This window comes from Alligator mississippiensis, chromosome 4 (assembly GCF_030867095.1).
Source record: "Alligator mississippiensis isolate rAllMis1 chromosome 4, rAllMis1, whole genome shotgun sequence".
Lineage (NCBI taxonomy): Eukaryota > Metazoa > Chordata > Crocodylia > Alligatoridae > Alligator > Alligator mississippiensis.
In genome coordinates this window covers 66,290,131-66,434,309 of record NC_081827.1, presented here as the reverse complement: position 1 = coordinate 66,434,309, position 144,179 = coordinate 66,290,131, and the positions used below count along the sequence as shown (strand labels likewise).

General features: G+C 42.1%; 2 protein-coding genes across 4 annotated transcripts; one reads left to right on the top strand and one right to left on the bottom strand.

Moving 5' to 3' along the window:
* The first annotated feature begins 2,632 nt into the window (after positions 1 to 2,632).
* Positions 2,633 to 30,412, top strand: GNS (glucosamine (N-acetyl)-6-sulfatase). Its single transcript, XM_006276398.4, has 14 exons — positions 2,633 to 2,865; positions 3,107 to 3,166; positions 3,809 to 4,015; positions 5,998 to 6,063; positions 6,767 to 6,865; positions 10,417 to 10,584; positions 14,801 to 14,883; positions 17,238 to 17,356; positions 17,961 to 18,064; positions 18,493 to 18,594; positions 20,974 to 21,081; positions 22,622 to 22,732; positions 24,444 to 24,604; positions 26,470 to 30,412. Exons 1-14 carry the CDS (start codon positions 2,734 to 2,736, stop codon positions 26,543 to 26,545), a joined length of 1,596 nt encoding a protein of 531 aa, XP_006276460.1. The 5' UTR covers positions 2,633 to 2,733; the 3' UTR covers positions 26,546 to 30,412.
* Positions 30,413 to 55,239: 24,827 nt separating this feature from the next.
* RASSF3 (Ras association domain family member 3) lies at positions 55,240 to 133,039 on the bottom strand. Of its 3 annotated transcripts, none has more exons than XM_019493121.2 (6): positions 132,828 to 132,914; positions 92,156 to 92,261; positions 68,022 to 68,129; positions 63,728 to 63,995; positions 59,827 to 59,942; positions 55,240 to 58,060 (listed from the first exon to the last, which is right to left on the bottom strand). In XM_019493121.2, exons 2-6 carry the CDS (start codon positions 92,162 to 92,164, stop codon positions 57,911 to 57,913), a joined length of 651 nt encoding a protein of 216 aa, XP_019348666.1. In that variant the 5' UTR covers positions 92,165 to 92,261; positions 132,828 to 132,914; the 3' UTR covers positions 55,240 to 57,910. The 3 variants fall into 3 exon arrangements, with proteins under 3 accessions (XP_019348666.1, XP_019348669.1, XP_014451398.1); XM_019493124.2 differs by having other exon boundaries at positions 92,189 to 92,261; XM_014595912.3 differs by lacking the exon at positions 92,156 to 92,261 and having other exon boundaries at positions 132,828 to 133,039.
* Between the last annotated feature and the right edge of the window lie 11,140 nt (positions 133,040 to 144,179).

Genomic DNA, 144,179 nt, shown 5'->3' with positions numbered 1-144,179 from the left:
CCTTGTCATACCAACCCCTACCCCATGCCTGACCCCCATGGATGCAGCATAGCATTTGATGTCAGGCTGAGAAAGCACCAGAAGCACAGCTATCTCCCTCGTCCCAGTGGCACCCACTACACAGAGAACATATTTTCCAATATCTGTTTATTACACATATACAATACAAGCATTATATAAACAAATTATTATAAAGGTGATATGTTCATGGCTGAATATAAGGTTTTGAAAAGGGGAGGTGGGTGCAGATGGTGAGTGCAACTGGAGGCACTGTTCCGATGCTTGAGAAGGCTTGATTATGTTTTATGAACTGAAAAAGAGACATACATTCAATTGCCATGACTCCAGAACTCATGACATAACATCTTTGGCTTACATTTGCCTAGCTTGTCTTGTGTGTGCGTGTGCGATACACACACACACACACACACACACACACGGCAAATATAAGCCAAAGGGTTGTGTGTGTATGTATGTGTATATATATGATGTAGCAAATATATATATGACATAGCAAATTAATGCACATTCTAATAAAGGTTTTTTCCCCCTTCAATCTTAAATTGAATAATATTGCTCTAGGGCCCCACTTGTTAGTGAAGCTTCTAGTTTATTTTTAACTGGAGAAAGATGTGCTATGCACTACTTCATTGAAAGTGATTTCCTCACCTGAGTTAATGTTGTTAACTAGAGACAAAAATGATCTCCAGGGCTGTGAAATGGGAGCAGCTAACAGACAGCATCATTGCAGAAGTAAGGAGAGCTGGAGTAGTGGAACCATTAACTGCCATTTAAAAAGAAAAAGGTGGCTAACACCTGTGGAAGGAAGGGTTTAGAAGAAAGCAAGCCAATTATAATGAGCCATTAAGAATCAATTGACTTTCTCACTGCTGCCTGAATAAAGTACTGCTGCCACTACCTGGCAGTTGGTTTTAAATCTTGGATGGACCAGGAATCAAAGAGAGGTACCAGCACACCCACTTCCCCATCTACCCCTGTATATACTTATTAACACCCTGATTACATAGATCAGGTACTAATCCAAGAAGTCCTAAGAGTTGCAGACATCACCCACAAGTTCTACCTGCATTCATATCCACAGCGTATGTAAGTGTATTTAGTTATAGGATCCTCCTCCCTTTGGTATGCAGTGCAAGGGCAGAGCAATGAAAGTACATGGCTGCAGCTTTAGAGCCACAAGTTTGAGCCTTGCTCTGGATTTGCCCCTCTTTCATATGGCATAAGATATCAACTTCCAAATGTATAAGCCATGGTCTGGTATTATTGCTCAAACGGGGCATTTGTAAAGATTGCAGCTTTCCATTAAGTACTGTGCCGTTTGTTGGATGTCACATTCACTTTACAAAATATTCATCTTGTGCAGTGTTGTTTTGAAGCATCTGTACCCAGACCTCAATCGGTTCAGTTTGGCCCACGCTTCTCTGCCAAGGCTGTGCCCAACGGGGCCTCGTCTAGTGTTGGTATAAAATGTTATAGGGATAGGTCTCACTTTTCCAAGCAGTCGGCCCACCCTGTTGCTGCCCAGTGGTAGGGACCACTGAAATCTGTGCCAGAAGTGTGCTGTGCCGTGGCTCCTTTCATCTTGGTTTCCCCCTGCATGCCCCCACCCCACCGCTGATTGGTAGAGGAGCCCTGTTGGCCCCACTGCTCACCACTCGCTCCTGATGGCCAGGAGGCAAAAACTTCAGTTTTCAATATTCAGAGATTGTAAGGGACCTCAGAAGATCATCAGGTCCAGCCCCCTGCACCAAGCAGGAAAGATAACTGGGGGTAAGGTGACTCCAGCAAGGTGACCATCCGGTCTCCTCTTGAAGATGTATATTGTGGTTTTTGCTGTCCATCCAGTCAGCTGCAAGCAACTCACAGAAAAGTCCTGGCATTGGGGACAGTGGAGGCTCACCAGTCAACGGGGGTCATGGGAACTGCACGAGCTCATGACACAGGAACAGGAAGGTGACACACAACCAGGCACCTTGTGTGGTGCAAGGGGAAGAGGCCAAAGCCCAGTACGTGCACACAGGCTTTCTGGGGCTTGTGACTGCCTGGCGGGTCACTGCAACACCCACCCTCCCGGTGCGCTGTGACCGGGTGACCATCGCTCAGCCTCCTGCGGGCTGAAAGCAGCCAGCCTGCTGCATACGAGGCATAATTTTTCACCACATGACATTGCTGAGATTTTAGGTGCATAAATGCCGGGGACGGACGTATCCCCTAGCAAACATAACTTGCTAGACCTCCCACCCCGACTCCGGGCTAAATCGGCGGCCGGCACTAGGCTGCACACCAGGCTTCCGTAGCAACCAACTCGAATTGGCCTGATGGCCCCAGTGTTAACCCGGGGCATTTGCAGGCGCTTCATGCGGCACAAGGAGCTCGTGGGGCTGCCAGGGGACTCAACTGCGAGACAAGCGGCCGCTCCTCGCGCTGGGACGTCCGTGGGCGTCGGCGTGTGTCCCCGGTTTGACCCCAGCCGCACTGACCCGCACCAGTCACTCGCGGGGCGAAGAGCACAGGCGCGGAGGGCGGGGCTTCCGCGAGGGGCGGGGCGGGGCGAGCCGAGCCGTCGCGGTCACGTGAGCGGCGCGCGGGCCCGGTCAGCTGCTGCTGCTGCTGCCGCCGGGGGCGGGGCTGCTTCCTCCTGCGCTGCGGCGGCTGCTGGTGCTAGTGCTGGTGGTCGCGGGGTCGGAGTCGGCCGCTGTTGCGCCCATCGCCATGTCTCCCGCCGCTCTGGCTCTGGTGCTGCTGGTGCTGGGCTGCGCGGAGGCGACCAGCTCCCGCGGCGCGCGGAGGCCCAACGTGGTGCTCATCCTCACCGACGACCAGGATGTCAGCCTGGGCGGCATGGTACGGCCGCCCGCGCTCCGGGCCCAGCGCCTGCCCGCAAAGCGCAACCCTGCCCGGCGGCAGCTTGGCCCTCAAGCTGAGACGCGGGCTGGGCACCTGCGGGACCAACCCTTCCCCTCCCCCCATGCCCGGGCGCTTCGCCCCCTGGCACAGGTCCCTCGGGCAGGGTTGCGTGTGACGGGACTGGACGTGGCATGCGGGTGACTGTAGTTCCTTGTCCTAATGGCTGCCTTCGTTGCAGACGCCTCTGAAGAAAACCAAAGCCCTCATCGGAGACATGGGCATGGCCTTCTCCAACGCGGTAGGTACTGCAGCACAGCTTGGAGCCTCCCCTCAGGTGTCACCTGAAAGTGTGGCGAGCTGGAGCAGCGTCGCAGTGCGTGCCGTCCTGCCCCTGAGATGGTTTCATTTCTGAGTCTGCTTCTCTCTGCCCAGACGTGCAGGGAGGAGGGCAGAAAATGAATTTGGCTCCCAGTCATCAGAGAGAGGCGGTTTAGGCTCCTGACAATGTTCATGGCAGCAAAACAGAAATAAAGCTTTTTCTTTGCGGAGGCTAGTAAGTTGCCCAGTAGCCTGTCCCTGTTCTTGTTTACCCGAATGCGCTAAGCGAGCATAGGTAGCACTGAGCTGATAGCTACTGCTGTGTGTGTAGTGTAACTACAATGACCTTTCTAAATTGCAAATGCTATAGCACAAATGAACCCAATCCAACAGGCAGTCTCAGAGTGGAGGTAAAGACGTGGATCTTTATGTAAATAATGATATAGATTGCACCTGTGTGCGCCCAGGTCTGGCCTGCGTGAATCTCAGCTGTAATTCTGTTAAGTTATCTTTTCACATACTGCTTGCTGCCATTTGAGACCCAAAATTTTCAGGTAAAAGCTCCATTTTCGGCTTGTACCTTGTAACTTTTAAAAAAAATTATTCTTATTCTATTTTCTAGTATGTGCCGAGCGCCCTGTGCTGTCCCAGCAGAGCCAGCATCTTAACAGGGAAGTACCCGCACAATCACCATGTTGTCAATAACACCCTGGAGGGAAACTGTAGCAGCAAATCATGGCAAAAGATACAGGAACCCTATACCTTCCCAGCCCTCCTCCAGTCCTCCTGTGGTTATCAAACATTCTTTGCTGGGAAGTATTTGAATGAGGTTTGTTTTACCAACTTTTCCATATTATGGTAGTGTTAGAGTGATGTCATAGCTGTGATAGTCCTTGGATTATACGAGGCAAGGATTTCTCGGGGTGTTATCTTTTATTGGGCCAGCTACATAGTTGGGATAGAGTTAGATAAGCTTTCAAATACACGGCTATTCTTGTGGTCAAACTATGCAGCTGGTCCAAGGTATCACCTTAAGAAATCCATGCTTTTTATATGGTTTGCCCATACTGTGCTGTGTCATAACTGAATTGTCCTTTCTTACAGTGGACCTTAAAATAAAGCCTGAGTACTGATTTTTGTAGTTTTAAAGTAGTACCCTGAATATTTATAACCTGATCAAAGATTCCAGATTAAAACTGCTATAAGAATGGGGAAGAAAAGGAATACAATCTAAATTTAGATGTTGATTCTTTAAATCAAATCTAAATTTGATCAAAAACTCAGCATTTGTTTGAGAAGTAGCCCTCTGAGAAATTCAGCAGTTCTGAGAGGTGCTAGATACTGAAGGAATTGTAGAATACAGTGATTTACTTCTAATAAAATCAATATGGCTTTATTTCTAGAGATGATGCTTTAAGAATTATAAATAGGGGGTATGGAATACCAAACCATAGAAGAATTACTCAGCTGTTCATCTTTCATACTTAAATAAATGGGTATGAAGCCACTTACTGCTTGCAACTTGCTTATGTAGTACTTCTTTCTAAAGCCTTTCTGCTTTTAGTTGAGGCTGACTTGATGGTGGTCTTTATAAAAAATAAATAAAATAAATAACTTCGGATTTTCCCTGCTGGTATTGATTGAAATGTCTCCTTATAGGCAAGTGTATGCATTAGTGATTTTAATTTCAGAAATGCATGATGATGAAAGATGCTATACAAAATATGTATTAAGGAAATCTAGAAGATAGGGAGCTGGTATTGGACCTCTCTAGTTAAGCTGCTTTGCAATTTTCCTCTCAAAATGTTAGCAACGCCTTGGAGGAAGCTGTGGCACTCTGCAGTTTGTTTGCAGCAGGCCTTTAAAATCCAGTAGGGATAACTGTGTAGGACTAGAGATGTGCTCCCAGCTCATCTATTACATTCAGTTTTGGTCTGGCTGGGTGTTGCACCCTTTAAAATTTATCATTTTCCTTGCATTCCATAGTCACATTCCTTAGTCAAACTCTAGTGGTATGGGAGAATAACTGAATATTAACATTGGAAAAAACTAGATCCATGCCTCTGCTGCAGTAACACCATATCAGGAATAACTGGGAACTACCTGAGCAGTCATAGTACAGTAATATCTTAAGTAGGCTCCTCTGATTACCCCTGTCCCAACCTAGATTATATCCTGTCACCTCACCTAGATTATGTGAAGCAGGAGCTTTCCAAAACCCTTAGTGGGAGAGAAGTGAGTGAGGTTGGGCTGGATCCACCCCCATTCTGAGTCCAGCACATGGGTACAGCAGCAAGTTTCCTTTCCTTTGCTTTTGCTGACCACTCTAGATAAAGTGGTAGAAGTTTGCATTGCAATAGTGAAAGTTCAGGATTCAAGCCCTCTACTGAATGCATGGGGATGGGAGTTGTTATTTGCAGATGACTCTGTTGTCCCTTCTAGATTTAACAGCCAAGAATTTGAAAATTTTAGAAATGCCAGATTCAAGACTACCCCAGTATGCATAGTCTTTAGGATAGCCTGTATGTAATGATCACATTCTCTACAGGACTCCATCTTCCAGTGCACGGGATAGATGCATAAGGAGACTGCATGAGTAACTATAAATTGAGCATTAACCTTGACGTATTATAGGTGGATATTATAAACTGACTTGATTTGTGTGTGTATGTATACATATTTGGGTAGATTTTGGCCTCTGGGACTTTTTGGCTGGTGTTAGAGAGTAATATACAACTGAAACAGCTTTTATCTGAGTTGCACGTGAGCTAGTGCTGGGTCACTAATTAAGTCTCTTTTTTTTTTTTCTAGTATGGAGCAGAAGGTGCTGGGGGAGTAGGCCATGTTCCTCCAGGATGGAGTTTTTGGTATGCATTGGTATGTGTCAGTTGTTCTTGAATACCTAGCAGCAGATATTTTGCAGTATAAATTTTAATTTAAATGCACTGAATAAGAACTGGTCTCTCTTGCTTGCTTCTGATAACTAAATGTGACTGTCCCTTCCCTCATATTGCAGTTATAAAAAAAAAACAAACAAACAAAAACAACCTTTCTGTGGAGGTTTCTAACATTACTAAGGAGTCTGTCTAAATTACTGAAAATCTAATTAGCTCTATTATAATGCTAAGTCCTTTTGTTATTGTGTCTCATCACTGGTCTTACCAAAAGCAAAGCTTGTAGAATGTTTGCCCTGCTTGGTACTGCAAATACTTAGAGCAAACTCATGCAAATGTAAGATTGACACACACTTGCTTAACTTTGATTTAGATGCATCAATCACACCATATTGGCTTATATTGATATTCTTTGATATTGATACAAGTATTACCTCTTCGTGATTTTAGCAACACAGATATGGCAAAACTGCTCCAAGCTTAAACTAAACTACCTTCAAAGATGGGGCAGTTTAGCTTACCTGTGTCACTGCAGACTTGCTGCTGTGTGTTCCTAAAGAGTGGCTTCCCCCCACTTTGAAGCTGTTAAACTATATATATTTGTACATACCCTGAAGTATTTGAAGTAGTTAATGGACCTTCTATTTTGCATAAATACACACCGATTTCTTTTTGCTTTCTTACAGGAGAAAAACTCAAAGTACTACAATTACACTCTTTCAATAAATGGAAAGGCACGAAAGCATGGGGAGAACTACAGTGTAGATTACCTGACAGATGTACTGGTAAGAAACTGTGTGACAACTCCCTTAAAGTAGTATTTGGTCACCTGGGGTTGAATTAATTAATTATGTTCAATGTTGCTGTCATTACCCTATGGCATAACTAGTGAAACAAGATTCCATCCATGTTTAAAGATGGCAATCTCCTGTATGCAAATTACAGGAAAAGAAAACTGGTTCCAGATACCTTTCTGCCAGCCAAAGGTGTGATCTGGAAGTGACCGCTGATTTTGGTCATGGGCTTAACACCTGTTGGGTGACATAGTTACTTCATTGTTAGATATCTGGCAATCCAATTAGAACAAGTATTTGTTCAGATCACAGAGCTATAAAATGGTTGTTTTACATAAGAACCATTAGTGTGTGTTTCATGTAAACAGAGCTACTCTGGCAACTGAGTTAATTTACCTCCTCTTCATGCTGGGATGTTACAGAATATCTAGAAATGTGCTTTCAAGGGATTCTCCAAAGAGATAAGTAACTTAGAAATGTTAGAGAACTAGACATAGCTTGTTCAAAGTATGGTCTCTGTCTCTCTGTCTTTTAAAATATACTTTAAAATCCCAGCTAAATTTCTAAATGTTATCAGGGTATTTTTTTCAAGCTGTCACAAATAGCAAGAGATTTCAACCTTAAGAGAAGAAAAAAGACTGCACTGCAGAAGCAACAAGCCACCTGGTTGGGTACATGGCTGTTTGGCATTTGACTAGGTCATTAGTGGCCTGTCCTAAAGTATATAAAAAGATACTATTAGTCCTCTAAAAGTTAATAAGGCATAGAAAAATATAGACTGTCACAAGTGTTAAGGGAAAGCTACATTGATTTTATAAAAAATATATATTAAAAAAAAATATATAAAAAATCAAACAGGAACAGCACAGGAAACAGAAACAATGAAAAAATGAATGTCAGGGTGGCTAGGGTAATCAAATATATAATATATATAAAATGAGTATTTCAGTCCCCAGGACAGGAAAGCCAGTACCACTCACAAAATTCAAACTCCCCAAACACCTACAACCAATGTGCCTTGATAACAAACAGGAAGATTCCTATCTGGTGGTGAGAGTCCAGTCAGTTTTAGACCTGCTGCCCGTTGGGCAAAAAGTTGCCCATTGCTATGGTATGTTTTGTAAAGTGTGTGACTAGTGTTTCGGTCATTGAATGGCTCTCTGATTTAGATTCCAAAATTGGAATTGGAAAAAAACAAATGTCAGGCCCTGTCCTGTCCCATTCCCCCCCCCCCCCCCAAGCTGAAAAGTCACTATCTTCTTGACTTAGAGTATTATTTCAACAATGATCTCTCAACTGTTTTTCAAAATGGGGTGCACTTATCCTTGTGCATATGTGGTGGGCATCTAAAGAGTATGTGAAAGAAGGAAAGGAAAAGGGGAAATATAAAAGGAAGGAAAAAGTGGTGGGAGGATGATTGTCTGTATAGTATTTTAGCTTGTTGGAGAGATTACAGAGGGGTTGTAGTGATGTTACTTTATTGTACATAATGAAGAATCTTACATTTAAGTGTGGTATGCAACCCAGAATGTTTGAGAACTACTGATTTATCCCAATAACTATCTGTCAGGTAATCTCTGTTCAGGAGATGAGTAGGGTTGGGATGGGTTAATCCTGTTTTTTGATGAAACAGACTGTAGCTATACATGGGTGGAATTTTTCCTTGAACTAGTTGCCAAAGTTTGTTGGGTTTTTTTTAGTATTTAATTCTTCAAAGCTTGAGCTTTAATCTACTTAGTGTGCAGTGCTGGTTTAGGCAGTGCTGCCAAATCTGCAGCTACACAGGACCACTCAGGAAAGGCTGGAGCGCTGATCTGATGTTTCCTGTGTTGCATGGTATGAAATATAAGCTGCTTTTGCCGGCTAATGACCTGTTGGTGATTAACTTTAGGCATCGGAGTCGGCATCTTTTGTTGCAGTCCTTCCTGGGTTTTGTTATAGGTTAGGCCACTGTTTAACAAAAATGTATGTGTCTCAGTACCTCTGATCCTTTGACAGCTACAGCACTTTTCCTGTTCTCTGCTGAGGCTCTTGCTGCAAAACTCGCATCACTATAGCTGCGAAGGCATAGATGTTTGGAGTACATAGGAGAAAGTTGACCCTGAATCTTCTGTTACAGAAAGTTCTTCAGAGAGAAGAATAGCAAGAGAGACTAAGTATATTGATCAGGAAGAAAAGAAAAGGTGCATGAGATCAGAATAGCAAAGAACTGACTAGCTCAGGGGCAGGCAAAGTCCAGCCTGCAGGCTGGATCAGACCTGCAGCGAACTCCATTTCCCAGTAGCCCCTGCCCTTCTTGCTGCAGCTGGTTTCCACGGAGACCCCAGCAGTGATGCACCATGACGTTGTGGAGCCGGGGTTTCCATGGAGACCAGCCCCAGCAGCGCTGGCAGGGCACGCAGCTCGGTGGGGAGCTGCCCCAGGGCTCGAATCTTAAAGCAGTGACAGTGGTCTGGAGCCAGGGCAAAGCTGCAATCCGTGCACCTGGGCAGGAGCATGCAGGCAGTGGATTGCAGCTCTGCCCCCACTCCAGACCATGCTGTCACCACTGCAGGATCCCAGCCCCAGCTGCAGAATAGCTCCCTGCCCAGCCATGTGCTCTGCCAGTGCTGCTGGGGCTGGTCTCTATGGAAACCCTGGCTCTAGACTGTCATGGTGCCACTGCTGCTGGGGTCTCCATGGAAACCAGCTGCAGCGACATGAGCTGGGGCTTCTGGGAAATGGAGTCTGGCTGTTGATCAGGTCCACCATTTTGCCCACCCCTGGACCAGTTCCAAAGACTGGCCAAGAAAAGGCTATTGACAATGAGCTGGCAGATGTAGCAAGTTAAACTTGGTATCACATGGAGAGTAAGACTAACAGGAAGGTCTTCAAGGTAAGACTTGCAAATGAGGAGTTGGGAAAAGATCAGATGAAGCAGCTGAAATTAGTGGAGCTTGAATCTGTGCCCAGTTGATAACCTCTCCATCCTCTTAAAAATGCAAGGAGTCATCAGGATGTTGTAGGATAGATGTAATGAAGGCAGAGCAGGGAATAGAGTCTTAGCCAGATGATCAGAGATCAGTTAAAATTGCCAATTCATATCTTTCAGGCAGAATACTACATTTTATATCCTCCAATATTAGGAAGACTTAGGAAAGCTATGAAGAGATAGCAAATGACTATAAAATATAAGTAAAAAATAAGTGTCAGTACAGGCAGGGGTTAGAATTCTGATAACATAAGTATAGTCAGAATGAGGTGAGATCTGAGTCTTTTGAGCTTCGCAGGTCTGAGATACAGAGTAGTATTTGGAGATGTGGAATAAAAGAGGTGTTTATGTAGAAATAGTGTTTATAGTTAATATGACACTTGAGATTAATGTAATACAAGTTGCTAATTCAGACAGTTAAAGATACGCAAGCAAGGAGACTCCTAAATAGTTGAAGTGCTTCTTTGGGTTCATATGTGAACTTTTTAGTTCTGATCTTTGGGGTTCCCTTAAATTTTTGTATTGGGGGTTGTTATGACTAGTGGTAAACCAATAATTTGTATGTTTACAGGCTAACATGTCTTTGGACTTCTTGGAATATAAATCTAACTTTGAACCCTTCTTCATGATGATCTCCACTCCAGCACCACACTCTCCTTGGATAGCTGCCCCTCAGTATACAAAGAGCTTCCAGAATGTCAGTGCACCAAGAAACAGCAATTTTAACATTCATGGAAAGGTAAAATAATTTTCAAAAATCTGTACAGCTTACCCTGCTGACTAGTGAAAATTAGTACACTGTGAACCTGATTTGGATATAAAATACCATGTTGAAGTTCCGAGAAGATGGGACTGATACTGTCCTGTTGTATATTTAACTATCCAAGATCTTTCAGATACAGTTGTAAGATAATGACCTTTCAAAAATGTTTCTAGCACTGCTGGTGGTAACAGAGTGACTAACCTGACCTTCAGGAACAAAATAAAAGTAGGTAGCAATGGATGCTGGAGACATAAAAACTTATTTTTTTGCTCCAAAACTGGTAGAACTAGTAATAACAAATGTATCAAAGTTCCATATTCATCTTCCAGACTTAAGATTATGCTGCCAGAGTGGCTCATAGTTGCATGCATATAGGGTATTGCCAAACATGACAACTTTGTTCAGCAGACTGTGTTCTAATCAATAGCTTTTGTGCAGAGAATGACATTTCCTAATTTCCATGTGAACAATCACTGTTGTCTTTCTCAACTCTTAAATTGCTCCTTTTTTACCTTTTTCCCCATTTAAAAAAAAAAAGTCTCCAACAGAAAAACTTATTGGGCTAACCAAAAAAAAGTCTCAGTATGAATCACAGGGCTGGGGCCACCAGGGGATTTTTATGAACTGGGGTGTCTTTGTCAGACACAGTGGTACCAGGAGGATGTCTCACTGAGATTAGTACAAAAACCCCTATTTATCTTGGTTGGCTTAAAGTTAAGTAGGAGGTGATATGAGTAAGAAGAAAGCACTTGGAGCCTGTTGGGCAATGACAGAACCTTGAACATTTGTCCTTCAGCTGTTAAGGCAGGCTGCAGTCTTGGCCAGACTTGTTGAATTGGTGTTGTTACATACACAACCAGCAACTGGGACAAACACCTTCCACAGTCATCTGGGAGATGTACCTATTATCTCAAAGCCTGACTACAGTAATTCATGTGGTCAGCCCCAGACTAAACTTCTGCAACTTTTTCGGCTTGTGGCTGAAAGTGAAGGCCACAAGTTTCAGCTAGTAAGACATGCAGCTGCCTCTCATAGGCTCATAAAACCTCAAGAATACATCACATCACTATTCAGCCTTCAGTTCCAATGTAGTTCAGGACCCTGTTCTTAATCTTAAAGGCCCTTAATTGGCTCTAAAACTGCTTCCTGTTTCCATCCTCATGATGCCAGTGTGCATAAAGTTTGCTCTGAGTGAATATCAGGAAGAAACTTTGAAAGCTCTTGCTAGAGAGCTCTTGGAAATAACTTCTTGCTGGAAGAGCTCAGAATGATTCTAACCTAACTGTTCAGAGTATGATGTGAAACCAGTCTTATTTCAGTTATGGGATACCTCCTATGAATAGAGCAGGGATGTGAAGAGAGAGGTGGCTTAGGCTAAATTAGAAGTACATAAAGGAGGTAGCAGGGAGCAGAAGTTGTATAGGTTTTGTTTTATTCCAGAAAAGGAACCTTACTTTAATCTGAGGCTCAGTTACTCCATTCAGCACTTCCGAAATAGCAGGATAGAAGAGGATCTATGGCCAGCTAAGTCAGCAAGCAGCTAAAACACAATCATTGGCTAATAGTGTAGGAACTGCTGTTTTATGTGGAGCAAAGGCAAAAAAAATTCTGCATTTGCAAAAACAGTGCAAGGCACAAGCAAACCACAAAAAATCACTTTAATACCTGATACTTACAGTAGTTACTCTATCCTTAGATACCAATGATACAGAACAGGGGAAGAGGGAAATACTAGTTTGTTAATTTGATATAACTGATGCTGCTGTGTAGTCCTCAACAGTAAGAATATTTATTGTTAGACCCTAGTGTTCAGCTCATTCTTTTAATTGATAGATGAGTGTTGTAGTCTTAGAACTCATCTCTTTCAGCATGGCTAATACAAACTCCATTCATTCAGTACAAGCTCAGGTAATTCAGTAGTAAGTGTGGACTGAGGCCCAAGCTGTTAAAGTTTTCTAGGTATTGCAGCACCTTGCCACCTACTTCTCAGCATTGGATATGTAGGATTATCATGTCAATTTATAGGGAGGATTAAGACACTGAAGAATGTGACAGTCGCAAGCAAGCTGAGCAGGGAGTGAGTCAGAAGTGAAGTTCAGATAAACAAGTAGGACTTTGGGCTTTCAGCCACTTAGACACATGAGACAGGAACCAGTCTTACTGGCCAGATGATTGTCGCCCTCTGCTCAAGTGTTATCATCTTTAAATCTCTCTTGGAGTTAGTTGCTTAGAGCTATCCATGTTAAAAAGAGAGCTACCCAAGAGTAGAGTGGTGTTTAGAGAGCTTGCCTGGGAAATGCACTAAGCACATTTACGTCCCTACTCCAAAGCCGAGTATTTCCAGCAGAAGAGATGGAGAATCCCACCCCCAGAATAGTCAATAGCCAGTAGGCCAGAGCATTGCTTGGTGTGGTAGGCTAAGGCTGAAGCTTTTCCTCTCGGACAAGGATTTGAACCTCAGACTTGAATATCTGAAGTGAGTCTTCTAACCACTTGGATTTCTTGGGGGTAAAGAACAGATATACACAAGCATGTGTTGACTGGTTGTTTTGTTTGGATTGGTACCTGGCTTAATCATGTCCTGAATATGCGTGCTAGCCCAAAGTGTGAGAAAGTGCTTACTTTAAGAAATCCAGCTTCAGGGCCTTTCGGGTTAAGAGATTTCAACAGATCATTGGGTGAAGCAGAGGTGGCAGTAGGAGTTATGTTTCTACAATGCAAGGGGTAGCTGAAGAGGAAGTGAATTTGATGGTGGTAGCACCTAGATAGTAGATTTGGGTATGCCTAGTCTTTTTTTTAGTGGACCTAACCTGAAAGGAAGGTAAGGTTAGGAAGATAAGAGTAGAGTAAGACGAAAGGAACCCTTTTAGCTCCCCCACAGCACTTTAGTTCTCTTGATCAAGCCAAGTCTATAAATGTAGGCTGAATACCTGGTCTTGGTTACACAGTCGTTTTATTTTGCATAGGGAAATCTTAAGCATTTAACAAAAGAAACAGAACAATAGGAAAGAGTGAGATTGTTGAATTCATTTGAACATAAATTGATTCAAATTGTTCTTCCCCATACTCAGTGAAGTCCTACAGTCTGCAAAAATAGAGAATGGGAAAGTGAAATGGTCATAACTAAATGACTCATAGGAAGAACTTACAAGATCCATAGTGTTTGTGTTGGGGGATGGGAAGAACTGCAAAAAGAGAAGTTCTGTCACAAAAGATCCTGACCCCACCAAATTCATGATGAAATATAGGATGATGAAAGGTCAGGTGATCTGTGTTGCCTTGGGTCTTAAAACTGAAAAGCACAAGCTCTTTTATATAAGAGCTTTGGCTAGTAAGTTTTACAGAGCTTCTCCTGTTTTTGTACATGAAATAGCACAATTAACATGCCCCAGACTGTGGCTTCTTTCTTGTCAGGCCTATGACTACTCCCTCAGTTTCTCTGGTCAAAAGGTGGTCTGATCTGGGTAATGGAAGGTAACCTAACCCTTGAACCAAAGCAAAAGGCCGTGCTGTTCTAGGGTAAAAGATCCAAATGGAAAAGCTTTACAAATGCTTTTCACCCTCTTGTTAAGCCCTCAAGTCTTCTGCCATAAATTCGTGTTAAACGAGGGTCTGAGCAAGGTTCAGTAGTCCTCAGCCCTCCCTGCAAGGTTCAGTAGTCCTCAGCCCTTCCCAGGCTAAGCAGTTATTCCCTTTTGGTGCACCTCTCCTCTAGATGTTGTCCAGAGAGCATGGCAACAAAAGTACTCTGCTCCGGCCTTTCCTACAATGCTAGTAACTTTGTAGGATTTTTCCAGTATTTTTCTCTACTGCCACCAGTCTCTGTCTAAAAGAGCCTGTCCCAAAAAGCAAGTGAAGCTTCTGCACAAATCTCTTCCCTGGGCTACTGTGCAGTGATCTCTAGACACTTTCAGCTGTGTTCCAAACTGAACAGAAGGGAGCCAAATCTCTTCTACAGTTGCATGATTTGAGAGGAAGATTAGAGCTTGGTTGCTTTGTGACCAGGCTACTCTTTAATTTTAATATTTAATAGTGATAATGTACAGATTTAACCCTAAAGTGTTACTGTTGCAATCAAACAAAGATTAGGAATAAAAACATGTATAAAATTAAGAATTAATATAAAGTTGACTCCTACATTGCTACTCTGCAAATCTCTTAACAATTTTTTTTTCTTTTTTTTTTTTTTAAGAACAAGCACTGGTTAATCAGGCAAGCAAAGACTCCAATGACTAATTCTTCGATACAATTTCTAGATAATGCATTTCGGAAAAGGTAGGAACCTGTGGTTGAAAATGTTGAGTAGAATCCCTAGCAGATGAGGCCACATTTGTAAAAATACAGTATTTAAAATGCCTGTAAAGTCTGCTCTTATCAGTTAAATTACCTGCAGTAGTTCTTTGGATGTGGGTCACTGAAGCTCCTGCTTTCCATTCTTTTTTTTTTGAGAGAGAGACTTATAAGTAGTCTACAAGGCTTTGGATAGTACTTTGTATAACCATGTTAACACAGCATATGAAGGAACAAAGTGTTGCCTAATCTCGTAACTGCTTCTCTTATCTTTAGTGCATGAAAGGTTGATGTATGGGAATTCCATTTTGTCTCAATGACTTCCATATTGAATGGACTTGAGAGACGTTTAACTTTTTATCTCCTCCAGTCTGCTAGCCTTGGATCTGATAATTGATCTGCATTTTTCTCCTTGTGTAGTACTGTCAATAGTAAAGGCTCTACTTTGCACTCAGGTAGTCCCATTAAGTTTGGTACACTTCTTTATGTTACAATCTGGTAAACAAAGGAGGAATAGAATCACGTTCCTTTTAGTTGTACAGGTTCTGTAGTAAATTTACCATCACAGATTGACAGGGGGAAGGTCCACCTACCTTTCAACAGAGTTCAGTTGTGGCTACAACCCAGGCTAGCTAGCATGGCTGTGGGTATGAATTAGATCCCAGTCTGTAGATCTAGTAACCTGACGGTGTATTCTACAGGGATACAGGCTGAATCACTTCAGTACTGATAACCTTCCGTTTGCCTCTTCATAATTCAACGAGAGACTTGATGGCTGTGCCTACTGCAGCACAGAGGTATAGGATGTGTCCTCTGAAGGCCAAGTGACGTATACTAGGGAATGAGGCACTTGTTAGGAATGTAACTGCCATATACTTGCAATGCCACCATGCCTAAGTTAGCTTTTAACTAGTTAGTTTGGGCACCAGTAACAGTCTACTTGCAGCAGCTTGGAACTCAGTACAAGTTAACCACCTGAGTATTTACTTTGCTTGTTGGTAGGGTGTTGCAGCCCACTTTCTGCTCTGCTGCCACAGCAAGATAGTTAGCAGTGCCTGAGAGAGCTTCAGCATGTCTATGCTATACAGTTAGATGGAGTTATAGCATAGATAGATCCTTATGTATGGTTTTTTGTAGTGTGGCTGGTCACTTAGGAGAGAGGCTATCTTGGATTCTAATTTTTACAGTGATGACATCCCATCAGCTTCTTTTTGGAACATAACATAATATTTTTAATTTGCTGGGAATTAGGCTAGCACCTCATCTGTTTTCAGATCCATTCCAATATATCCATTAACATTATAGAATTCGTAGGCAGCCAGGAACTCTGTCTCCAGAGAAAGATGCAGTTACGTTTTTCAGATATTCCTTACCCATGCATTACAAGTAGCAATAATAGCCAAGAAATTCATAATGTTAAGTAGAGTATATTTAAGAGTTCTTAGCTGCTTTGTCTCTCATTTTTCTGTCAGGCTCCTAAAAAAGAAGAAAAAAAACAAAAACAAAAAAAAAACAGCCCAAAAATCAGGATCTGAAAAAGTGCACTGAACTTCATATGGTAGAACTCTGTTCTGGACATGTGCTATGTGCTATTTTGGGAAAGGAAGATGGGGTTGGTTTTTAGGTTTCTGCTTCCTGAAGCATGTAAAAAAGATCATGCAACCAAATCATAAGAACTGAGCAAGAACTGAGATGAGTGCATGCTTGAGGTACCAGAACCCAAGAATGAAAAAGAACTGGGTGGTTTAGTATAATGTTCCTAAACCAGAGGAAGTTCTCTGCACTCAACCACAGCTATCATTCTTTCACTTGCTGTGGAGATTGCTAATGATTTAAATAGGAATACACAGTTTTTATACATAAATTGATCCTTGCATTAAGAAATAGTTGGTAGATTCACTACTTTTTCATGCAGAAAAGAATATAGAAACTGTTTAAAAATACTTTCTAGGAGTTCTAGTTCTTCTGTCTCCTAAAAGAAGTACTCATAGGTGGCCTTGCAAGAGATTACTCTGAGAGTAGCATGCTGCTTTGGTTACTTCAGAAATGGTCTCTGCCTGCTTCTAGGTAAGATTGAAAGCAATCAGCATATTGACTTTCTGGACACTACAGAGTAAAAACCAAAGCCAGATGAGATAGATGAAGTCTGCTTCTCTCTTAGAAAGGCTGTTGTTAAAGTGGTATAAGAGAATTCTCAATTTTTTTTCAGAGTGATAAAATAGACATCTCTGTATTTATTTATATCATAATTCAAATGACCTACCTGCTATTACTACTTACCACATACAGTTAATTCTGAACTTTGAACACTGATTTGCATTACTTTTTCTCCCATACAGATGGCAAACCCTCTTGTCAGTAGATGACCTAGTAGAGAAACTGGTAAAGAAATTGGAATTCCATGGTGAATTAGATAATACTTATATATTTTTTACCTCGGATAATGGTTATCATACAGGCAAGTAGACTTGTCCTTTCCCAAATCTGCTACAAACTTCTAGTGAGGTTTTATAGTCATTAAACTGCATGCTCTGCTATAAAGCAGAGATGATTTGTCTCTGGTTCTGAGGTTCACTTGTGTAGAGGGTTGTGGGAGTTTTCCCTTTTGTTTTTGGATTCCTTGTTAAGTATCATTCTGAGCTAATTTCTGTACTTATGCATACTGTCTTAAAATACATAGGCCATTCTTCCATTTCTATTCTGAAATGCCAAGAGATTTTTATTGGTAAAATTCTATTATACCAACTCTTACTGAAAGGAAAGAGTTCTCTTCAGGTGTCTCTTTTATATGTAGTTGAACTTCAACAAATTAAACTGTAAAGTAATATACTATTTTGGAATAGTATATTTCCAACTTCTTAAGGTTGGAATCTGACTTCAATAGACTTGAAAAGAAAATCTGTAGGTAAATATAGACTCTGGGCCTGGCTATATTAGATCAAGATAAAAGACTCATTTAAACAAATAAACCTTGGTTCTTGGAGGCAGCTGGTGATGAGAGATTTTTCTATCATAAAATGAACAAAACACAAATACATGCTTCTCTCCAATATGTTTTCCAGGACAATTTTCTTTGCCAATAGACAAACGGCAGCTGTATGAGTTTGACATTAAAGTTCCCCTGCTTGTTCGAGGACCAGGGATCAAACCAAATCAGACAAACAAGGTAGGATTAGAAACAAGGTTACAATAATGTGAGGTCTTTGCATTCTTTCAAAGTAATCCATTTATGAAAGTGGCTGAGCTGGCTAGGAACCTTATTGCTGAGGTCTCTTTTACAAAAAAAAAAAAAAAGACAATATTTAACACTGAGTATGCACCTTGTTTGATGCATAGGTGGTCATGCCTTCTACTTAAATCTATTGAGGTGCAGGGGTTGGACATTTCCAAAACTCTACCAACATTTCAGAACACTGAAAACTCAGTTCAGCATATTCACATAAAGGGCATGTTTTATAAAGGGGTTGAGCCACCCAAATGTTCATAACGTAAAAGAATCTTACTGTCTTGTTCTTAAATCACTATCTAGTTTTAGTCTTTCTGAACCCTGATCTTTATGAAAGTCAATAATGCTTTGTTTCCCTTGCCACTCAGATGCTTGTTGCAAACATTGACTTGGGTCCCACTATATTGGATATCGCCGGGTATAACATAAACAAGACCCAGATGGATGGGATGTCATTATTGCCATTGTTGGTAAGTGGACAGATGGGAGTAACTAAGCAATCTAGTCAATATTCTTTGAAGAAAATACAGTTTCCTGTAATGATATGGAAGGATGCACATTCCAAATATTCTGTCCCTGATGGCATTTTTGGAGCCGCTTTAGCTGGATGGAAACAGTAATAAAATACAAGTGTGATATTTGAATGCAGATAAATTAGGGTGCTTTCTGTTATAAGCAGGTGAATTTTTAATGGAAAATTACTTTTATCCTTTGATTACTTATACTGCTGGTAACAAATGGCTCCTGTTTTAAAAGGGCCTACTATTTGTCTGCTTAACCAAGACACCTAAGTTTTGGATATAGTATGGGGGCAAATTGTGACAACTTCATATTTCATTCAACATAATTTTAATAGGTGGTACTGGAGAAGAAATCTAAGCCTTCCTATAGGTGAACAGAAGTCTTTTCAAATAAAGCTGCTTGTAGCTGATCCTTTACTTGACCTACAAATTGAAAGCAGCCCTTGTGGAGATACAGGGAGTCATCAGGATTTAAAAGAGGGCTGTCTAGAATCATAGAAAATTAGGGCTGGAAGGAACCTCATGATGTCATCTAGTCCAACCTCCTGCTTAAAGCAGGACCATCCTCAACTAGATCATCCCAGCCAAAGCTTTGTCTTAACCTCCAAGGATGGTTATTCTATAACCTCTCTGGGTAACCTATTCCAGTGTTTTACTATCCTCCTAGTGAGAAAATTCTTTCTAATATCAAACCTAAATTTCCCATGCTGCAACTTGAGATCATTGCTCTTTGTTCTGTCATCAGCCACCACTAAGAACAGTATAGCTCCATCCTCTGTTGAACCACCCAGCAGGTGGTTGAAGGCTGCTATTAAATCCTCTGTTTTCTCTTCTCTAAACTAAATAAGCCCAGTTCCCTCAGCCACTCCTCAGAAGTTATGTGCCTCAGCCCCCTCACCGTTTTCATTGCCCCTCTGCTGGACTCTCCAACTGGTCCACATCCTTTTTGTAGTTGGGGGCCCAAAACTGAACACAGTACTCCAGATGTGGTCTCACCAGTGCTGAATAGAGGGGAATAATCACTTCCCTTGACCTGCTGCCAACACTCATACCAATGCAGTCCAGTATGCTGTTAGCCTTCTTGGCAATAAGGGCACTCTGCTGGCTTATTTTAAGCTTATTGTCCACTGTAACCCCCAAGTCCTCTTCTGCAGAGCTGCTGCCCAGTCAGTCAGCCCCCAGGCTGTAGCAGTGCACAGGGTTCTTCTATCCTTGTCCTTGTTGAATCTCGAGTTTTCTTTTGCGCCAATCCTCCAGTTTGTCTAGGTCACTCTGAATCCTAGCCCTACTCTCCAGTGTATCTACTACTCCCTCCAGCTTGGTGCTGTGGGTATACTCTATGCCATCATCCAGGTTGTTGACAAAGATATTGAACAAAACTCTTATTGTATGAGTAATGATAAGAGGGTATCCAGTTTAAACTCACTTTAGTTTAAAAATCTTATCTGTTACAGATTAAGCCTTTGGGTTTCTATATTGTTTGTATGGGTTCTCAAGTATATACAACAAAAAAGAAACGAGCCTTTTTATCTGTAAAAAGGTGATTTATAAAACTGCAAGTGGGGCAATTTTAAACTTTCAGTCCTTAAAGTTGATTGGATTTTTATTTGATTACGTCTTCATAAGGCAATTTTGAAATGCTGCCTCATTTTGTAGCCTGATTTTCTTTTTACATTTGTTAGAGGTCCATTGATACATTGGTCATATATCGGATTGGCACCGATAAAAAGGAAAATTAATGTTACCAACAATCAGCTTTTTTTGGCCAGTATAACTGGTAATATCACTGATAAATGCCACGTGTATGGGCGCAACTGCAGCATGCACACGGCCAGGAATGCAGCCCGGCAGCATGGAGACCTGTATCCAGCCAGTAAGTCTGGGGGAGGGAAGGGACATAGTGGCAGCAGATCGAGGCCTTCAAGAAAGTCTTTATCAATGCACTCCTAATGTTCGTGTGTGTGTTCATGTTTAAAAAAACAAGCCAAACTGCATACCCTCTTTTTAACGACTATAACTCAGTGGTATTTGGCAATATGGCTTTTGTTTCTTCTTGTTTATGTTGTTACTTGGCTATAGTCTGTATGAACTACAGTTTATACCCTTTTGAAACAAGGTACTTCTAGTTTCTGTTATTTGGAGAAGTATATATCTTCCATTTGGCTGTAAAGTGCATTCATCCAAGTTTGCTTATGCTTTATATGTGAAGGTCATTGGGTTTGCATCAGGTTAATTTTGTAAACAGCAAGCAGTAATCCAGAACACTGAAGATCTTTACTTACTGCATTGTCAAACAGTAAAATAACAATAATTCTTATTTTCTTTTAGAGAGCAGACAAAAATGTGACCTGGAGATCGGATATGTTGGTTGAGTATCAGGGAGAAGGGCTTAACAGCAGTGATCCTACCTGCCCTGGCTTGGGACCTGGTGTCTCTGTAAGCAGAGCTAAAGTTGTTCAGTGTAAATGTATTTGTATGTTTCCTGATACCATTTTAAAATAGAACCTCTATTTAGAGATTTAGGGTAGTCAGTGACCCGACATGCATTCCTGTGATGTGGGAGATTTTAAGATTTCTTTGTGGTTTTTTGATCTGTAAGTCAGGCTAGCTTCATTGTGAAAACATGTCCAGACTTAACATTGAAAGTGGGGGGGGAGGGGTGTTGTTCGTTTTGATTGTTTAACATCAGCTTTTTATCCTGGAAACTTTAATTAGTGCTTCAATGTCATACAGATCCCCTTTGCAATACTTGAGGAGTTGGAGAATGCTGAAGAAAACAATATCATATGTGTGAATCTGTAATAGTCTCTTGACACAGCCAGTTAAAGACATTCTGTAGGTGGAGGTATTCACTACTTAGTAGGGCTGTTGTTATCAGGGTAACAGTTTTTTATATTGGTATTAGATGATACTAATGCATAAGCTGTTTTGATGCAATTGTTATGCCTTCATGCTTCTGTAGTGATAAGTCTAGCAAAATTTATGGCAACTTTAATCCTGTTTCATTCAGGATTAAAGTTGTAGTAATTGAGCTCATTTTTATGTCACTATAGGATCAGGTGGCTATAAGCTTTATAATGTAACAACCAATGTGCACTCCTGAGCAGCAGCAGTTCCCCCTCCCTAAAAGTGTTAAAGTATGCTTGTCCACAGCCTGTAATACTGTGAAACTAATGCAGACTTGTCAATAGAATGAAAAGGAGGCTATCTTATGGTATTAGTTCTACAAATATTTTGCTGAGATAAAAACATTTATGCTGGTGTTTAAAAAGGACAAATTATTCAAATTTGTACCCTGAGGTAATTTCACTCAGTCTGGACATTACCCTGGAAGGAATCGAAAGTAAAACTCCAGCAGTGTAAGTTATTCTGGTTTAGGTTTCATGTGTATGTCCATCCTTGGAAAGCTTTCTGGTAAAGGTAAATATGCTATTTCCTGCTGCCTAGCTGTGAGGTTCAGGATTAGATCACCTACTGTGAGAGCTTCCTCAGGATAGCTACATGGCATACCTGTCTGTTCCTGATAACAAGTATGCTGTTCAAAATAGTTTTCAACTCTTGGACTACTATATTAATAATTCCTTAGAAAAAAATAATTCAAACATAGAGACAATACCAGCAGACTCTCTCTATGCCTGAAGAAGGGTGTCTGTGCCTAAAAGCTTGCAAAGAACAATTTTTCCATCTATTGAGTTAGTTTAATAAAAGATATCACATTTGCCAAATAAGTTAATACAATATATTTTCTAAGGCAGACAAGGTTATCTGTATTAGAACATTCAGCTAATGTAGAGAAGATGCATTGGTTTGACTATCAGGGGAAGGCTGTTGCAATTTAACCTTCAGTATTTTTTCTGACTGCCGTGTGTTTAAGCTGCTTTATTTTGTCTAGACTCTGGCTAGAAGATTAAACCAGGTCAGCATGAAGAGATGTTTTAACTTTTTTTTTTTTTTTCTCAAATAATTTCTTTTGCAGAACTGTTTTCCAGACTGTGTTTGTGAAGATTCCTACAACAACACGTATGCTTGTGTGAGGACACTGTCTGCTTCATGGGATCTCCAGTACTGTGAATTTGATGACCTGGAGGTAATTTTTTTTTTTTTTTTTTTTTTAAATCTCACTTTAACAACTCTGTGTTTAAATGTTTGGCTCCCCATCTGAAGTTATCTTGCTGCAACAGATGTTAATTATCATTTAGTGCCTGCCTGAACATTTTATCTGACTTCAAGGTTTGCATAAAGTACTTGAGGGAAGGAGACTAGCTCCACTTGTAGGCTAAATATTAGATTTAATAGCTGATAGAAATATTTAACCAAAACATCTTTTAGGATCAAGAGAAAAGGAGATAGATAGGCGGCAACAACATTCAGCCCTGGAACAATTCCTACTAGCACCAAAGGTGACTTTGACCCTAAATGTTTTAACTTTTAAGTGGCAGAGAACTCTGCTGTAGACTAAACTAATGGCTCTCCGCAGTCTTGTGCGCGCAATGTGTGTTTTGTTGTGCTCAGTAAAATATTGCAGCACAAGAGAACTTGCTAATAATATTTTGACTACAAAATATAAGCTTACCTTTTTCCACCAGTATATTTAACTGACATTCCATTACCACTTAAACATGTGGTCTTCTGACGTGTCAAATTTTTCTCTCCAGACTTCAGCCTGCTTGTAGGTAAGGCAAGCAGAATGATTCACATGTTAATATGTGGAGCAGTGTCTCCAAAATTATATTTTGGAGCAGACAGCAATGACAATGTTTGTTCCAAGGCAGATTTTTGCACTTCTACAAAAGGGGAGACCCTGGGAACACTGCAATACCTTGCCACTACCTAACAAAATGCCATCTACTCTCTGTTCATCACAATTTCACATCAGACCTCCTCCCTATACACTTCAGGGATTTTTAGAGAGCTTGTCTGGAATGATTTGTTGTTGAGTGGCAGAGAACATGCTATGTAAAAGCTAGCATATTAAGGGTCATAGTTAAAGCATCACCTTTAGCTCTTTCCTGGTTTTCTGGAGTTTGGCAGTGTTTAATTAGCAAACCTGGAGGAAAACCGAGCATTAAGCTTTTGTGCAACTGTGACTCCAGGTCAGTGTTATCTGCACTGTGGTGTTCACATGGAAAAGTAAATTACTATCATCCTATCTTATTAAAATAAAGCAACTGCTTTAGCCTTTGAGTTCAGTTTCAGCAATTATTCCACTGACAGATTCTGCAAAGATCTGGGGTAGATGAAAAAGTGTTTTGCCAAGGGTAGAGCTAATTAGCCATGTTTTAACCAGTTGGAAATGGTGAAGATCAAATGTATACAGTTAATTCAAACATGACCATTGAGAAAAGACAAAGTAAGCTGATCTTTAACGGCCTGATCTGTTTTACACTAAAGAATGCTAGGGCCAGCTCTACAGAAAGACTTAAGAAAATTGGCTTAAGAGGATCTGAGTAGATCAGACTTTACTCTCTTTAGAAACTAATTAATCTATTAATTACATTACTAGAAAGTTAACTTCATGGCCAAAACCTCCTTCCTACATATATAAAACTTATTTAGCACTGCCCCCGAAGTGTTTTTGCCTTCAAATAAAAGTTAGGGCAGGGATCATTTCTTAATGGTCTATAAAGCACCTAATTTGTAGTGAATGGTACAAACTAACTGACAATATATACAATAAAGCTAATACGTAATACTAGAAAATAAATTGTCACTGTTTTCTCACAAGTAGCATGCAGACTATATGTTAAATAGATGACATTTAATATAATAATACAGGAATTGTTTCTCTACTTACACAGGTGTTTGTAGAAGTCTATAACTTGACTGCAGACCCATTTCAGATTAATAATATTGCTAAAACAATAGATCAAGAAATTTTAGAGAAGATGAACTATCGACTTATGATGTTACAGTCATGCTCTGGAGCAACCTGTCGTACGCCAGGAGTCTTTGACCCAGGGTAAAAACATTTTTTTTAACCTTTAATTTTATGTCTAGTTATATGTACATATAGCATCTCAGGAATGCCTAAAAATTAGTTCCTTTGACATGTAGCTCTGCCTATGAGATTAATTCTATTTTTCCCTTTCATTAAGGAAAAAAGAAACCTTTACCTTGGAGAGCTAGTTGATGCTGCCATAAATACTTAAATTCGTAGAGATGATCTAGCAATGTGGGTACTTGGTCTGAAAAATTTGCCTAAATGAAAACTCCAGTGCATACCTTCCAACCAAAATTATGAAAATGGCCTCTCTTGTCTTTGTCTTGGACAATCCACCTACATTTTTAGTCTATCAATTTAAGTTTAAAATGTAACCTTAAAATTGTTAAGGCTGAAGATAGATAAATAAACAGTATGTGGTGTCTGTTAAATATAAAAACCTATCAAATACAAGCTCAGTAAAAATGCTAATAATACTTCAATGTAATTCAGTCAGCCATTGTCAGCATTAAGCGGCGTGTCAAACATATGACCTGTAGAGCCCCCACCTGGATCCTGGTGCTGTCCCTCAATCTGGTCAAAGCCACATGAGGCGCAGCATGCGCCTGTGGCATAGGGCTGGTCTGTATCTGGTCCATTGAAAACATACCAGATTCAGCAGCTGTTCCAGCTGGTCTGGGACCTGTGCTGTGTGCAGCATGGATCCTAGAGTGGCCAGAATGGGCACGATCTGTGGCACTGTCTGGCCAGAGTGGCAGCTGCGCTGCATGTGGTGTCTGCCCTGGCCACACAGTGCCCACTTTGGGACATGTGCTGCACACAGTGCCCACTACAGCCAGTCTGAGATCCATGCCACTTGCAGCAAGGTTGCTGTATTCAACACAGTCCTGGAGCTGCCACAGGGTAGCCACTGCATGCAGCACAGTGCAGCTACAGCTACTCCAGCTGGACTGTTTCACACACTGCACCTGTTCCAGACAATCCAGGATCTGCACTGCATGTGGTGCAAGTCCTAGACTGGCTGAACAGCCACCAGATCAGGTATGCTGGGGGAGGAAGAGATGGAATGGGTTTCTGGGCCCAATCTACTCTGTGGACAGTCTGCCACACTGCTCTCTGGCCTGCAGGGCCAGATGAAGTTAACACCCCTGGCTTAAAGATTTCTGGCTATTCACTACTGTATGCAGGGATTTTTCTAATTGAATAGCTATTAAAACATATCTCTGTACTTTATATCTAAGCCTTAACTAATCAAGACAAGTAATAATGATAAACTATAGTTTGAGCTTAATCATGCAGCAAACCCTCTTGTAAACAAATCGTTTGTCTACTCTAGTTAACTGTTGCTTTGCTTTTGAGCTGAAGAAATCCACTTTTTTTCTTGAACTTTCACAGGACTTAAAGGTGAAAGCATAGTTTCAGTATAACTTGAGGCTGACCCCCTGTGTGATCTCTTGCTTTAACTACAGCAAAACCATTGAAAATGTAGCTCCTGGACCCTTCTGACACACTTGATGCTACTGCAGAGGTTCTAAAATCATTAGTGTTAGCTAGAAGTGCCACTACGTTATTTCTCTAAAGTGGTTTGTCTATTTCTATAGTTCTAGATTACTGTAGTGATTAACTAAAGTATTATCTGTGTGGAATGCAATTTTTTTATTTATTTATTTACTAATTTATATCCTCCTAGCCAAAAGGCTCAGAGCAGCTTCTGCAAGTAATGTTGTTGTACAGTAACATTTGTTCTTAGTTTGTTATCATAAGTACATTTTAAATATTTGGGCTCTGTTCTGTATTGCATGCCCATGTTGAGTGCTGCATTGTTAACTTTTGCAGTGTTTATGTGGATTAACGGTAGCTCGCTTTGCCTTTCTCCATCTTAGGTATAGGTTTGACCCACGTCTGATGTTCAACAACCATGCTGTTCGGGCTCGCAGATTTTCCATGCTGTCTTCCTAACAGCATTTAATCATTTTATACAGCTGGCTACCAGTGGCCATGTCCTCAGTGATTGCAGCAGGTCTGTCTCTAACCTTCACTGATTTGCATCTGGAAGACTTGATCAACTGGCTGTTCAGACCTTGTTTTTGGAGGGAAAGGGAAACCCTTATCTCTAGCTGGTTGCCTTGTGCAATATGTGTGTTTGATAACCAAACTGTAATTCCAAACTCAGACATGGCTAATCTCTTTTGCTCAGACGTGATTATCACCTTGTCTTTCAAGTATCTTTTAATATTGCAGGGATAGGATTTGACCTGTGACCTGTAAATCTGAACTTCATATTTTGTTTCAATATGAATAAAGATGGATGACATGTTGAATTAGGTTAACCTGGACAGACTGTATTGCACAGAGAACTCTACCTATATTCACTCTGTTAGACAGACTTTCCTAAAATCTAAGTGTGTACTTACAGGTTTCCAATGTTCATTTCCATTGCTAACCTGGAGCAAACTTCCATAATATGTAAAGCATTAGTCAGAACTACAGGATCTGACTAGGATCAGCAAAATATTAACCTTTATCACCGAGACCATTTCACACTAGGCTAGTCAGTCTCACTGGGCTGCTTTAGTAACTTTCAAACAAGAATATAATTTTATAATAGTTCCCATTCAGAACATAAAATCAGTTGAGAGAGATCACTGGAACAGCTTTTACAAGTTTCTAACATAGGCTTTTTGGCATGCTATTTCAAAACAAAATAGTGTTGAGACTAACCTGAAGTGTTGGGTTGAAACAGTGCCTGTATGTTGATCACAATAAGCCAGCTGAGCTTCAGAACTGGAACAGGAATAAATGTTAGAAAACAAAGATAAATTGGGCACCACAATAGTCTGTCATATGTGTCTCCAGCCTCCAAGTGTCTTGCAAATGATTAAAGATCTGATCAACATAAACGTGGTTTTAAATTGATTCTCTCTTGAGAGCCAAATAGCTAAAAACGTTACTCATCAGAAATCATAGTAAGATGACCACTTTAGGTAGTTTTAGTGCTTCCCTACAGAGAGCTCCTTTTATGTTGAGAGCTGTTATCTATCTATTAAACTGCATTAAGTGCCCCTTACACCAAAGAACTGCAAGCCAGATTTCTGACCATGGTAGGTTGTCCAGCTTTCTGCTTTTATGAGGTTCAGTTGTTTCTTCAGCCTACTGATATTTTCAGCTTTTTAAAGACTGCTCATACGAAACTCACAGATGATGGCTCTATCTTATGTTGAATATTGAATTCTTTTCTAAAGTCTAAAAAAACACCAACATTCAGCACACTTTTTAAAGAGTTCATCTGCATAGAAAAGGAAGTTATTCAGAGTAGCTGCTGGCAACTGACTGCATTGTTTTGATATTGCAGGATCCAAGATTATTCTGCTCTAGGCTGTAAACTGTAGTTTAGTGTGAAAAAGAATAATTGTCAAATTGAGCTGTTGCAAATTTCTCCTTTCTTTAAGTCATTGGTTTTGATATAGTTACCAAGATATCTTTAACTCGGGCTCCATTTGTGGGGGAACATTGCCAGTTAAAACCTTTTGCCAAGAAAGTATTTCAAACAGTCCCAAACATTCTATGATTTTTTTTTTTTATAAGTTTAATTGCATTAACTTTTTTGTTTTCATTTCAGTGTTGACATATCTGAGCCACTGTCTTTGCAGCCTCTACTATTCATCCTTCTTCTTTTTGTAGAGGGTAGCATACAAATAAGGGTGGGAGGTAAACTTTACCCTTTCCAGTAGGAGTAAACTTTCATGATGCCATGCTGGTCAGGTTTGAAGAGATTTAAATTCTGATTTGGAAGGAGAATTTTAACTTTAGAGATTGCTAATCTGAAGATATGCAATGCATTGAACATTTATTTCTACTGCAAAATCTTAAAGTTGTAGGATCAGTATTTTAAGGGTGTGTTCCCATCTGTATAATCTTCAAATCCTTTTCCATTAAATTAATTGAATACTTCTGTGTTCCATTCATCAACTAAAACAATGGCTTTCAACCTGTTGTTTCCTTCTTCATTTGCTACCCTATCTATCCTGTGTAAATGTCCTTCAGTCTCTGGCCTCTTCTGCAAATAGATCTCCTTGCTTATCACTTTTGTCCCTGATACCTTGTCTCACCTTACTAATATGGTAGGTCCTGAGACATGTTCCTAATCATAAACTAAAGGCTCACTTTAAAAACAGTTTTGTTCTGCCACTTAGACTTGTGTTTTACTTTTCAGTTGAGCTCACTATATACTCTGGTTGGTAGCTGTAAGGTGTGAAAGGACTCAGGGGATGGAGGCAAGTCCTTAAATCAGGGTGACTGAAAGCTAATGGACACATTGCTAAAGTGTGTCTGCAGGTTGTGCAGCAGGAGTTGTAGCTTGTTAAGTTGAACTGTGTAGTAGTAATCAAGGCCTAATTTTGGGTTGGTTGGTTTAAGTAGCTCTTCTCTGTAGAAAAAGCTATTGTAATTATGACTAAAGGGTGACTCAATATAATTGCTCCTAAATGTTAAGTTTTCTTACTATAGAATGCTTGTTTGGAAGGGAAAACTTAACTGGTTAATGATATGTGTTTGCATGTTCTACCCATATTGACTTGAAAACTGATTGCATAGAACACGCACTGAGTCAAATGAGGAAGAGTTTCACCCTTATCTAACATGTCCAACATGCCCCCCTCCCTTCTTTGCCTAACCCTTTTCTTTGCTTACCTTGAGTCTGCCATATACCAATTTGAATTCTGCTATAAAGCAAGTATGATTTGTCATAGAAAAATTCTACACATCATCATATTCCACTAATGAATTATTTTCCGAGTTGCCAAAAAGGGTATACATTTTGGGGGAAAATACTTCTGAACAAACCTTTACTTCAAATAGCTTAAGCCAAGTAACTGTCAAAGACAGGCAGCAATAATTAGATGCCCTTTCATTATAGCTTTAAGGTGTCTGCTCTAATTTAATATAGCGGGCTCTTTTCCAAGAAGCATTTATTCTTACTAGTATTTTTCACCCTTCTGAAATGGTCAGTGTTCACTTCTGTTTTTTTGTGTGACATCAGTTGAAATAACCGTTGTGAAGGAACTTTAACGTACAGCTGGGTCAGATTCTAAAACACAGCAGGCTTCAGTTGTGATGGCCTTTCTAGATGTAACATTTGATTAAAATGTTTGAACACAACTGTGTTTTACTTGCACCTTATTATTCAAGAGCCATCTAACAGTTGAGTGAAGAGGCCTTACCGAATTGTAGTCTCATTTCAGTAAAATGTGACTTGACTTTATTTTAAACTACCCAATTGTTTCCCAGGCTCTAGCCTGATTAAAACAGAGGTACTATGTAGTATAAAACCTTGCAAGACGCATTCCTTTATTATGGTAGGAGCAAAACAAATCTCTTACCTAACACAGTATTGCCACTTTTGCATGAGTGAACACACCTAACAAGTGCTTGCAGGGCTGATGAACTGATTTCTCACAGCTCAGGGAGCAAATGTTTTAGTGCTGTCCCCTATAGTGTGTATCTTGAATCATCTACAAAAAAGGCAAAATAAATTGTTTAAATTAAAATAATTTGATAAACTGCTGTTTGGAGTGATTACACTATACAAAGTAGATACACAAATGTGATTGTTACACTGCTGAAGATAATTCTTAAATCATTAAAATGCAATTTTATTTGTATTCCTCTCCATGTGGCATGTGATTGTACCACCCTCTGATTTAGTTCCTGTTTTTATTCTACTGTACTATAATTGTACTTTGATTAGAAAGTGCCCTTTTAAAGAACCCTGTTCACTGCTGCACTTTAAAAAAAAAAAAAAATAAACTATCTCCTATGAACATCTCATCCTTTCATTAGTGACTGAAGTTAAATATCTTTGAAGCACCAGATATTTTTTAGAGGTCTGACAGTTCATGTCCACCAAATAAAACATGTTGCACTGGTATCATTTATAAAGCCTAATGAAGTCTTTCTTTAAGACCAAAACAAATCCTCTCTCTTGTCCTGTATCTTAGGTAGACAGCTCAGAAAGCTGTAGCTATCATTTAAGAACTAAGCAGGCGAGGTATCTTGCAGCTGTTTCTGGCTGGGTTTGAACATAATTTTTCAACAAGGGTTAACTGGAGGCCTGTTTTAAAATGGGGTGTAGCTTAAGAGTGCCTTTCCAAAGGGATTTCACTGGCTGTTTATACAGAAAACTAACTGTGCTCTAGGGGTGCCTGTAAATGTACAGGAAGGCTGCTTCGATGCACTGTAATTAATTGAGTCTGCTGGAACATGCTAATTGGCATGCCTCCACCACCATTTTAAAGTGTGGGGATGCTGATACACAAGATGCTGCAGGCACTTTAATTAGAGTGGCTCTGGGAGCTGTTCTAATTAAAGCCCCCATGTAAAAACTTAGGAGGCTGGTTCTTAAACTGGAAGCAGTGTAGCCACCATTGTAGGGCTTGAGCGATTCATAGATGTTAGGGTCGGAAAGGACCTCAATAGATCATTGAGTCTGACCCCCTCACCCTGCTCAAAGTAGAACCATCCCCAACTAGATCATCCCAGCCAAGGCTTTGCCTAGCTGGGTCTTAAAAGCCTCCAAGGATGGAGAGTCCACAACTACTCTGGGTAATCTGTTCCAGTGCTTCACCACCTTCCTAGTGAGAGAGGTTTTTTCTAATATCTAGCCTAAACTTCCCTTGCTGCAACTTGAGATCATTGCTCCTTGTTCTGTTATCTGCCATCACTGAGAACAGTCTAGCTCCATCTTCTTTGGATCCACCCTTCAGGCAGTTGAAGGCTGCTGTTAACCCCCCCCCCCCTTGCTGTCTTCTCTTTTCTAGACTAAATAAGCCCAGCAATTGCAGCAAAGCTTAAATTTCTCCCTCAGCCTCTCTTCATAAACCATATGCCCCAGCCCCCTCACTATTTTCATTGCCACTCCACTGTACTCTCCAATTTGTCCTCATCCTTTCTGTTCTCTGGACAGTTCTGGAACCCACAACTGAACACAGTACACCAGAAGTGGCCTCACCAGTGCTTGATAGAAGGGAATAATCACTTCCTTTGACCTGTTGGCAACACTCCTACCAATTCAGCCCAGCATGTCATTAACCTTCTTGGCAACACAGCCACACTGTTGGCTCATATTCAGCTTATTTTCCACTGTAGCCCTCAGGCCACATTCTGCAGAGCTGCTGCCCATCCATTCAGCCCCAGCCTGTACCAGTGCATGGGGTAATCTGTTGAAGCCTGATAGTTTCACATAGGTGACCTAACTAAATACAGTGCAGAATGCCTCCTGTAGTTGAATCCACAGCGTTGAGCCAGCCCAATCTAGCCATGCAGTGCTTGGAAATTTGGTGGCAGGAGAATGGTAGCAGTATTTGTAACCAGTTCCCCCACTGCCACATTTCTGGACCCACGGGAAACCCCACTGGCCAGATGACATGATTCAGTGGTCTGTATCTAATGCTGATAGAGTATCATTTTTTAATCCACATTTCCATTTGGGAATCACTGACTTAATGCTGCTGGGATGCATCTCCCTTCAGCTGGGACTCTCAGCATCTGAAATCATCTCTTGAAGGTAGGCTCGTAAACCCTGTACTTTAAAGCACTCCCACAAATTGTGAGAGGGTTTTAGTCTTACAGGTCAGCCATAATCAGGTTACAGGCTATTTCTGGTAAAGTTATTCCTCAGTTGAAACTTTTACTTCATGCAGAATACTTCATACTTGCTCTTCCATGATGAATTTGGCTTTTTAGTCAACTGCATGCATTAGATAGAAGGGGAAAGACTGGCCTATAGTCCTTGGAGCAGGGACTTGGCCCACCTCTGTCTCTGGGGCCTAATGAGTCTGCTCCATGCAAAATACACTAGTTTCAACAAGGTGGTTGAGTGCCCTTCCATTCTAAATTGTGTATATATTACTGTGCTTTGACACTCACTTTCCTCTTAAGAGGATTCAGATCCAAAGCTTGCCCCCATCATTCTTTACCTAGCTAAAATGGGTGGAGCAGAGGCATCCCTTATCCCCTACTGCTGCCCTCCAAAGTGGCTGCACAGCTGTATTTAGTACAGAGCCAGTCTGCTAAATGTGATATGAATGTGCACTCTATCAAGTCTCTGAGCATAAATGGGTATATGGATATGTAGTTATGGCTCTGGAGAGGGCTAAGACTCAGTTTCCTGGGTCTGTCAAAACTATAGTGCTTTTGGGCATACACAGAAGCAGTACTTCAGGGATTAGGTAGCAGACAGGGAGCTTAAAAGATCTACATTTTGGTTTTAGGGCCCACACTCTTTGCAGCTTTAGCTCCTAGTTTTGTTTAGTACCATATAAAATCTAAACTCTTGTCATTTAGCCTGTACCTGTAAGAAACAGAATTCTGTTACACAGATGCTGTAAAACACCCTACAGAGTCCTAAAGCAGCTCCTTAAATGTATAATAATTATATGCATATTCAACACTAACTTAAATGACTGAGTATTGGTCCTACATAGAGCAGATGAACTGCAGCACAGCTTAAATTTCTACCTCTAGCCCTATTTTCCCTATAGTGATGTTTTTTCTACTCAACTTCAAATTAGAGATAAGCAGCTTTCCACTTGTAAATTAAGGGTGAAGCTGACTCTGTATGTAAATTTAAGACTGGATTATCAATTCAGCTATAAGAGTCACTTCCATATAATGTGCAAAAAGGAACATTTTGAAAAATGCTTTTGCTTTTTTTACAATATGCCCAAGCAAAGGACAGACCCATGCTTAAGTTTTGTATCATTCTGTAGCACCACAAAAAATGGCAGTTCTGTATTACCCAAATATACTTCTTTCCCATTGTGCTCAAGAATACAACTAATGGTTCATGTTACACTACCATCAGGGTCATGGAACATCTCCATAAATTTTCCTTTGTTGTTATTTCTAAGAAGAAGCTATGTTTATAAAGAAATATAGAGTGATAAGGGAGTATTTGTTTAAAAACAAACCAGGCAGCTGTTATTAAGAACATGCTCTGTTCAAGGAGGAGCTATTGAATACAAAGGAAGGTACTCTATAAAGTAGTAAGCTTGCTCTGTTACAAGATTCTGTTTACCCTTTTGGTGAATTCAACTAGAGCTAATGATTATCACTGACCTGTGTAACACTGGCTCTCTGGTAAGGCCAAATACACTCTCAAGAAAGTGTAGGCTTTGCTGGGAAAGTCATGGGTTAAGGCTTTCAAATAGATGGTTTTAAAATATGTTATTAAAATACAGAAGGGTGAGTACTTGGGGTATAAGCTTTTTTTGATTCGAGGATTGTGGGGTGGGGCAAGTCTTGTCTTTGTATAGTACCTAGCACAGTAGTGTTTTGGTCCACAGTGAGCCCCTTTTGGGCAACCACAATCAGATTTGGTCAGGACATTTTTCCAGTTCCATGAAAATTTGAGATTTTAAAAATGTGTTGTTTCATCCCAAAGCAAATGTGTCAAATTTTCAAGATGAAAACCAGGGGCAAATACTCATGCACCAAGACACTGGCCTGGAATCTGGGAGAAAAAGGTCTGCTCTGCGCTTTCATAGATTCTAGGGTCGGAAGGGACCATAGTGGGTCATCTAGTCCGACCCCCTGCCCCTGGCAGGCAAGATAAAGGGTCACCAAACCTGGGTTCATTGAAAGATTTGCCGATGCAGCTGTATCAGCTAGGGCTGTGAAAAGTTGCCACACCCCAGGTTCCACAGCCATGTCCTCAAAAACCACTTTATCAAGATGCTGCATGGCCAACAGCTTCTGCTGGTTTTGCTAATGCATGCAGAAAAACACCTGGTATATACTGGATTTCCACTAACCAAAGGGGCTGTATCTAAGGGGCTCTATCTATCAACACAGCTGTAACATGGGCAAGCCTGAATGGTTTGTTGGAACACTTCCAACCAATTTAGACAGAGCAGTAATGCTACACAGGATCTCATTTACTTTACCTGTACAATACAGGTCTTCAGGATAGAGCTAAGGACCTACAGCATCCAGAGAAGGAGGAAAGAAACCAGGAAAGTAAACAGTAGATATTCCAACTCTATGCCACTGTTTGATAGTCTGATGTTATCTCAGTAGCAAGGTAGGGTATCCACAAATCCTTCTTTCACACCTGCACTAGATCCACTCATCCAATAGCTGCCAAAAAAAAAGGAAATTCATATTTTTATGCTCAGTGGCCACTGAGAAAGGCAGCAAGTTGAAACAGTACAGAAGATTCCTTAAAATGGAAAACAGAGCTGGGCAACTTCAGTGGCCAGGGACCACATGCCACATAGTGCACGGGCATCCTTCTACACAGGCTCCCTGGGACCTCTGCCCTGTGCAGTTCACCCCTCCTACCTTCTGCCACCCCCCCCCACACACACACACTCTGTTGCCGCTGTCATACCCAGCAGCATGAGCAGCACCAGCCCCCACCTTAGGGCCTGAGCCCCCTAGCTGGCACCCCTGCCATGACAACAGTCAGCTCACCGGGCCAGACCCATAATATTAAGTTAAAGCAAACAGTCACAAGGCTTCATCCCACCATGTTTTTTTGTCCCCAAGACCCTAAGCATGGCAGTAGCTGGGCAGGAGCCTGCAGGCCATACGTTAACACCTTGCAGGTCAGGTGTGCCCTGCAGGTCACCAGTTAGGCAGTCTTGATGTAGATGAACGGGCTTCACCAGAATCAGCACCTTTATATAGACCTGTTTCAACTAAAGCATTTCCACCAGCTGAACACCCATCAGCACCCTAAGTATCATTTATGTAATTTAAATCTGCTTCTCAAAAGTGCTGCAAAATGAAGATGCCAATATTACATCATGTAATACATAATGAAACATTAATAAAACGTTAATACTAAAATTAGCTCCAATTGTGTAGGTCATCAATATTCAAGAGAAGGAACATATGTGCTGAATTCTTTAAAGCCACCACACAGTGTAATACACTTTGGAGAACTAGGAAAAAGTGATTCCATTTAAAATAAGGAAGCCACTTATGTCAATCTAAAGAAAATGGCTCCTGCCTAATAATATAATTATACAGCAATGTGTACCCCCTTCCGGAGGCCAGCTTTAAGAATTCAACAGTTGCACATTAGGAGGCGGTGAACAGAATAATCAAGATGGTTTGATGGAACTAAGAATGGGGGTAATACTCCTACATTGGCAATTATGTATAATAATTATTTGAAAATGGATGGAATTAATTTTCCACCTATACTTATGGGATACCTTCATTCAAAGTCAACTAAAATCTCAAGTACTTCCCTTAGAAGGTAATGAAAACAGAACAGCTTCTACAAAATTTACTAGTAAATCAGGAGAAATATGATAATTCTACATGTGCTGGTTTCTGCTATTAATATGTTGTCTTCCTAGGGAGAGAAAGCACAATCCTATTTCAGAAATAAAAAGCTTCTGCAGATGCTCGCCAGCTCCAGCCCCACCGCTGACACTGCCAATGCCATCTGCGGATGCTCGCCAGCTCCAGCCCTGCTGCTGCTGGCATCTACAGGAGCTCGCCAGCTCCACCCTTGCCACAGACTTCTGCGGGTGACCCCCCAGACTCAGGAAGCGCCAGTCGCCCATGCTATTTCTCTTGTACAGGTCACTGAGCACAGTCCTGGATGTTCTTGTAATAGGGTCACACAGGCCAACAGGCATCCAAAGTGGTTAGTTTCTGTGACCTTAATGAATGCAAATTACTAAAAAATAGGCTGCAAAAAAGCTTGGCTGAAGTTAGTAGTGCAAAATATGTTATGCCAATAACATCATTTTGTTAAAGCCAACTTTATATATAGAGCCCTGTTGTCTTAATCAAAAAAGATAAGGTTGCTGTGAGTGAGTTGCCATACTCAAGGCGTAGTCATCAACAGCTCAATGTCTAGCTGGGAGGAGGTTTCAAGAGAGGTTCCCCAGGATCTGTCTTGGGTCCAGTATTATTCCACATCTTCATTAATGATTTGGACAATGGGATTGAGTGCACACTTAACAAATTTGTGGATGACATCAAGTTGGGTGAAGTCACAGACACTGGAGGTCAGGGCTATGATCCAGAATGAGCTGGCTAGACTAGAGAACTGGTCTGAACCACATACTGTCTGGGTGAACCATGAGAGACAGGGTCAGCACAGGCTGAATAAGGGGGCTTTGCAGGCTGAATTCAGCCTGCAGGCCACATTTTTGACACCCAGAGTAGATCATAAGCTGAATATGAGCCAACAGTGTGCTCTTGCTTCCAAAAAAAGTCCAGCAGTATATAGGGTTCCTATTCAGAAAGAACTAAGGTTATTTAGTCTGGAGAAAGAAGACTGAGGGTGGAGGATTTGATCGCAGTCTTTGAATACCTGAAGGGCATTGATAGAGACAGACTATTCTCTGTGGTCACAGGAGACAAGATTAGGAGCAATGGACTCAAGTTACAGCAGAGGAAGTTTAGGTTGGAGATTAGGAGGAAATTTCTGACTATTTCTGATTCATGCATTAGAACAGGCTACTTAGAGAAGTTGTGAACTCTCCATTCCTGGAAATTTTCAACAGCAGGTTAGACTGACATTTAGCTGGGATGACTTAGTCAGAGATGATCCTGCCCTGAGCAGGGGGGCTGGACTAGATAACCTTGTGAAGTCCCTTCCAACCCTACTTTTCTATGATTCTATGAACACCAAAGGAATAAAGTGCTCTGCTTTCACTGAACTCCCAGGTTGCATACTAGGCTTCTGACAGTCCTCAGCAAACAGGAAAGAAACCTCTCTGCTGCCTTTAAAAGTCAAATTATGGCTTGGCTTTGAATCCCATAATCTAAAACTTGTTTTTCTGCATTTCTTGCTTTGCCAAGCTCCTTGAGGCCTTGCCCGCTGTATTGAGCCAGTCAAATCAAGAAGGGTCATAATGGCATGCTAAGACAAGTAAAAATTTGATGTTTTGCTTCAGAACATCAAAGATCATTTAAGCAAATTTCTTTGCTGAATTTATAGACCTCCGTAGGTCATTGAGTCCGAACCTCTGCCCTGGGCAGAAAAGAGAGCTGGGGTCAAATGACCCCATCTAGGTGCTTGTCTTGTCTCCTCTTGAAGACCCCTAAGGTAGGGGAGAGTACCACCTCCCTTGGAAACCTGTTCCAGATTCTGGCAACCCTTACTGCGAAGAAGTGCTTTCTAATGTCCAACCTAAATCTGCTCTCTGTCAATTTGTGGCCATTGTTCCTAGTTATTCCAGGGGGTGCCCTAGTAAATAGAGCATTTCCTGTTCCCTGCTTTCCTCCCCCGATTAATTTATAGGCAGCCACAAGATCACCTCTCAGCCTTTCCTTGTGAAGGCTGAAGAGATCTGGGTCCCTCAGTCTCTCCTCATAGGGCCTTCCCTGTAGGCCTCTGACCATACGAGTGGCCTTCCTCTTGACCCTCTCAAGATCTTCTGCATCCCTCTTGAAGTGTGACACCCAAAACTGGACACAGTACTCCAACTGCAGCCTGACCTGTGCAGGTTAAGAACCTAAGTGAGTGGTTAGACTTGGCTGACTGCTCCTCCCAGCAGATGTCAGGGTAGTTTAGGTCACCCATGACATCCATCTCACTCGACCGCACGGCCTCTGAGAGCTGTCTGGAGAATTCCAGGTCTAGCTCATCCTCCTGGTGTAGCAGTCTATAGTAGACCTCCACTACCAAGTCCCTTTCCCTGCAACCCTCTTGTATCCTCACCCACAGTACTTCAGTTTGGCCCTCCTCTGATCCCATCTTGATTATAGAGGATGTATATTGTTCCTTAACATAGAGAGCAACACCCCCCCTTTTTTCCCCACTCTAGCCCATCTGTACAACCTGTAACCCTCAATGCCTACTGCCCAATTGTGAGTAGGGTCCCACCAGGTTTCAGTTAGCCCAACCAGGTCGAAGTTGTTGCTTGCGAGCAGGAATGCTAGTTCCTCTTGCTTGTTCCCCATGCTCCTAGCATTAGTGTAGAGACATTTAAGCCCACCGATGCATGCCCTTGGTATCCCCCGTCCTGATGTCTATTGGGCCCCTTAGTGCTTACTTTAGTGCTTACCTGGGCTGATCCAGTGCATTGCTCATGGCTTGCTGATCCTAGGTTCTCCTTATCCTCTGCTTCCCCGTCCCCCCAATGAACCTAGCTTAAAGCCCTTCATAGGAGATCAGCCAACCTGTAAGAGAACAGACTCTTGCCTTTAGAAGACAGATGAAGACCATCTCATTCCAGGATGCCTCTCTCATGGAAGTGCGGATCGTGGTTGTAGAAGCCAAAACCCGCATGATGGCACCAACTCCAGAGCCATAGGTTGACTTCCCTGATGCAGGCATCCTGATGCTGACGGCGACCACTGACCAGAAGGATGGATGAGAAGACCACTTCTGCCCCCAACTTCCTAAGCCTGGCCCCCACAGCCCTGTAGTCACTCACGATGCAGTCCAGACTACTCGTGGCCGCATCATTCGTGCCCACATGGATAAAGACCATGGGATAGTAATCAGAGAGCTGGATGAGGTTGGGAATCCTCGCAGTGATGTCCCTGGCTCCAGGTAGGCAGTAAACCTCCTGTGCCGTGGGATCCAGTCAACAGATAGGCCTCTCCATGCCTCTCAGGAGAGAGTCGCGCACCATGATGACCCAGTGTCTCTTCCTCCGGCTGCTCGGTTGTTGCTCAGCCTGCCTGGTGTTTGTTGAAGATGTGTCTTCCCCTGCAGCTTCCTCTGCTGCACCATCCTCCAGTGCTGTCAAGGCTTCGTATCTGTTCCCCAGTTGCATTGGGGAAGCAGTCATAGCTGCACGCTGTCTAGCTGTGGAGGTGACAGTTCTCCATTCAGCTGTCCTGGGACTCTCCCATGATGTCTCTGCGCCAGGTGTCTGGTCCTGCAGAGAATGAATGTATCTATCAATCTCATCCTCTGCAGCCCTGATCCCCCGCAGCCTGCTCACCTCTGCCTGGAGTTTCCTCCCCTGCCCCTCCAGGGCCTCAATCCAGGGCACATGCGGAACAGGCAAGGGAACCCCCGGCCTCCATGCTACTCCTACACGGTGTATACTACTACCCATGAACTGGCCTGCCAACTGCTTCCCTGTTGGCAGTCCCTGTTCACTGGCTCCCTGGTTGCCTGGGGAGTCTCCTTTTATACCCTTCTGGGCCTGGGCTGACTCAGCAGCAATCCCACAGCAATCAACAATCAACACTCATTCAGCAGTCAGCACTCACTCACAAACAAACAGTCAGCCAAACCAAAGGTACAGGCAGCTGGATCACTTACTTTTCCTGGACAGGATCTGGTGCCTGACCTGGCTTCTCTCCTCCTTCTTCCTCCTTCCTCTCGCCTCCAGCAACTGCCTGCTGGATGATCCACAGGACACACTTTCATTGTTTAAGCAATTTTTTCCAGGAGGCAGAAATTGCCTTTATGTTAATTTAATGATTGCAGCACATTGCCAACTTTTAATAGTAAATGAGGAGAATGAAATAGATGATACACTGTTGCATTGTAGACCTCTCTCCTGTCCTGGGACTGACTCTAAACCAACCAAAATAAGTAGCACAATCAAGTAACCATCCATTAAGTAACTAATCCATTTGAGCTCTGCGCGGTTGGCCACGCAGGGGGTCACTATCTGGAATCCCTGAGACACAAAAAGAAGTTACAAGACTAGTAAGTTCAAAAATGAACTGCAGCATAGAAACTGAAAAGTGCCAACATAAAAATACCCTCCTGCAATAATTAAGACCCTTTAGGTTCTTTATGACAGCCTGACAGAGCTCACTCTCTTTTTTTTTTTTAGAAAATCAAAACAAAAGTTCCATTTTGCTTCCCTAGACCTTTCATATACCTTCAAACAAAATGAAAGGTATCATCATATATTCGTGCTACCTGTAGGATGATCAACCCCTCTCTCCCTCCGTCATACCAACTAACTGCAACATGCACACTTTATTTGTGGAGGGCTGGCTGAGGGAAACAATATTAAGTCAGTCTGTATGAATTTTGTACAGTTGCCTTCTTCAATCCCTTCTCTGAACCCTGAGAAGTGTAGATTAATTCTCTGGCTCCTATTTTCCATATCTTCAACCTTATCAGAGAGCCATTCAACTTTCTTTTTCATCAGGGAGAGTTCCCTCTCTTCTTCATGGTGATGAGCTTGAGTCAGAAATTCTGGCTCCTGCATTTTGTATTCTAGACTGCAGAGCATCAGTTTTCCCGTTGATTTTATTAGCAGATGCTTTAACTTCAGAGACTTATTCATAGATCGTAAGGCTTGAAAGGACCTTGTAGATCATTAAGTCCAGCCCCCTGCACCAAGCCGGAAGGACAACTGGGGTTAGGTGACCCCAGCAAGGTGACCATCCAGTCTCCTCTTGAAGATTTCCAGGGTAGGCGATTGCACCACTTCTGGAGGGAGCTCATTCCACAAGCACCCTGACTGTGAAGAAGTTTTTCCTAATGTTGAGTCTGAAATGGTCTTCCCAGCCCTCTGGCCCAGCATCAGACCTCCAGACAGGAGCAGCCCAGTGGGGGGAAGAGCCCAAACTGGGGGATTTACTTTGCCCACCCAGAGCTGGGAGTGGGGCTGGAGTCCCCCAACCACACCCCCTCCTCACACTCTGGGCTGGCTGAGGGGGAAGGGGGCATGGCTGAGAGACTCCAGCCCTGCATCTGGCTATGGTGGGCTTCCCTCTAACCCCCCTCAGCCAGTCCAGAGGCTAAGGAGGGGGTACGGCTGAGGGAATCATTCCGGGCTCCTGGCTCCCAGGTCAGGGGGGGCAAAGCCAAGCCCCATTGTTAGACCATAACAATGCTGAATGAGAGGGGGAAACACTAAGAGGTCAGTCTGAATTATTTAATTGCATACAACATTACTTCCAACACCACTCACTGCATTCAGACACATTTTGCGCCATCTGAGCTGTGAAATGCAACTGCTCATCCATAGCTTCTCATCCACAGTGCTAGTGTAAAGATTTATTTTTAAAAAATGGTTCTAGATGCAAATCCTTAAGACAGATAAAACTCTCTACAAAAGAAGAATCCCTGTTTTTCAAGCTCCCTTCCTTCCCCCTCACAAAAAAGCATGTGATGAAGTAGGTTGTTGCCTAGGAAAGCTTATGCCTTTCTGAATGAGTTAGTCTTTATGGTGCCACTTTGACCTGTCTGCTGCCAAAAAAAATTCTCCAATGTATAATCAGCTGAATAAAGGAGGAAGAGCGCCAATAGCTTATTTGTATGCAGTCCTGTATTGAAATCCAGATTTGACAAAACTGGTTAAGACATTTAAGAGTCATCAAAGGCTCTTTGCTTGGTCAGTGGAGGACAACAATGTCATGGAGCTAGACTATTTAGATTCACAGATGTAATGCGATTCTGTGAATCAACGTTGCTGAAAGCATCAGCAATATCTATTCTCTCTGCCCTCTCTCTTAAGACTCCTGCACTAGTAATCAGTTAGTAGCAGAATGTGTGAGGTGGAAAGAAAGCAAAGGAGAGCATAATGACATCTGAATTCCCAGGCAGATGTAATGACTAGCCCAGCCAGTACCAGAAAGGTAATCAATCAGCTCACTCCAAAAAAATGTTGAAGTGCTAAGCATGACTCCAAATTCAAGGGTTTATTTTAAGTTTAATTTATCATTAAAATAAAGCCAACACAGAATAAATTCTGTAACAAAGGAAAGAGTTCTTGTTATCTCTATGGGATTATTTGTTTTATAGTTTTTTCTCCATTCTTAAAAAAAAAAAAAATGAACAAGGAAAATGTTTCATAAAGAATTCCTTAAATCCCATGACAATTACTTTAATTCTGAAAATGGAATATGGTGTGTGGAATATACAATGTAATTGTTTATTTGAATCACAATGCTGGAAGAGCTTTCTAAGGGGAAAAATACCTAGTAGGAATTTACCTGAGTTTACTCTAGAACTACTACTATGTTGGGGGCCCATGATAGTTTGAGGGACATGACTGAATTCCTACCTATATTGTAAAACAGAATGTACTTCATACAATGAGTCAACTATGATAGAAATGCTCTTCTGATATGACTGTATTTGTATGTATTTAGGATAATGCTGAAATAATGACTTGATTTAGAAACTCAATGCATTGCCATCTTGACCTGGTTTACACCTAAACAAATTGTACCTGTTATCCAGCAAGAGCAGAGGCATGGTGGTAGCATGCTTAAGGTTTCTCCCTACAGATCCAGAGGTGAGTTTGAGCCTTACCTTAAATTCATCCTAAAGACCACACCAGACATCCCAGATCATTTCATATGAGAAATCAGGAGATAGATGTGCTGCTGACCATATTATACTTGTGTGCCACTGGCTCTCAAAACTGGAGTGTTTCATGCTAGCTGAGGAGGCTATCTAGGCTAAGGTGGACCTTTGAACTGTATGTATATAGCACTACTATATATAGTGTAGAAGCATTTTTACCAGCACATCACAAAATTGCTTTCCAACACTGTGGATATGATCCTGGTAAAAATGCTGAGCACTTCTTTCATATGACAAAAATGGTGTCTGTATTTTTATCTTATGCACTTTAGCGTTTGTGTTGATTCGGGAGCTCTTAGCCATCAGAAACATTACCAGGGATCGCTACACGGAAGTGGCTCTCATCGATCCCCTGCTGAGCACTAAATGACACTCACACTGGTGCTGAAAAACAGATGGAAAAATGTCTAGCATCCACATCCATGGAAAATATTATCAGCTGATGGAACAAATTCTCAAGACATCAGCTGTCAGATCTTGATTTAAACTCTTGAAAGAATGATCTCAGATTACTGGCAAATTTGTGACACCTGTTTGTCCAAATTTACTGCTTCAGAGCTGCTGTACACTCATTTTGTCTGGGAAAAGCAAAGGCTGAACTTTGTTACTCTTAAATATACAGGCATTCTACTTCTTCCCAGGCATGCTGGAAGCAGCTGAAATTCCCAGTGTTTCACATACCAAAGATCATGCTTGAAAGACAGGAAGAAAGGTCAGACTTGTTATGAGATTTACTATCATCCTGTGCATTATCTTGCTGCATGAAAATTAATGCAAAAAGTTAACAGGTGTGTATTAGATTCGTCTTCCAAGATAGATTTTATTTCACTACAAATAAATATTCATAATATTCACCACCATGTTACATCATACTCATATGTAAAAACTTTTTTTTTTTTTTAAACAAGTAAATCTTATTCCATACTTCATCATCTTGCATAGACTGTACACCAGTGGTTCTCAACCTTTTTATACTGAAGGCACCCCTTGGAAAATGCCAGCTTAGTTTTCACTTGGTTTTTTTTTTTTTGACTACAGAAAGATCACAGAGCAGTTCTTCTGTTGCAGAGAACTCAGAAAGACCACAACAGGTCAGAATGTTTTTGACAGTATGGATTCCTCTTTGAAATCTCTGGTTTATCTTGTGAAGCATGTTTGTACTCAGCACCCTGGTTTAGAACCTCTTCCCTACACAGTCTCTCTCTTCCCTGCAGAAAAATAAACCAGCATAGGAGATTATCAATCAAAAAAGATTCTTAATAAGGTAAAAGAAGCAACTTCAATTAGGAAAAGCTTGTCCAAAGAGACCCTTTATACAGCATTGCAGGAGACAAGGGAGAATACTAAAGGGAGTTAATTCCAAAGATGCAGTTGTCTTATCAAGCACAGCACTTTAAGGACAAAGACACCAACAGGTTGCTAATAATAGGCATTGGAAGATGTAGATCAGGGGTTGGCAACCAATGGCCCATGGGCTGGATCTGGCCTTTGGAGGCATCTGATCCAACTCAGGGACATGGGGCTTCAGCTGCTGGTTTGACTTAGTTTAGGTGAGAGGCACATGGAGAGCAGGCACTAGGAACTAGCTGCTGCTACTGATTTTCCCTGCAGTGCCACAGGGACAGTGTCCACAGTCAGTGCTTTTCCCCGCAGCAGCAGGTGGGCTTCCTCTTCTGTCCACATGAGGAAGAGCGCTGACTGCATACATTCCCCCCCATGTTCCTGTGGGTAAAAGCAACACCAGCAGGCGTTTTCCCTGTGCAGCTGTTGGGTAAAGTGTTACCAGCAGCTGGGTCCTAGCACTCACCCTCTACCTGCACCCACCTGCATCTCACCCAAGTGGGGTCAATCTGGCCCTTTCTGTACTTTCTGGCAAAAGTGTCCAGCTGAGGAAGCTTTACCAGAGCTATAACATTTACAAACTGCATTACGGTGATTTATCAGAACATATAAGAAGTAAGGTGCTATCAGAAAATGATCAGGTTACAAGTTTCTCATTCCAGTGCAGTACTTACTTATCTCTTCATTCAGTGCTAAAATGGGAGCAGTGAGGAGTGAATCACAAATGTACAAGGGAAACTGAGCGCAGTTTTCATTCTGATTTTTGTGGAATGAAAGACAGTAAAAACATGCCATACAACAGCTTTGTAAGTTAAGGCCACATTAGAAACAAGCAAGCAGCATATTCCAAACCAAAGGATGCCTCTGCAAAAGAACAGAAACTTAGTTTGCAAGTCTTCCTCAGGTGAGGCATATATACTCCCCACCTCCCTACTCTATCCCCCCCCACAATACTCCCTTAGGAGCCTCTGCAAATATCTTTCCAGATGACTAGCATACCAACTGGTACATCTTCCCTTCAGCAAGTTTCAGGCTCTAGGGCTTTGGCATTTTGTCACGAACAGGGAACATTTGTCAACTGACCTCCATATGCTTGAGCTATATTTTTAGTGTGAGGAATGTCCATAACATTTATAAAACCATAGAAAATGTCCTGATGGAAGACAACCTCAAGAGATATAGGCCTTCCCACCACATAGGGCAAGCTAAGTATATATAGAACACCCCTGACAGATGTTTATCTAACTTGCTTTTAAAAACCTGTAGGGATTGAGATTCCATAGCATCCCTCGGGAGCCGGTCCCGGTGCTTGTCTTTATAATTAGAATGTTTTTCCCAATATCTAACCCAAACCCTTCTTGCTGCAAATGAAGCTGATTTTGGGGGTATTGTTCAGGGACTCATGTGTGGGTTGTTTCTCTGTTTACTGAAAGCCAATCAGAGCCTTTTGGATAGGGCAAGACATAAATCTAATAAATAAATAGCCCGGTTTTCTTTAATCTGCTTTTATGTACCTCTGATTCTATATCTCTTCAGGTAGATCTCTATGCTGAATCAAAGAAATAATCACAATCTATTGCCTTATTCAATCCTAACAAAAATTTAGGATTGCTATTACACCAAGCAAAAATACCTGGGTTGTGAGAGTGAAACAAGTTCTCTTCAAAAGAGCACCCTTCAGATATTAATTATACTGTAGCAAAATGCTATTTAAATATTCAAGGATTTTTTTTTCCCCAATGTGAAATTCCCTTGTTAATTGAATGCCTTATCTAAAAAAATAGAAAGGGCAGCTCTCATCATTGCTTGTACTCTTTCAACATAAGCAACGCTCTGGACAAAGCTCTGCTATTTCCTTGCATATGTGAGGGTGGAAGATTTTTTAAGAGTATAACATACTGTGTGGACATTACAAGAGAAGAACTGCCCAGGAAGTGCAGGAAAGCCTATTTGCAAAAATGATAATTTTTGAGAACGAAGCCTCTCTCATATGAGTCCAGACTGAATTAATGCTCCTGTGAGAGCTGGAGGTTCTTGCCATGGAATACCAAGGGCCCTGTTAAATAGGATCAAAAGCAGCTATTTGGACCTCTTCCTCAAGTCAGTGCCTTGGACAAGATTTCCATTGCCTTGACTCTTACATGAATAAAAAATTCAAGGTCAAATCCTCAAGCATTTTTAGCTTTGTTGTTGCCAGATCTCAATCTACCAACATATTAATGCTGTATTGGTCAATACTGTATTGCTTTAAACAAACTTTCTAACATTTCTACCTTAAGCAGAGGGACACATTTTCTCATCTATGAACCCAAGAATGAAGAACACAGAAAAACATATTGAAAGTATAATTACTTCCCAACAAACATTCATGTACTACTGAATCAAAGAATTAAAAAAACCCAAAAAACAAATGGGGACCTACTTCAGGCCTGTCCAACTTCATAGTGGCCAGGGGCCACATGCTGCCAGGGCTGCACTAATGTGGACCACAGGCCCACCCAGTTGCTGCCTACTTCCCTCTGCACTGGGCACAGCAACAATCTCCTACTGCACTGGGGATGTGGGCAGTCCCTCCCTGCCACCCTACTGGGCACACATGTGCTCATGCCTCCCCACTGCATTGAGCACACAGGTACTCCCCCCTTCCACTACACTGGACATGTGGGTGCTTTCCCTCCACCCCTGCTCCACTGGGCACATATGTCTCAGCCACACATTCAGCTCCCTGGGCATGGGCTCCTCCGTTGCACTGTGCTGTGCTGGTGCACCATGTCATAGATTTTCCTAACCTTGTGGCCTGTGCCATAGTGCCCATGGGGCAGGATAGGGAGTAGGAGCCTAGAGGCCACAAACCAACCGCTGCAGGCGTTATGGAGCCAAAGGGCTGCCAGTTGGACAGCACTAATCTACACGAATGGTTCTGGATCAATAGGAAGTGGTAAAAGGTTAATGCAAACAATGGTAATAATGGCAGCAAATGACAATTCACACTTTGGGAAATGTGGGGAAAGGAAAATATATTGCAGAGTCACGTTCACGTGGGTGAGTGGAAGGCAGACTCATTTTCTAGTAGTAAGAGTGAGATTTCAAGTGAAATCTAACAGGTTTCTCGGTGCTCTGATGAGTGTTGAGTCCATGAAGATACCAAATTTTCTAGATAAATGCTTTTAACACATACTTTTGTTTACCACTTCTTAAACAGCAACACAAATGTGCGTGATGGCTCTTTGTGGTCTTTGAAGGCAGATTCCTTTCCAAAGATTTCAGTCTAAATTAAGATAATAGGAAAACACAATAGACAGAGCAAGGACAAAGAAGAGTATGTCGTCCTTTGATGAGCTAATTAGGACTATTTTTTTTTCAGTTAGTTTATTATGAAGGTCACAGAATCATAGATATGCAAGCTCTTTGAATTTTGGTACTTACTGTTTTTGTCACAGAATAAACCACAAGCTTCTGAGCTACCTTGTCTGTCAACACATTGGAGATAAAAGTACAAAATATGCTTATTAAATATTGAGCTTAGAGGCTCTATGGAATAGAGAATCCAACTTTTTCTATTTTAATGAGATTTTAAAGTAACTCTCAAATTGCACATTCTAATTCTGTAACAGAAAGCTTGTGTTATATTATTCAGTTTGTCAACTTTAACAAATATTAAGTTTGTATGAATGGAGTTGAAGGCAGTCATGAGAAAATCCATTACCATTAATTAAGTTGTGTCATTTCCAGTGTGCCATAGAAAGTCTCTTTTGAAGTCCAAAGTATGTATAATATTTTGATGTACTAGGAGTTGGTAAAATATTAATGATGAAAATTGAGAAACCTAATGATAATGTAAAGCAAAGGTGCATCATTAAAGGAATTTGTTACAGTTATCACAGCACTACATTTCCTTTAAAATTCTGAAATATAATTTAAAGAGCAATTAGTATCACAGGTATTCCCCCTAAACATGTGTTTCCCATTGTGTATTCATTATTCACATTATAATAGCACCCAGAGAATGGAAGCACCTTAATAACAGGGCCCCGCTGTGCAGAAAAAAGCCAAGATCTACAAAAGATTATTTTTAAAATCATGGTAAATTTAATTATCTTCACAGAAGAGAACCCCAGATTTTCAAGCTTTCCCAAGGTCTTCTATCTATTGTTTGCTCCATGAATGCATGCAACTCAGTTTTTGCACATGCACGTATTTTAATGTATACATCAAATACTTGAAGCTCTACCTCGACAACTGCACGGAATGGAAACACTGATAATCATATTCCTTTCTGTGAAGGAATAAGCTAAGGCACAGTTAGGCCAAACCTGTCTTTACTAGGGGAGTTATACCAATATAGGTAATTGTTGCATGCATTGTGGTAAATAATGCTAGACATTTACTCTCAGCAGGTGCATCTACACATGCATTAATGAGCTTTTCCTAATGCACATTAAATTTAGTACCTCCAATGTGAGGTACTAAATAAATGCACATTAGGCTGCCCTAATGTGCAGTACCAAAAGTGCATGTTTTAAGTTACGCTTAATGCACAGTAGTCTATTTTACTGCACATTACCATAATTGCACATTTTTTACATGATGCTTTAAAGAGAAGTAAAATAGGCTATTGCAGATTAAAGCGTACTTGTAGACACAGCCAGTGACTAGCTTATGTTACTAAAGCCACTTTTATTTAAGTTAAGTTTTCTGGTTTAACATTAGCATAGGCTCAATAAGCCTCTAAACTCAACATATTGACAGTAAATTGCATACACTTTACTGTTTTGTATTGATTTAAAAATATGTTTTGCAATAATCCAAGTTACTGTTCATTTGGCAAAACACAGGCCTTGCTGCATATAAGAAATAGAAATAAAAGGGGCAAAAACTGAAACTGAATCATCAGGATAATATCAAACCAGTCCACTTCAAAAGAAGTGATCAGAAACATAACTAATCAAGGAGGTCTGGTTTCCACAAACATGAGAGAAATCATAAGCAGCTGTTAGTCTGAAAGGACTGGAGAATCATTTTCAAGGAAAACACAAAGAAAACAAGGACAAAAGTATCAGGTAGTCAAAGACCAAAGGACATCAACAGCAACATTATTAAGGCTCCGATTTATATCATTTGAGTTAGAAATGACCATATTCTTTTTGTTAATTCAAAACAGATTATTTTTTTCTTGGATCACAAATGTTTTACTTAAAACAAAAGTAAGGTGGGGGTTAGGAAGGCGGCAGAGAAAAAAAAGTGTACCAGGGACAAGATGAAGGAAACGAGAAGTCTTTCACAGAAGAGGATGAAACTAGCAGCCCTTATTTCCACCTTTGATTTTCTGTAGGTTCCTCCACCTATTCTTATCATTTGCAAGTACAAAAATTAAAGACTCCATTTTACTCTGGTTTAAATCCCACTTTTTTTTTTTATACAAGACATTTATGAAGATAACTACACACCTATTACAGTTTGCTACAGTGTTCATGAGCATAGGAGTAACTAGATCCACAGAGTGCACATAAGACAGCATTTCATTTGAAACACTACATGGAAAAACTCTCTGAATTTAGAACAAAGTTACAGCTGTGCAATTATAGGAAGGAGTTGAGTGTGTGCGAGTGTGAGTGTGCGTGCACATATAGGCGCGTAATATAAGCAAGGCTACAAACTAAAGGGTCTCTATATTCCAGCCGTCCACAAAACTGGTTGAAGCATATTTCTACAAAACAGATTTTATTTGATTTTTAGATTGCAGAGAGGAAGATAATGTTGCAAGGATGGATACAAAGATGACTTCAGAACCATCTAAAGGAACTCCAACAGATTCATTAAGTTAGATAAGAATTTCCTTAAAAGTTTTTCTTTTTAAAATAAACCTGTCAGAATGTTTGAGGTCATGACAATTAACATCAATTTGATAAATTAACAGTAAGTAAAATCACTGCACTGCATCAATAAACCACGCTCACAGTGTGCAAGGCACCACTGCTAAGGCACCTATGAGCCTGGAAAACTTGTCACAATATGGCCGGGATCAACCTGTGCAGCCATGACCTACAGACAAGGGCTGCTCACATACAAGCAATGGTAGTGTGGACCTTGAACATCACTTTCATGATCTTTCAGCGTGCCCTTCTCCACCCCTCGCAAGGTTTGCTTCCCCACCTACCCCAATCCAGGCTCTCCCTGGCTCACGCTGGGCCTGGCATGTTCACACCCACATGGCATCGTTCCCCTCACCCCTACCCGCACTGAGCTGCTGACAGCGAGACAGTGACCTTTCCTCCGCAGGGCCCCCCTTCACTTAGGTCCAAGGACTCCATGCTCCCGCCCCTCCATGCATGCACACAACTGCCTTGGGCACCAGATGGCCACGAAGGCTTCTCGTGGGTTGCCATGGAGACAGACTGGGCAGTCCCTGGGCACTGACATCTCAGGGCAGCAGATGCCATCTTTCGGGGTTCGCTTGGGAGTGGCACTCAAAAGACAGCGGCAAAAGCCCCGCCTGGACTTGGCAGCTTTGTCTGGTCCAAGCAGGAACATGCCCCGGCAACATGCTGGCAAGCTGAGGCAAACCAACCACTTGCTTGAGATGAGTGCAGCTTCTCCCAAGATGTGCAAGTCCCTCCTGGGCCAAAAGCAGGGAAGAGACCGACTGCATCAGAGCGGCTGCATCAGTTTCCATGAGCCACAGCTCACTAACAGGTGGTGATTCAGGCAGTCAGGTGCATCTCTTCCCCGCCTTCTGCCTGACTAGACTAACACTGCTTTACCTGCCCCTTTCCAGGTTGCCCTGAGCTACCCTGAAAAGCATTGTCCTATTCCAAGGGAACATGGGGTATGTGGGTATTGGGTTACATATTTCTGCCTAACCAAAATATTTCCCCAACTAGACAAGGTGCCATGGCCCAGACGTCTGGTTTACTGCCTCTTTCATAATTTCTGTAGATGTCCAATCTCCTTTGCCATCCCTGCCACTCCCTTCCTTGCCTTTTATTTCCGTCATCCAGCTGCTCCCCATGTCCCCCCACACCAACATCCTTGGTCTGAATATTCACTGCCTATGAGTTTCAGACTATTTTTAATGAATGCACTTTGAATTACTCAGCCTCTACAGTAAACAAAACCACCAATCTTAGAACAGTGAACAGTGGTTCCCAACCTTTTTTGTACCAGGACCCATTTGTAAACGTTAATGGCCAGTCCTGACCCAGTGTCCCTTGCTCCCAACCCAGTGCAGGCTGGAGCTCTGCCAGCCCACAAGGGGAAAACCAGAGTTTCCATGTTTTTCTCCTTTAAAGGAGAATCTATTTTTAAAGTTTGTCGATCCATTTTGAAAGTTTGTTCACGACCCTTTCATATATTCTTGTGGCCCACTTTTGGGCCATGACCCACAGGTTGAGGAACACCAGCCTAGAAGACTAAGTCTTGTATTGCAAAAACCGGTTAGTTTAAATTGTGGGGACTGTCTCTCTCTCTCAAGAAAACCTTCAAATCTTATTTCTTCTTGAGCATGGCATTATGCACTGTTTTACATGGAAAAAAGTACTAAATGAAACAAGAGGCACTAGAGTAAACCAGAACACAGTGGGCACATATACACGTAATATTACTACACCTGAATAAGCTCCAGGGATTGTTGCTTCAGTTCACTCCTCCCAGACATGCCGTTTCAACATGAGCCCAGGAGCAATCAACTCCAGAGCAATTATTTCTGCAGTTTATTCATGCAAGCACATGGAGCTGGGTTGAACAGCCCCAGTAGGGGGCCTAAGGGTCAGCTTGCCAGCCCAGGGCTGCTCAACATGCTGCAGCGGGGCTAATTGGGGCATGAGCTTCAGTGTGGGGCTAGCCAGCAGGCAGCTCCTGCACTAAAGTATCCTAATGCCCCAGCCAGTCCCTCCACTGTCTACATGTGCATTGCTGTAGTTTTTTACTCCGCAGCAGGATATTTACAGTATTTACAGTACTATCCTGCTGCAGAGTAGATTAATTTACTCCAGCCTAATGGGAGTGCATGTACCAAGACATTTACTGCACAGCTAAATTAGTCAACTATGCATTAAATGTCTCATGTAGACCCACCCTGTGCGAGTGCATCAGAGGATACTAGTATAAAAGCATATTTAAGTTAAAAATAGGTATTTAAATTGTAATTGACTGCCTGTGTTCAAGCCTATAGTTTACTGACACAATTTAAATAGTATGCCGCCTTAGTCACTCTAAAATTTTAGAGAATTAAAATTATAATTATCCATAGAATGGAGGTAGGAGGAAGACAGCTTTAATTTTAGGGATCAAATTAAGCATTATATTTGTCACAACAGTACATGTTGTGTTAACTTTAGTCTTTACAATGTAGTGAATGCATTTTTGCAAGTGTCAGTACTTTAGTTTGTTGTATAAGAAACTTCTTACCATAACTAAATTTGAGTTTCATTTTGTCTGGCTTGTGCAGAAAGAAAAAAAAATTAAACTAGTCCAAATGAAAGACACGAGGTTCAAAAAATTCAATTGGTAGTTGAAAAAGAAAAAAAGAAAACTTGTTTTTTCCTTTTAATCTCTAGTTTTGAGAGCAGGGAAACAAGTGGAAGACAATGCTTTAAACTGCAACACCTTGAAGGACCCGATGCCAGATTTTCAAAAGGTATCTGGACAAATAAAGATACAGATAGATGTTTTTGAAAATTCTACTAGGCATCTGAACTAAAAACCAAAATAAAATTTTCCATTGTTTATATATTAATGCTAATGGACTAATAAGCATGAGGAACTTAAAGTTTTAATTGACCAGATTAAAAAAAAGAAAAATATATATACAATTGCTGATACTGAAGCTTTACAATTTAAATGTCAAAAAATTCTGGTTAGAAGGCAGAGAGAGAGAGAAATGCATTAGTCACATTAGCTTGAAGTCAAGTAGAAGAAATGGTAGCGCATCTGTATGGGAAGAAGCATGCTCTATATTAAAAACAACACTATGGCTCTGAGTTTCAGAGCAGTCAAAGAAAGAACCACAGGATTTTAAAGGCATGTACAGCAGTGCCCAACCTAAAAAGGCTCAGTTTTGAATTATCAATTACTCTAACCACCTCTACCGGTGCACAAGAAAAATGGTGTTATAGAGGACTTTAGTTGGAACATATGCTGGAAGTCCTATCACCATGTGGTAAATTAGAGTTTCTTTTTGTGACACAAAAAATATTGCAACCCAATATAAAAAGGCTGGGTTATGACAGATAGGGATTAATTATTCCTTGACTTGGAAGTTGGTAGTTGCCTAGGCACCAGTGACCATGATTTTATTACATTCAGCATGGAATATTAAAACTTTTGAAGCATTGTCCAAAGACAAGAAAGATAAATAAATTTATGTAGAACATTCTGGTTGACAATTAAGGAGTTCTTTAGACTGTGGAAAAATGTATTTTGGCAATCAAAATATAACTTTGGCCATCAGAGAAAGGATAGTAAAATCAATATAGATTTAATGAAACAGAAGATTAAGAAGGGTGAATCCAGAGAGGGTACAGTGGTGTGGAATCAGAAAAAATATATGCCTTAAACTTTTATTATTTTAGTTATAAGATGACATAACCACTTTGTAGAGAATTGCTGGCTCTGTATAGTAGAACAGATAAGAGAAAGTGTTTGTTCTTTGTAACTCCTCTGCAACTGCTTCGCTCACCGTGGCCTTGAAGATAGCAAAAAAGTATGTACAAATCTGATTTCCAGGTGCAAGAAGGTTTGTGAACTAACCTCGCCTCCCCCATTAGTTCCCATCCTGATTACAGCAAAGAAATAATGAAGTAATATTATAGCCGCTTTCCATGCTAATTTCACTATATGATCACGTAAGTTGTAAGCAACTGTTAAAAAGTATATAAGCCCTCCTGATTTTGCTCTTGGGGGGGGGGACCCCTTCCAAGTGCTTGGGAAATCCATGTCACTTTGGAATCCCCCCTACAGCTGTAGTTTCTTTTAAATAAAAGCTTCTGCTGACCTGACCCAAAAGTATGCTGCGTGTGTTTCCACGACAGTGGCAGGGTTGTACCTGCTTTTTGGACCATGTGGCAGAAGCAGCAGTGGGGACTTAATATCCCCTGCCCCCTGCTATCGTCTTCCCTTGACAACTGTTACTGCTGTTCCCTCCCCACTATCTTCTTCCCTTGACCACTACTATTGCAGTCCTCAGCTGACTTGGGGAGCAGGGCAAGCTCCAAAGCTGCTCCTGCCCCACTCCAGCCAGGCTGCAAGGAGCTAGGCTGAACCAGGTATAGCTGCAGCAAGCAGGTTTATCCTCCCTGCCTTATCTCCTATGAAGCAGGCTCAGGGAGGAGAAACCCACCCCCTGCTGCTATATCCAAGTGAGCTCAGCCTCTGTGCAGGCTTACTTAATTAGGGTGGGAGCAGCTCTGGAGCTCCCCCCACCCCAGGTTAGCTGGGAACAGCAGCAATGGTGGGTAGGGTAGGGGATGTGCTGCTCAGTATGAAGAGGAAAGGAGGGCATGCAAGGGGGCAGAATTCTTATCTGCTTCCAGGACTTAATAGTCCCCAGCTGCTGTTCCAGTGGCAGTGTGGTCTGCCCAACGGGGTGGCGGGGAGGGGAGGGGAGGGATAAAGATGCTGCGTGTGCAGCCACTCCTGCAGCACTGATTACTACTCCCGAACCACCTTTACAAATCCTGGATCTGCCCATGGAGACTGAAAAAGGAAACAAAAAGACATCAGGGAAAAATCTAGGGCTGCCAGGGCTAACAACAAGAAGGAAAGAGTGCTTTAAGTATAAGAGGAACAAAAAGAATCCTAGCAATGGTGTAGGTCCATTATTAGGCAGAGATGGCAAAATGTGAAATGATACAGAAGACAGTTTGATAACTGTTTCTGTTCAGTATCTGGAAGGAGGCAGGATAATGTACTTCTATCATATGAAAACAGTGAAATATTTTGTAGGCATTGGTCTCCAACAGTGATATGTCACACTTACTGAGATAAACACTTAAGTCACCTGGTCTGGAGGGATTTATTACCAAGGGAAATAAAAGTACTACACACAGCAAAGTACTCCAACTTCAACTTTAATAATGGAAACATCACTTGCTATTTTGGTAACAACTTTAAAGGGAATAAAAATCTTCCCTATAAAAATAAAGCTAAACTTATCAAAATTATAAATAGTATTAATTTTTTAAAGACATTTTTAAACATTTCCCGGCTTTGCACACATGTCATTTAATCATCATTCTGGTACCATCACATAATGAATAGAAGACAATTCTGCAACAAAGCTTTAACATTAATTTGATACTAACATTATAAAGAATAAAGTTTGAGCCAGATTTGACCATTTATTTTAAATTAAAGCTGCTGTAATCACCAGTGTGTTAAAAAAAGGCAAAAAAACAAACAAACAGTCTTGCAACAATTAACTGTGGACTAAGACAAAATTAAAATACATTAAGATTTTCTTTTTCCAAATCAAAACTTGTAGTGCATAAAAATACCAATTGAGGTTTTTGGCTAAAGTAAGATTCACACTTTAAAGAATGATAATTTAGTTCAAGTAAAAATAAAATTCACATATCTATAAACTTTTTCCACTCAGTGTTTAAATCTGAGCAACAAATGGTTCAGTGTTAACAGCTATTATGTAAAGATTACATTGTTATGGGTTACACTACATAAATATAGTAGATGTTAACTAAATACCCATCAAATCGCTTTAGTATTCATTAAAAAATATTTCTAGGAAAAATGTAAAATCACTTCACTCCCTGAACCATTATAATAAAGTGTCTCACTTTAATGATAATGTTATCAAATTCACACATGCACTACAACGTTACATGTGAAATTAAAAAGCCCCACAAAATATGTCATATATATTTTTATAGTTAAGTCCTACTTTTAATTTCTCATAACACATTAAAACAACTGTTATCTTGGTAAGTTTGCAAATACTCAAAATAGTTCTTAAGATTTGTCAAAAAAAGATGCCCACTACTAAACGAAGAAAAAGGCACAAATGTGTCAAATTAAGGTACAGAACAGAAGCATCTTGGAGTTTTACCAAGCATCCATTAGGTGTCACTGAAGTGTTAAATATTCCTTGGGAATTCACAAACTCTTTAGAATAAAGAGAGATGCTAATGATGTTCTTGAATCTTTGCACTATTTTCCATCTCTTACCTCTTTAACTCATTAGTTTTCCCCACCACATGGTTATAACTAAATCCTATCAGTTATTCAACTCTGCTTCATGCTTTTATTGCACACCTATTTCTTTGGGTTTTTTTAATGTGCTTTAGATAAATATTTCTGAAAGTATAACAATTACATTTACAGTAAAGTACAAAATTTTCTTGCTACATTTTTCTTACTTTAAAAATCAAGTAAATCAGCAGTGTACAGAATTTGGTAATTAACTGTTGGATCATTTAATAACTTGAAAAATTAAAACTGTCAAATTACCAAGCCAGAATGACTAACATAACCGATATACTGATATATAATTCTCTGACATCTTGAAAATACAAATTAGAAATTCCATTTTTGTCTGACAGTTTAATTAACAGATAAGCAGAGGCTGTGCTTGACTTTCAGATACAATAATTTGAAACTGTCCTGAAAGTGGATCTGTCCTCAGCTGAAAAATCCAATTTACAGTTTAACCAATGCACATGCAGCTGTATTTCTAACCCTAAAACATTCCGTGACCAGCTTGCTGGATATGCAACTTCCATAAAAACTAAGATATCCTCACTACCCGCCATTCCAAAATCCAAAAAATAGGTCTTACTACATTTGCTGCATGTATTAAACCACACATACCTTCACACATTTAGTTTCTCTAATAACTGTACTTATATATACAGCTCAATTTCCACTAATATTTGGCTTCCTTCCTTCTGGGTGTTAATTATACTTATTTCTTTTCCAGTGTGAATGTACTCAATTCTAAAAACTTATTTACAATAGCACAACATCCTAAAACCCTCTTCTTGTACAACTATACACTACCAAAAGCATTTCCATCTTCTTTTCAATAATATTTGTATTTCACTTTATATTAATTCTTCCTTACCAGCTGTTACAACCTCTCAACTCTTACCTGTTTTTCAACTTGCTCTTTACGTTCTTCAGAAAAAGGACTTTAAGATCTGCAAATGCCGCAAAACCTCAAGGTTTTGTGTCCATTCCATCTATCACTGTTTTCTCACAAATTATAGTAAAAATAGTTGAAAACAGAAAAGGTAGTGCAAATCAATTTTAAAATCTCAAACAGTGCCCCAGTCTAATTCTTGTTCAGACAGCTAAGCTGCTTCATAACTTTTAGTGATCAACTTGCACACCCTTACTTTTAAAGCTTTCACTAGCATTAAAGCAAAGAATTAAAAAAATGTTTAAAAAAATCTTATTTCATAGACTCCTAGAAAACTGACTTGTCTTACAGATTCACAGCTTGCACCAAAGAAACCTGGAAAGCCCTCTAGGTGCAGCAGAGGGCTGCAAATTGATGTACAAACATGCAGCATCCCTAACTTGTGGGTGCAAGATGCTAAGTGACCTGACCTATGGGACAAAGTCTATAGTAAAGTTCAGGTACCCTGGCATCACAGAACAGTCTTCTGAATAAAGAAAACTATTCTTTTCTGCAGTTTTGTACATTTGGTTTGGCATGCTACATAACATCAGGTAGCGTGCATTTTTCCTGAGTGTCCTGTGGCCCCACTTTAACCTGGTTTCCACACACCACCAAGGGCTGCTTCAAGTTTGTCTCTGTAAGCTGCGTAACGCCTCTTTAAGATTTGTAGTTGTTCATCTTCCTCTTTGTCCAGTATACGTAAAAAGTTCTGCAGTTCAGGAAGGCTAAAGGCTTCCCACTATGGGGGAGATGGAAAAAAAGAGAGTGAGACTAATGTAGAAACAGGAAACAAGCACATTATTTATTCACACAATATTTTAAAATGGACACCAACTCGAAATCCAGTTAGTTTCAAGAAGGAAAAGGAAAACAACGTCACATACTAAACTAAGGACTTTTTAATCAAATCTCATGGTTTGTTTCATTTTTTTAAAGATTCTCTTCTCTGTTCTGTGAGGGCCAAAGGTGAATCTAGCTACACAAACTTGCAAAACCACAGCTTAAAGCAGAATACGAGGAAAACACTTCTGTTGGTGCTGTTTTACAAAACAGTCAGGCGTTACCTGTAAAAATTGCAAGTTAAAAAAAACTTCCTGAATTTTAAATGGATGGTGACCCCCTGCTTCTAACAAAGATGGAATGAAAGATGGTACTAAGTAATTTTGCCTGCATACATTTTGTTATACTATCCTCCAACGTTTTAATATAATTAGCACTTGATGAATCCATAGGATGGTTTACTTTCTAAGCTGGCCACATGCAGATATATCAGTTTCTACTGGTGTTTATCAGAATGTATGCTATGAACTATGTGATACAAGGTGACAGTTAATGTTGTCTGTACATTAAGTTTTTAAAACTTTAAATGCTGAATTGACAGTTCTTCCAAAGAATTTTCCCTTTTAAAACCAGCTATGACTTAATAATATTACTCTTAATATGGGCCACCTAATTAGACTTTGGACTTCTCTCCAAGTCCTTTTACCACACTGAGGCATGAAAGATTCCACACTGGTTGGTGCTGAAGTAGCCTGAAGAACTGGATTAATAAGAATACTGTCAAGCTGTAGTCATCAAGTTGTAGTGAGGTGGTACTCTCTCCTACCTTGGGGATCTTCAAGAGAAGGCTGGACAGATATTTGGCTGGGGTGATATGACCCCGGCACCCATTCCTGCCTGAGGCAGGGGGCTGGACCTGATGATCTGTTTAGGTCTCTTCCAACCCTAAGCACTATGATACTACGATACAATGCAAACCAACAGCAACAAGAAATGCAGAGCCTCCAACCACATGCAACTTTTCCTAATTTAAGCAATGGCCCAGGATGCAGAAGGATAGTTCATGTGACTGCAGTTTCATTGTGTTTAAGTTAAACACTATTAATGTATTTAACTTTAAACATTCAGGGCATGTCTACACAAGACATTTACTGTGGAGTTCTCACAAGTTGGCAGGGGCAGGGCTGCGTACCAGGCAGGCAGTGGCGCCTGTCTGCCTGCCTGCAAGGTGCTCTATGCCACTTTGACTCCAGACCAGACTATGCCCCATACCCCTGTGTTTCTGGGACACCCATTACAATTCCCAACACCCAGCTTGGACCAGCCTCTGAAATCTGGGACTGTCCTGGCTAAACCGGGACATAAGGTCACCCTAAGAATATTCACTATTAGGGACACAGTTATGTAAATACTGGGCACGTCTACATGAGACGCTCACTATGCAGTTGTTACTGCGCAGTCATTTACTACTTGCATAACCAAATACTAAATGACTGCGCAGTAACTGGAATTACTGCACAGTAGCATCCCAGCACAGTTACCTAGTGACACTTACTGTGCAGTAGCTCATTACTACTGCACAGTAGCATCACATCACAATTTATGCCGTGACGCTACTGTACAGTAGTAATGAGCTACTGCGCAGAACGTGTTTTGTGTAGATGCTGCCACTGAAATGGATCATCACAGAAACAGTTACACAAAAATCTCATAAATGCGACTTACCATAACCTCTCCAGTTTCATGCTCACGCAGAACAAAACTGAGCATTTCTGTTCTGGGGCCTGCCACCAAACGTAGATAGAGGGGATGTTCTCTGTCTGACAGTTTGCACATATACACTGCAAAGGGAAATTGTTAATACTTAATCTTTTATTTCTGAAACAGGAACCTTACTCAGGATTAAGACAACATACATTTGTTGCCACAGAACTTTTGTGCTGCTTGGGATGTTTCTAGTGAAAGAACAGTTCTGGAAGGGCTTGAGCAGAACACACTGGGCAGCAATTGCCACTCAAAACATGAGTGATGTGGCTCTTAGCCAAAATGGAAACGCATCTGAATGTATGTACAAAAGAAAGAAGAACCTCAGCAACGTACAGGAAGATCCATCAGTCTAAATAAACAGTTTCCATACTTCACTGCCTATCTGCCACTTTCCTAAAATATGCTATGAAGTGAATTTGAGATGGGGCATCAAGCACAGAAACCTCACTTTGGAAATGCCCACATCTAAACTACAGAACAACAGTGGCACAGAAAAAAAGTAGCTTGTATTTTATAGACTTGTTCCCATGTCACCTGACTATGCAGGGCAGTCCATGGCATAATGTGGCTGCACCTAATTCCCCACCAATCCCAAAGACTTGATGCGTGGCACATAACTGTGTGGCCAGGAAGCAAAAGCATTCTCTCTATGCCAGCAGGAGGGCTGCTCTTACAGGATGGAAAACTACAGCTTCTGTTATTGTGCAATTCAGGTCAAATTCTTGCAGCTAAATTGTTTGTTTTTTTTTAGGAAAGGACTTCAATGGGGTTCTCTCACCCCCTCTAGTCTAAGTGACAAAATTGCCTGTATAGATGAAATGACTGCTGGCCAGGAGTGTTACATATCAGCTGGCTGCTGCCGCTGTCAATTGAAGCAACAGGATTCCAAGTTGCATGAAAAGGTTGACAGATTGAACATGTCACTTGAGAATCAAATTTTTACACCTTTCAGACACTCACCAGGATTCACTCACTCCTAGATTTTAACAGCATTTTAATGTAAGGTGAGAGTCTTTGGGTGCACAGGGTAACCAGCACATGAAAGTATCCAGTATGTCCAGTACAAGAGAATCTTCTTGATACTGGGCAAAGAAATCATCTCATATTCCATTTGCCTGTTGCCTTTACTACTCTACTGTTCTTGGACCTATGTGCTCGGTGATACTGGGGAATATTTATATTTACTGTCTGGACAGCAAGTCATAATATAAGCTGCATGTGACAGCATCTAAATACCTGTTCATGTGTAGAGAACATTTATTTTAATGATTCAGCTAAAAATACTGAAGTTGATAGGACTATACAATAGCCTGTGGTTTCCCCAAACTTAGTTAAAACTTATGCAAGTCTTAAGGACCTCAACCAATTATCAACAGCTTCATGCATACCTTGAGTTTCTACCAGATAGGGGGGGCTAAATCCTATTTCACTTTACACACTTAAGTGGCACATACCTAGCCACATAACTGCAGCTTGACACTTCCACACAGTTTGCAATTTCATCACTGCCTTCACAAGGAAGCAGAACTATCTAGGTACACACACAAGGCTGGGCAAGTCTCAAAATTTTAGCTGGGCAAAATCCATCACTAATGGATGTTAGACAGCAGGATTCTGGGGAAGGGAAGAAGATAACCCTACCATCATTAGCTCAGTAGTCAAGACACCTGCCCAGTGGACATTAGATCTGGGTTCCAGGCTCCCCTCACACAAAGAGGGTTGAACTTGTAGCTCTTCTTTCCTGTAAAATACTCCCAACAATAATAGTGCAGGTCAGGTACTACCTTCTACAGTTTGCCTTTTGAAGTAGGCCCACTGGGCAGCCAAGATATGTGGGGCCAGGAGGAAGCAGAAGCCATATGTTTTGGGCCTAGTGAAATGGATGCTGCCATAGAAGAAAGGGCACTCTCAGTCAGCTGTCCCAAAAAGGTAGTTAGGATCTGACTTGTAATTTCTACAATATCCTCAGTGGCCTATTCAAAGCTATTTTCTAAAATGGCAGGGAAGACACCAGTCAGCAATTAGACTGCGTAAATAGATTGCGTACCTATGCCTATGTTCTACTATGGGTATTTCCCATGCTTCTAGGTTTTGCTGGGTGCTCCCGCCTCTCCCCCGCTTCTACTGCATGTGTCAGGGTGGTTTTAAGCCTCCCTCAGAGGCACTGGGTGTTGCCTAGAGCCAAGGCTTGGGACTTTGACTGGGGTGTGCCAATGCTCCTGCTGGGACCAAAACCAGAGGGTTTCTGGCTAGGAGGTCTTGACCATCCACTTGGGGTCAGACCGATCACCATATAGATTGGTGTGGACTGTGGGAGTTTTTGCCTTCCTCCGTAGCAAGGGGGGGGGAGGGGGGCAGGCACAGCCCTCTACCTGGGATCCCTTGAACATACATTGACAACATTTCATGGAAGGAGGACATTGGCTGCCATGGTTCCCCCTGCTTTACTTGTGGCAGGTGAGGGTGTTAGGTCTGTGTTGTGTCAGAGATGACAGTAGTATTATGTAGAATTTAGATTATGTATTGATTGTATGGGATGGCTTGGATAGGGCTGATTCTGGTCTCAGGCAGGGAGTTGGGTTAGATAACCTCTGGAGGTCCCCTCCAGCCCTACTTCTGTGTGACTCTATGAATACAAGATCACTGTTCCATCTCCTTAACTATTTGTCAGTGGATACTGAAAGGATGCAGCTTCCCAAATAGAAACATCTCAGAAGACGGGTCACCTTCCCACATATCACCTGTGAAGAAAGCTCAACACTCCCATTACATTATAACGCATACTTGCAATTATACTGACATGGGATGAGGACTTACGGGGGGGGAAGCTTTCCTTTTTACTTATTCTCAAGTCCCAAAACAACTTTCTATTTATCACCAGAACTAGAATGGCTCTGCAGAAGAAAAAAATCCAAAAGCTCTCACTCCTCAAGTAATGTTTACCTAACTTTGTCTCTAAAAATACCCCCCAAATTATCCCACCTGACTACAAAGCATTTTGTTCTCCCAAGTCAGATTAAGACATGCCCTCAGCCTGCTTGCATCATTTGCAGCTCTATATTAAGACAATCACGGTCTGATCATATACTTTAGGGTTTCAGCTGATCACTACTAAGGGTGAGGAAGGAGGTACAGAAGGCTAGATGCAATCTGTTTCTTTCCTCAGTCATCCTCTGAGGCAGAGATTGGCTATGGCTGGAGACTAGATGATAGAAGACTTGGAGCAGTGCTCTCCAGCAGTACAGAGAATCCTTTTCTTTCAGATGCATGGCTGGTATGCATCTTGCTCACATGCTCAGGCTTTCTATTCATGAGATGGAAAGTCAGAAAAGAATTTTCCCTTAGGTCAAATTGGCAGGGGCCTTTGGGTTTTTTCACATTCCTTCACAGGCTATAGTGTAGTTCACTTGATGGTATCATCTGTGCACATCGTAATTCCCTGCCACTGCAGGGTGGGGGGGTCCCAAGCATCTGGGGACACCTTGATGTCTTTCACTATCTGCCTGTGGCACAGAGCTCAGTTACTGAGAGCCAAAATACTTTAATCTAACTTATTTCTTTAGCCTTTGCATAGGATGTCAAAGTGAAAAAATGGCCTGTGATATCTATGCTGTTAGATTCAATCCCCAGCACTCTCTTCTGTCTTTACACTCTACACAATCTCCATCTCATACACAAACCTGTAACCTGAAATTGCATGGGAAGGGACTGGGGGGGGGAGGGGGGAAGAAAAGAAATCTTCATCCTCTCCTCTTCCTGCCTTCTACCTCCCTGTTTACATCATGACTACCCAGTACAATTTCCCAACCCAAACACACTGCCCACTGCACCATCAAAATGCAAGAAATCTAAATTATACCTTGATCTTCTTTGTGACAGCGTTTATAAAGTGCAAACTTGGCAGGATTGTCAGTCACTAAAAACTTTTTGAGCAAGGCCTCAATAACTTCACGAACAGTATTAGTGCTGCTGATGTGCAGTGTATTCACGTAGCCCTCAGACAAGTGAAAAGCAGTCTTGTTGTTATTGTGGGCATGTTTTCCTGGATTCATGGAAGCCGGTACAGTGATAGGTCTGCATAGGTCCATCTGAACTTTGATGAAGCCAGTGTAAATCCCATTAGAGTTCTGCAGCAGAAAGACAAGCACAAGCACTTAAAAAAATAATAGAGAACCATTGTTTATGAAAGAATCATTAGCAAAAGAGCATAGATTTCAATGGCCTTACTAAACAGTCATTAAAAATACATACTTGTAATCTGTGCAATATTAAGAGCCACAGGGTTGTAAAGATCCACACACTAATCCACTCCCCTATGGCTGCCACAAAATCCACTTCGGTTTCTGCCAGTACAATTAAATCCGAGTGGTTTCTATATAGCATCAAATGATGTATTTTATGAAAAAAGTTTCAGAATTTAGCAGTCTGTAAATTAGGGATCAAGTTGCTGTAATACCAACAATTAATTTTTGTCACAGGCTCACACTGAGGCGAGCTGAGATAAATAAGAAAAAGTTTGCAAGAAAACTCTGGTAGGTATATAAAATACATCTGTCATTCATATTAGTCAGGAAGCATGCAAATTATTTTAAATTCAGACAGTGACCTCACAGTTACTGCTTATGAAGATTAAACCTTTAACTTCATGGACAATAAACCATGGCTGTGAGGTACTTCATCAAAGTAGTTTTAAAAATGAAAGCTATCCAGCAGTGCCTTTAAATTTTAGAGGACAAAAAGAGCTAGTACAGCATTTATTTTTTACATTAAAATTAAAAAAAATTACACAACAGTTTTGAGAAAAGTATAAATGAAATGATGTATAAGCAAGAACAACAAAAACAAATATGTTCACGTCTTAAATATCCCTACATCTATTTCACTTCTTCTATAACTAGGGACCTATCAAAAATCGAGGAGGCAGGCAACTGACTTCATGGGCTGATCATGGGAACAGCTGAGATTTTCATGGGCTTATCACAGTGCCCTCCCCCTCCCCCCCCCACCCACATGCACACCTGTGATTGGCTAAGGAGCCCAATTAGCCCTGCCCCTGATTAGCCATGGTCTCCATGGAAACCAACCCAGTGATGCAGGCAGGGGCTGCTGGGAAATGGAGTCTGCTGTGGGCCTGATCTGGCCCGTGGGCTAGACTTTGCTCACCCCTGGATTAGCAAAACCAGGGGTTAGCCAAAAACACCTGCAACCTCTACTTGGAAGATGCTGGCGTACAGGGGCTCAATCCTTGTTGTGGCAGTGCAGCCTCAGCCCCTTCCCCACCATCTGCCCGGAGACACACATGCACCCACCACCAGCAACAAACCAGACCCCAGTGCAGCTGCTTGCAGCCTTCCCACGGCCTGCTACAAGCAGCCCAGGATCTGTGGCAAACAGCAGGGGCCTGCCCAGAGCCTGGGCTGGCTATGGCAGACAGCCAGGAGGCTGCAAGCAGTTGCATCAGGGTCCACGAAGCCTCGACCTGGCTTGTTGCCAGCAACAGGTGCACATGCACCTTGGGGCAGATGGCAGAGAAGCATCAGGCCCCTCACGGCTCCCCTGCCATCTGCCCCAAGATGTGCACGCACCAGCCAGAGAGCTTGCAAGCGGCTGCCGTGGGGTCTGTGGAGCCCTGGCAATGAGTTGGGCCAGAGCTCCGCAGACCCCAGGGCAGCCACTTGCAAGCTCCCAGCTGCCTGCTACAGCCAGTCCAGGCTCTGGGCAAGCCCCTACTGCCCACCACAGAGCCCCAGGCAGTGCGGAGGCTGCAAGCAGCAGCACCAGGTTCCATGGAGCTGGGTTCAGAAAAGTCATGGGTGGTGCCTTAATTCTAAAAAGGTAGAGAACTACTGATCTACCTGATCACCCATGTTGGCCACATGGTAAAAACTGAGTTTTTAGAGACAGAGGGGTAGATCACAATTGATCAAATACATTCAACAAACATCATTAAGCTTGCAAAGTTAAGTGTGCAAAATCAGAAATACCATTATTATGGCTGCCTCCACAACCTTCATTTGGCTTTTGTGTGCATATGTATTTTGCCAGTCCTTAATGGCAACAGTCACACACTATTTGTCTTCAAGACTCCCCCTTCATTTACATTCCAGGACAGAGCTGTTGTAGGGATGAAGCTAGGGTAGTGTAGTGAAACAGGCTGCTGCCTGTCATGTCCCTGCCCATTTGCTGCAGAAGTTGAAAGGTATGCAGTGAGTGAGGCAGAGGGCTTTGGGAATTAAAGGGTGGGTCTCATGGTTAAGACAGCTGAAAGCTGCCCTGGAGAGTTGGACTCTGCCAGACTTCCTGTGTCATCCCTGGCAGGTCACCTAAATCCAGATTATCACAGGGATCACCAAGGGTATAGTCATTATTTCTGGATGCCTGCCTAATACAGCATCACCCAATTTGCACAAGTGCTAAGCTGCAGCTGAAGGTTACATGCAGTGCAGTGAATATATAAAATGCTAAATTCCCTGAAAAATTTAGGCCAAGAGCATCAAATTGGGCACCCAAAGTTAAAGGGATACTTTTGACTTTAAACTCCAAGTTCAGTTCCTCCATCTATACAGTGGAAATAATACCTATCCACCTCAAACATTTAAGAGTACATTTGCATAACACCATTGTGAGGTGCTCAATAACAGAGGTCCTTAGAAAAGCTTTGGAGGGGAATAAAGATAGCATGCACTAAGAGCAGCATGGGGTACCATACTGAACAAAGAGGAGAAAAAATAAATATTGAATAGTTACTCATTAAACATATGTACATGAGGACTGGATTAAGAATACTCAAGCAACCTTAACTTTGGCATTTCTTAAGTTTTGAATTCTTGACTATGCAGCCTTAACGTGGTCTTTTTTAATGTAGCTTCGTAAGATATACAGATGTGCATAGTCGCATTTGGCTATCTACTGTATATGAAACATCCTCTACGTTGCACAAATACAGACATTAACATCACACATGGTTATAAAACGCTCGCAGTTGTGGTTGACAAAGCAGATTTAAATATCCACACCCTACTGTGAAATGGGTCTTAACTCAAGGTACTACTAACCCTACTGTCAGGCAAGCTAAGGTGAAAACTTAGTTTAATTACTTCATGGTAACTATGCTCCTACCCTTTAATGAAAGTGGACTGAGCTACCTTGCATTTACAGCAAATACTTGACAGGTTAGAGGAGCAGACAGGCTGCAAGTTCATACACTAATTTGTTTTTGTGCTAACTATTTTAGGCTCTTTTGAAAGTACTTTAATGCTTTTGCTCTTTGAATAAGACATTTTCCATGTTGATTAGATTAATACCAACAACAATAGACAAGTCAAAAGTTAATCAAGTTAGAGAGTTTTAGATTACATGACCTTAGAAATCCAAACCACCTAAAGATACCCAACAAAAATCTGTTCAGTAGACATGGTTGTGCATACAATTAATTGGAATACAACATTATGTTTAAATATGGATGTACTGTACATCCAGTGGAACATAACATGATTTGAAAATTTAGATAGTTACATTTTACTAGACAAAGTAAACAGATTTTATTAGTACCAATAAGGGAAAGCTCAGATTGAGTTCTTCAAGTTCTGCAGAAGTCTTGGAAGTTCAGAATTAACATGCTTTTTATAATCTAGATTATGTAAAATTTTATGTAATTCTCACCAACCTGAAAAAGGCAATCCCCAGAAAATAACTCTGAAATAACAGAGTGGTATTTTGATTAATTGTATCTACTTGACCGTTAGAACAACACAGTTTTCTAAGGGACAATTACAGATAGATTGTCTTATAAAAAAATTAAGTGGTAGAGTCTCACTTTACTGGAGACAAAATGGGGTACAAGACCCCATTTTTTTATTCTGCTTACAGCACCAACTGACAGTTGGTTTTGAATATAACTTCTTGTACTATTATGTAAAAGTCTGTAGTTTCTGCTGAAATCTCCCTTACCGAATAAAAATGAAAGAGTTAAAACATATTTCAGAGCAAAGAAATCCATTTTCTGTAGTACACTAGATAAGCTTATTAAGTTACAGTTTCTTATGCAAAATGATAGAAAATGATTCCTAATGCACTATATAAAGGAGTGATATACAGCTGATCTTTATAAAGCTATAATCATTATAAACTATAAGGGTCAATGTGAATCTTACCAAGGTCATCTTCAGTTTGTCAGTAACGGATGAATTATAGTTTTGAATCTTCTCTTTAACTTCTTCTTTACTGAGATAAATGAGGGTTTCTCTTCCTTTCTGATCATTCTGCAACAGTAAAAAAAAAACCACTGGCAATTTCAGAAAAGTGAAGGAAGAAATTATTCATTTACATTCCAGCTTATGAGAAATCATAGTCCAATAAATAATTACCTCATATGGGCCCCATGTACAACAGTTATCCATGTAGAAATATAAAGACCTAGCAAATGGGGTGTGTTAAAAGAAGCTGCTGTTGTAATCATAAATGGTTAAACCAACACACCCAAAAACACTTGTGTCATTTTTTTTTTACCAACTATTTTTATTCAAACATTTATTGGCAGCATGCAAAGCAGCTCAGCTCATTTCATGACTGAATTTGTCCATTTCACTGCTATGTAATTTTATCAAGTGTAGAGTCACAATATTCTTACAGTAGTACTTTGAAATCTGTATGCCTCAAAAGAGGATATAACTGCTTCTGCACAACAAAACCACCACCTGCTAAACAAGTGAAACTGGAAATTCCCAAGTGTTTGTGCTGTCAAAATAAGAACAAATCTAAATAGTTCAGAGACAGCATTTTTTAAACTTATACATAAGATGACTCCACATGTTTCTAGGCATACACAATTTCACTAAATGTAAACTTTTCAAAAAGAAGCCCCTACTAGATATTTAACTGTTGCTTTTACAAGCCATATACTGTACAGATTTTCCATGCCATTGTAAAACCAGTCCTAGGAGCTGGATATTATCCAAACAAGCATTTGTTCCCAATCTACATTACTGCAGCAAACTAGTGTTATAAATACACTCAGATTTCTACCACTTGCGCAAATACCATATATAGTATGAAATAGTTTCAGCTCTCAACTTCAATGATTTAAGACATCTCTTAGGAGGGGAGCTGCACTGGCTTGGAAATATCTGGATACCTCTGAACACAGAAATATTCATGCACCATTTGAACAATGGTCAAGGGTTAGTAATTCATGCTAATCATTCAAATAGTCTCTGGAGGAGTTTAGCCTAAGTAAAGGATTTCCCTGCTCTCAAAAGTCACTGCTATAACACAATCCCTTTGAGACTTCCCAGCACAGCTAGCAGGCATTTCATTTTGCTGAAAATGAACCTGGTGACAAGACTGTATAGTGTGAAATTATTCATTTCTGCTTGCCAAAATATCCAGATGAAGCTTAAATAATTTTAGCTCCTGTGATTCTGCTTTCCTGTAATTGTATAGTATTTTGCCAACTTAACCCTAAGTCATAAAGAGAGAGAAAGGTATGGTCTGAGCACACTGAAAGCCAGAAATTCCCAAATTCTAAACCCAACTAAAACCATGACTCCTTTTGCAATCTTGGAGAAGACACTTTCTGCTTCAGTTTCCCTATCTGTAAATAAAAGAGACATCTTTACTGTTGCAGTAAAAGAATAAACAGCAGTATTGTCATAAAACCTGTAAACAGTACAGCTGTTTATTCTTTTACTACATCATGAGGTTACAATATCTCAGCTCAGTGATCCACCACACTGCATGGCAGAATCTATCAGCCTAGGCCAGCGATCAGCAATTTATGGCCTGTGGAGCCAATGGATCCAGTCTGCGGAGTTGGGGGGCTTTGGCCACATTACAGCTGGGAAAAGTGGTGATGGTGACTAGGTCCCAGCCCATCTGGGTAATTCCAACCTGCGGCTACCAAACTGCTCCCTGCCCCCCCAACAAAAAACAAAACAAGAAAACCTTCTGCTGGACTGGTGGCCTAGAAATTTTCAGAATGAGTCTTACCTCTTACACCTATCCTATTTTTTTCACTTCCATATAACCTTAGTGCAGAAAGCTGAAATCAATAATAATAATAAAGAATAGGAAATCCCAAAGCAATTTGTAAAGGGAAGTCACTTTTAGGGAAGAAATATGCTTTTAAATTGAAAAAAATACATCTTATAGTGATTATGTTATAGAAGCACAGAAACAAAAGAAACCTCGAGAGATCATCCAGTCTAACCACCTGCAATGGGGCAGGACCATTCATCCTTATATTTAATTATATATGAGCCTCTGTTTGGAGGTACCTCAAATTTCTGGTTTCTTGCAGGCCAGATTCCACTGGCTGCAGAGGATACAGTACCTTGCTTATGCAAAAGCACAAGAAACATCATTATATTAACAAAAGTCCAATTACTGATTTTCTAAATAAGTGAACACAACATATAGATCCTATTAGTTACTACATCATCTGAACATTATGCAGATTAATCCAAAACTGAGTTAACTGCAAAAGTAAGAGTACTAAACAGTAAATTTGTTGAAATTGGTACTGTGGTGTTTAAGTGCTGAGTCAAGTCCTCTATAAATAGGGTGACCACATGTCCCAGTTTGGCCAGGACAGTCCCGGATTTCATAGACCTATCCTAGTTGGTTGGTGAATATTGAAATAGAAGTCCCAGAATCGCAGGGGCACAGCCTGGCAGAGAAGCAGAGCGGTAGAGTGCGCCAGACAGGTTCCATCTCCCCAACAGATCGTGTCCTGCGCCCCTGCCGCTGCCTGCAGCAGCCCCACAGACAGGGGGCAGTCTCCCAGATTTCCTTAAAAATATGGTCACTAGGGTTACCATATTTCCAGTTTCAAAAAAGAGGACACGGGGGGGGGGGGGGGAGAAATATGCTCGTGCCCTGCCCCTCAGTCCCAAGGCAAAGACCCCCACCCTGTTGCTGCCTCTCAGTCCCAACGTGCAGCCCCACCCCCACCCCTGCTGATGCCCCTCACTCCCGATTTGCAGCCCCCTGGCACTGCCTGTGCCCCGTGCTCCTGACCCATAGTCCCCCGCTCCCCCCTGGTACCTCTCACTCCCAAGCCACAGCCCCCCCCAGCCCTGCTGGTGACCTTCACTCCTGACCCGCAGCCTACTGCTCCCTCTAGCATCTCCTGGCCAACCTTCCCCTGCAAGGCCAGGCACTGGCCCCAGTACCACCAGTCTGGTCACACAGCTCCCTGCTGCCCCTGAAGGGCCCCCCACCCTGCTGCAGCCCCAGTGCCTGGACAGCGTCCCCCAGTGCCAGCAAGTACCACACCTCCAACACACCCACCCACCCCTCTCCTGGACAGTCATGGCCCTCCAACCCCTGTCCCCATAGACTTACCTGCATCTACCTGCCTGAGCTGTTTCCACCACCCAGCCTGGCTGTGTGCTAGCCATATGCATGCGCACATGTAGAGCACAGGATGCACCCTACCTCCAATTGCCCTCTCCTCACTCCTCCCAGCCCCAAGCAGCTGCTTGCTAGGGCAAACCAGGAAGTGCCAGGAAAAACTTTTTGCTCTGCTTGGCATCAACCCCAGACAGTTGTTGATATTTACAAAAAACACCTGGACGGAGATAGAAGGACCCCATGTCCCCAAAGAGGGCATGTTTGGGAAAACCCAGATGTATAATAACCCTAATGGTCACCCAATGTATAAATCAATACACAGACTTCCCATGTACTACAGCCTTTGAGGATTTTCACCCTTAGTTTTAGGTTCACCAGCAGCAAGGATGGTGATAGCGCAATGAAGAACACTTTACTATGTCAGAAGAGAAATGATTCCCCTCCTCGCCCCCCCACCCCAGTCTATCATGCCAGGAAGCCCAAATCTCAGAATAAGTAGCTGGGTCATGCTGGGGGGGGGGGGGGGGGGGGGGGGGGGAAGTATGCACTTCAAACAAAAGTAAACAAAAAAACCCCAACACGCAACACTCCTTCACTAGCAACCTAGCCCCACAAACATCTAACAGGCAAAAAAATTGCATCTCGGTTTTAAAAAAATCCTGTACACCTGCAGCTGAGACGCAAGAAACATCACACAAAAAGTGTTACAGTTAACAATAAAGAAATAAGTAGCCATTCCCATTAGGCATCATCAGATAAAACATCTGTGAACTTCCAGCTCTTTGTGATACCCAAGTATTTTGATCCTCTTAATTACACTTCATTTAAAATCTGAAACCAGCTGGCAAGATGCCACCTCATTTCTTTCCAATACTCTTGAAGCCAAATCACCCCTGTTACTCAGTTATACTTTAGTTTCTGACCCAAAGATTGGTCATACAAACTAATAATGGCAGAAGTAACCATCCTTTGGCTAGCAGGCTGGATCTAAGATAAGAGAAGAGGAGAAGAAGGATTTGGAGAGATCCACCAAAACATTTTCTTCTACCTCCCATAATTTTCTTCTGGGCTCTTGTGTTCTTTACACTTAGCAAAGGTCTCTCCTTGTTAAGTACCTTATCTATAGAGACTTTCACTCAGCTGGCTAAGCCCTACTTCCAGTCCCATCAGCACCACCTCAGTGATTCAGAGGGAAGTATCCACTACAGTAAGGAAATCCTGCATGTATCTAGTTATATGCCGTTACAGTGACTGATAAGTAGCCTTTTCAAAAGGGCCTAGCATCCATCATCAAGGAGCTAGTACAACATTTTGTTATGGTCATATGGGCAGTGTTGTCAAAGACCTAGCAGAATTATCACATGGGTATATTGGAGACAGAACTAAGGGAGCAGCAGACTGCTTGGGGTGATGTGACCAAAGAGAGCAGACAACTACGTGTGCTTTTCAAAACAGAACCTGTAAGAGGTGAGAAACTGAAATAGACACCAAATGCATGTGACTATGGTCCAGGCACCCGAGGGAGAGGAGGTGCAGATTCACCTATAAAAACCCAGGCAGAGATAAGGCCTGTGGAATCTCCACTCCAACGCTTAAATCCACCTGCAGATTTCCCAGAAGGGCTTTCTGAACCCTTGGCTGTAAGAAGATACTTTGCCTTTGGACTATGTAAGGCTCATGGCAAAGGCTTTCTATTGTCTTTTTGGTTTATTATATTGCATTTTAAATTAGACAAAGTTGTATGTACTGTCACTGTTTTTTTACTGGGCTGCATCTTAGCTTAGGTGAAGTTTTCTGTTGGTTTCTATCATATGCTTGAAACTGAAAATAGTTATGCTCAATAAATGCTCTCTTCAGAAAATGGACTGAACTGTTCTTGTTCAAGCATTTATGAATTCAGTGACACTACCTAAAGTCTTAATATTAAATCTGGTAACAGGCAGTATTACTCTGGGATTGCAGGAGACATAGGTCATTCATTATCTACTGCTTTAGCTACACCAGACAGGGAAAAACTGCAACAAAATATCTAAGTGCTACAGTTCCAGATGGTCAATGAGAGGACACAACACTTTAATGTTAACTAGTTCAATTAATCCACAAATGACTGATTATCAGCTCTCTTTCCAAATGACACTGTGCTTATAACTTGAATGCTTTTTCTAAGTCCTGACAGCTCCCCAGAATGGGTGCATTAGAGGTGTACAAATAGTAGCAAATATGCATCAAACAATGCATTTCATGTGCTATATGTACTGCTGATATGCAGCAAGGTAAAGGGAGCCACAAGCTATGCTCAGTGTCTGGTACATGCCTGTTTCACATTATGTCTTGCCTATTTTCACTGGTTAATACTGATTTTCCAACCTTTTTCTTTCAGTGGTGTGCCCCAGTAGTTTCCAGATCTGTATGTGTGACACAAGGGAGAAGCGAAACACACATCCATGTGCAGTCCTCCTGGCAAAGGGTCAGCCACATAAACAGAACCTGGACTTGGAGGCTAGTATGCTGAATATGGACACCTTTGAGGAGTAGATGCAGAATAATAGTTGAGAAGATTCTTGGGGGTGGATGAAAGAAACTTTTGCATAATCTTGACCAAAATACCATAATTATATTTGGTGTAGCACTACAGCCACTGACTGCAGACCAGATGGCAACGATGATATTCTCATTAAGAGTTACAGGCCATATCATCCTTATCTCCTCCTCCTCCTCTCAGCTCAACTTCGCAGCAGAGTTCTTGGCTACTTTGATTCTCTTTGCCTGTATTGTTAGTTTTTGTTTCATTTTTCTTTTTTGTCATCTTCACAGCAATGTATACAGTGATTTAACAGCAACATTCAAGGGAATCTATACACACAATTTTTTCAGGTCCAAAACAAAAGCTTTTCAGTCCCAGCCCAAGCTGCCAACTTGCTATGCCATTCAAATAGTACTTACAGGGCGTGTTTACATGTCGTCCTACAGCGACGTAATGATGTGCTATGTCATTATATGGTGCACTATGGCGACATAGCAATCTCTGGAGTGTACACATGATTGGCAGCTACATTGCCATAACGGCGCACTCCCCAGGTACAGAAGACTGCTATGGCAACATAGTGGCAAAATCAAACAGCACAATAACCACCCATAATGCATCAAGCTTTAGTACTTCCAAAAAGAAGTACTAAAGCATGGTGCCATACCAACATTGCTGTGAAGCTACATGTAGAACCCACAGGAACCCAAAAACAGCACACGTTAGCAGGGCCCTGAATTTTTGTTAATTTGATAACTACTCTTCAACCCAATTAGAAAGGCGGCCTTAATCCTCCCATTACCACCTGTGTTTGAGAAGAGCTGAGCTAGATGAGCTTGTTAATTCCGCTAAGGTATAGTAGCTGGTCTGCAGAACAGGATTCAATTCCCAACTCTCCCACAGACTATGTGGCTTTTCACAAGTCACCTCCTCTTCATGATTCATTTTCCCTTTGGCAAAATATGAAATATAATTCCCTTCTCTCTGCACTCTCTCTCTCTAAAATAACATGAATAATTATATTGATATCACATCTCCATCCAAAACAGGGATTTAACTAGTCACAGTACAGTCATCATCAGGGATCCTGGTTTTCTCCAATCTAAAAAAAATCCCCAATGTTCAGATTTAAAAAGTAACCCAAAATCCACATTTTTCTGATTAAAATGAAACACCACTATATCTATAATCTATAGCTCTAATCTCTCTCTCTATCAACATAACTATTAATGTTATTTTTATAGGGTTTTGGTGTGTTTTTTTTAACTTGAAAAGGATTCAAGGTCACCAGCCGCAGCTAAATAAGTTAGTCCTAAGAAGTAGTGCAAAACTGGCTACACTAGGATGCATCAGTATCATTTCAAAACCTCAATTTTAACATTTAACAACTAAATGTTCACATAAACAGACAGCTAGGTACTAAATAAAAATACAACAAGTTCATGTTCCAAAAACAATTATATTTTTTTATTTGCCTCCACAGGGAAAAACCTGGTATTTGCAGTGAAGCAGTGACCTTAAGCACAACACTTTACCATAGGAAAGGTAGCTTTCCTTAACATAAAGGCTGGATAGAAAGAGGAAAACAATGGAGGAAAGCTGCATTTACACCAAAGTGAATCAAGTATTTTCTTAAGTAGTCCAAATAACAAAACAGTCATGGGAGCTAAGGCAGACCCTAAACACTGCCAGCTTCTACTCCTTCCCTTCTTTATACCCATCCCACTCAAAGCAACACTTGACCCTTTCTTATCAAAATTGCAAAGATCTTGGGTCATGATGTGGCTAGAGACTGATTAATTTTCAAGTAAAAAAAACTATAAAAATAATATGAATAATTGTATTAATGATCACAGCTCCATCATAAACAGCTTTAACTGGTAACACTATAATGAACATGTAAAAAAAAAAAAAAAAAAAAAAAAAAAATCAGTAAGAACAAGAGAAAGAGCGCAGCACATATTCTCCACTGAGCTCAAGATGAGTTAACTTAATTACACACACATTCTTCTTCTATCTGCCTGGTATCACTAGAGAAACATGATTTTTAAATCTAACAGTTAAAATTACTTTTTGAAATAAACATGTTGCTTCCTTCACATGCTGATGTTACGACAAATCAAAAGAAACTCATTTACACTTCTCACCTTCCCCAAGAATACAACTCAGCATTTAAATGTCCCCAAACATCATTTGGCAGATCAGACTGAGATTTTGGCAGCATCCATCTGCAAACGGTGATTCATGAAAAAACACCACCTCCCCACCAGATAGGGAAGCACAGGGACAAAAAAAAAAAAAAGGGGGGGGGGGAATAGCTTATAAACTATGACTGAAAGCAGCACTAAGGTCTATTCTTGCTCAAGTGCACCAGTCGAAGATCTATCTGTAGATCGATCACAGGGTGCATCTAAGCATGCAGTTACAGTGGATAAATAAACTCCAGAGCTTAAGGTTTTGAATGTTTGAATGTGCTCCCAGAAGCAATAAGCTCCAGAGCAATAAGCTCTGCAGTTTATTCATGTGCAGCACACTGAGCCAGGGCAGAGCAGCCCCACCTGGCAGGGGGCCCAAGGGTCAACCTGCCAGGCCAGGGCTGCTCCCCCTCAACTCAATGTGCTGCGGAAGGACTGGCTGGGGCACGAGGGTGCTTCAACGCAGGGCTAGCCAGCAGGCAGCCCCTGCACTGAAGTACCCTCATGCCCCAGCCAGCCCCTCCAGCATCTACACATGCACTGCTGTGAAGTTTTTGTTTTTTTTACTCGGCAGCAGGACAGTACTCCTGCTGCAGAGTAAATTAGTTTCCTCCAGCCTAATGGGGGGGTACATGTAGATGCCAAGATGTTTACGGCACAGCTAACTGACTACACAGTAAACGTCTCATGTAGACGTAACCACAGATTAGGCTGGGGGGCAGCCTTTGGAGCTAGGAAGGAGGCCTTTTTTTTCTTCTTTTTTAAAGGGAGAAATATAAAGGGGTGGAAGAAAAGAGAGAGAGAGATGGAGACACACATATACACTCACTCATCACTAAAGCAATCTATGATATTATATAATCATAGGCTTACTGTGTCTTTGGTAGAAATGTTTAAGATGAAGAGCATCCAGATTGTAGCTGTATTGGTCTAGAGGCAAAGGGAATCAGAACTCAAATAAATTTTTTTGCCAAAATCTAGTTGGTTTAATAAAAGATATCAGCTCTACCATGAGTTCCAATTCCTAAGCTGAAGAGAGCATTTGGAGAGCACTTGTTACTTTTAGATTGTTCAAAAATAAATTTAAAAAATCCCAACATTTTGGTGCCTTTACCAGGCTAGTGACAAAAACAAAAGACTAAATCATAACCTTATCTAATCTTAAACTGTTAACAGTTCTCTGTAATACACCTATTAATGTGTTTACACTACTGAATGAATATCTTGTGCAACTCAGAAATAAGCTCCAAACCTCCAAAAAATGTGTTTCTTTTACCTAACTACTGATATTGCCTTTGTTATATAAAGAAGAATATGGCAAGCAATTTAAAATGTGCGTGCATTTGTTAGAAAGATTAACTGTATTTGCTAGTAACATTAAAGCTGCAGCTCAGGTTTCATTTAAGGTTACCATGACCTCACTCTGAAAAGCCCCTAGTTACAAATTCCGTCATACCCTATATGGCTGTACTACAAACCGGGTTGCATGCCAGTAGTTAAACAGCCAGTCATTTGTTTAGAGTCTGAAAGCTAAACTGTATGAAGAACAGCATCTGAAGACCCAGCCCTAGGTTTTGTATCAACCGCATAGCAAGCTATAGGCATATTTAAACTCCTTTCCAATTCTGATGTATTGCTTTTAAAATGCATTACATAGTTTTAGAAGAAACATTTCACAACTGGTTGTCTTGCCAATTTCAGTAAAACCAGATTTATGAATCAGCAAAACTGAACACTCAGCTACCACATGGGGAACACAATGGGGAACCACCATGGGGAACAGAGTTATCTCTTTTGGATAGGCAAAAGCATAAGTGCCTTACTATAGTAATAGGAGTTAGCACCCTCTTGTGACCCTGCTCGCCAGGATCTAACTTTCTACTGATAAAGTTATTATTTTCTCACTGGGGTGTAGGTTGTAGCCATGTTGGTCTAAGGACATAGGCAGACAAGGTTCCTTGGGTGAATCTGATATCTTTTATTAGGCCAACCCAAATAGCTGGAAAATAATTATTAAGTAAGCTTTCGGGTTCAAAAACCCTTCGTCAGGCTAAGGAAGTTTCAGCAGTTGGTGTGTGCTCTTCCTGGATGGAATGAAAAGTAAAGAAGCCAGTGGCTGGGCTGGTATGCATACAAGACAGGTAGTCAGTGAAAAGGTAGGTTGAGGAGTCAATGGGTGAGAGACAGGCTGGGGAGGGGGGGGAAGAGAGAGAAGGGGGATGAAAGTGGAGAGATACCTGGGGAGTCAGATGTCAGGCAGATTATAATGTGTCATAAATCCAATGTCTATATTTAGTCCATGATTTTTAGTATCCAGGAGGTTGATGAAGTGGAGTTTGTAGGCTCGTCTCTGGGAAGTGTTTTGTAAGTTTCCTTTGAGGATCAGGACTGAGAGATTGGAGAGAGTGGTTTTCTTGTGAGAAATGTGCCCCCACCGGTAATTGGGTATTTCTGTCTTTGATAGATTTCCGGTGTGCATTCATTCTGGTGGCTCTTTCAAACATGTGATCTCTCTCTCTGGAGGAGTGTCCTTGTTGAGTGAAAGCCTTTTTAAGACTGATGAGCTGGCAATCCCGGGTGTTCTCTTCAGTGCAAATTCGGTGGTATCTGAGGGCTTGGCTGTATATCACAGTTTTTTTGGTGTGTTTAGGGTGATTGCTGGTTCTGTGCAGATATGTATGTTGGTCTGTGGGTTTGTTGTATAACGTGGTCTGTATTTTATCATGCTGCATACTGATCATCGTGTCTAAAAAGGAGATGCTGGTGCTGGAGTATTCTAGAGAAAGCTGGATGGAGGGATGGTGATTGTTAAATTTCTGATGGAACTCAATCAGAGATTGTAGGTTTTCAGTCCAAATGATGAAGATGTCATTGATGTATCTTAAGTATAGCAAGGGTTTGATGGTGCAGTTCTTGAGGAAGTCTTCTTCCATGTGGCTCATAAAAAGGTTGGCAATACTGTGGGGCCATTTTAGTGCCCATAGCTGTTCAACACTTCCTCCAGATGATGGGATTATTAAAAGTGAAATTGTTGTGTGTGAGGATGAAGTGTATAAGGTCAGTAATATCTTTGGGTCTGTATTCTGAGTTGTAATCTTGTTCCTGTAGATGTGCAAGGCAGGCTTGGATGCCATCCTGGTGTGGGATGTTGGTATATAGGCTGGTAATGTCCATGGTGGCCAGGAGTGTGTTGCTGGGAAGGTGGTCTATGTTTTTAAGTTTCCATAGAAAGTCTGTAGTGTCTTGTACAAAACTTGCTCTGTGGGTGACAAGTGGTTTTAGGATTGAATCAGGTTACGTTGAAATTTCCTCAGTTAGGGTCCCATGCTTGGATATGATAGGTCTGCCAGGGTTCCCTTGTTTGTGGATTTTAGGGAGCATGTAAAAAGTTCCTGGGTTAGGTAGTGGGGGGATCAAGGTCTGTAGTTTTTCTTTAGTCTTGATGGAAATGATTTGATGGTATTGTTGAGTTTTTTGGTGAAAAGGGGAGTAGGATCTTCTTGTAGTTCTTTGTAGTAGGTGGTGTCAGAGAGCTGTCTGTTGGCTTCCTTTATGTAGTCTTCACAGTTTAGGATGACTGTGGCTCCTCCTTTATCTGCTGGTTTTATTACTATTTGGTGGTTAGATCGTAGAGATTCTATGGCCTTTTTCTCTGGTAGAGAGAGGTTATTGTGGTGGCACGTGTTGCTGATTATTTCATTGTTCATTCTTTCCCTGAAGCAGTCAATGTAGTGGTCAAGGTTAGGGTTTCGTCCACTGCGAGGTGTCCAATCTGATGTTTTTTGGGGCTTTTTGGCATTGATCTTTTCCTGAATGTTGTCAGAGGATACCACCAAATTTGCACTGAAGAGAACACCCGGGATTGCCACCTCACCAATCTTAAAAAGGCTTTCACTCAACAAGGACACTCCTCCAGAGAGAGAGATTGCACTTCTGAAAGAGCCACCCGGATACCACGTGAAGAACTGCTGCAGTACAGAAGAAAACCCCACACAAATCTCACACCGCTGGCTATGATATATCACCCCTCCCTTGAACCTGTACAGAAAATCCTCAAACAATTGCAACCCATACTAGAAAGAGACCCTATTCTTAAAAAGATCTTCCCCGATCCTCCTATCCTAGCCTTCAAACAAGCGCTGAACCTCGCTAACCTCATCACCAGAAGCAAACATCCTCAAGCCCGGAACTCACCAAAAGGATCCAGACCGTGCCATGACAAGAAATGCAAAACCTGCCAACACATCTCCACCACCCCCACTATTACTAAACCCCACAACAGAGCCATCAGCATCCCTGGATCTTACAGCTGCACCTCCAGAAATGTAATATATCTCATTCAATGCACCAAATGCCCTGATGGAAAATATGTAGGAGAGACCAAACAACAACTGCGCACCAGAATGAACGCACACCGGAAATCTATCAAAGACAGAAATACCAAAATACCTGTGGGGGCACATTTCTTACAAGAAAACCACTCTCTCTCCAATCTCTCAGTCCTGATCCTCAAAGGAAACCTACAAAACACTTCCCAGAAACGAGCCTACGAACTCCACTTCATCAACCTCCTGGATACTAAAAATCATGGACTAAATATAGACATTGGATTTATGACACATTATAACCTGCCTGACATCTGACTCCCCAGGTATCTCTCCACTTTCATCCCCCTTCTCTCTCTTCCCCCCCCTCCCCAGCCTGTCTCTCACCCATTGACTCCTCAACCTACCTTTTCACTGACTACCTGTCTTGTATGCATACCAGCCCAGCCACTGGCTTCTTTACTTTTCATTCCATCCAGGAAAAGCACACACCAACTGCTGAAACTTCCTTAGCCTGACGAAGGGTTTTTGAACCCGAAAGCTTGCTTAATAATTATTTTCCAGCTATTTGGGTTGGTTTAATAAAAGATATCAGATTCACCAAGGGAACCTTGTCTGCTTATTTTCTCACTGTCTCTCAAGTAAACCTATTTCTTAAATACTATGTGTAAAGTAAGTTAGCAGATCTCTGAAAGTTAAGCATTGTCCAAAATTGAGCTAGTCATTTGGTTACTATCAAAATGCTTGCTTTTAGAGGCAGGACTTATACCCACACGCACATGTCAAGTTGAAGAGGGAAGCTGAAAATCCAGCCTGACACTTGCGTGATTTAACAGACAAGCTGAAAGGAGGTCACAAAAGACTAAATAAATAAAACGCACACACCATACCTCAGGGTTTATATCCATCCGAATTTTCAGTCATCAGTGAATTTCTGTGTTAAGTCAATCTCTTAACTGAAATGACCTTTCATAAAACTTTCTATTTATATGAGAGTTCAGTGTGGAAGGAACCAACACCAAGATGAGCCGGACAAGGAAGGTAGTGTGTGCAAGTTCCTTCCCACAGCTATGCCAATGCTTCCCAGTTTTATTTGTCCTAACACAAAAGTAGGATGAGACTAGAACTCCATTGCACTTGTAAATAAACTCAGAATAAAAAACGGGCCAAGTTTATTATGTCACCATCATATAAACTGTCTATGCCGACAAAGTTTCCTACTAGCTCTAACAAGAACTAGAAAGAGCTAGTACATAAACAAGGCACCAGTAATCAAAACTTAATTTAAAGGTAAATTAAGGTCATGCAATAAAAATGGTTCTCCTCTCTGGAACCTGTTCTAACATTACAACTCCAACAACAGGTGTTAGTTACACTAGGGGAATTTTGGGGTTGTTTTTTCAGGCTACACCTTTTAATATTAACAGCAGAACATAGAGTGATTGCTATCGCATTTGAAAGACACACGGTCCTCTGACACAGTTAAAGTCTTCTAGGCAAATTCCTCACTGGGGGACATATAGTTGTTTGAATACCTTGGGGAAGTTATGAGATTTCATTTGGTCAATGTGGGTACTGCTCATGGACACTGCCTGTTGAAAAATTTTCTGAGCTAATTTCTAAAGAACAAAGACTCAACACCCTCCAAAAAATCCACAAAATGTATTGGATAAGTGCAGCCATGTATTTGTAAAAATAGTTTCAGCTTTATTTTGTTTTATTATGTCAGGCTATATTTTCAACTAATAATTTGCAAAAATAAGTGGTTAATGCTACAAGTTAATGCCCCTCCCTTAAAATGGGTACCAAACTCCAGATATATCCTCTCTTTCTCCTCTTTCCCCACCCAAAAAACCTACATGCAAAACATTTTTAAGTACTTTGGATCTGAGCGCAGCAGATAGAAATATCAGGCTTCAGTCCAGTGTAAATTTATAACCAATTTTTCATACCTTTAGAGTTTTGCTTTGGTTTGGTTTTAGGACAGCAAAGTTAAGAGCTAATCTACACTTCAAGTTCTATTGCCTTTGGAAATATTTGTACCTTTTCACCTACATGTCACTGGAATATCTGACTTCTTCAGAAAGCACAATCTTCAACTACTTTTTGACTAACCCTGAATGTACACAGCAAAGTAAGAAAATAAATATCCCATTGAACTATTAAAGAAACACTTCAAAATTATGCGACAGGAAATACCTCAAAGACATCTGAAGCTGCCTATTACAGAAATGAAAGAAAAGTCTCTTTAGCTTAGTCTGTTTCTAGTTTTGTATCTGTTCTTTTCTAGAAAAAGTTAATCCAGATCACTTTATACTACCTGCAGAGCATTTACTGACTATGTAGGCAAACAGGGGAGTCATATGACCAGAAGGGAGCAAGCCTTTAGGAGTATATAATCCAGTGCCAGAGCAGGCAGCCTGGCCCTGCAAGCTGCAGAGGAAGAAGCTACTGGCTAGGAAGGCTGCAAGGGAGGGCCTGATGGACTGCTGAGCTGCTTTGGGACTGCCAGCGAGACTATGGGATCTTATGGGGACATAACTTAGAGCTGGGAGTTATGTTAGTACTTAGTTACGGCTGCCCTGAGTGTTTGTTTGCCTACCCCAAGGTGGGGGGGAAGGTTTTCCCTTTTGTTGATGTTGGTGAGCCCAAAAGGGAGAGCCTGTGTATAGCCAGGGGGCTTCTCTTTTGGTTATAGTTCAAACTGGTGGTTTGGGCAGGACTGTCACAGGTGTTTTTTGGAGGTCCTATTAGTGCCCTAGGAGCATGCAACTGCCTTGAGCCCTGGGGGCCTGCTCAAGGCATAGTCAGAGAGCCCAGATAGGAGCAGAGCTTGGGAGTCGCAGGGCCTGGAGCCCAGACAAAGGCAGAACTTTCAGGTGGGGCCCAGAAGCCAGGCCTAGAACAGTGGGCCTCGGCTAAGGGACCAGCCAAAGTAAAGGGGAAGAAGCCTGAAAGCCTGAAGCCCCAACAAGGGAATGAGGGCCTGAGGTGGCCTGGTGACTTAGGAGACAAGTGTCCCACCTGATTGGTGACAACATCTGCGAGGCATGGGGCATGGTGTAGAGGAGGACAGAGCCATGCAATAAGCGCTTAAGGCAACCAAGGTCAAGAGAGTTCACCATTGGAGAAGAGAGCACCTTTGGCTTGCCAGTCTCTGAGGGCAGCCTCCTTTTCATGAAATTTCCGTTAAGACATGGTAGGCAAGAAGGCAAGGTGAGACCTTGAGAGATGGGGCAGAGAGAGAGCCTAGCAGGGAGGAGGGGGCCTGTAAGGGGCATAACAATGGCCCTCAGGCACCTAACCTGTTACACGTACCTACTTTTAAACGGATTACCTGTCGTTTCAGTTTCAGAGTTGGGCAGATAGAAGAGAACTGATTTGTTCAGACCATGGGGTTCTTCAGAAACAAGCTGCCCCATTATAACAGACTGCAAAGCTACAGAGAAAGCTTGCAGCCTTTCTAAGCATCCTTCTGCATGATTATGTTTACTGCCGAGCGGTCTACCATCTAATGTCAATATTTACTAGCTTTCTGGGCTTCATATTCAGTTACCTCTGATAAATGAATTAGTCACTTCCATTCATCTCACCTGATCTACCTGTGGGCAAATTAGGGTGTTTTTGATTTTCTCAGGCACTGTGTCTGGTAGTTGTTCAAGAGGGCTGTTTGTGCAGTTTTAAGAATAAGTTAGCAAAACACTAGCCCAGGATGTTTTAGACAGGGATGATCCTGCCTTGCGCTGTGAGTTGGACTCTATGGCCTGCTGATACCTGCTCCAGCCCTACTTTGGATCTCCACACACACACACACACACACACACACACACACACACACACACACACACACACACACACACTCCTACTGACTTTAAGAGCAACAGGTATACTTTCCCTATTAGTAAGCCACAAATCAATTGCCACCCATCAAGTGACACAGTGGACAGATGCTCTTCACTGGACTTTGTCTTTAGTCAGCCTAGCCACTATGTTTATATGTTATCCAGTCCAATCTACTAGTCTTCATACCATCTTTCCCAACCAACCCTTCTTTCTCTTGCCTCACACACAACCTTCTCTTCTATCCTTTTTTAGGCTATCTCTGTGTTCTTAGCATGTGGTCATACCACTTGGAGTTCTTTTTCACAATCTGCAGTCCAGGCTTACTGAACAATGATTTGCTAGATTTTTTATTTGAGTCTAAGAAACTTGGCATCCTTCCGTAACACTGCATCTCAAATGCTTGTAATTTTTGCCTAACTCCTTCGTAAGTGTCCAGCTTTCACAGCAGTACATTGATACCATCCATATCAATTCTTTTAATAAACTATCAGTTATTAGGCATGGTTATTAAAGCAACCCAATTTTTATTATAAAGTCCTTCTCTAAAAGTAAAAAAAAATATAAATTCACTAAGCTTGAAAACTAGTGTTAATCACATTTGCAATGTCATTTTGATTTTTCCAAAAAAATGAGCAGATGCATAAGAAACAATGCATGGAAAGCACTACACTTACAGGCCTGTACATCAGTGCTCTTGTGTACAAGAATGTATCAAGATAGAACATATACCTATAATTTGCATAAAGTGTGAAAAATCAGAAAGTTCATATGTAATTCTGTTCACAGCCATCTGGTTCACAGATCTTAATTCTTACATGTAAGAGTCCTCTTACAAACAGAACATTTCTATTGTAACACTTTCCACAGAAGTCAGCACTATTAAATGTGGAACTAATGCCATTATGTCAGCATCCCCAGGATGCTGCTGGTGGGAAACAAGAAGGAGAAGGTGGTCACTTTGGTAGCTTGCTATGGTCTTGAGGGAGGTGTGTGAACAAGAGGTCTGAAAACATGGTAATGATATGCAAGAAACATTTGCCTGGAAAACCTGGTTAACCTATTCCTCCCCCCACCAATGAAGTAAAGCCAAGGTTGATGTTAAACTGTGTGCTAAACAAACAAAACGGTGCTTACTTTCAACCTGATTCTGTGGCCAGAGTCCAAAATGCAGAATAACTATTCTGCTGTTCTGGAGAAAAATAACTGAGAAACTACAGGGAAAAAAAGGTTGCTTTGTTCTTATAAAATAAACTCATGGAAGAACGTGTTGCTTTTATAACTGAAAGTTCAAAAGTTATTCTTTCTTAGTTCCAAACAGCAATTTCCCCATTTACATGCACAGGAAACTGAAGTCACAAGGAAGTGCTGTTGCTGCTCCACCTTTCCTTAAGCCCAACTTATGTTTAAGGAAATTTAATTATGAGGCTCATCAGGACACGGAGAGACCTGAGTGGCTCATACAGTTTGCATGGAAAGACAAGGGGAACTATAAAATAACGTTTGCTCCCACATTTCAAAAACACCTAAAAGTAATTAGCATTGTTACGAAAGGTAAAGTCACACAGCTGCAAATCGGAAGCTAATTTAGCCCTATGAGTCACAAAAGTGAAAATACCTATAGAAGCCTGTAGTAGTTAGGACAATTTTCATTTTATTCCCCATGTCTTACATGGAATGACCCAACAGAAGTAGCAATAAAATACCTTAAAAAAAAAAAAAAAAAAAAAGGCACTGAAGAATGTTGATATTTGGCCAGTACTCTTAAGAGGTAAAGAAATGTGCTCAATATAAATAAACTACCTCATTTTAGTACACGAGAGCAACTCTTAACACATATAATAAAACCGTATGGTGTGTGTCCATATTCCTGACTAGAAACATTGCATTACATTTACTCATGAAAACTTTATTTTATATTGTATGATATGCAGATATATTTTTGTATCTATCTTGGGTTAAAATTTAAAAAATCTTAACTCTTCCTTTCTCTTCTCCAACTTTTTAAAATGTCTATATAATGGCTATATGTAGCTAATGAGTGGCTATATAAATATATTATATTATTATATTATATAACCACTTCAAAAAGTTGGAGAAGAGAGGGAAAGGAAGAGTTAAGATTGGGTTTTTAAGTTTAAACCCAAGATATGTGCAGTTTTGTTCACAAAACATTAGTAGGTAGACCAATCACAGTTTGCTTGATTGCTTGTATGTTATGTCCTTGAAGGATGAGACATGAGGCCATCCTGCAAGACCTTCCCTACGGAAAGGGCATCTGCACTGGATGCAAGGCAACAATGACTTGCCCTGGATGTCTATTAGGTTTCTTCTGCAGACAGGATGAAGGCTCAGACATAATAGTGAGATTTAGTCAGTCAGTCTCCAGCTGTGCCTTCATCTGTAAACTGCTTCTTCAACCGACAAGTGTGACAGGAGAAAGTTTGTGTGTAAACCCAGCGCTGTGGGAAAAGTGTTGCTGCTAGTTGCACCACCTTCTCAACTTAAGAAGGCTCCAAACATAATACACAGCATAGGATAGAGAGCCCAAATAAAGGGCAAAAGAATAATACAAGGCATGTTGAAAATAAAGTGGGCATAACTTGATTTCAACATCCAAATAATAATTTTCATTTCATGATTTCAGCATTGTAAATGCACATTATATCAGCAAAACCATTAGCTTTATGCATAAGGAGGGCAACTCTCATAGCTTTTATCTACATTGCTCAATGATGGCACCATACCAAGATAATGTACTTGCTCACTCACTCTGTGGATCCTACTTCCTGAACCAGAAGTAGTATAGCCACTTTTGCTCAGAGAGACAGCTTTTTGGAACACAGAAAGCAATATGCTAAGACAACTACACACGTCAGATAGTCCTTGCTTAGTCATTGAGTGGTATGGAGATGCCCACACAGAACAGAATCTGGGCCTGCTTATTTTTAATTAGTCCCAATGAAAATCAGCATAATTTTCATGTACTAAAGGGACTATTCTGACAAATCAAAATGGGGAATTTACCTGATAATTTGCTAGATATGCCTTAAAGCAAAAAAGAATATACAACATCACTGCTTCTGAGATGCAAGGATTGTCAAGGTATTTCATGCCTAACTATAATTACATGCTTTCTAAATCAATATATGTTATGATGTGAAGGAAGGAATGAGCCAGCTGCAGTTAGCTACAAAATTTAATTATTATTTTCATGAAAAGAGCCAGAATAGTCTAAACTAGCAAATTAGAGTATAAACATGCAAACTATGCCAACAGGTTTGTTCCAAATAGTGCCATTATCCATTTCTCAAGCTAAGAAGGTTTGCTAATATTTTGCTTTACAGTAAATTAACAAGTCACGTTAACTTTCAAAGGCCAAACAGTGCCTTGTTAAACAAATTCACTACAGAATCAGCCACATGGAAAATGCCAAATTTCCTCCCACAGCACAGTTCTAGCAGACCACAAGGGGTCATAGACCAGATAAAAGGTACTGGTTACACATGGCCACATCTTTGGAGTTGTGGTAACAGAATGAAGAGGTAAAAACTAAAAAGTACTTCCTTACCACTTTCTTAATAGGCTTGAGTTAGAGGAGAAGGTAGCTTCAATTCCAGTATAACCAAGTCTGAAGCAGTGAAAGATTATGAGAGTATTTACATTTACCCCCACAGCTAACTATATTTAGCCTCAAGTAGATAATCACATCCTCACCTTCCTATTCAAGGTAATGTTATGATGATCAGCAATTACTATTAGTTCTTAACAAGCATCTGTATGCAATTTAATTTTAGATATGGCTTTGGTAAATCTTCATTTCTGCATGTGAATAGGTACGGTGGTGCCACTTTCCAAAGAACACTATTATTGTTAGTTCAGTTTTCTTAGTAAAAGAACTAAGAAACTATTATGATGGTAAAAGAGAAATAGCTTATTCAGCAAGAGTGCAAATTTTGCAGAGCAACTGTAACAATAATCATCTTGCCAGTATGATACACACCTGATTTCACAGAGGGGTAAGAGTTCTAGGTACTTATGGCATCTAGAGAATACCCTATCAGCTGTGGTTATCATATGCACTTCTGCTAGCTTGCAATTACTCATATATTGGTCTCCAGTTCCTTCAGGAATCAGAAAATCTCCTTGCAAACTATGGCTGGTTAAAAGAACGCTTTGTCAGCAAACCTAAGGAATCCTGGGAGTATTTTGAAAAACTACTGCCACCTTCACAAACACTTTTAAAATATGATATGATAACTATGATGCATTATCTTTAAATCCATAGTCTCAACACACTTGTCTTGCTTTGAAGTTTACATAACATCACATATGTCTGCTTAAGAAAATGCATTAAGACGCACAATAATCAGGAACTTGACCATTAATAATGCAACTTGTCTTTTCACATTAGTTTTTTCTAGCACTAATAAGATTCATTGACGTTTACTATGCTAATAAAAGCCTCTAAGTAGATATATCTGTCTTTGCCTCTGCAGTACAAATGTTGAACAAAGCCATGCTAACAACATTAAAAACTAAGAACTGAAAGCAGCAAGGAGTCAGGATGAGACAATAAGCCTTATTTGGATTTAGAAAAACTAAGCAAGGCACTATCTGTCTCTGTATCCAAAGAAACAAAGTCTTAAAGATAAGCTTCCTTATTATAGAAGCAAATGCAACCTAAATGCTGCCACAAGACGCCTGGAATTTCTCTTATTATAGCTGGATATAGTGTATACAATGGTTTTCCACTGTAATCAGGAATAAAAACAATTCAGAATTTCACTACTGCCACCCTTGTGAATTTAAGACAAAGTTAAGTTCAGCCTGGCAGTCTTCAATTAAGTATTTCAGTTAAAAAATTACAAGAAATAGTATTCGGCATGCCTTACTAAATGACAAAACCACTCCCAATAATTGAATTAGACAGGAGAATATGAGGAGATAGCTGATGGTGATGCACATTCTTTTACAGAAAAATACAGCACATCTTGAAGCTCCAAAATTAGCTTACACAAAGGGTACCCACCTTATGGCTCTCAGGCCAAATCCAAGTTACGGAGCTCCAGAAATTTTACCCTGGGTGAGAGGTGGACCCAGGATCATGGCATGGCCAGATCTGACATATGAGGTCAGACCAGACAGACTGGATCACACCTGTGGACCAACCCCACACTGGATTAGGCCTTGTGGCCACTGTCTTAAACAATTTCAACTGACAAAAAAGTTGAGACAGATTATTTAGAATAACATAACTGGATCTATCACTTTTTCACTAATTTTCTTCCCTCTGTTTTCACTGTTAGGTGCATGTGCATTAAAAGCCAATCTCTGTCCTTAAAAAAAACAACTCATCCACTTTTCTTATTTATGGACTTTTCAAGACTCCATCATGCTTTGCATGGCAATGGTATGCAGCCAGTAACAGTGCCTCAGAAGTTCAGGTATGTTTGATTCCCAGAAAGACTTGCCTAAGAAAGTGTTTTTCCATCATAATTGGGAGAGGGAGTAAAATAGTAAAATAAAAAAGTGAAAAAGCAAAAAATGAATAAGCAAAGCCAGAATCATTATATGTTACATAGAACTGATTTTCCTATAGAACCTATTAATGCATACCTACCCACTTTTGACACTTTTGTCACATGTGTCCCATCCAACTCCCACAAGACTGTTTGAAGGGTCCCCCAAGGTATGAAAAGAAACAGATAAATGCATGCTCAGCCTCCTCCCTGCCTAGCTGTTCCTCTGCAAGGGGAGTAAGCACTATAATAAATGTTAGTTTTTGAAGTGGGATGGCGCTCAATTTACAAACGTTTTGGAGGGGTGCCTAAAGTCTAAGAAGGTTGAGAACTACAGATAAAAGATATAGGAAGAAAAGATTCGTAACTAGGCAAGTATTGGTATTGCCCTTTAACTTCATCTGAAGAGATTAACGGCAAGCCACAAACATTTCACGGTGGCCCACATCTGGCCAACACTTATGCATGACAGTGATTTTAATCATACAGATATTATTGGCAGGACTGGTAACATTGCTTACTGTAAGGCTGTCTGATAATTTCCATTAAAAACTCCTGTTTTTAATGCTTTTAACTTTGCCAAACTTTAGACACCTGGGCTGAGATTCTCCACGGCACCTGTTTTTCTGAAACCAAGTTTAGGCATAAAAGTTCAACTGCTTCAGAATGTAAAGCAAGAGAAGTATGCTTGCTGCTCTCCCCATGTTAAAAAATTATAGCATTTTCTGTTTGAAAAGGTCTAGGGGATGAGAGAACAACTGAATGGCCAAAGAGGCCAGAAGCCTGAAAACATGGACAAGGAGGTAGGAAAAGGGATGCAGATCTTATGAGACATCAAGGTATAGGAAAGGGAGGAATAGTAAGATTATACATAGGACAAGTGGTAGTCAGAGGAGACATGGAATACATTCATAGTAAAAATCAGAGCAGTTTAAAAAGAGAAATGTTTTTCTTCTCCCTCTTTGCATCAGAGTTGCTAGTCAATTATTTTCTCACAGGTAGTCAGGAATCATATTCCTTATCTTCTGGCTGCCTGACAAGAGACCCTGCAACAATTGGGGTTTGCAGAAGTGCCCAGCACTTATAACTGCACCTAACATCAATGGAAGCTGAACGTGCAAAGTGCTATTGAATGATAAAGACTGAAATAAAACAAATAAAAATCGGGCAATAGGCTTCTCAAATTAGGCAGCAAATCCTAAAAGGGAAGATAATAATACCCTGTCAGAGAAGGCAGGCTTCTGTGTAATCTAAGAATACTCAAATGTCCTAGTTTAATGAACCATGTTTCAGATCTGGTCAACAAGATTAAGTTATTATATAATGGACCAGAAGAATTTATTGTATAAATGTATGTATCTGGCTAAACCATAAGCGTTTTGAGGACAAAATAAGGAACAAAATAAATAATAAGTATAGATAAATAACGTCTCAGCAAACTTCCAACCTAAAATGACAAAGACATTTTGATCTTGGTTGCCAACAAAGCAAAGAAACTAAGTAGTTAATTCCCTTCTAAGAGGAGGAGGAATCCTGGTGGATCCACAGCGCATTTCTTCAAAGGGAGTCTAAAGAAAACGAACCATTCCCAAACCTAAGAGGTGGTAAGCCACAGGGAAAGGTCAGCATGAACTAGCTTAATTGTTGCAAGGTTTGTTCTCTCTTACCTGAGTGCTCCAAATAAAACAACGCTCTAATACTTTGGTTAGTGGATACCATTGTCATTGCTACCAGAGGAAAACAAACTGCAAGTATCAAATTGATAATTCTGTCCTGAGAGCAAGGCTTAAATGCAGTGAAAAGCATGCAGTGAATATGTTCATGGGCCATGCATTGATGACTAAGGGCAGGAGGGGCAAGGAGTCATTAAATGAGCACTGGCCATTCTGTATATTAAAAAAACAAAACAAACAAACAAACAACACAACACAAAAAGAGAGGAGGAAATAATATGCAATTATTATTTGGTATTTCCTAACTTTTGATCACTTGACTTTCTGGATTTAATGTCCTTTTAACACTGTATTTTAGGTATTGTATTAATACTATACTAATGCCTTGGAGCCTCAGTCCAGGATCATGGTTTCACTGTGCTGCTTGCTCCCTCTCCACACAAGTAGCTAGGGAGCCCTACAGAGAAAAATTTAAGTGCGCTGTACTCAGTAAGACTACTTGGATGAATGAAGTTATGCTTAAGTATTTGAAGGATCAGGCTGGTTCATATCTTGTCAGAACTTCAATTCTTCCTATGTCAAGTTCTTTTTATAAAAAAAGTGATTTGTAGTAAACAAACGATGCAAGAGCTTGGGGATGGGTGAAAGAAACAAGCAACAGGAGTACCTGAAATATTGTAAACAGAGATCATATTTTCCTCCAAAATATTTTAGTAAGAAAAAGCGATATAGATAATTGTTAAACAAAAAGTTTATTTTATAACTTTCCCAGAGGCAAAAAAGGTTTAGATTTCCTCTCTAGTTACTTCAATACATTTTAATGCTTCAAGCTGGATCTTGACTTGCATGTACTTACAGCATTCATTCTAGTAATCGGTTTTCCCCTTACATTTTGCTCCACTTGTATCACTGCAAATGGATGTTTAGCATCTCCTTAGCCATGTAGTCAGGAAAGCTGGCAACTGAATGGACAGAAGGAAATACAAGAATTCAAGCTAGCTGCATCTATGCAAGCAAAGATTCCCTCCAAAAATGTGCAACATTCAGTGGACAGAGAGTCTATGGAAGGATAAAGATCTCACAACCAAAAGTGATCATGGACTACTTTGAACATCATAATAATAATCATCATAATCATAATTCAACCAGGACTAAAAGCAATTTCTGTTGCTAAGGAATAATCCAATTCTCCAGAAAGCCTGAAGGTTCCAAGTGAAAATGCAACCAGCATCTATCTTTATTTGTAGCATTTCTTCCCTGATCCCCAGATGCAGACGTGAAATCAATACAGCTGGTTTTAATTCAGGTAGAGAGACCTACAATTATGTAAACCTCTGCACTATGAGAATGAATCTATTTGACCTGGACAAAATGAGAAGCAAGAGATATGCCCCCTTGTTAGACGTCTTCAAAAGAAAAAGATTCATATTTCCTAATATCTGTCTTTCAAAGTAGGCAAATACCATACCGCACAAAAATTAAATAGTCTTTTTTTCTATCTAATATTGGGGTAAGGGGGGGGGAAGTGGAACCAAGGCAAATTTACCTCCTATTTTAAAACAAAATGGGGACAAAGTGAGGCAGGGACTGTCCCCTACAGGCAGCTGGGGTATGGGGCCAGGGAGGGCAGTTAAACTTCCCTTCTCCCGAGTACAGAGCTGCCCTGCCCTGCTAAAAACTTATTGTTGGCTGCGACTGTGGACTACAAATCCCAGAGGTACCTGGAAGCAGGAAGAAGAAGTGATGAACAACCCTGCAGAATCCTGCTGCTGTAATTATGGACTGCAAACCCAGAGACCTCAGGGACAGCAAAAAGAGGAAGCAAACACACAGACCATGTTGGCTATGTGCCAGAGTACCATGCTCTAGCACCCCCCAGCTTCTGGCCTAAGCCACAGCAAGCATGTGGCTGCATTTCCCGTATCAAAACCAAATGTCTGTCAAGTTGCTTCTCAGCTTAATCTCTGCAGCTTTTAACCTGCAAAGACTGAATCAATTCAGTCTCAGGCTTTTTGACTGTCTGTACATAGCCCAGATGCTTGTGAAGAGGGGGAGGGAGGTAAAGACAGATAGTTTCCCCCATGGCCATAGCCAGACATTTTAGTGCCTAGTACAGGTCATGAGCAGAGCACCCCTCCACCCCCATGTGCTACTACATAACATTATTTTCACTTGATTTGGCACCCTCACAAAAAAACAACCCTGCTCCCAATGCAAGAGTGCCCTCAGGTGGTATCTGCCATTGACCCCAGTATATGGAAAGAAGAAGCTGCATCATTTACCTGCCAGGACCAAGCTATAGATATGCTGAAAGGGGGAAAAGAGAGGGAAGGATTGAGCAGGAATCTTGGAAAGTGGGAATAGACAGGACAAAATGGAATTAAGGGGCCCACTTTTCAGATACATTCCCAGGCAGGGTCAGTGGGAAAGGAAGGAGGATCTGCAAAGCTTGGGCTCTAGAAAGCTGTATATAGAGGGGGGGTAATGTAGAGAAAGGGCTTAAGTAGCATACATCCAACAATCAAGAGCAGAGAGAAAACAGACCACGGGAGATTAAACAGGTTGGGCTGGAGTAAGAGGCCTAGAGTGAGGGAAGAAGAAAACTGATGAAGGAGATCAGTGTTTCAAAAAAATCATGTGAGGGCAAGGGCTCTTCCCAACACCATCAGAGCTCCAGCATTAGAAGGCAAAACCACTGACTCAGAATAAAACTACAATTGTGTTAATTAACTTGTTTTCTAGTGAAATCAAAGCATTTGAGAAGGGGTCAACAGACTTTTGTCCTCCAGAAAACTCCCTGGCCTGGTCCAGGAGTCCTGAAAGGATTGATACTTGACCCTGCTGAAAATCTGGTTAATCCAGGAGATTATCCCATGAGTAACAGTCTTCCCTTAACCCTGCCTCTAAGTGCTTGCTATAGAGAGCAGGGAACATGCTGGAAAACCCACTTTCCTGACTGCTAGCTCTCTGGAATCCAAAACATTTTCCAAAGGAAGGCTCTGCCTCAGCTTGGAGGCTTCCCTGCTGCTTAGCAGTCTGCTTTCACTGTAGCTCTTGTCCTTTGATCTCCTGCCAGCAGCCGCTGCCACTCTGGACAGACCTGAGGCACTCAAAGGATGTAAAGGAGAAGTTGGTTTACAGAGGCCTGCAAAACATTATTGCGGCCTCTTTTCTTTAGAGTTGCAGCTCATACTGAACAAGGAAGAAAAAGTGAGACAATAAAGAGGACATGACTGCAGCTAGAAAATTAACAGACAAGCAAAACTGCAGAGGATTCTTCTGATGCTCTATTATACTGTGAGGGAGAAACAGGCTAGAGCTTTGCCAATTAGAGGGAGCCAGGACTTGAGAGGGAAGCCTGGAGAGAATTACTGGCTACCACTTGCCAGAGTAAAAATCTATTTCTACTGGTAGAAACCAGAGAAGAGAAATGAATCACTTATTCTGCACAGTAAAAGAGCTAAGAGATCTGAGACTCCATGTCAGGGGGAATGAAAAATAGATTATTCTCCTACACTGGCATATGTTAACAGAGCTTAATAGCCTCATAAATGAGACTTGGAAGGCACACCTGTCAAAACCCCAACAAACCAAAACCCCATCATTCACTAGGCTAATAAGTTTCTTGTCTAAGACTCTGTCTAGTACAGTGGTTCTAAAGCTTTCAGCTTGGGACAGAAGTTACACATAAACTGGTTTACGTGATCAGAAACCGGTTTAAACCTGTAACAGGACAGAAGTTCAGTGCACATAAACCAGTTTCAAAATGTCTGAAACTGGTTTAAGCTGAATCTGATTGAATGTACATCAGACTTAACTGACTGATGTCAAAGTGGTTTATAGAACTTCTGTCCTAGACCCCTTCCTGGCTCAAGTTAAATCAGTCCCCCAGCATCCCAGCATTTTGCAGCCCTGAACTGGGCTGTGCTGTCTGCTCCAGAGAACATGGCTGGCCCTGCCCCTCTGCTCCCTAGCTGGACCAGTGACGGCTGGCTTACTAGCCACTCCAGTTCTGGGGCCAGGAAGGGGGGTTAAACTTCCCTTCCCCACATATGGAGCTGCCCAGCCCTGTTTTGCCTACTTACTGCTGGCTGTGACTGTGGACTACAAATCCCAGAGGCACCTGGAAGTAGGAAGAGGAAGTGATGAGCAACTCTGCAGAGTCCTGCTGGTGAGAATATGGACTGCAAATCCCAGAGACCTTGGGAGCAGCAGGAAGAGGAAAGTGAATACACAGCCCATGCTGGCTACATGCCAAAGCTGCACTCTAGCATCCCTTAGCTTCTGGCTTGAGCCACTGCAGGAATGTAGCTGTATTTCCTGAATCAAAAATGAATGTCTGTCTATTTGCTTATTAGGTACAATCTTTACATCTTAAACTAACCTGCAAAGACTGAATCAATTCAGCCTCTGGCTTTTTGACTTAGCCTTCTAGACTTAAGGTACCCTCCATAACTTTTCTGAATTTGGTGGCACCCTGGTTGAGAACCACTGCTTGTCTCAGCTTACCCACTTTATTTCAAGTCTGCTGCCACTGCCACTAGATAAAATTGCCCAGTCCACCTGTTTCCAAGAGGGGTGTGCAAGCCGGACTGAAAAGCAGCTGTGGAAGGACTGCTTCCCAGTCTGGCTCCACAAGCCACTCAAAGAAACAGAGACATACAATGCAGTTCCACCTGACAGGGGCAGCACCTGTGGCACCCTTGAAAGGGTCTTGTGTCACCCCAATTGAAAACCACTGTTGTAGTGACTAGGACTCTATTAATAAAAGGTAGCATAAATTATAGTGCAAAAATAGGTTGCATCCCCTGCCATAGGCAAAGGAAAAGTAAATGTTCTCCATTAAACTTATTTTGATTGAATATATCCAATATAAATACATCCAGTCCTTAATTTAAAGTTTTCAGACCTCAAATGATTGCTTACATTAAAGACAATTTTTAACATAATTATAAAATTAGTCATGTCACTAGGTGAGAATGTGAAAAAGGCCTTTTTTGGAATTTAAGCAAGCAAGCTTAATTTTGGAGCTTAATTTTCAGAGGTGTCAAGTGCCCACAGTTCCCACTGAGCCAAAAATTTAAGAACTAAACTTTACGAAGTTCTATATTTAAAGCCATAAAACAATTGAGACAGGGTGTCCACAATACTGAAAATGAACATACAACTGTAGCAAAGATTTAAACAAGGCTTAAACATTACATTATTCACACTTTGGGAAGTAGATATTAGTATTTTTAGTCATCAATAATGCACACTGAAGACTACCCAGTAGTACATTTTTTTCAAGTGCTGAACAATGGTCAGGACTTCAACCATAAAATAAGGTTACTTTTAAATAGCTATCAGTTATAACACCAAGATCAACATGAAAAAATATGGAAAAAATAATAAATGGCAGTTTTTTCCTATTTTTCTACATTCCTAAAAAGAGAATAAATATGTAAATAGAGCAGGTTAAAAAGTTAAATTCCCTAGTTAATTTATGTATAATTTCCTGTTCTTCCTTTTTGTTCAGTTTAATAAACATCAGGTGGACAGATCCTTAGAATCTTACCACTTATGAGTGACAGATGCTTTAACAGGTTTAATTTAAGTGTACATTTGAATACCAAAAGCAATTTGCAACGGACGTAGATCTTTTTTTCCCCTCTTACAAAAGCATATCTTTTTATGACCTTTTCAGGAGAAAAATTTATGCTTGTAAACCCTTGCCCTTTCCGCTTCAAAACTAGGATCCAATTTAAGAAACAAAAGCAAACTAACTGTAGTTTTCATTCACTCTCTAGCCGTAAGCAGAACATTGGGGTAGCCTTCGGCCACACTGCTCCAAGACACTGAATATATCACAATTCCTACTTTCTTTTTGTTGCTTTACTTTTAGGTACATTTTTCACCTAATTCAAACACTTTTATGTACTTCTCTCCCAATTTATTCCTAGGCTAAAGAACCAATAGCCATTTAAAAGTCTCATTTTCACACAATAGTAAGTATGTATATATCCTATAGGGGTTTAGGTTGTAGCCTCACAGGAGGGCCACTCTCTCTCCAATCTCTCAGTCCTGATCCTCAAGGGAAACGTACACAACACTACCCAGAGACAAGCCTATGAGCTCCATTTCATCAACCTGCTGGATACTAGAGATCAGGGACTAAACACAGACATTGGATTTTTGATACATTACAATCTGCCTGGCAACTGACTACCCAGCCCAGCCCCTGGCTTCTTTACTTTTCATTCCATCCAGGAAGAGCACACACCAACTGCTGCAGCGTCCTTAGCCTGACAAAGGGTTTTTGAACCCGAAAGCTTGCTTAATAACTATTCTCCAACCATTTGGGTTGGTCTAATAAAAGATATCAAATTCACCCAAGGAACCTTGTCTGCCTATGTATCCTATACAAAGTCACAAAGAAAAGAACCAGTGTTAGTGTAGTTACTAAGTGGCCCTTACTAAGTAAAGAAGTTGTAAAAGTTGAGTAAACTATCCCTTTCCATACTTCCTGTTAAGTCCATTAAAACTATTCCCAAACAGAACTGGTCAGAAGATATGGCCTAGATTTCTCCATAATTTTTTACATTACTGAGCTTTTACAAGTTCCTTCTCAGAGTTCATTTGTAAGGGTTACCTGAAATTCTGATGGTTAGGCCCCTATTCAGCAAAGCACTTAGGAACATGCTACGTGCCTTGCTGAAATGCAGGCTACTTTATCATCTTTTAACCTCTTATGATTTCAAAGCATCACATCAGAAGTGCATCTGAATTAGGTTCAAACAGTAACTTGTTCGCACTGAAAGGGTTTTCCATCATCCTGAAAGTGAGATTCTTTGCTTTAGAGTTTTATTACTTCCTTAGTTTAACACCTAGTGCCCTCTGCCAGTTTGGAGTCTTCAGAGAAACAGCTCAAAGAGTAGCACAACGCCAAATACTGGAACTGCAAATGAAACTGCCAGCATTGCCCATCGGAGTAGACTGGGCAGCAGAATGACAAGAAAGGAAAGCTGCTGCAGGTCCCAGACAGCCTGTGAATGACAGATTTTCCACAACAGAAGTTGTGCCTAGACCAGCAAGTCTAAGATTCTAAACTAGCGTGTCATGGCACCCTTTTAAGGCAGGGGTGGGCAAAATGCGGCCCACGGGCCAAATGCAGCCCACCGGACCATTCTATCCAGCTTGCAGGGCCCCGAAGAAATTTAAAAAATGAATATTTATCTGCCCCTGGCTGCCTGTCATGCGGCCCTTAATGGCTTGCCAAAACTCAGTAAGCAGCCCTCCACTGGAAATAATTGCCTGCCCATGTATTTAAGGGATCCTTTATAGGGTAGGGGTTGGGGGGGGAAAGCAATCGAGCCATACAATATTACCAAAACAGTCTTAGGATGTGTAACCACCTACATGATTCAATATAAACCCAAATATTTCCAACAGGAATCCAGAGCATCAAAATCTGTGGTGTGAGGTCTTTGCTACAGAAGAATTGCTCTGTTATTTTTTCAGAAGTCAAAAAATGAGAGAAGGCCAAGAGCTGTTATTTTCAAGGGGGTGCCTTGAGTCTACTGAGGAATGGTTCAAGTGTGAAAAGACTGAGAACTGTTGGCCTAGACAAGACATCTTCTTTGGCAGGAAGAGAAGGAGGAACAATTACTAGTTAAAAAGTTGAAGGCCTGAAAAATCTTACACACAGCTGTGACAGTAACTTGACCTAGCAGGGCCTATGAGTGTACAGACAGAACTGACAGCAGGGTTAGAGGAGCTGTGAGGATGCAGGATGCTCCCAAATGGTTGTCAGACAAATCTAAAGACTCCATTATTTCTTCTCTCAGGCAGAGAATTGCCAATCTCATAGACCTCTTCTGAATCAGAAGTCAGGATGCTAACCAGGAGCAAATCCACATGGGATGCAGTGGCGCAGTCACACCCCACCTCCCTTTCATAACATACTACTGGAGCAGCAGCCAGGATTTTAAGTCCCTGAATCAAGTAAAAATCCCTTCCTCCCTTTCCCTGCATGCTCAGCAGCACTTCCCCTCCATTCCTATTCTCCCTGGTCTCCTACCCACTGCCGTCCCCAGCTGACCCTGGGTTGGGGAAGCTCCGGAGCCACTGCTATCCCACTCCAGTTGGGCTGTGTGGGGAGCCAGCTGCCTACCTGATTTCCCAGCTGTTCCCTGCCAGTCTGGGAGCAAGCTCAGGGAAGGGAAACTAGCCCTGCTGCTGCCACTACTGTCCCCAGCTGAGCCTGGTTCCCCAGACAGCTCAGTCTAAGCAGGGCAGGAGCAGCTCTGGAGCTCCCCACCCAGGCAGCCAAGGAGGGTGAATGGGAAAGGAGGGGAGGGGACATGCTATTGAGCATGGAAGAGAGGGGTAGGGGAGGGGATTCTTACGTGAATCAGGAGGTTAAACATGCCCAGCTGGTGCTCTCATAGTGTGGTTTGCCCATCTGATGTGGGAGAGCTGGGAGCAGCGGGCAGCACCAGTCACTGTTCCTGCAACCTGCTTCACAAAAATCCTGTCTCCTGGCACTAACACATGCCATCCAAAAGGAAGAAGGCCAGCCCTTTGCATCAAGTTCCAATCCTATCATCCAGATAAGGCCTCTGGAATTTTTTTTATTTTTTTTGGGGGGGGGGGGAACATTCATTTTATTACTTTGTTTGCTGTGAGACTAATTTGCCTTTCATTGGGTACCCACAGTTTCTTTCTTCTTATCTGTTCTTGTTCACCCTTATTTGTTGGTGCTATTTACTGTAATACCCTAAACTAGTAGTTCCCAAACTGTAGTTTGAAAGGCCCCAGAAGAGATTTCAGAATGTGTAAACAAATATTTTCTTAAATTTTAGTAAGAGAAAGGAAGAAGACTAAAGCATCAAACCTGTACAAAGTCTCATTTAACGTTTTTCCATGAGATGTGGCATGTATGTATTTGTAACACTAGACTTCTTTACATATAATACTATATTATGAAGTTTCAAGATACAGTACTGATTTGGTTATCTATACACCCAGATGGATTTGAACATAAGCATTCATTTAATATGCCCCATCTTCTACAACACTAAAAGTTAACTGCTATTTGAAACAATAATGGAAAACAAACCTCCAGGAAGTGTTTGCAAAGTACTATGCTGAATGCAAAAATCTATTAGTACTTCCACATTCAGAAGCAGCATTTTCTTTATTAATTTATGATTATGTTTAAGATTTCCTACCATGCTTCATACTCAAGCTATAATTTATAAATCATTTTTATGATACTTCTTTACAGCATCCACTGTCACTTCATGCAGTTGATAAGCTTAACAACACTGTGTATTCCCTACTGTGAAAGGAAAAGTGGGCCTCAAAGGCATGTAGAAGAAAACAGAAATTTGAGTGAACTGCAGGCTTTGGTATTCTTTCTTTTCTCTCTCTTGCTGTGTTCTTGTGAATTTACAATGAAAAGAAAAGAAAAAGTCTGGGAATGAGAAATAATCACCAGTGGAACTATGGAGAGAAGGTTGAATTTCTCATAAGAAAAATAAGTAAAAAAATAAATAAATAAATAAATAAATAAAATAAAAAGAAATAGAAATACAGACCAACTTTAAAATATACATTAAACATATTAAGTTTTATAATCACCATGATGCAAGAAATAGTATTATTAGCAGGTTTTCATCTGAAACCAGGGTTTTGCACAATATCTTTTTAACAGTGAGTCTGGGACTCTGTTCACTTTAAGGCAGAAAGAGGCCAGAGAGACCCTGCAAGGGAGATAGGGCACAGCTGCAGCTGGGCTGCAATGAAGCTCAGGTAATGAGCCTAATTAGAGGGCACCTGAAGCCAACCCTGAAAGCAGGGGGGGTGGGGCAGCACCTGGGAGAGAGAAACTAGGGTCAGAGTCAGCACAGGTAGTCTGGCCCTGGAAACTGAAGAGGGAAGAGCTCCACGATCAGCCTCTTGCCAAGAGATAGACCAAGAGCATTCTAGGTTTGGAGGCAGCAAGTGAAGGGCTGAGTAGTCCATGGCCAAGTAGGACTTTTGATATATAGCCAGGAGGCTAGAGGTTTAGTTATAGCTGGAGGGCTTATGTTTTCTGGTAGAGTTTGATCCACTGGTTTGGGTTGGGGACTATTGTTGGAGGAGGTCCTAGTAGTGCCTGAGGGCACACTGGTGTCCTGAGCCCACCAGAGGCTAGGGGCCCAGGACACAAAGGGAGCTGTGCCCCAAAGCAGGTGGTAGCCAAGAAAGCAAACCAATGTAGGCTCAGCCCTCAGAGGAGGGCACAGACAAAGGCACCGGAGGGCAAGATAATAAGTTGAGACCCAGAACCTCCATCTGGTATAGTGGACTGAAGCTAAAGGGCTCAGGAAGAGAAAAGGGGTGGAGGCTGAGAAGACCGAGGCCCCCTGATACAAGCAAGTAATTAGCCCTTGAGGCTTACAGGTACCCTTGGGCATAGATGGGTTGAGAGTGCCCACACAGCTTAAGGGCAGGATTGAAACCAGTGGTGTCCAGGGGGGACCTGCTGGCTTCTAGGCAGATTAAGGCTCACTCTAGGATGCTTAGGCACCCTGCCTCCCAATAAAACAAGACATAGCAGATGAGAAAAGAGGGGAAGGCACCCTAGAGTTGGAGCCGGGCAGGGAATGTGTGGCCATCAGGAGGTGCCATGGCTAAACCTCACTACAATCTTACAAAGGATTCCAGGGAGGCCTGTGCTCAGGCTTAGCAACAGAAACAGTAATGTCAAAGGAGAAGTTGCACATGCCAGGCACTGGACACCATAAGCGGTCTGTCACAGATTCACAGAAGTTTAGGACTGGAAGGGACCTTGTGAGATCATTGGGTCCAGCCCCCCTGCTCTGGGCAGGAAAGGCTGCTGGGGTCAAATAACCCCAGCAAGGTGTGCATCCAGTCTTTCTGAAGATCCCCAGGGCAGGTGCCTGCACCACCCCTGCTGGGAGTCTATATCACAAGTGATATACAGTTTCTGACAAACAGATGTGGTATTGTTGGTGTTTTGAAATATATTAATATTTCAGCCAGCTTTTTTTGTTCAATACAAAATAAACAAGTATTTAATGAGGTTACCCTGACCACTGCCTCAGACCTCACGCTCTCGCCCTGTACAAATTATTCAGGTCAGACTACTTCCTTCAGTTTATACTGGAAAGACAGAGATCAAATCTATTTTTATAACAAAGTATTTCCAGGGTTCACTTAACCTGGAAGCAGGTCATCTGGTGAAGAGCCCTCTGGTTCCTTCTACTAGAAGTTCTAGACATGTTTTCATAATTATTTCCTTTTTCAAAAAAAATACTGTATGTAAATTGTGATGCTACCTTTGAAAACTGGTTTCAAGCTGGACTCATTTGCTTGCATCCAAAAGCCATTACTGTTTCATACTGTTCAACAAAGTATTGCCAATAGGGTACAAAATGTTTATCAGCAGGGATCCCTGACAAAAAAAATAGCAAGTTCTCTAGTAAAAACCTCAAAATCCCCAATTAAAATGATAGGCGACTATATATATGTAACATTTGAACACAATGTCTTCTTGATATATTTACAATTTTAAAGCAATTTAGAAGCCTACCAGTGCCTCAATCACGATAATAAAATAATTTCTAACTACCTATAAATTTTGATTTATAGTTTTTGTGATTTTGGTATTTTATTTTGGGTTTTTTATCATGGAAAATCAAAACTCCCCCTGCCTCATTAGTTCACAGAACGCAGGTCCAGGCCCCTCACTCCCAAGCTACAGTACCCCAGCCCTGCCAATACCCCTCACTCGCCCCCACATCCTCCCGCCCTGCTGGTACACAATCCCGCACAGTGGCTATGTGGGCAGAGGGCACCTCACCAGGGTAGCACGGAGCCCACAGTGGCAAGGAGCTTCCCTGCGCTGCCCTGCAGCGCCAGGTCTCATCCACTGGGTTGCGGAGGCCCTGGGGGAGAGCAGCAGGGCAGGAAGCCCAAGCCTCATGCACAGATCTGGGTCCCCTTGCCCCTTGCATGTAATAGGGGGAGCAGGCTTCATCCTCCCACCCCCTGGACGAGTCACTTGTGGCCCCATCCCACCCGCACCGGGGCCCTTCAGCCGCACATTCCAGCCCCCAGCCCCATGTCCACCCAGCTGGGCAGCAGCCCCAGTCCCAACCCTGCCCAACTCCCTTCCTGTGGGGGCCTCAATCCGCACCACCACCCCACCACCAGACTTACCTGCAGGAGCTGCTCTCCAGGCTGTCTGGCAGCCACATGCATATACATTAGGGCTGTGCAAAGCTTCGGTCGCTGATTCAATTTGGTAGAGATTCAGCCTGATTCAGTGGCTAAACCTCCAAATCTGAATTGAATCAGGAGACCCTTTAATTTCTCCGAACTGAATCGGAACCCTCCAAATCGATTCAGAGAGATTTGGAGAGATCAGATGATTCAGACATAGACATATAACACCTCCCCCCCCCGCTCAGTGACTGGTGCCTCCTAGGTCTGGAGAGGCACCCAGGGTCCCCCCATGGCTGACTGCTGAGCTGGGGGGCGCAAGGGGGGGGTCCCCACACACACTCGGCAGTGAACCCGGAAGTGGACAGGAAGTATACCCGGGCCACTTCCAGATCTGCCGCCAAGCATGCAGAAGGCCCCCCGCACTCCTGTGGAATGCTCCATCCAACCCACCATTTCAGCATTCATGAACTGCACCTGGTACCTCGAGGTATGTAGAAAAAACATGTAAAGCTGTGTCTATGGCCAAACCACTGATTCTCCAAATCAGCATCGAATCTTCAGATTCAGCTGAATCGAATCAGAACAGTGATCCGAATCAACAAACTGAATCACTGTCCCCCAAAGTGGGCCAAATCCAAATTGAATATGGCCTGCTTCGCACACCCCTAATATACATGCACATGGTGCTCCCTGTCTGACTGCCCTCTTCCCACTCCCCCTAGCAAAGCTGAAACTCTACCAGCCTGCAGAGAGCTCTTTATAGAACTGCAAAACCTGCGTTTTCCTTGGGTAAAAGGGGGAAGCTGCATTTCTCTCCATTTTTCCATTGGAAACGGAAAACCCGGATACCCATTTATCAGGTTCAGTGGTGGCAAAGGAGATGGAAGGAAGGCATGATACTGCAGTACAGGAGACAGCATTGGTGTATGTACAATATCCAATTCTGGTGCAGAAAGGAGAAGCGAAACACAGACTTCCCTTCTCTTAAATGAAAGCCAAGACCTTTGGAGTACATAAATCTGTTGCTTGCTTGTGCACCATGTCTTCGCTCTCACCCCACTAACCATTCTTTTGAAAGACATTCTGAATGCTGCCCAGTAGCTCAGCCTTTGGTTGAGAAAGAGAGTGTTTCATTCAGTTAAGCTGCAGCCTTTCTAGCCAAATGAAGAGTCGATCTTAAAAGGCCTGTACAGTCCTTCCCCAGAAGAACTGATCATGAGATAAAAGAGTTTTTGGTAGGGCAGGAAGAGCAACTGTGTGTCATCATTACTCAAGTACAGAGGATAGCCTTCCAAATATATGAAATTTTATGGACAAAAGGCAGGGTCAGGTAATTCCTCATTGCCAGAGATTCATAGATTTTAGGCATTTATGAGTTCCAACACAGACTGATGGCCCTTAATAAATATAAAATTGGAAAAAAATTACATTAATTACATCAACAACAAGGATTGAAGAGATGGCAATAAACTGCAGAATATGCAAACAAGACACTCATTTCTAGACATGTACATGGATCTGTCAATAGGATGGGCGTAGTAGTTTGTCTATCAAAGAATAGGACACAGCAACACTATGGTTAAGGTGTCTCATTACAGCACATGTATTCAAGCGTCACTCAGGACTTGTGCCAAAGCTTGCCAGCAGTTGATCTAGCAGTAAACAGGTACATGGAATTTAAAAGGCAGCCAGAAATAATGCTAGCCATATCATTACCTTGGGGGCTACTGGCTACAGGAACTGCTGTGCGCCTTAACCAGGCTACTCTAACAATACTAGAGATAGGAAAAGTTCTAAGATCTCTTTCACAGTTCCTGAACACCTCGGCATAAGTAATTTATTGTTCTCTCTGCTTTGACTTTCCATGTACACCATGGTCATTATATATCACTACGTCACAGGATAAATTAATTTGTGTGATGTGCTCAAACAGGATAAGGAGGGGAACTATACAGTATCCAAACAGGTGAAGATATCCAAAAGGTATTTTGAAACATTACAGTCCTTAGGACTGAATTTTGCAAGGAAAAAAAGGAGGTTCAAAACAGCCACCACTTTCCCATAAGGATCTGCTAAGTTTACGGTTAATACTCAAGTCTGGAATGTCTTTTGGGTGGTACCAAATTAAAGAAGTGTGGGAATTCTGTACTAATGCTGAAATGACATTAGTCAGAATCAGCTTTCAAAAAATGAGAGGCCAAGTTGTATAAAGAGTAACAGAATTATGTTCTAGATTGTGAAGCACTGTTAGTCTAACAGAGAGTACAGATCTATGCAAACTTTATAAACACTTTTAGGCTGTTTATTATATTATAAATCAGGGGTGCTCAAGCCCTGGCCCCTGGGACAAATCTGGCCTGCATCAGCCCACAGGACTTCCCATGGGTCTGAAAATTTGGCAGTGGGGCAGAGCAGCAGAGTTAACTGGTGCTCCCCAGCTGCCAAATTTCTGGGCCTACAAGGAGCTCTGAACAGAGTGGCCCTGTGTGCTTGATTGGGTGCACAGGGCAGCATAGACCCTGACCCAAGTGCACAGAGAAGTGTGGGACTCTATCCCAATGCACAGGATCAGCCAGGAGCCATGCAGGGCCAGGTTCCCATGGGGGCAACATAGAGACTGCCCTGTACCACTCATTTGGTCCTCAGAGTCAAAAGATTGAATACCATTGTTATTAATACCAGCAAGAAGAGAGTTTCAACAGACTAGACTCATAACTCGATGGCAGGGTAGGAGGTGGTAATTCTGCAGGCCAGTTTGGAAATTCTTCCACTATCACATGAAAGGCAGTAAGAAAAATGGGTGAACAGGAGGGTTTTAAGAGCTTATTACTGACATCAGAACTGGGTGGGTTATGTTCTCAAGCTAAATTTTATCATGGCAACAAGTATTTTTGAAACAGCTGCACAATGTAAAGCACACGTTGATAGGGCAGTGCGAAGCAGCTTGCAGTGCTGCAACCCCTGCTATATTTGCTCTGTGGATAAACAGACTTCAACATACTGGGTTATCAAACTGATACTTTTCACAAACATTAGAAATTTTTCACCAAATTTTAAATAATGGGGCTCGCGGTAACAATTAAGAGTATAAGAAGCAAACGCATTCTAGTAACAGTCCATTAGAAAAGTTATGCCATTGGTAAAACTGAAGAGCATGGTCATCCCAGAATAAAGGAAAAAAAGATGCAAATTAGGTCTCATGTATCTACATTAGTTGTTGTGTGCAGGAACAGCAACAAACAAGAAAATACCAAAAGACAAACAAACAAACCAGCAGTTCAGTTTGCTCATTAACATCATTATTTTTCCTCCAAAGAGACAGAGTACAATGAAGAGGGGAGTGTCACCTTTACAATGTGCAGCACATTGTCAACAAACAAAATCAGAGAGAGAGACAGACGCACACACCTTTAGACAAAAAAACAAAGGAGTTCTGAAAAAGCCAAAGGTTTTAAGAAAGAGAAAAACAAAGAAAACTGTGACCACATACCCTCTGTAGAAAGGAGAGAGTAAGTTAATACTTAAATAGCCAACTGCAAAGTGTAGGCATTTGCTAGGCAGACCTATGCATTCTGTTGTACAGTATTAAAAAAAAAAAAAAAAAGAAAAAAAAATCTCTGGAGATAAGCACTTCAGCCTACATAAAACTTGGACACTTTCCCAGAATTCAGGTCATAGGCAAAGAATCCGATAAGCCACAGGGTGACAGACTGAACCAGCTTCTACCAAGTGGTCTAGGATTGCAGGCCAGGCCCAGAAAATGAAATTTATCTTCCTATTTCTAAAAAGAGGCAAAGCAAAAGTACATAAATCTACATGTTCCTGCTACTGACAGCAGTATTTCAGGCTTCCCTCACTAAACACTTCTAGGCAGTATCAATTTTTGTGGAAACATTACTTGTAAATGTTGTTACACTTAATATATTTTGGTGTGATGATAAATAATGAAATCCTGGTTTGTGTATAGGTCTCAAACACATTCTCAGCAGAAGAACAAAGTCTCAGCATCCTTAAGTCCATTTTGAGAAAGATCAAGTTAATTCTAGCTTTAAACTATGACTTTTCATTAAAAGAAACTTCAAGTTCAATCCAAAATCATGTATAAGGAACATTCCCCTCTTTCTATTAAAAAAAAAAATCCTGAAAAAATAAGAATTCTAGATTATTGTTAACCCTGAGCACTATCAATTGAAAGGCGTTAACTTCTGCGTCACCATCGCTCCAATCCCGTAGCAAAAACATGGCATTAGTCTGAGCAGCAACTGCCAATAATGACTCAGAGCAATACTTTGAGATTAAGCTGGCAACTACAATTAATGATTATCCAATATGGCTGTTTCCAATACACCTATGTAACAACAGGCCTTTGTTAAGCGGAATTAACAGATTCTTTCTGAAAAACAACTACATGGATTAAGAGATTGTTTTATGACCTCTTAAAGCATTTAAGCCATAAAAGATATCTGAAAACATAACCAAGGATGAACTGATAGTATGAGTTCAAAGCTGTCCAACAGGTTTTCCTAATACCACAAACACAAATAGTAACTGGAGGAAGTGGCAAGAGAGAAAAAAACAAAACAAAACACAGGACACTTCTCCATGCTCAGAAGCAAATATACCAAGTTGCTTTTCTGTGGGATGTTATCTGTACAAGCACAGCTGATGCCATTTTTCAGCAATGCACCAAGAACCTGTGCAGTCAATGCAAATAGAAACCAATAAACAGAATTTTATAGTTTTATTAAAGAACAAAAATTGAGACTTTTAAACCCATTTCATAGTTACCATAAAATGATTACAAATCAGCTGTTGCTTATAATGAACTTCATTCTGGAAACTGCTCAGGCTTTTTGAACTCTTAGTGAAGTCAAGCAAAGCCCATTGTTTTTACAGAAGTAGTAGATGCTTGCAAGGGGAAAAATGCTCCTTGTGAGACCACTGTGATTTAAAGATTATCAGAATAAAAAACTAGCTTTAAATCCTCAAAGATCTTTACACACTTTTCAAAGGTAGGCTTTTTCTGTTAGGATGATACAACCAAGCTATTCTCCATATTCCAAACTATAAAGAGTGCCTGACGCACATGAGTCCTGTAATGTTTTTAGCCTTCTTTCTCTTTCAAAAAAGAGGTTGACCATGGTGAAAAACTAAAACTGGTCCCCTCCAAAGAAGAGACATTTTCCCAACAAAATTTAAATATAACAAACCTTTCAACTAAATAGTTACAGCCAGCCAGAAGAAGAAGGGAACTAGCTAGTAAGAAGATGGCGCAACACTTTGTAAGGGGCATGCTCCTCCCCCACCCCCTTTCTACAGGCTCTTCCTCACCTGCACATCTGCCAAGTCACCACCTGACAGGGCAGCAAAGAGTTAAAAAGCATCTGGATTTGTATGAAAAAGGGTTGGGGGGGGGGGGAAGGATATGCTTGGTTAACAGCTGTTAAGGGGAACAGACTGATACCGAGAGAAAAAGAGGCTCCAGGAAAGAGTCTGAAGGAACCAGGCCTTCCCAGGTAAAGGAGTGGTAAGTGTCATGTATCAGTGTTATGCACTCCTGCCAGTTTTCCATATTAGTGTTTATCCCCCTGTTGCTGCTTGCTGTTTTGCTTGAAAAACATTCATTTAAGCATTTTTTGTTTGTTTGTGGCTGCCGAGCTGCTCCCTGTTGTAAATCTCACTGCAAGAGACAACCCAACCACTGAGATGCACCGAAGTGATTTCTGGGGGAGAGCACCCACTGCTTTCACAACTCCTTTTATTACAAATATTTTGCTTTTAGGAAGCTGCTTGTTGCTCATTCTCACTGCTAGAACTCCACAGGGACCAGAGCAGTAGGGTCAGTGGAAGACCAGACCTTTGGAGGCAACCACAGATGATACACAGGGGACCACTGCAACCCAACACTGGGTCTAGGAACGAGGGAATCCTTCAGTTCTTCCCCAAATGAGAAGAGAGGCTTATAGGGAAAGACCAGGAGGGGAGAAATATGGCCAGACCCATGAATTAAATTTAGGGGCCATACTTGAGTTAACTTTACAGTGAAGATAACCCTCAAAACCATTAGCCAGGCAGTTAATAAACCACAATCTTTTCCAAAAGAAGACACTTTTGAAACCAGTATAAAACTCCGGTGCATTGAAAAAACTTAAGATGCTCTAGTTTTGCTATCCATTGCTCTCATCTCTCCCTCCCTTCAAGCACTAGCACAGCACTTGAACCTGGCTCTGCATCACACTTATTTTCCTTTCCCCTGTCCACTGCTTTTAACAGGATTGATGATCTCCATCTTGATACTTGCAGTGGGTTCTGAGACATCACTCAAGCCCCATTCTCCTCCTGCCCATCTTGCTGCTTTCAGAGTCTTATTTAGTCACATATCCTTTCTCAGTGTTTGGGACAAAGTCTTTGTTCTCCCAGTCTTTTCAGTTTGTACCCTGGCTTTGAGCAACATAAACCATTAATACAGCTGCAGCTTTCATCTCTGACCACTCCATCTGGTTTTCGACCACAGGCTGCTTAGGACTAGGACCAATCTCTTGGTTTCTCTCTTGTCTATTTGAAAAGGATCTAACATATTATTTAGAGTCATAGAAACATAGAACAGGAAGGCACCTGTAAGATCATCAAGTCTGGTCCCCTGCCGTGAGCAGCAAGTTATTGGGCTCAGATGAGCTCAACAAAAGTGTCTATCCAGTCTCATCTTGAACACCTCCAAGGAGGGGGACTGCACCACTTCTGCCGGGAGTGTATTCCAAATTCTGGTGACTCATGCAGAGAAAAGTTTTTCTTTATGTCTAGCCTGAATTTACCCTCTATTAGTTTATGCCCATTGGTCCTCATTTTTTGGTAGTAGTCACAAGTAACTTATTTAAACTAAAGTCACAAGTAACTTATTTTTTTTTTTAAATCACTGCAGTGAAATGCTGATTCATTTTGCCTTTTGCTATTTCATTGAATATATTCAGTCAATGACGCTTGTGAAATGCTATCAGGCGGAAAATGATGAGAGTTAATATTTATATATATAAAAAAAGGCTAAAAAACCAAAGGGCTGATGGTGTGCTGGATTTACTATATAACTCAGTACTTCATAACTGGGCATTTCCTGAGAAAAGACTACAAAGTATTTCACATGGTCTAGGAACAGAAGTTACAATAAACCAGTACAAGTGATTGGAAACTGGTTCAAATCTGTAACAAAACAGAAGTTCAGGGCAAATAAACCACTTTCAAAATGGCTGAAACCAGTTTAAGATAAACCAGGATGGACTTAGTATCAGCCCTAACTGACTTAGGTTAAATCAGTTTACTGAAGGTCTGTGCTAAATCTCCTCCCACAGACCCTCAGCATCCTAGGATGCTTTGCACCTCCTCCACAACCCTCCACCTCACAGGGTGGTTGGGTTAGCCATGGGCCAATCTGTCTGCTCCAGCAGAGCAGGCAGGCGTGCTCTAGCAGCCCCCGGCTGCTGGCTTGGGCCACTGCAGGCACGTGGCTGCATTTCTGAAATCGAAAGTGAACATCTGTTCACTTGCTCATTGGTTCAATCTATGCATCTTAGACTAACCTGCAGAGACTGAATCAATTCAGCTTCGGGCTTTTTGACTGCCTGTATTTAGCCATGGTGTGATGGTTCTTTTTATAACAGATATAAACAAAACCAAAAAATATTATACTAAAATTCACCTAATTCAAGTGTGGAACCAAAGGAACAATACTAGTGCACTGAGCATCTGATTTATCTCGCTTGAGTTATTCTAAGCTATAAATGACAGAGAGGTCTGTAGACCCCACCATCAACTCTGTCTAAGGAAAAGAAAATCACTAGGATCTCTGTTGCATGTCTGGTAACTCAATATCCTATTACTCTCAAGAAATATGTCATGTTATCATCTTACTTTCCGAGACAGGCACCTCTCTAGTTGGGAGTCTATTATTTTCACAATTCAAAAGATGTGGTTCCATACTCCAATGATAATTAGAACTTCATGAGCACCTACAGGAGGTAATCATCTCTTCATTAAATTAAAATATGCTTTAAAGAATATTTGGAATTCTCTTCCCCACAAACAGTTGTGAGTTTAAAGTCCAGAGCCCAGTATTATGTTCGGAAACTTCTTTGATGTTTAACTTCATGTAATAACCAACCTTTTGTGGCAGACTTACCAATCCAGCCTGGCTCAAACAGGCTTGGAAAATCTTTGTTTCGATTGGTGGAGCCCATCTACCAATCAGGTAAGGGCTGGGTGGGGCCAAACCCCACTCCTTACATCAAGGGGGCTGAAGAACCTCCCAGACCTGGTTGAAGTCTGCGTTCTGCAGGTCCAGCAAGCCATATAAAAGGCGCTGCATGCCCAGCACACAGCAGACGTGTTGGGGGACAAAGAAGCAGGCAGGGCTAAAAAGTGCTGGGCAGAGCTGCCCAGCAGCCAGAAGCTGTTACCCAGAAGAGCCCCAGAAGACTCCCTCGGCAGGAATGGAGTGGTGAGCTGCTTCAGCTACTGCCCTAGTCAGTACAGCACAGTGCACAGAACAGACCCTGGGAGCTGCGGGAGGCAGCTTGGGTCCCTGGGCACTTAGTGCACATAGCAGTGCATGGGGCCACCACACCCTGGGAGCTACACATGGCAGCTCAGGTCTGCTATCCTTGGCATGTGGCAAACAACCCTGGTGCATGCAGCGGTGCATGGAGCCACCAGACCCTGGGAGCTGCATGTGGCAGCTCGGGTTTGTGCAGCCAAGGACTCTGTGCACACAGCAGTGCACAGCGTCCCAAACCCTGGAAGCAGTGCCAGGCCGCTTGGGTTTGCAACCCCTCCCAGGCATGAGGCCCAGACACACAGGAGGTACCAGTGCAGCATGGCTGAAGTCCGGTGGGGCCTGGGTTTCGGGACCCGCACGAGGCAGCTGGAGCCCCAACGGAGGGCAGAAGGCAAGGCCCAGGTTTTGGGACCCACATGAGGTGGTGCAAGCCCCAACAGAGGGCAGAAGGCAGCTCCCTAAGTGGCTCCAACAAGGCACCCACGGCTCCAGGAGCCCCTCCCGGTCTGCTCCCCGGATATGCGAGTACCCGGGAATGGGTCCCCACAGGAAAGGAAGCTGCGAGATGGGGTCCCGAGGAATTGGGGACTGGTTGGGGGGGGGGTCCATCAGGGGCTGAGGAGGTACTGGGACCCTCCACTTGCTCCCCCCAGGAGAGGTGTCAGACTTTGACACCCTAGGGGAATGAATTCCCAGTGGTGTCACCCATGCAGGTAACTGGAAGGGGGATTTGCACCTCATATTTTGTAAATAGTTATTTACATATTGTTATCCTCTAATGTGACCTGGGTTATGTCATCTATTTGAGGTTTACCTGTATCTACTTGTTGTTGTTCTTGCCTGAACTTACCTGTTGATACCTGTTGTTTATCTGCCTTTGTTGTACTTATTTGTTGCAGACAGCTGCTTACCTGCATAGGGACCCATGACTTTTTGAGGTGGTGGACCCTTGGGCCTTTGATTGTACAGCGTAATGGTATTTGGATAATGTAGATATTGTATATATTTACCAATACTCTTATAAATCTATAAATATTGTTACCCGTATGCTAATAAACCTGTAAACAGTTAAGCTGTCCTGGCCTGACTCTATAGATGATAGAGGGGGGAGCTGGTCTGCACAGCAGACCCTGCTCGCAGCACTCCTGCCTGACCACCTATCCCCTCCAATTGAAGGGGAGGAGCACATATTGGGGTGCACCCAGATTACACTTTTAAACACAATATAAACAATTGTGCTCCCTCATTTTGAAATAAGCCTCATATCACATGAGCCAGTAACTGAATCAAAAGCAGCTGCCAGCCTCCCAGCTTCTAATCAACCTTACTCTTAAACAGGGGTGGGCAAAATATGGCCCACGAGCAGAATCCAGCCCACTAGGCCATTCTATCCATGGGGCCCCTAAAAAAATTCATTTTAATTAACATTTATCTGCTTCTGGCTCCTGTCAAAAGTGACAGGAGCCAGGGGCAGTAGGACCCAGGGGAAGCCACGGCAGGCCCCTGGAAACGCAGGGCCCACCCAGTCTCACCCCCCAGCCAGAAGCCCCTACTTAGCAGAGGTTTCTAACCTGGGATGTGGGACTGCTTGTGCCTGCACCAGAGTGGGAAATTCAGGTAAAAATGGAGGGCAGGGAAGGACCGCAGGCGATCACCCCAATCCTCAGGGCTGGGCCAGCTTCTGCTGGGTCTCATGGGCAGGTGGGAGTGAGCGGGCACATGGGAGCCAGCAACAGCTGGGATCCTTTCACCCAGATGGGCGAGCGCAGGGTCGGGGCTGCGCGTGCTGGTCCCTGCCTGACTGTGGGGCTGAGAACAAGCGGGAGTGTGAGAGCCAGCACCAGCAGGGCCCAGAGCAGGGCAGCTCCCCTCTCTCCTTGCTGAGAAAACCCAGCCCAGCTCCATAGAGCCCAGCCAGTCCCACCCCAGGCTCCTGCCGCCTTGCTCTGGGCCCCGCTGACACTGGCCCCGGGGCACCACCTGGCTATTGCTGCCTCCCAGCCCTTCCACCCTAGCCTCATGGTACAAGCAGGGACCAGCGCACACACTTCTGACCCCATACACCCTACACTTGCCCGTCTGAGCGAAAGGATCAGGCCCCGGCCTCCTGGCAGTGGCAGGAGCTGCCAGAGTGCAAACAGGGCCACGAGGCTTGGGGCAGCAAGGGCCCGGCTGGCTGCCCCCAGAGTGCGGCACCACATCAGGGAGGAAGGCCCGGGCCGCCCTGCACACCAGGGGCCTGGCGGCCCACCGGTAGCTCGCCCTCCATCCCCGGGACAGTTGGAGATGCTCCACCAGAAGCAGGATTAGGCCCATAGATGCTTTTGCATTCTGGAGGCTCCTGAGGCTGCCAGAAACCCAGGGGCCATCCGGGAAGGGCCTGGCCAGCCTGGGGACAGCACGGGGGTGCAGCTAAGGCTACTGGGTGTGGTACAAATTGGTGGGGACCCAGCACGGGACACTGGAAGCCTGGGGAGTCTCCCCCAAAGTTGGATCTGAACAGCTGCACCAGTGCACTCAGGCTCTGGGATATTGCAGAGCTGGGGCAGGTGTTGACCAGCTTAGTGGAGAGTGTGCAGGGCACTCCCATGCACATCTCACATACACTCAAACCCTTCCTGCAAACCCCAGAGACACACCCTTGTCCACATACAATCACACATCCCACAAATACCATACACAAGTACAGACACACACATTAACATCTCCCCACAAACACCACATCTACCCACACCCCCCACACACTATATAAGAGTAAGACTGCATTTTGAGCTATTATGCCATCACTTCTACATATAAAGCACAAACAAACACATATCAGAAAAATGCTTTTTTTAATTGAATTAAAATATAACAATATTATGGGTATTTGATTTTAGTACATAATTTGGTGTTTTTTTCTAGTTCTAAGATAGCAAACACTCTTCCCCAAAGGAGTACTTCCAGGAGCAAAGGGAGGGACTTTCCGTGGCAAGGGTTTAGAGGTCAGGGGCGGGACTTCTGGTCCCAAGATGGTGACCAGGGGGCAGGGCATGTCAAGGGGCGGAGCTACCCATGTGGTCCTCGACAGCTTGCCAAAACTCAGTAAGCAGCCATCTGCCCAATGTAACTGCCCGCCCCTGCTCTTAAAAGAGAACAGCCACCCACCAAATTAATCTGGTGCTCCTATTCTAAAAAAAGCACTGCATGATTCTATAGACTTGACAGATGTATGCTGGGAACAGAAAGGGCTGCTAAAATGATACCAGCAAAGCCATTTCATAATTTCTACTAGAATATGTTACATCATAATTAGTCCTGCAATACTGAATTTTGAGACATGTCACATTCCATTTAATCTTTGGCAGCAGCAAAGGAACAGCACCAATTTAAAGATACAAAGTACTAAAAATCTTCCCTGATAATTTACTTAAAGTTCTTTGTTAAACTGTCATTATAATTCTAGAAGTGGCAGAACAAGTTCCAAGATGGGAGATAAAAAAAGAGACATTTAAAAGCTTTCCTAGAACTAAACTCTGAGGAGGCAGTATAAAAATCAGAAAAGTTTTGTGCTCATTTGTCATTGTTAAGGCTTGCAGTAATGGCAGGTAAGAATAAACCAAAGGTCTTCCCATGGGAAGAAGTCAGAACAACGAAGTGCTGCCCACACGTTTCACCACAACTAAATATTGTTACAACCTTTCACAAATTCAGCTTACTCAACAGGTGGTCAAGAAGCATTATGACAAAACAGAACTAGTGTCTTAGGATTCTTACTGTGTTTCTGGGATCAAAGAATTATCAAACAATATTACATTATAAAATCTGCTGTTTCAAGAAAACTTAATAGGATCTCTTACAACTGGGCTGTAATGGAATTTCTGTACAGTAACATTTATAGTCAAGCTGCTACTAAAGCTCGCATATTTGGGAGACAGTAATCCAATAGCTATTTTTCACTGCATTTATAACATGCCCATCGTGCTGGCCACTTGTGCACATTTTATGTTGGCTTATTGCTTTGTTAATCCCCAGAAAGATTCCTGGTAGGATATGTGTATTAACAGCTTTCTTAATCAGTTCTCATTATATGACTACCTGCTTACCACCCTCTCTTCTCCAGATGCTTTATATTTTGACCACCAAGAAGGGAGGACTAGATTATCTACTCAGGGCCCTAGTGGACACTGAGGCTAGGGAGACATTTGGGGAGGTTAGGTTAAAAATAACCCCTGGTCCCAGGAGGGGGGGTGGAGAGAAGTAAGCCCCCTGATTCCCCCCCCCATCCTCCCAAGTGCCCCCCTAATCCTAACTTAACTTAGATCAAGTGGCCATTTTTAACTCCATCTAACCTAATCAGGAGACGTTACTTCACTGTCAGGGCAGCTAGGATCTGGAACCAACTTCCAAGCGAAGTGGTGCTGGCTCCTACCTTGGAGGTCTTTAAGAAGAGGTTAGACGAACACCTCGCTGGGGTCATTTGACCCCAGTACTTTTTCTTGCCATGGCAGGGGGTCAGACTTGATGAAACTATAACCTCCCTGAATGTCCATACGTACCAAGTAACTCTGCGTAAATTAAGATCCCTTTAAAAATTCAACAAATATCATTTTTTTAAAAGTAACTTTAGATACAGCAGCCATCTGAATGAATATCACAAGAAACAGAGAATTCAGAAGTAAGCCAAGTAAGAAGACCACACATACATCATAGAGACAAATACAAAGCATGTTGTCATACCACAATCAAACATACAATGGCATGAGCTAGCAATGAAGTAATTGTCCCATTTTTTAGCTTTGCTAACTCTTAACTGAGATTTTTTCTTGGACTTAAGATTTGTACTTATAGTACATATAAAACTAGAGATACTGTGAAAATGAGCTATTTTTCTACTTTCTTTCCTTTTATAGATTTAAAATTAGGAAATTAAAAAGGTACATGAGTGGCCTATATGCAGCCCATGAAGTTTGAAAGTGCTGCCCCCAGGCTCCTACCTGGTCACCACTCCCTCTAATGTATTAGCTGCTGCTGCAGCCAGGGTCTCTAGGTCCCCCCCTGCCCTTAGCTTTTATTTCCTGCTTGCATCCCAGGGGGTAAGGTAGTATAGTCCACAACATGGGGGAGCCTGCAGCCCAGTACAAGGAAGCCAAGGGGGTGCCACCCACAAACGTAGTACTTGAGGGTGCCTTCTGGGTTTATGGTGCAACAACGCACATGGTGCAGCAGTGTGGGGGAGCTTCCCATATATGTGGTGTAGAGGAGGTGGGGTACAGCATTGCATTAGTGTGCCCCCCCACAGTATGTGGCCCATAGCCACTTATAAGTTGGACAGTCGTGGCCAACATAATGAGAAAAAACATTTAGCCAATCAGATCACATGGGTGGCTGAACAACTAAGTTCCTTTTTCAAATTTTATAAAAACAATTTTGTTCCCAGGCTGAGAACATGCATGCCAAATTAAAGCCTGAAGCAAATCTTTGCAACAGAAAGGGGGAGAGAGGACCTTGACAGAAAAAAAAATGTAAAATAGAAAACTGAGTTCAAACTAGAGTCAGAACTGGACAGTCATGTTTGTCCCTTAAAGAATGCATCAAAGAAGTATCTGGATAGCCTGCAGTTTTGAAGAGGGGACCTTGTGGAATAGAGAGACTATAAATAAGCATCTCACTGTGTCAGTTCTAGACCTCAGATAGCACTACAAAAGAGATAAATTTAACTTACAGAATGAAAAGCAAGTGGATTACAGGCAACTGATCTTACATCATTTATTGAATTATATTTCTCCACTGCCTTTTTCTGTTGTGCTCATTTAAACTAATTTTATTGATCTGGCTCAGAGACTCTCAGATTATTATCAACAAGCACTTATTAATCATTCTCCAAAGAGTTGGCTGCATATCTGATGCTAACTTTTTTCCTGGCTGCTTGGGTATATTAAAAAGACAGCTAGAATACATTCAACATAACTTCCCTATTATTCCCTATTATTTTTTCATGTCAGCAATTACTTGACTTGCAAAAGCAAATGGGAGAAAATGATCACATTATTGTAAGTGGGAATGTCCATGAAACACGTCAGTATGATGCGAAGCGCGCCTTGAAAATGTTCGAGAATACCTGACATAACTATTCTGAACCATGTCCTTCTGGATCTTAAGAGCCAGAATTGTCCTGCTTTTCACACTAATACTTAAGTGACTGTCAGTAACAATTCAGAAGGACCATGATTTTTCCTACTGAAGAGAAAGTTCTAATATTAATAGGGATAGCATCAGTGTTGTAAACTCTCTGAATAATAAAGAACCCCACAATAACAATGCCATATTAGTCTGTGCTCGATGCACAGTGGGAAAATTATGGCTGAGAAAATAAAGACATTTTTTAAAATCCAAATTTATTTCCTAAATCAAGTTGCAGAGAATAAAGTCTAAACAGTATAAATAAAAGCCCAAACTCCTTTTAATGCGAGGCAGAACATAGGACATGGCACCTTAAGAGACTTTTGGCCAGAAAGCTCCTGACCAGGCAGGCTGTTGCCCATGAAAGCTTATTCCTCTCTGAACCAGGAGTCTCTAAGGTGCTGCCCTATCCTACCTTCTGCCTGATTTCAAACTAACATGGCCAATCATCTTCTTTTAGTACTGATAATGCCCCTTTGACTCAGTTCCTGGAATATTTCCAATACCAATATTTATGTATAGGCACCTGATGCAGTAACTGTTCTGCTTGCAGTATAAAACTGTTGTTTGTACTGCATCTAATACAGTGGGATCCTCATCCACAACTAAGGGCTATAAGCAGAACCTTAAAACAAGAGCAGTTGTCTTCTCTTCCCTTTCTTCAGTCTCTGTTTTGTAAAGAAGCAAGAAAACTTCAGGTCTCAAAATTTCCTCCCATTCAGGTGTGACCCTTACTAGGCACCTCATGCAACAATCACCATGTTTTTGATCTTTTACATTATACTGCAGTTATATCAGTTTCACTATACACAAGCCTCATGGTGAAACTCTGACTGGACATAGTTATTTTTATAAGGTTTCCTAGATATTCCACAAAGAAAAAAGTAAGGTAGATATTTGAAATTAAAGGGGACTAGCTCAACAGAACAGATATTTCCATTATCTCATATCCATTATTTATCACTGAATAAATATATAAAATATAAGCAATATACAGTCCTGTCAATTTGGCATGAAATTTAGATATACTTTGTTCTTTAAGGAACATGGTCCTTAAAGTGTAATTAAGCAGTACAAAAAGCGTCTTTTTCCTATTCAATACTAAGGTTTCCATTAAATACTTTTCAAAGTTGTAGTAGGCAACTGCCACCCCTCTGGACCATGGTTTATGCATAAGAGGTCTAGTCATCAAGATCTTCAACGCATACACCTAGGGAGGAGTCTGGAGGAGTGGAGGCTGCCCAAGACCTACTATCCCTGCTTTAGATCATTGAGACAAAGACCAGACCAAGTCCAGTACCTCAACAGTTTTAGCCTCTGCCAGAGAACAACAGATAAGAACTGCTGCTGACTGCCTAATGCCTCAGCAAGGGCATGTTTGTCAGGGTGATGTACTGTAGTCATAAGCAAAGTGTTACAGAAAAGATAATAAAAGGAAGTGTAGGGGAATAAAGGTCACTACTTAACAACAAGATGCAAATATTGTAGAGATAGCTTCCAGCTACTTAACTCACAACTCTTTTCACAGGGGGAGGATAAAGAGAGACTTAAAAAATGATGCAATCCTTTTAGGGGTGCACAGACAGAGATTTTGGGGACCGATAGCTGATTTTTAAGGAGGCATATTGGCCAGTTTCCGATAAGTTGGTAAGTCTGTTGTGGTGGAAGGAGGGGGTGGGGGCAAAGGGGCATGGGGGGATGCAGATCAATGCCCCCGTGGTGAGGGAGGAGTGGGGCAGGAGCTGGGGCAGGATGGAGCGATGGCTCATCTGCGGGTGCATGCACACATGGGCATTTATCGGACAAATTAAATCAGCCACATCCGGCCGATTTCCAATACAGTCAATTTTCTTTATAATCAGTGCCAATCCAATAATAGGATCGATGTATCGGTGCACCTCTAGATCCTTCACTTCAGTTTCTACTCTGATTTCTACTAAAGTGAATGATCAAGCCACTATTAGTTTCAATGAAAACTGCATCTGATCCTCAGCATCAGATCCTAGTAACAGAATACCACCATAATGGGGATGGGCTTCGGGCTTCCCCAAGTATATGATATGGATGGTCAAGGACCATAGCAGCTAACGTGGTCTAAAGACTTAAATAGCTGCACCCACATGCAACATGATTAGATCACTGTACACCCATGATTAGATCAACATGAAGATTTAAATAAAGGAATAACCATGCTAACTCTGGACAGTGGGGAATAAATGGACCCCAGATCTTTTTTTAACCCAGGTGGCTTATGAACTGCTTAATTTTCAGAGGGCTTCTGAATTAAGAACAAATGGCTCAGCTGTTTGCTGTGGTTTTTATTTCAAGGGGGTACTGCTTCTCCGCTCAGCTGGATTTCATTAGAAGCTCCACCCAGGTGATTGGAGAAGCTCTGAAAAGCTATGGCAAACATCTGGGGCACCTCAGCAACTTGCTGCTGCCCTATAACTGCCAGATGGTTTGCAAACCTTTCATCTTTATAGAAAGAAACCTAACTGCCAGAAACTGCATTGTACTGTAATTATTAGCACTGTATTAAAAGCAGAACTATTATAGATTTCATAGACTTTAGGGCTGGAAGGGACCTCACGAGATTGTCAGGTCCAGCCCTCCTGCCCAAGAGACAGGAAGTCAGATCACCCCAGCAAGATAAGCATCCAAGCTTTTCTTAAAAGTATCCAGAGTAAGTGCTTGCACCACTTCTGGGGTGAATCTATTCTATTCCCTGGAGACTCAGATGGTAAAGAAGTTTTTCTTTATGTCTAGTCTAAACAGTTTTCCAACATTTTGTAACCATTAGACCTCGTCTTCCCTGGTGAACAGACGTTCTTCCAGTTCCTGATGCACACCCCTTACATACTTTTAGGCTGCCACCAAGTCACTCCTGAGCCTTCGCTTCTCCAGGCTGAACAGTCCCATCCTACGGCCTGTTTTCTGGACCTCTAATCATGCACATGGCTCTCCTCTGGACTCTCTCTTCTCCACATCCTTTCTAAAGTGCGGAGCCTAGAACTGTATTCAGTACTCCAGCTGCAGCCTCACCAAGGCTGAGTAAAGCGGGAGGATAATGACTTCTTGGGTCTTGCTTAAGATGCATTGGTAGATGCAAACCAGAACTTTATTTGTTTTGCCAGCTGCAGCATCGTATTGCTGGCTCGTGTTCATCTTGTGGTCAATCACGACCCCCAAATCTTTTTCAGTCATGGTGATAATGAATGTAGCACTGCCAAGCCTATAAGTATGATGTAGTAGTAAGTATAAGTATTAAAAGTGTAAGTATTAAAACACAACTTTGAAGAAAACAACAAAAATAATTCACATATAATGTTTTCCTCCAGAATGATTTACTTTCTGGTAGAAAACAGAACAAAACCACCACAAAATGTGTTCAAGAGAGACAAATCTTCCATTTTAAAATTGTCCCATTCTCTTGCTGGCTGCATCTTCTTGATCCACCACTATCTCCCATAAATACTAAACTAGTAAGAGGCATGAAGTTCAGCCAGGCAATTCAACTCAGACAAAAGAATGGGAACATGAGTCATCCATACTACAATAACCCTAATATACTGAGACAGCATTTCTGAACAGAAATTTTAGTTACCATCCAAAATATTCAATTTCTCCTTCTGATAAAAAGCCTAAAATTTTCTATGGCATAAGGGTTTTTTTGTTTTACCGAGAAAAGGACAAAAAATAATTTCCTACTTGAAACAATTTAAATGTAAAATTTCAAGTAGAGTTGGCTGGAAATGTTATAACTAATAAGGAGGGGAAAATGCAGAAAAAGTAATAGAAATAGTTATTAGATGTGCTTTCTAGTTGATATGTAGATATTCTAAAATCAACTGGATATATGTTCAATTTTATTTTTATACAATATTAAGAGGAATGATGTTATTTTTAAAGATTAATGGTCTTGCCCGTGACATCTTGCATAATAACTGTGTGTACGGCCTTCAAGGTTGTTAGTGTAAGATAAGGATAGTGTGAAAATAAGGATAGACTTTGAAACTTTTTTCTATGATTTCAAGTTTTAAGTTAAAAATGTCCCAGTTGATCAAAATTTCTGGTGAAAGAAAGGAAAACGGCATCCTAACAACACGTATTTAAGTTAGATCTAAAAAACAGGAAAGAAATGCAATGTCAATAAACATGTAGTACAGTAATGCCACTACAACTGCACCTTGAAGCACAAAGCAATCCCCCGCCAAAAAAATACAATGAAGTTGATGAAAAAAACCAGCAACTGTAACACACACCCATATGGGTGAGGTTATGTTTACACTTGCTATTTCCTCTGAGCTGAGGCAGTGGACCTGCTATTGCTGCTTCTATGGATTTCAGTGCTGTTTTTCTACAGGTCCTAACTTCTCCAGCACAGAGAGCAGCAACTGGAAAAATGGTGTTAATTGTTACACAAATTACATAGGTTTGCTTCAATTATCCAAATGTTCTGCATACAGAAAGCCCTGTATTCAAAATTGTCTACCATCTCTCAACTACACATAAAAATACCTCTCAGTTTTACCCAGGGAAGAAAACAAGACCCAAAATGTTACCTGATCCACATCAACTAACACCTGCCCTGCAATAGGAAATCTGCATGCTTGTCTCTACACATACACAGATATAAACAGCACCTGACCAGTGTTGTAACAGGAAGAAAAATGGAAGATAAATGTTTTGCTGAATGTTAACTGGACTGAAGAACATGCTCAGCTTTAAGCGTGTGTTTACATTCCACTGACATCAATTGAACACAAAAGAAAGAAAATTGTATCTATATAGAAGACAGTTTCCAAAGCAGTATCTACTTTAAAATTCCTACATAAATCTGAGAAATTAAATGGGGCCCAATTCTGCCTGGCCCTACATGTAACCCTTCAAATAATTCCAGATTTAGTCTTTTATAAATCAGAACAGAATTTAGGCCAGATCCCTGAATGTAAGGTAAGGAGCTTTGTTCACCTCCTTTACCCCTTCAGAACACTTAGGTTGGCTGGCCTGGCTCCTAAGGATATTACTAAAGGCTAAATTGCATTATAGGTCTACAGCCTCAGTTAAAATCCTCTGCTTAGAACTGATAATCCAGCCCCAAGTTTTTGCACAATGTGACAGGTAGCGTCTGTTTCAACATTTTTTTTTTCCTCCTCTGGGTTTTTTTGCAGTGGCTAAACTCCATGCATCGGGTGAACATCTGCTGCTCCTCCTAGCTGGGTGACCCAACCTTGTTCATAAAGTATTTGAAGGAGAAAAAGTGAGGAGGACCAGGCTTCCCCACACTAAGGCTTGCTGGTGGTAGTTGTTACTTAACTTTTGTTTCCTGCTGTGCGTTCAGATATTCCTACGACTCACTCGTCCCCACCACTCATCCTCAGAGCTAAGCACATGAAACCTTCTGTATAGAAAACAAAGGCAATAGGAAAATCCCTGACTAACTGTATGCAATTATCTGGTAGATCATAGTGAAACACTGAAATAAGACCTCTGCACAAAACCTCAGTTTCATCACCATACTCTACACACAAAAGATACATTAAATAAAAGAGTTCTTGCAACTGAAGAAATAGTGTCAGTAAATATTTGGTGTACATCTGAATATCACCAAAACTTAAGCTTCTAACAAACTGGAAGCACAGCTCTTAGCTGGGTATGCTCATATATATCAGACTACAGGATAACGTCTAAGTATATTACTGTGGTAGGAAGGAGAATGAAGTAAAAGGATAAACACGTTAGTCATACCTTCCTTCCCCACCCTGTTCTCTTATTTACATGGTACCAGTATTGTACCTAATTGAGCCGTGATACCTTTAGTTAGATCTACTGCACAGGTTAAAAGTTTCAGTGACCCGAACAGTGTTAGAGGCACTACATTTATCCTCTAGGAACAAACAAAATAATCAGGAAACAAATGTGGAACCTCTACCTCATACAGCATCCATATTGTCATTAAGTCCCAAAAAATAAAACGTCATTACTATCAGATTCCAACTGTGACTGTGCTCAGTTTATACTAGAGTCATTAAAAGTAATTTAAAACATTACAAAGTAAAAACATTAAAAACAAGGTTCTTTGGGTAAATGTGACATCTTTTATTAGACCAACTAAATAGTTGGAAAAAATTGTTCTTTGCAAGCTTTCAGGCACAAACACCCTTCTTCAGGCACAGAGAGAGTTTGCTGGTGTTTTGTGAGCTATCCTGGGTGGAATAAAAGCCAAAATGCAAAATGTAGGTCTTTGAAAATGCAAATGATTGGCAGTGAAGATCATCGGTAATAGGAAACAATAGGTGGGAGACAGTTAAAGGGGGAGAAGAGGTGAATGTTGAACTGGTGATAAGAGTGTAGCTGGTAAAATGCAGACAGGTTACCTGGGGTAATCAGATGGCAGGCAGGTCATAATTTGCCATAAATCAAACATCTATATTTAGTCCATCATTTTTTGTATCCAGTAAATTTATGAAGTGAAGTGCATAGGATCGTCTATGAAAGGCATTTTGTAAATTCCCTTTGAGGATTAGAACTGAGAGACTAGAGACAGTGGGTGTCTTGTGAGAAATGTGCACCTACAGGCAACTAGGTATTTTTGTCTTTGATAGATTTTTGTGTGCATTCATTCTGGTGCACAACTGTTGTGTGGTTTCTCCTACGTATTTTCCATCACAGCATTTAGTGCACTGGATGAGATATTCCATTTCTGGAGGTAGAGATATAAGATCCAGGCATGGTGATGGTTCTGGTGTGGGGTGTAGTTATTGTCAGAGTGTTGGAGATGTGTTGGCAGGTTTTACATTTCTTGTTCCAGCACGGTCTGGATCCATTAGGTGTGCTTTGGCCCATAGGAAGTTTGCTTCTGGTGAAGTGGCTGGTGAGGTTTGATGCTTGTTTAAAGGATACGATGGGTGACTCGGGAAAGATCTCTTTAAGAATTGGATCTTCTTTCAGTATGGGTTGCAATTGTTTGAGGATTTTCAATTTGTGGGGATTTTGTTTTTGTACTGCAGCACTTCTTCATTTGGTATCCGGGTGGCTCTTTCAAAAGTGCAATCCATCTCCCTGGAAGAATATCCTTGTTGAGTGAAAGCCCTTTTGAGATTTATGAGGTGATGATCGCGGTGATTCTCAGTGCAAATTCGGTAGTATCGGAGGGCTTGGCTGTATATTACAACTTTCTTGGTGTGTTTAGGGTGATTGCTGGTTCTGTACAGATATGTATGTTGGTCTGTGTGTTCTTGTATATTGTGGTCTGTATTTTATAGGCCTGTGTAAAGCAGCAAGTATTCGCTTTGGATTCAGCCGATTTGGAGAACAGTGATTTGATTCAGAGATGCAAATCATTGTCCCGATTCAATTTGGCTGGATCAGATTCGAAAGATTTCGTGCCACTTCAGAAATTCGGCCATAAACTAAAAAGGCAGCTGACACAGCTGCCTCCAGCTAATTAGTCTGTTGGGGTTGGGGGAGGGAAGGGGCATGGGGGAGGAAGGGATTGGGGCTGGGAAAAGCTGCCCAGCTGGGGCAGGGGGCACGGGATACGGGTGCAACAGTGCTCAGAGTGGGGGCTCTGCCCTGCTGCTGCTTGCCCAGCTGGGGTAGGGGGAGAGGCAGGTATGAGCGCAGCTTGCTCCGGGCAGAAGGGGGCAAGAAGCAGCAGGGCACAGCCCCCGCTCCCAGTGCCGCCGTGCCCGCATCACGCTCCGCACCCCCCTGCACTGGCTGGAAAGTGGCAGCATAGCCGGTGCGGGGTGGGGAGGGGGAAGAGGGGTACAATGAGGATGCGCGCTGGGAGCAGGGGCCATACCCTGCTGCTGCTTGCCCCCTTCCACCTGCAGCAAGCTGTGCCCACATCCCGCCCCAGCTGGGCAAGTGGCAGCAGGGCAGAGTTCCCGCTCCGAGTGCTGCCGCACTCGTAGCGCGTGACCCCCTGCCCCCCGCCCCAAGTCCCGTGCCCCTCACCCTGGCTGGGCAGCCTGTCCCAGCCCCAGCTCCAATCCCTCCCTCCTCCATGCCCCTTCCCCCCCACCTTCCCCAACCCCAACAGACTTACCAGCTGCTTAGTCTATGGCTGAATAGCCAAATCTTTTGCAAATTGATTTGGATGCTTCTAATCAATTCAGAGCTTTTAATTGGTCTCCAGATTCAATTTGGATTAGGAGATTTGGTCTCCAAACTCAGCCAAATCTCCTCCAAATCAAATCAGCTACCGAAGCTTTGCACAGCCCTAGTATTTTACCATTTTGGTTATTGGCCATAGTATCTGAAAAGGAGATTTTGGTGCTGGAGTATTCGAGAGACAGTCTGATGGAGGGGCAATGATTATTGAATTTGTGATGGAAATCAGAGCTGGCAGGTTTTCGGTCCAAATGATGAAGATATCATCTATATATCTTAGGTATAGCATGGGTCTGATGGTACAGTTATTGAGGATTTTCTCTTCCAGGTCGGCCACAAAAAGTCATCTACTTGAACCAATTAAGATGTACTATTTAATTTTCTAGAGCTCTGTTGACTTCTACGATGGTTATAGGTGCGCACTGCACCATGATTTTATGCTAAAACACAACTCAGGTCTAAGCTACTTATATGTAACCATTAGTCAGCTCAATGCCAGGAACAAGTAAAGACAAACAAAAGAATCTAAATAAGGAATGCCAATGTCCATCATCAATGACACTGATGCTCACCTATGCTCTTAAGAAGTCCTATACCTTTCACTATCTCCTCTCCAACCATGGGCTGAAGAGAGCATCCTGTTTTATCCAGCAGCAAATAAGAACAGAATAGTCAGCAGTTGATCTTTCTCTAGGTTTTATACGAAGTTCATCCATGAAGTAATTTTTCCTTAACCTTCAATCATTTCAGCTGTAAGAATGTTTATAGTATGAGATCCACTGACTGCTAAAGGAATTATGAGGAGAATGAACTACATTACTATTTTTAGTTTTACATTTAATAAACTTTATGTCTAAATGTCAAACACAAATCTAACCTTTTTGGGTCTAAAGAAAAGTCTAAAAATAGACTCCTCATTTGTTCTAGTAATAAGAAGAGATGTTTTCTCTAGAGACTGTTACTGAGAGCAAACTCCAAGAGATTCAGTAAGGAGTCAAAACAGCCTGCTGTGTGAAACTCAGACCGACTGTGAGTATTAATAAAGCATACGAGCCAGCATCAGATTCATACTACAGCTAACCAACAAACAAAAGATTACAAATTACAAAAAGATTTTGTTTTTTGGAAAGTAAGTTCAGTGCTCTTTGCTCACCTAATGAAAATAATTTCTTAATAATAAGATATTAATGCAAATTCAGTTGGAATAAGAGGCAATTTATTTTATCAGGGCCACTGTTAGAGATTAAAGGCAGTAGGTAGTGATTCAGTCTCCCTCGCCTCCAAACTTACCCCATTTTTGTCTCCTTATAAGTTCTATAATGTGCATTTACTTTTCCCCCAGGGACCCAAAATTTCACCCAGTCAGGTAAAGGGGAGGGACAAAGCCAAGGTGACAAGGTGCCCTAAAGAGGAAGGAGGCACAACATGACTCTTAGGGAAGGGAATGAACCATGAACCTTCAGGGGGAAGGCAGGGTAGGGAGCAAGGTCTGGCACGGGGCAGTGAGATAAGGCCTGAAATAGGTAGTAGGGAATAAGGAAGTTTCTCATATTTTGTCCCCAAAAACAACATATGCCCTCTTAGGAAGAGGCTGAATACTCAGGTGTAAGAGTAGCTGTTATGCTTTGTTGTTATTGTTGTTTAATTATATTAAACAAGACAAGCAGTTCTAGCATCAGCGTTGCTCTTGCAGATCTATCCCTGACCTCCTTCCATTTTTCATTAGATTGAACACTGCTCAGACAAGTCTGTCTTATTCTCCTTGAGGCACCTCACATTTTGGACAATGAATAAAACAACCATAATGATGACCATGTTCCAGTTTACACTCTCTTAGCTACAAGGGTCATACTAAGATCCCATTGTCTCCACTACACCTCCAGTGTCCCAGTGGTTGTGTTTTCTCAAGTGCAGGATGCAACTCCAAGGGCTAGGAACTGGCCCAGACAGGCAATTCTGTTGTTTTCCAGTATCTCATCTTTGATGTAAAAATAAAAATGATACACATCTAGTTCTATAGAAAAAACTTTAAAGTGTGAAGCATGTGCAACCACATGCCAGAGTGTCTCTGCAAGAGTTTGGAGAGAACCTAAAGTAACCACTCTGGCACATGAACTGCCCCATTCACTTCATTAACTGCTAAATCAAATGCCAATGATTATGATGATGACAACAATGATGAGGTTGGATGATATTTTGGGGTGAGGAGGCGGAGTTAGAGAGGACCACAGAAGACGCGCAATGTCATCAGGTTTTAAAAACATCTCGCAGAACGCTAAGCTTTGTAGACTGAGTGGAATAAGGCCATTACAAGATGTTTAAACTCGTAAACCAGAAACAAAAATCAATTTGTTTTTCTTGTTACATAACTTAATTCCTGCAGCTCTGGTGTATATCCTATTAACTACAGGAGAGAAATTCAACAATATGCTAATTTTACAATTGAAAATGACCTTTTCTTCCCATTCCTCTTCCTGCCTCAACTTAAAAAAAAACAACCTAGGGATCCAATCTGAGTGTTGATTTCTTTGGAAAGTTAGACAAAACAAACTGCAAGCCAGCACAGTACATCTTTCTGCACACAAAGTTGTAACTTTTAAAGACTTAAAAAAAAATTTCAAGAGTGAGAAGGGATGTCAAAGGAAATTAAGGTGGTGTAGTTAAATGTATTGAAATGTACATGTGAGCACCAATAACCATTACACAAGGAAACAATGCTGCAAAACTATCTGCACATCTGAAGAGAGACAGACAGCAACTAATAGCTGCTGTCTTCCCTCAACTTGCAGGGGACTTGGTATCCAGTTTTAACCAAACCTCAACATACAAACCAAACTAACATCCTCATATAACCAAAAAGTGTTGTTATGCTAGTTTCCCCTTCCAGCATCAAGAACATCATCAGTGACATGATCATCAAAACAAAAACAAACAAACAAAATTATGTGCATTTTGCTGTGTTTCTTAAGAAAAACAAAAAAGTGCTATGCAGTAATAAGAATAAGCTTTGCAACTATAACCATTTAGCTGAGTATTTCTGGTGCTGTAGACTGGGATATAGGTGACATCTATTCCAGGCTGCCTTATACATATCTAATCTGTAGCAACATTTCAACTACCCCACCGAGCATCGGACACTAAAGATTCTATTAGGTGAAACTTATTTTAGTTGCTCTCTTGCTCTAACATGAAAAATTCTTACCAGTTAGATACCTGCGTAATCTTGCTTATGAAAATAGTAGCAAGAGTGTTTGTAGGACCAAGGCCTACATGTTTTAGTATGTCTGTAAGTGAATGTAGAGGATTGACATAATGTTTACAGAAACCTTGACAACAGTTATGCTGCAGGTGTGCTGAGCCCATGTTCTATTATGCTTGCTGACTTGCATAGCTTGGTTTCCTTGTACTCCCATCTCTTGTTTTATATCTTGCCTATTCTTGCTCTGTGCCTGTACAGTATTCTAGTAGGTTGGTCTGTCCCTTTGGAACACGGCAATAGAAGAAACCTGTTATATTACCCCCACCTGCTACATATGGTGGGCTCAGAGCTTAAGAGAGACAAAGCCCCACAAGTAGGTAGGGGAGGATAGATAGGTTGTTCCTACTAGGAAAGAGTTGGAAGGTAGTATTTAGAGAGACTGAGGGGCCAAGAGCTTTCCAGGTAAGTAAGAAGGGTGAACTCAAGGTGACTGAGAAAGAGGTAGAGTGGGAAGTAGCAGGGGACTCCTCAAAGTCTGCTTTTTTGCAAGGTCCCTGTGCAGGAACTTGAAGTGGGTTGTCCTAAACACCCTGCCCACCACCAACAGAAGAGACTACTAAAGGAAAAAACACTCCTGGGAACTCCTCTGGAAAGGTAAAGAATGTGTTGGAGATGACTGGAGGGCAAGGATCATAAACAAATCTCGATGGCAAATGACACTTAGTGCTGAAGAGGAAGTGAGGCAGGCTCACTGCATGTGCCATAGAACAGAGGGAAGGCCATAAGTAAGGCAAAGGTGAAGAGCAGCAGACAACTAGTAAGGCCCTCATCCATAACCAGGACTCCCAACTGCCACAGTAATAAGTGGTAGGAAGAAGACGCTAAGAAAGATAGAACCTACAGTGAGGGAACAGCAAAAAAACAGCAAGAGAAAGAAGGGGCACTCCCAAAAGAAACTATGGCTCATCAGTTTCCAAAGGATGAACACTGAACAATGCTTAGACTTCAGGAAGTAGAAAGAGCCATGTGGGAGGGGAGGGCTGAGTTTCCTAGTTTGAGACATCTTAAACAAAAGGAACAAGAAATGCAGTTTACATAACTTGATTCCTATTTTGCACCTTTGGCACACTGTTCCACTTTGCATTTCTGAAGTTAGTTCAGCTATTGGTAGAGATGGGTTTTCAAACTTCCAGATTTCCTGCACTTGGTAAACTGTAGGCTTGTGTCCCAAGACAGTGAATGGCCTATTGACTAATACTCCAGTCCCAACTCCAAAACAAAATATGAATACTAATTCCATCCTTTGGTTTTGAGACTATTTGGAGCTGATTGTTCAGCAATTTGAGATCAGACAAGACACATATCTTTTTTCCCCTCTCTACCAACCAAGAAGCTGAAACAGCCCCCATTTAACTCATGCTTCCCAGACTCAACACAAACATAAATGCAGAACCACACAACAGCCAAAAGGAAAACTAAAAACAAAAGATGACAGTATGATTATAACCTACAGAAACAGGTAGCTTGTATTTCATCACCATGACTTAAATTCCAGTTTTTAGACAGAAACATTCAGTCTGCCTAGGTTTTTATAGTCATCCATTCACATGGGGTGTCTTTTCACAAAAAAAAAAAAAAATACTATATTTACTCAATTCTAAAGCAAGGTTTCCCCCTAATTTCACATGGGGAAGAAACCCCCTTGTCTTAGAATTGAATCTGTGTGGGGTGTGGGCAGGCAGCTGCTGTGGCTTGGACTCTACCTCCTACCCAGTCAGGGTCATAGGCACAGCTGCTGCCCATCGCCTCCCAACCCCTGCCACCTGTGCACCCCATCACTTTCCCTCCTGCAGCCTCTTCTCCCTATCTCCTCCCCTTATGCAGCTTCTGCTTCCCAGCCTGTCCTTCTCCCTCCCCCATTTAGCCTTGCTTCGTGCAGCAGGCAGCCTGGGGCACTGAGCACAGCCCAGCCTGATCCTGTAGCAGTGGCATGGGAGGACAGCTGCTGTGAGGCTGGGGCCATGCTCAATTCCCCAGGCTAGAAGGGGATGGAGCCTGCTGGCATGAAGCAAAAACCAGGGAGGGGTGGGAATGCAAGCTGCTTGACCTCCTCACACCACCTGCCTGCAGCCCTGCAGCCATGGGGGGATAAATTAGAGACCGCTCCCAAATAACTGGATTCTATACATGGAAAATTATAACCAATTGATAACTTTTCCAAGGATTAAAATCTAATTATTCAGGGATCATCTTAGATATGCAGTCATCTTGGATTCAAGTCAATACTGTGTCTCTGAATGCACTTTTAGAACAGCTAGTAAAAGTTACTGTGAAGTTAGTTTCAAGCTAGTCATAAATCATGGAAAATGAGGGCTGGAAGGGATCCCAGGAGCAAATCTAGTCTCCAGTTGCTCAACCTGTGGGTTTCACCCCAAAAGTGGGTTGCACGAATACATGAAAGAGTCACGAGCAAACTTAAAAAACGGATTCTCCTTTAAAGAAGAAAAGTGTGGGAAACTGTTGGTTTTCCCCTGCAGTCCCCGAGGGGCTGCTTGGGCCCCACCGCCTCACACACCGGTGGGCTGGGGGCAGTGGGTCGGGACTGGCCGTCATGTTTACTGATGGGTCCTGGTACAAAAAGGCTGAGAACCACTGATCTAGCCCACCCCGCTGCTCAAAGCAGGGCCATCAATAACCAGATCATCCCAGCCAAGGCTGTGTCCCCAGGGATGGAGATCCCCCACCTCTCTGGGTAACCTGTTCCAGAGTTTTACTACCCTCCCAATGAGAAAGTTCTTCCAGTTTCCTAACCTCAACTTCCCTTGCTACAACTTGAGACAGGGCACAGCAGCTGGCTTTGTGTCCAGCGCTAGCACCCAGCCCAAACCACAGCGCGGAGGCCCCAGATGTGGGAGACACGTGGAAGTGCAACTCCCAGGTCGGAGCAGGCGCTGCGGCGCTGTCAGAAGGGAGCTCCTTCCCCGTCCCGGACCAAAGACCGAAGTTTCCAAGCGCGCGGCAGCGAGGTGACCCCCGCCGACACCGCCCGGCCCGGCCCGGCCCCGCGCGCGCTCCTGCCACGTTGCTGCCCCGAGGCGCTCGCGGCCACCTAAAGCGCCGGAGCCCGGAGCCGCGTCCCACGTGCAGGCACCGCCGCAGCGCGCACGCGGGCAGCAAAACGCGGCGGGCCGGGGCCGGGGCCGGGCTGCTCCGGACCACCCCGGGCACCCCGCAGCGCTTGGGGCAGCGATGTCGCCCGCCCCGCCCCGCCCGGCGCGCGGCACTCACTTGCGGGCCGGGCCGGGCTTTGCCCTGCGGCCTGCCGAAGAAGGAGGTGCGGGCGGTGAAGAAGAACTCCTCGCTCTCCTCCTCCTCCAGGCTGCTGTAGCCGCTGCTCATGCTGCCGCCGCCCGCCGCAGGGGCCCGGAGGCGCAGAGCGCGCTGCCCGCCGCGGGCTGCGGCTCCTCTGCCCGCCCGGGACGCGGCGAGGGGAGGGGGAGGAGCTGCTGCTGCAGCCGCCACCTCCCTCCGCGCGCGGGGCAGCGCTGCCCGGAGCCGCCGCCCCCTCGGACTTCAACCCGCCGCGGCGGCGGCGGCCTCGGGAGGGAGGCGATACCCGGCCCGCGGGACGACCCCTGAGGAGAAGAGACACGCACACCCTCCCCCACCCCCCAACACAATACACGCCCCGGCCCCTCGTCTTAGGGAATAAAACTGGCCCGTCCCATTGTCACTGCCGCTGTTTCATTGCAGCCTCAAGTGCTAGCTGAGGCGAGTGGAAAGAGGGCAGCTGTACTGCAGGAGGGGCCACAACACGGGGACTCGCCCGCCTGCTGGGCAGTAAAGCGGCTTGGGGGCCTGTGGTGACCAGGTCTGGGGTCGCGCTCGGCTTTCTTGCAGCATTTAGTCTCCGAGGAGCCTTCCTGCCCTGCCTGGTGCCTGACTTCAAGCAGTGATTCCCTATGGGAGGGGGGCCTCTGCTTTATCAGTATCAGATCCAGCCACTGGCATTCCCCAGGGGTCTGGAAATTTGGCAGTGCTGGAGACAATGAACAGGGCCACCGTTTCCTCACCAGGAAATTTCCAGGCCTCACGCAATGGGATCAGGCCTATGGACTAGATCTGACCCAGTGGAGCAACCAGGTACCCCTGGTTCTGCCCCCAGGGCCAAAAGGTTGGGCACTGCTGCTTAAGTCCCGTATGTGCAATCCTAGTCTGGAAGGGAGCCCCAGAGGTCAGCTAGTCCAACTCCCTGCCTCGGGCAGGATCATCCCTATCCAAACCATCCCATACAATCAATCCATAAACTAAACTCTACATGAGACTACTGTCAATCCTGACACAACACAGACCTAACACCCTGATCTGTCGCGGGTAAAGCAGGGAAACCAGGACAGCCAACATCCTGCTTCTATGAAATGTTAATATATGCTCAAGAGATCTCAGGTAAAGGGCCACTCCCACACCACTACAGAGGAAAGCAAAAGCCCCCACAGTCTGTACCAATCTGACCATGGTGTAAAATTGCTTCCTGACCCGTTCTGTGCTGAGAGAAAGATCTTTTCAGTGAAGTGTGCTACCACTTTTAATCCAGAAAAAAAACTGTGCCCAAGGTCTCAAACATTTTGGAAACACCGCTTCAAACTAACAAGATGAACCACCTCTCTTCACTCATGGATGAGCATAGTATGAACAATTATACTTAGAATTTTTAGCAACATGAGCCAAATCTTGTCCATCCCACTTTGGTGGCTTTTGCCCTTTTCCTGACTAGCACTAACAATCCCTTCTGCAGTGCCACCCGGTCCTGAAACCACCAACACTAAAAGGACATTATAGAGTCAGGGAGGCCTAGTCAGCAAAGCATTTGGGTATGAGTACAGGAATCATTTTGCTGAGTCTGCAGCTTTTGCTTACGCTTACACAGAGGTGGTATAAGAGCTGATTTGCTCTGTGAAGGAATAATTAGGAGTTCCACACATTTGGAAGGACTGATACTTCAAGCAAGAGATGAAAGAGTTGAAAGCCTGGAAAGCAGGAGTTGGAGAAAATCCAGAAACAAGAGCAGGGACTGGCAAAGGAGGCAGTTGTTTGTGTGGCTTAGCTGCAACTAGAGTGATAGGAAGAGAGTGAAAAGAGATCAAAGCAGGGATTTGGGCTGAAGGTTACTGGATGTTTTAAAATCTTCCTCTTCCATTATTCTTCACTACCCTCCCACATGGCCCCAAACATTTCCTGTAGCACTCTCATTAGTGCTCAGTTCCTCAAGCGAAGATACTTTTACAAAAGCTCTAAGAAAGCAATGAGCTCCCACACTCCCCCCCAAACACCTTATAGAACCTATATAACCATTGGATTTTAGTCATTCATAGAAAAGAACAAGTTAAAAGGAGGAGGCAACCCCCTCCCATTAAAAAATGAACTACAAAAATAAAAAACTTTATTGGGTTACCCTATACTGAATATGGAACATTTCATCTATCGTAGATATGACATAACGCCATCTTGACCAATAATGAAATTCACATAAAATTCTAATTAATCAGTATTTCTGAAAAATCTTCTCTCAACATTTTAATAGCTGTTCTATTTGAGTCTTGTACCACATTTAGAGCATGATCAAAAAAGTACTATAGATAGGAAAATATGATAGAGCTTGAAAACACAGGACTGATCTGAGAGCAAGTGTGTTTGAATTCACTCCTACTTATCAGTGCAAAGTCTCATAGCATTTAAGAGAATTTTAAATGGAATGCCAAGTTACAGTGGTGGGAGTGGGAAAAATTAAAATAATTGCTTTTCTAGAACAAGGATCACTGTATTATCTGGTTTGCCAAAGTCAATGCCACATCAGAAGACCTGAGAAGATACCAATTATGGGCCTGCTTCTGAACCTAATTAAATAGGTAATAGCAAGGGCTGGGTCTAAAGAGGGCAGGTAAGAATTATAAATGTGAGCAAGTCACTTTGGAATCTAAATTCCATTCAATGCAAGTCTTAATGAAACAAAAAAGAGTTTTCAGTGGTTTAGGTGTTTCCAAAACTGGACTTGGGTTTCTAAATCATATAGATTCTTTTGAAAATGCTACCCAGCAGCATATATATTGCATTGGCTTCCCAGCAATAGGCATTGCGTGCTCTGCTTGTTTACTTCGGCTCTAGACTTGTAATCAACAGTATGTAGGTGGACTGATTAGACCAATGATTCTGGACCAGGATGCCATGTGTCTTGAGATCCTTTCAAGGATGCTGTGGGGTGCCACACAATGTTAGTACTGTTAAGTGTGCAAACAGGATTCAAAAGACAAGCCCAGAGATTTTGAACAGGAATCCACAGTGTTAAAAACTTTCTGACCTGTTGTGTGGTCTTTCTGAGTTCCTTGCAGCAGAATTGCTCTGTTATTTTCCTGTAGTCAAACAAAAAATGAAAACTAAGAGTTGACACTTTCTGAAGGGTGCCTTGAGTCTAAAGAAGTTGAGAACTACTGGTTTATACTGTGCAAAGACTCTCACAGTTAATGGGACTCTGCACATTGCATTGACTGATGCGCTGTTAGCTGCACCATCACAGAACTAGATTGTACATTCTAGTTTGGCACAAAGAACACATATTGCACTTTACTGCTAAGTCCTGTTCACATGTATGGCATTCAGACAATAATACTGATAACCTCCTGCTTTGATAAAAATGGATTCAAGAAAAAACGTATATTGGGATTCCTTATAGCATGTCCTACTACATGAAACAACTTTCAGCTGTAGCTCAGTTTTCAGGCCTATTAGTTTGACAGTGCCCTCTTATATTATTGTTTTCACATGTAATGATCGATAAATTGACTTCATATTGTGATTGATTTTGCACTTTCAAATAAAATAAAATTGAAACTGAAATGTTCTCACAAGTGTTATTTAAAAAACCATGCCTGCTTTACCAGTGCATCACTAATAGGAATAAGAAAGCATATTTTAACTTTTTATTAATTTGAAAGTAATTCAGATTATTTCACTGTTTGCAGATTAGTTGCTTCACACTGTGCGGGCCAGGGGCAAGCCGGGCCCGTCTTTGCGCACGCGGGCTGTGGCCAGCAGCCCGGGCACGCGGGGTCGGAGGAGACCGCGCGGCGGCAAGGCACGCACGGGCTAGAATTAGTCACAGAGGCGTAATGGTTGATTGAAAGATTATTTACTTACACCCAAGATGGTTGCGGTGTAGGCTGGACAGTTTCCAGGTGCAGCTCCGCTTAAATCCTCGTTGGAGGACTACGACAAATTCGGTTCTTTGGCCCCGGAGTTGTTAAGGCTCCGCGGGTTCGGCAATTCTTTCCCACGGAGTTGTTGAAGCTCCGTGGGCTCTGTTCAGTTCTCAGGCCCCGGAGTTGTTAAGGCTCCGTGGGTTCGAAAATTGAGTATATAGGAAAGGGATACATCTAGGATTGCGCTCGGCAACGGGGAGAGGCCAGAGGCTGTTTAGACCTCTATTGCCTGCTTAAGAAATGCATTGGGTCCGTGAGGATCCGCAGCGCTTAGAGATCTTCACGCTCTTTAAGTGATTTCTCTCCAAGTGATTTCTCTCCTGATGTTCGTGGAGTCTTCCAACTTGGGCAGAAACCACACAAGCTCTTTATACGGCTAGCAAGCCAATCGCTAGCCATTACGTGTGCATATATTAGAGTTGGCCAATAATGTGGCACGAACTCTTATACAAATGGCGGGAACTACTCTGTACCGTGCATCTCTGAGATGCAAAAGAAATGCACCAGGCAAAGAAGCTACAAATTTGGCGGGAAATTCCCCGTTGCACCAGAGTTCTCTTCCGCAGCAGAGAACTCCACCGTGCAAGGAAGCTGCAATTTAGCAGGAACATAATTTAGCGTTGCCAAAGCACACACAAACAAAAACTCACAACTTTGGGTTGTGACACACACAACTGAAACAAACTTAACTGAGACATTTCTTATGAAACCTATTTAAGTGTAATGATAAATATATAGACTTCTTTATCAGGAAAGTAACCTATCTTTACTTATCCTCATTAAATTACGTGAGTGAGTTTTGCTAATGTTTTACTTAAAATGTCAAGGGCAAGTTAAAGGTGAGGATTTTTATAGGTGTTATCTTCTACTGGAGCAACCATATAGTTAAGACAGATCTAGACAAGGTTTCAAATGCAATGGATTCTTCTTCAAGTCACTTGTTCAGATCCAGTAAAAGATGTCACCTACAAAAATCCTTGCCTTTCATATCTTGGACCATCAGAGGTTCATCACTCCAACACCACCAGTGACAACTGAATATTTTCTTGCAATACATCTTTACTCAAGGTCTCATTACACAAGTCAATTTATGTAGAGCTGGGATTAAGACAGTGACTCTCAACCAGCATCACTGGGGTGCCTTGAAATCTTTTCAAGGATGCTGTGAAGTGGTAGGCAGTGTTAGAACTCTTAATTCATAGATGTTAGGGTCGGAAGGGACCTCAATAGATCATCGAGTCTGACCCCCTGCATAGGCAGGAAAGAGTGCTGGGTCTAGATGACCCCAGCTAGATGCACATCCAACCTCCTCTTGAAGACCCCCAGGGTAGGGGAGAGCACCACCTCCCTTGGGAGCCCGTTCCAGACCTTGACCACTCGAACTGTGAAGAAGTTCTTCCTAATGTCCAGTCTAAATCTGCGCTCTGCTAGCTTGTGGCCATTATTTCTTGTAACCCCCGGGGGCGCCTTGGTGAATAAAACCTCACCAATTCCCTTCTGTGCCCCCGAGATGAACTTATAGGCAGCCACAAGGTCGCCTCTCAACCTTCTCTTGAGGAGGCTGAAAAGGTCCAGGTTCTCTAGTCTCTCCTTGAAGGGCTTGGTCTGCAAGCCCTTAACCATACGAGTGGCCCTTCTCTGGACCCTCTCCAGGTTATCCGCATCCCTCTTGAAGTGCGGTGCCCAGAATTGCACACAGTACTCCAACTGCGATCTGACCAGCGCCCGATAGAGGGGAAGTATCACCTCTTTGGATCTATTCGTCATGCATCTGCTGATGCATGATAAAGTGCCATTAGCTTTTCTGATGGCTTCATCACACTGCCGACTCATGTTCATCTTGGAGTCCACTAGGACTCCAAGATCCCTTTCCGCTTCCGTGCCACCCAGCAGATCATTTCCTAGGCAGTAGGTGTGCCGGACATTTTTCCTCCCCAGGTGCAGCACTTTGCATTTCTCCTTGTTGAACTGCATTCTGTTGTTTTCTGCCCACTTGTCCAACCTGTCCAGGTCTGCTTGCAGCTGTTCCCTGCCCTCCGGCGGGTCCACTTCTCCCCATAGCTTTGTGTCATCCGCAAACTTGGACAGAGTACACTTCACTCCCTCGTCCAAGTCGCTGATGAAGATATTAAAGAGTATCAGTCCAAGGACCGAGCCCTGCGGGACCCCACTGCCCACACCCTTCCAGGTCGATACTGATCCATCCACTACGACTCTCTGGGTGCGACCCTCTAGCCAATTCGCCACCCACTGGACTGTGTAGTCATCCAAGTCACAGCCTCTTAACTTGTTCACCAGTATGGGGTGGGATACCGTATCGAAGGCCTTCCTGAAGTCTAAGTATACGACATCCACCCCTCTTCCTGTGTCCAGGCGTTTCGTAACCTGGTCATAAAAAGAGACTAGATTAGTAAGGCATGATCTGCCTGCTACGAACCAGTGCTGGTTTCCCCTCAGCATAATTAGTCCTGCCGGGCTCTCACATATGTGAGCCTTGATAATTTTTTCAAAGACTTTGCCAAGGATGGAGGTGAGACTGACTGGCCTATAGTTGCCTGGGTCCTCCTTCCTCTCCTTCTTGAAAATGGGGACCACATTGGCCCTTTTCCAGTCCTCTGGGACTTGGCCCGTGCGCCACGAGCATTCAAATATTCCTGCCAGTGGCTGTGCAATGATGTCGGTTCACATTTAATTGTGAAAACAAAATTCAAAACATAAATCTAGAGATTTCTAATACAAATATACAAAGTTAAAAACATTTTGACCTGCTGTGGTCTTTCTGATATCTTTGCAACAGAAAAATTACTGTTATTTTGTATAGTCAAAAATCAGGTGAAAACTAAGAGCAGGCATTTTCTGAGGAGTACTTTGAATCTAGCAAGGGGTACCTTGAGTCTTTAAAAGGCTGAGAATCACTGGATTAAGATGAATAGCCTAAATAGTCTAAAAATTTGTTAAGGTTAAAATTTGAGAGGTTAAAAAATAAATAAGGCTATCACCACCCTCTTGGACATTTCTTTTAATCTCTCATCTATCTATGGATTACATCCATAGTGGCTTACACTGTGAACTGAACGGTTGACTGCCAGAGCTAAGAAGGCATAAGTCTACAGCTGAGCTAAACAGCCAGGCCTTGTACATGGGAGCTGTGAACCCTGCATGGCGTGGATTGTATAGCATGCTGATTTGTGGGGTTACACTTACAGCTTTGATTTTTCTCTCCAAGCCACCTCAAGATTATTGTAGCTCCAAGTCCTCCAACCTCAGCCTTCTGCCCTGCTCCCAACCCTTTCCTCCAGTGCCTTAACCTTACATACCCAGTTCCTCCAGATACTCTCTTCCCTTGTTTATTGGGCACTGCACTAAATCCTAGACAGATCACTATACCTGGAGTTTTCCTTATCCATGCTGACCAGCCTTATTCATTAGCTAAACAAAAAGTAATACAGCATAGTAAGACAAAGAGAGCCACAGTTTGAAGATAAACTTACTGATAACTGTGCCGAGGGCAGGTTTGTTCTTGTGCAGAATTAATGAAGTGCTTTCTGAACACAGAGCATCAGAAGCCAACAAACATGGCAGCAAGAGAAAGGATTAGCATTATGTAATACAAAAGTAAAGTTTGTGAAACGTTTAGAACATATTTTATGTTGTTTTAATGCTGGAGCAGTCTGCAAAATTATCAATAGAGGATGGAGAAAGCAAAGCAGGTGATTATCTATCTAAGAGAACTCAGTTCAAACAGAGTGTTTTTCCTCTGGCAACCGGTTAATGATTGCTAGATAATTCATAGACTATTCATAAAGTCAGATGAAGCAAGTGTCTCTGCCTTTGTAATTACTCTAGATTCCCCTTGGTTTCTAATGGTTTACTCTAATGAACCCTCTCTCTTATTTACAAGGCATTTACTTCATTTCTGTTCTCTTTAATAATAATATTGGGTAAAAGGCTGAAATCAATCATCCACAGCAGAAAAAAATTCAGCCTATTGAAAAATGAGTCTGGGAAACAAAAGGCAGGTGATCACAATGCAAGGACAAGGTATGGTCAATTATGTAAATACATTTTAAGAAAATTAAACAGGATTAAATCTGAGTAATGCTACAGATAGCCACAGAATGAGATGAGAAAATAACATTACTGAGAAGAGCATAATGGTCATAAACATATAATTTTAAAATATTTTTAAGCTACACTCCCTCTAAGGGTGTGGAGACACATGCATTTTGATCAGTTTTAAAAAGAACCTTTTCAAAAGAACAGCAGCCATTACCTTCCAGTTGTTATCTGTGGACAAGATAACAATTCAAATGCAACAAAATTGCTCCAACTTTAAATTGGATGAAGCAGTGTTAAAAGTTGCAGTGGTTTTGCTATATTTATATGGTTCCCAGCTTATCTACATGTAACATTAGACTGTAATGGCTGCTGCCATTCTGAAATGTTCCATATTTGAAATGGTTCCAAATGTACATCTGTACACCCCCAAACAATATAGGCACCTTGTTTCACAAAGGCAGAATAAAGAAAAAATATATATTTTTTTTAAATACTGATATTTTCTGAGGAAAAACATAAGCAGTTGTAGTTGCAGGAGGAGGGGGCAGGCAAAGCATTGCAGCTGCTCTGTTAATCCCCTAAATGAAGGATGCCACAGTGCTGCCAGTTGAGCCAAACTACCTGACCTCTTTTCTCTTCTTCAGCTGAGCTGCGTGGGCTGCTATCACCTGTCAGCTCAGCTCAGGGCCTGATCCTAGGCTGAAGCACCTATGATTAACTGAAGGCCCACTCAACTGATTCAGCAGAAGCACCTGCCTTAGTACCCAGGGCTCTAGTTCAGAAATACCACTGGCAGCTAGGGAGCCCTATGCACTAACTGACCTGGCCATGGTGATGCATGTGAAGCATTACTTCCTCTTTCCTCCAGCAGAAACACCTGCTGCAGAAGCTGCATTTACTATATTTTCTTCCTTAAAATGCACACCCTAGTTCCCAGCAGCTGATTTTTGGGAAACAAGTGTGTGTTATATGCAAGAAAATACAGTAATAGATCCAGGAAAGGGGCTAGAGTTGAATTTGCTCTCTGGCTTAGTGGTTTGTGCATTGAGTGCTGAGCCAGAAGGTTATGCGTGCAAGGCTGGATGCATCTCTAAGCGCCCCCTGGACAGGGGAGTACCAGACATTTTAGGGCCAGTAAAACTCTGGTATGCATCATGAGATGCATCTCCAGTAAATCCAAAGAAGTGATTCTCCCGCTCTACTCAACATTGCTGTGGCCACAGCTGGAGTATTGTGTCCAGTTCTGGGGGCCGCGCTTCAACAAGGATGTGCTAAAGCTTGAGAGGGTTCAGAGAAGGGCCTCTCATATGATCAGGGACTTAAATGGCAAGCCATATGAGGAGAGGCTGAGGGATCTCGGACTCTTCAGCCTAAAGAAAAGCTGGCTGAGAGGTGACCTGATTGTGGCTTACCGCTATATCAGAGGCCTACATCAGGGGCTCAGTGAACAACTGTTCACCACGGTGCCCTGGGGGAAAACTAGAAACAATGGCCACAAACTCCCACAAGATAGTTTCAGGCTGAACATTAGGAAAAACTTCTTTACAACTAGGGTGTCCATATTATGGAACAAGCTCCCCCCAGCGGTGGTGCAATCATCTACCCTACAGGTCTTCAAGAGAAGACTGGATGGTCACCTGGCTGGGGTCGTCTGACCCCAGATGTCTTTCCTGGTCATGCAGGGGGCTGGACCCGATGATCCTTCAGGGTCCCTTCCAGTCCTATGATTCTATGAATCTATCTGTGATCAGAAATAGTAATGGAGGTGCTATATTCTAAAAAAATATGTTCATGGATCAAACATCAAGAAAAGCAACTACAGGCAATAACAAACTTTGTAAAATATATTGGTATATATACAACTGTGTTATTAAAAGAACAAGGTCAGAATTTTCCATTATATTTAGAGCTAAAGTACAGCTTTAAACTTCCATCGAGGGTTTAGAGGCTCACTTCATTAAAATTAAATACCAGGTTTACTTTGTTCTCCCTCCTTAAATGGGAAAACAAATGTGAACAGCCTGATTAATCTGGTGAGGATTTTAGATTTTCAAACAATATAATTTATGAACAACCCAAAATAATAAAGACAGGCTTGTCCTCACAAAGTCTTGTGTCTCTACATGAAATTAAAACTGTTGATACCTTCCTAATGCATATCCAACTATAGTTAGAAAAAAATTCCTAAATCGAAACTCAGTTTTCCTTGCTGCAAATTAAGCCACATACCTCTTATTTTAGTCTTGGTAGATGTTAATTGATCATTATTTTCTTTAAAATAACTTTTCGTATATTTGAAGAGTATACACCTTCTGTGTATCACTTTGTCCCCTCTGCCTTCTCCTTTCTAGACTAAACAGAAAGTTATCTGATAAAACAAATTCTGTATAGTTTACATTAATTCCAGCAACAACTGCATTGTGTTTTCTTATTTCTAAATAAGCTTGTTAGACCTTGGACATATAATAAGTGTAACTGCATTAAAAGGGGAATTTACAAGACAAAGACTCAGATAGCTTAATAATAATGCCCAGAACCACCAAACAAAAGATACAGTTCCAAAGAACAGTCCTGTTCTCAACACCAGAGAAACAACAGTTCCCTTTCTTCCCTGAGGTTGTTGCCCATGAGTGCAGCAAAGGACATATAGTCATAGGAAGGAGTTGTCCCGGAAGGCCCTGCATCATTTAAAAATAAGCCTCTAGGCAAGTACAAACAGTATTCTGGATAGCTCAAAAACATATCATTCAGTCCCCCTCTGCAAGAATGATGGCAAAGATTTAAGCATATGCATAATGCTGACATTGAGAATAATAAGTCTGGTTCTGTGTTATGCCACTAAATGGTACAGTGCAGAAGCAGGGGCCAGAGATGAATTTAAGCCACCTTTGCACTCTTAAATTCTGGACTGCTAAAAGGCCAAAACAGGCCTGATAGCCTCCTAAGAGTTAAAACACAGCCTAAAATCTTCCAAATGCAATGTCCTATGGGTCCATTTTCACAAAATTCTCAGCAGCACATCTATGCCTTGCTTTGCAAGGAAGATAAGCACAGAGCCACTTCTGGTTGTCCTATGCCATGTCTATGTCTTAAAAAATCCTTCCTACCTTCATTCAGGCCTTGTTGTTGTCTGTATAGTTCCTGTTCTCTGCCAGGGTGACACAGAAGGACCAACATGTCGGGTTGGGTGAGTGTGTGTGTGTGAGGGTCTATTCCATAGGGTTTACTTGCATACAGAGTATGTTCCATATATGCTAAGCCCCAGAGGGTCCACAGACTATGCCTAAGGGGGTCTGCGAAAGATGACTATGATCAAACAAAAGTGTGA

Bases quoted from the DNA above. Each gene is read 5' to 3' on its own strand.
- RASSF3 (XM_014595912.3), bottom strand. From the start codon at position 132,938: ATGAGCAGCGGCTACAGCAGCCTGGAGGAGGAGGAGAGCGAGGAGTTC. The intron at 63,996-68,021 runs GTAAGATTCACA...TTTCTGCTGCAG, and splicing joins ACAAACTGAAGATGACCTTG to AACTCTAATGGGATTTACAC. The intron at 58,061-59,826 runs GTAAGTCGCATT...TCTCCCCCATAG, and splicing joins ATGAAACTGGAGAGGTTATG to TGGGAAGCCTTTAGCCTTCC.
- GNS (XM_006276398.4), top strand. From the start codon at position 2,734: ATGTCTCCCGCCGCTCTGGCTCTGGTGCTGCTGGTGCTGGGCTGCGCG. The intron at 6,064-6,766 runs GTATGTGTCAGT...GCTTTCTTACAG, and splicing joins GGAGTTTTTGGTATGCATTG to GAGAAAAACTCAAAGTACTA. The intron at 22,733-24,443 runs GTAATTTTTTTT...CTACTTACACAG, and splicing joins GTGAATTTGATGACCTGGAG to GTGTTTGTAGAAGTCTATAA.